Consider the following 120,451-nt stretch of genomic DNA (forward strand, 5'->3'; position numbering starts at 1 on the left):
ATGTATAACTGAATCACTTTGCTGTACGGTAGAAATTAACACAACATTGTAAATCAACTATACTTCAATAAAATAAAGTGAAAAAAAGGTATGTCTCTTTTTTAAGACTTTATATTTTTAGAGCAGTTTAAGATTCACAGCAAAACTGAGGGGAAGGTACAGAATTTCCTAATGTACTCTGTGGCCCTACACATGCACAGCAGCCTCCCCCATTATCAACCTCCCCCACCTGAGTTAGACATTTGCTGTGGCTGATGAGCCTACATTGACACATCATAATCACCCAAAGTCCATAGTTTACATTAAAGCTAACCTGTGGTGCTGTACATTCTGTGGGTTTGAACAGATGTATAATGACATTTGTCCATCATTATGGTCAGATACATCTTTTGCAAATATTTCCTTCCATCTGTGTCTTGTCTTCTCATTCTCTGGACAGTGTCATGCATCCAATTTTGAAAGTGTTACTATGTATCAATCACTGTTTTGGAAATAAAGTAGAAAACTGAATAAAGCACTATTTCTGGCCTCAAGAAAGACAGGCAGAAACTGATAATGACAAAATTGCATGAAAGCCCCACTATTATTCTAGGCCATTTCATTGTCCATGTAGAAGACTCTATCCTGTATCCTAACCTCATTGGACCTTAACTTTAGCTCTGACAATTTTAACTTCCACCTCACTTCAGCGTTATATATAACTCTATCTTCTCAATCACTTTCTTACTCTAATAATAATAATAATAGTGGTAGCTACCACTTATTGAGCATCTACTATGTTCTAGTCATGGACTTTATGTGTTTTACACAAATACTTAAATATTTTACAGGTAGGTATATGGATTAAGAGTTAAAGGAATCTGCCTAAGGCTTATGTAGTAAAGGGGATCAGGGCATGCCACTCCAAATATGCCACTTTGGCATATTAATTATTTTAAGCTGAAGGGAATTGAGAAACAAATTTCCCTTTGTAAAGATGACATAGAGTCCCATTTGTAAAGATGACATAAACTTCCCGACTCCCATACCAGTAAGAGGAGAATGATTCTTACCACCAGAGAGGAATTGAATCTGCATAACAAACCGTACCAAATATCCCTTATCTACCACACTTTTCGTAGTCACCCTTCACAATGTACCATTCCTAGGAGCACAAATCCCTTTTCCTTTGCCTAGTCACTTCTCCATAATATATCGCTCTTTGTTAAAACTGTATATGAGGCCCCAAGTCTAGTCACTCCTCTGGGTTTTCATTCTTTTCTGTGAAGCCTCCATGTACAAAAAGTATTAACACCAATAAGGAAATATATGCCTTTTCTCATGTTATTATATCTTTTCTCAGTTTAATTCACAGTCCCCCAGAAGCAGATCATGAGTAGATAGAGAATAAGTTTTCTCCTCTCCTACAGTAGTAAGTGGCAGGGCCTGGATTCAAATCCAGACCTCTCTGGCCCAGAGCTCGTATTTTTTTCTGCTAGGCCACACTGTTCTTTATCCTTTGACAACACATTCTGGCAGGAAAGCATTATACAATTTTATACTGGCACCCAAGCCTAAGGGTGAGTTATTGTCCGCAGTTTAAGAACCGATGAGTAGAAATTGAAGATTGTAATTTAAAATATGTTATTTTAGGGGCTTCCCTGGTGGAGCAGTGGTTAAGAATCTGCCTGCCAATGCAAGGGACATGGGTTCGAGCCCTGGTCCGGGAAGATCCTACATGCCGTGGAACAACTAAGCCCGTGTGCCACAACTACTGAGCCTGCGCTCTAGAGCCCACGAACCACAACTACTGAGCCTGCATGTCACAACTACTGAGCCCACGCTCCTAGAACCCGTGCTCCGCAACAGAGAAGCCACCGCAATGAGAATCCCGTGCACTGCAACTAGAGAAAGCCCGTGAGCAGCAATGAAGACCCAACGCAGCCAAAAATAAATAAATAAATATTTAAAAATAAATAAAATAAAATGTTATTTTATTATAAGCTCTGTTAAGAATGAATATTTTAGAAGGACAGATCTCTAAAATGAATAGTGTTCTTTACAATACAGCAAGTGTCATAGCAATAAAGAGAATGGATAGTATTAAACCTTAGACCTGAAAGATTGGTTAGTATTAATCTCAGGCCTCACAAACAGGATTTAGGTCCTATCTCTGCTGCTTATTAGTTGTGTGTGCCTGGGGTCTGTCTGACCTCAACTCTGCAAAATAAAGATACTATCCACTTTAAAGAGTTTTCTGAGTTCTAGACACATATGTTTAATTATGTGCCAGATACCCGTACTCAGGAGTCTCATAAACATTCAATATTGGTATGTGCAAAATGGAATTAATCCTGCCTCAGAGCTTTCTGCTTGTCCAGTGCACCTTTATCTGTTAATGGCACCACCAACCATACAGTGGCTCAACTCAGAAGCCAGGAGGTCTTCATCTCCCCACCTCCCCTTAGTTTTCATATCCAATCCCTTTATCCTATATTCTTCTTCTTTCATTAATTCATGTACTCAACATTTTTTACTCAGTACCTACTACTAAATTACTGGGTGTTCAACAGTAAATTAGGTGCTGGGGATAGAACAACGCTGTAGACAGACATAATCCCATACTCTAGTCATTTACAATTTAGTGGGAGGGCCACCCACAAAGGAGTCATATCATACGTTTAAGTTACACAAATTTAATCAATTATTTAATTATGTTTGAGAGGGTAGAGAAAGAGTCATTGAAATACTCTAAGTGGGCAAAAATTTAGATAACTATAATTATGACATATCTGGTACTCAGGAAACACTTAACAAAATTGTACTAATATAATAAGGAAATTTGTGGAGTACTATGAGGGCGTAGAGTAGAACTAAATAAGCCAAGGAGGCCAGGAACACTTTCTTTTTTTTTTTCAGGAAGTAATTCCAAGCCCAGTGGAGAAGGAGGGTAGGAATCATCCAGGTATATGTGTTGTCATGGGACGGGAGGAAGAAGAGCCTTCCTGGAAGAGAGCATAGCTTGTGTGAAAATCCTCAAGTAGGAAAAGTATGGATGTTTGAGGAACTGAAAATAGTATCGCTGGTGCACATCGAGAACCACAGGAAGTGTGGATCTAATTAAGGGTGGAAGAAGAGGCAGGCAGACACACCATAGCAGACTGGGGGTTGCAAACACAAGTGGCTATAGGTCCCAGCAAGCAGACCACATAAAGGTAAGAGTGATGGTGTCTGAAAACTGGCACCCATACGCCCCATCTAGAGAGGCCAGCCACCGCTCAGCTCACGCTGATTCCTATGGAGGACAGTGGGTGCAGTGTGGCCAAATCCTTCAGCTTTCTAAGAAAAACCACGAATCTGGACTTGAATATGCAATCTTCCACGTTTTTAATAAAAGCATCCAATTAAAAGAAATTAAGACACTCTGATGGCAAACAAAGCATATATCAGCCATTTATTTATTTTATTTTTGGCGGTGCCACACAGCTTGTGTGATCTTATTTCCCCAACCAGGGACTGAACCCGCTCCCTCGGCGGTGAAAGCACTGAGTCCTGACCACTGCACCGACAAGGAATTCCCCATATCATCAGTTTAGATGGGACTTGTGGGTCACCAGTTTGCAAAATGATCATATTTTAATATATCATGGAGTTTAGTATATCATGAGTTCATAATGACACACAAGAGGGAAAATGTCGGGTAAGCAGTGTTCCACATATGTGGATCCTGGGTCCAGAAGAGAGATTATGCTGGTGATTTGTATTTGGTGTCATTTCTTTTTTATTGCTAATTAAAGTCCTGAGTGTGAATGAGATTACAAAGGAAAAAGGGTTTGTGTGTGAAAGTCTGGCACATTGAAGTTTCTGGCTGGAAAATGGGAATATGAGAGTTTTAAAAAATGAGTCTAGGGATTTCTCTGGTGGTCCAGTGGGTAAGACTCCATGCTCCCAATGCAGGGGGCCCAGGTTCGATCCCTGGTCCGGGGAACTAGATACCACATGCTGTTATAACTAAAAGATCCTGCAGGCTGCAACTAAGACCCAGCGCAGCCAAAATACGTACATAAATATTTCTAAAATAAATAAATGAATAAAAAATGAGTCAAGGTTTGTGATCTATAAAGAACTCTTTAGCCATAATAAGACATTCAGACTTTATCCAAAGAAGAACAGAGGACTTCTCTGGTGGCACAGTGGTTAAGAATCCACCTGCCTATGCAGGGAACAAGGGTTCAATCCCTGGTCCGGGAAGATCTCACATGCCGTGGAGCAACTAAGCCCCTAAGCCACAACTACTGAGCCTGCGCTCTAGAGCCCGTGAGCCACAATTACTGAGCTCATGCTCCACAACAAGAGAAGCCACCGCAATGAGAAGCCCACACACAACAACAAAGAGTAGCCCCTGCTCGCGGCAACTAGAGAAAGTCCGCACACAGCAACAAAGACCCAACACAGCCAAAAATAAATAAATAAATATATTAAAAAAAAAAAAAAAGAAACAGAGAAGAACAGCGAGTCATGCAAAGGTTTCAGGCAATAGTGATGTGAATCTGTTATTAGTTTATAAAAATAACTCTGACTCAGTGTGAGAGGAGCACAGCAAAGCAAGGAAAGACCCAAGACAAGAAGACAATTTAGGAAGCTACTGTGGAACTCCTGGAGAGGGGTGCTGATGGCCCAGACAGGCAATAGGTGGAGAGTGAACATATTTGAGAACGATTTTGCATGTATTTAAGATCCAAAGATGGGATCTGTATCATCTTTATTCCCAGTTGCTTCCAACTTTTGTGCAAATTTCCCTGCTGATTTGAATCCATGCATTAGGGATGTGCCACACCTTCTGCCCCTTCTCTGCATCATCTGTCAACTTCCTAGTCACTTCTCTTAATTCACTGAAAACTTTAACCTACGACTAGGAGTCTTCCTCTACTCCAAGTCCTGCCATTTCCAAGGAGATATTAATGTCCTTATGGCAACTCGTCTAAAAACCTGTTGTCTCAGTTCCTTGATCTTCTCACCTCTGATGACACTCTTCCCCACCTCCACTTTAGCCAACAAGCTGGTCATTATCAAAATTTACATCACTGCTACAATGATCACTTCAAACATTCTGTTTTCTGTCTACAACCTTCTGTTCCAGATGTGATTCTCAAGCACCCCCAGTTTACCTAGTCTTCAACCTCATTGGAACTGCCAACCCACTGGCACCTTTCTTTTGTCAACAGCCCATTCTTATATTTGATAGCATTTTAAAAATGGTAGCCTAGAGCCCATGTTTTATTATTTCAATCGTCCACTAACCAATATCTTAAATGTCTTTGCCTCTTGACCTTTCTATCACATCTGCCTGGAAAAACTTCAGCCCTGAATGAATCCAGTTATCATCTTTCTGAATTTCTCAGTACCAAGGCAGGAGAAAAATTACAAAACAGCAGAAATTGGTATCTCTATATTCATGGCCACCAACCTCAACCGGGTGAACTTCAAAACTTTAAAGATACGGGCTTCCCTCATGGCGCAGTGGTTGAGAGTCTGCCTGTCGTTGCAGGGGACGTGGGTTCGTGCCCCGGTCCGGGAAGATCCCACGTGCCGGGGAGCGGCTGGGCCCGTGAGCCATGGCCGCTGAGCCTGCGCGTCCGGAGACTATGCTCCGCAACGGGATAGGCCCCAGCAGTGAGAGGCCCATGTACCGCAAAAAAAAAAAAAAAAAAAAAAAAAAAAAATATATATATATATATAAATATATATATCTTAGGAATTGTTCCAATTCAAGGCATAATGAGCTGCTTCATTCTTTTTTATGACTCTATAGTAGTCTGTTGTAAGGAAGTAGTATAACTTATTTAATCTCTTATTTTTTGATATTTAGGATACTCACAATCTTTTAAAATTTAAGTTATAGACAATACAACAGTGAATATTCTTGTACACACATAATTGTGTTCGAGTGTGTGTATGAAAGTCTATCTTAGACTTTCAAATTCCTAGAAGCGGAATCACTGGGTTAAATGAAATGTGCATTTCTAATTTTGTAAGATATTGACAGTTTTCCCTCTATAGAGTTTGTACCATTTTACATTTCCACTAGCAATGTATAAGAGTGCCTATTTCTCATATATTTACCAAAACAGAAAACTTTTGAAACATTATGAACTTTGCCAATCCACATCGAGAATTCTTATCCAAGGTCCACAGGCCTCAAGAAATTTATTCCAGAGACTTCCCTGGCAGTCCAGTGGTTAGGACTCTGTGCTTCCACTGCAGGGGGCACGGGTTGGATCCCTGGTAGGGGAACTAAGATCCTGCATGTCGCGCGGCCAAAAAGAAAGAAAGAAAAGAAAAGAAATTGATTCCAGGGCTTCCCTGGTGGTGCAGTGGTTGAGAGTCCGCCTGCCGATGCAGGGGATACCGGTTCGTGCCCCGGTCCGGGAGGATCCCGCATGTCACGGAGCGGCTGGGCCCGTGAACCATGGCCGCTGGGCCTGCGCGTCCAGAGCCTGTGCTCGGCAATGGGAGAGGCCACAACAGTGAGAGGCCTGCATACTGCAAAAAAAAAAAAAAGAAATTGATTCCAATTTTTGCCTTCCACTCAAAGTCCCAACTTCAAATGTCAGTCAGTGAGACCACCAGTTCACCTACATGAGAATCCCCACTCCAACTATGCACGCTTTTACCCCTGGTACATTCAGTACTCTGATCCAATCAACCTTTCAACATAAGCCTCCCTTCAACTTCTCCAGCCTGGACTGCATGGCTCAGTGCTATGAATTCTCCCTTGCCCCATATCTCCATCATACCTGCCTGGCAAAAATCCATCCTTAGTTAAATACAACTCCTGCCTACCCTGCACCTGCAAAAGGAGCTGAACATATCTGGAGAAAAACTCACAATCACTCTGTCTTGTCTGAGTCAAGTCCGTAACCACAAGCCTCAGTGGGCTCTTGGCAACCCCCAAATCATGACATTTCTGGGTCTGTTCACTTTCCCATCCCACTGCTTCATACCTTTTTACCCCTTTCAGACGTCCTCCCATGTCTTTTCACTCCCACTTTCTGCTGTTCATCTTGCTTAATCTTTCACCAAAAAAAGTTGAAGCAGAAAAGAACTTCATCATTGTTCCATGATTAAATCTATCAGCCTACCGAAACAGATACGCTTATGCTCTGCCTTTCCTCCTTTTATATTCTATGAAGTGCCCTTGCTCCTGTCCAAGGCTAACCTTGTCACTGTGGGAGATTGGAGATTCCCTTCTCTGGGATATAAAGGGACATTGATCTCGTAATTACTTCCTTCTTTTTTATTGAAAACTCTTTTAATCACGCAGTTATCCTGTATCTACCTTTCCACTCCCATCTCTCAATACACACCCAATTCGCCGGCCTCTTGGAATCACTTGCAATGCCTTGCAGCCTCTCCCAGGCTTCTGTGCTCATGCTTGCCCCTCTCCTTGGTGTGCCCCTCACCTTGCACATTTACCTTACTCCACATGAAATCTTCCACGTCCACTTTCTCTTCACTCCTATTCTATCGCTTTCGTACAGGCTCCTTCTCCCCTATTTTATTCTTTCTCCCTCAATGTTTCTTACAAAAATGCAAATGGAGGGGGGATGTTGATTTTCTGGTTACTTCCTATGACCTTTCCTTCAAACCAAGTCCCTTGGTTTGAGTCCCAGCCACTTTTCATGCACCCTGTCGCTAATTTTTCCTTTCTGTAGGAGACTGCATCGTGTGTGTGAGGATGTGCTCTGGGGCTTCCAGGAGAGGGGTGGTGGGTGATCACTCCTGGTGGGAGACCGCAGCATATATAGGTATATCAAGGTTTATACCAGAAAGCCGGTAACGCTCTACTCAACACTCCCCATTTTCCCAAATCCAGGGCTACCCTCAGCCTCTAGGACCGCGCGACTCCCAGCGGATCCCGGGGCGTGGCTTCGCTTTGAAGGCCGCTGATCTAGATTGGCTCCGAGGGCCGGTCCTGGCCAATCAGGACTGGGGGCGTTGTCTCGAAGGCGGGGCTTCCCCTCGCCTACCCCCGCTCCCTCCTCTCGCCTCCCACGCGGTGGGTTCCAGGAGCTACCTCCCTGTGGACGCGACCCCTAGATCTCCCGCAGAAGTCTCTGGGCCCGGGGGGGCCTGGCGGGACATGGCCTTGGCCACTGTGGCAGCAACAAGACTGGGCCTCGGCCGGGCCCCTCCGCTCCTCCTCCGGCGCGGCTACCAGACAGAGAGGGGTGTCTACGGCTACCCGCCGAGGAAACCTGAGAGCCGGGAGCCCCAGGGCGGCCTGGCGCGCCCCCCAGGTCAGGGATTGGTCCCGGGCGGTGGGCGTGGGGCCTGGGGAGGCAGGGGGCCTTCCTGCCTGGCCTGGGGTGGGGTGCTTTTGATAGTTGGGGCTTCTAGGGGCCTCAGTGTGCGAGTAGGAGGGTGGGGAAGAACGTGAGGCGAGGGAGCAGAGGCGGACAGGCGTGCATACAGTCAGGGTCGGGGTCACAGAATGGTTTTGTGAGCTCTTGTCTTTTCCATTCTTTGGTCGTAAAACGTATAAGAACTTAGCTCTTTGCGGAGTCGGGGCTGCAGGAAAAGAAAAGTTCTAAGATATCCCAGCTCCTGGAGTTCACCCAAGGATACATTTCCAGGTCCGTCTCCAAAGCTGGTGTGAGCTGGGATGTGTGGGGATCGCGACTGTGACAGGGTGAAGAGGGCAGTTAGTAGATTGGTCTTGGACCACAGCATGGTATTTATTATCCATTTGTCTCCTCTGTGTAGCCTCTTTAATTTCAGAGTTTAGAACTCTTTGCTGAATTTAGAAACGTGTTACTCAGGTTTTAATGTATTACGAGACACGAATATCAGTTTTTGGAAGCTCTGTTGCATCCTCATATGCTAGAGACTAATTTTGAGCATTTGGTTTATGCTCCAAAGTTATTGTACCTTTATTCATCTTCACAGAATAGAAGATGAACACAGATCGATTATTAGAGGAAGGTCATTTGGCATCTTTGATCCAGTTATTGGATTAACAATTAGCCCCTTCATCGTCTAAGCACCTGACCTTTGAGCAGTACATCACACACTGGAACCTCAATATTTTGCTTTTGATCCCAGGGGACATTTAGAATAAAACTGATTCTCCTTCTTGAGTCTAGCGGGTTTCTTTAGGGACAGGATTTTGGCCAGCTAGATTGCTAATCCCTTGAGAGTAAGACTATAGGTATCTTTTTTTTTTTTTTTTTTTTAATTTATTTATTTATTTTTGGCTGTGCTGGGTCTCCGCCGCTGCGCACGGGCCCTCTCTAGCTGCGGCGAGCGGGGGCCACCCTTCACCGCGGTGCCCAGGCTTCTGACTGTGGTGGCCTCCCCTGTTGCGGAGCTCAGGCTCCAGGCACATGGGCTTCAGCAGTCGTGGTTCATGGGCTTCAGTAGTTGTGTTTCATGGGCTCCAGAGCGCAGGCTCAGCAGCCGTGGCTCATGGGCTCAGTTGCTCCGCGGCACGTGGGATCTTCCTGACCCAGGTCTCGAACCCGTGTCCCCTGCATTGGCAGGTGGATTCCCAACCACTGTGCCACCAGGGAAGGCCCGACTATAGGTATCTTATTTTACTTGGCAAATTGAATGCCCAGAATTTTACATGCCAACTGTCCTCAAACTGAAGCGTGCATTCAGATCACTCTGCATGATGTTAAAATGCTAGCTTCCAGGCCAGCCTCCCCCTCCCCTCCCCCAAACCCCACCCTAGTTCTCATTCAGTGGCCTGAGATGAGGTTCAGGAATTTGTATTTTTATGTCACTCTAGGTGATTCTCTAGCAGGACGTCCGTGGCCACCATGGCCAAACACTGTTATAGTCCTAAGGGATGTATGTGTAAGATGTATTTGACAATCTCTTCTTCAATTAAGAACTTACTAGTGTGTGCTCAGTGTGCAATTATTGTGATCTTATTTGAGGTTTTCCCTCACTGCTGGGTCTCTGATTCCTATTAACAGCCTGGCAGTCGAGAATTAATCTTTGCTGGGAAAAGTCTGGGCTGGTGGTTCTCAATGAAGACTGTATCCAAATCATCCAGGGAGCTTTGGGCTGGTGTGGTTTGAAAAAATATCTCTGGAGTTGATTTTATCTGTATATAATCTTCTCTCTTCCCTCATCACCAACTTGTGCCTCCCCACTCCTCCTAGCAATGAACTTGCTGTGTTGTGGAATCCTTGGTGAACTTTGAAAGTTCAGTATTGAGTTAGAACTGCAGGCTAAGGGTACAATATTGTGTTGTACTGAGAGGATAGGGTAAAATCAATACTGAGAAATAGTTGTTTGTTGCAGTTATGGGATCTGACTTAAGGAATTTTTTCCTTATATCTTTTTTTAATACTCTGAATAAAACTTAAAGGCAAGTGGGCCGTTTTGTAACTTTCTTCAAAATTATCATTCCATGTAGATCTGTGACAGTTCTTTCTGTTTAAGAACTTATCACATCATTTTGTAAAAACTCTTTTTATAGATACTACTCCTACTAGGCTGTGTGGGAGAATGGGGAAGGAGATTACATATAGCTCACGTCCAGAGAGCTTGGTCACACATCTATACATACCTGCAAGGGAGACTGGAAACCAGTCTTTACTCAGGGTGGCTACCTTCCAATTAAAAATTATTTTGAGAGCGAAGAGGAAAATAAATGTTGGAAAATAATTAGTAATCACCACGCTCGGCCCCTTTGGCCATTCAAATATCCTAAGCTTTTCTTCCCAAACATAGAATGTACTCACTTCCTCCCTCCTCCATTAAATTCCTTAATCCAGCTCAAAGTCCATTTTCTCTGGAGAGTGTGCAGTCCTCTCCAGCAGGTGTGGCTGTGGCTCCTTGGAGTCTGGAATTTTATGAACTGCTATCCATCCTGAATATATACACATTCGATGTACAAAGGAAACTCCCATCCACAAGAGGAAAGAATGAGGAATTTATAGTGGCCACTGGTTCAGACCAGTTATCAAGTCCTGTTGGGTAGGAATGATAAAGCCCCTTTATGTGGCTGAGTGGTAAATTCACTAGATTATCCGGCCCCTCAACTCTGCCCCTGTCCCTTCCCCTGGTCTTGCCTTATGGGTTCTTCTTCTTTTTTTTTTTTTTTTAAATTTGCCCATTTTAAGGATGTAGTGTTTTTTTTTGGATGTTGGGGGTAGGAGTTTATTTATTTATTTTTGCTGTGTTGGGTCTTCGTTTCTGTGCAAGGGCTTTCTCTATTTGCGGCAAGCGGGGGCCACTCCTCATCACGGTGCACGGGCCTCCCACCATCACGGCCCCTCCAGTCGCGGAGCACAGGCTCCAGACGCGCAGGCTCAGCAGTTGTGGCTCACGGGCCCAGCCGCTGGCATGTGGGATCCTCCCAGACCAGGGCCCGAACCCGTTTCCCCTGCATTAGCAGGCAGACTCTCAACCACTGTGCCACCAGGGAAGCCCATGGGTTCTTCCTTAACCTGTATCTTCTGAGGGCATTGGGGAGTGTGCCCTCCTTGGGGGCTGCACACCTTTCATGGTCTACTTTATTTTGATAAAGTTAGGAGCCTGAGAATTACTTTAGGTAGTCATCAATTACAGATTTTTTTTTTTTCTGGCCAGAGTTGGGATTTCTTTGGCAGTTCAGTTTTTAATTTTATTTATTTTTTATTTTTTAAATTAGTTTTTATTGGAGTATAGTTGATTTACAATGTTGTGTTACTTTCTGCTGTACAGCAAAGTGAATCAGTTATACATATACATATATCCACTCTTTTTTAGATTCTTTTCCCGTATAGGTCACTACAGAGTATTGAGTAGAGTTCCCTGTGCTGTACAGCAGGTTCTTATTAGTTATCTATTTTATATATAGTAGTGTATATATGTCAATCCCAATCTCCCAATTTATCCTCCCCTGCCCCATTTCCCCCTTGGTAACTCTAGGTTTGTTTTCTACATCTGTGACTCTATTTCTGTTTTGTAAGTAAGCTCATTTGTACCATTTTTTGAGATTTGGAGTTGGGATTTCTTTGGCAGTTCAGGTTTTTAAAAAATTTATTTATTTATTTTTGGTTGCATTGGGTCTTCATTGCTGCGCGCGGACTTTCTCTAGTTGCGGTGAGCGGGGGCTACCCTTAGTTGTAGTACGTAGTCTTCTCATTGCAGTGGTTTCTCTTGTTGTGGAGCACGGGCTCTAGGTGCCCGGGCTTCGGTAGTTGTGGCTTACGGGCTCTAGAGCGCAGGCTCAGTAGTTGTGGCGCACAGGCTTAGTTGCTCCACGGCATGTGGGATCTTCCTGGACCAGGGCTCGAACCAGTGTCCCCTGCATTGGCAGGCTGATTCTTAACCACTGCGCCACCAGGGAAACCCGGCAGTTCAGTTTCTTAAATAAAATTCCTAGGACTGCAGTCTTTTTGCTTTTTGGATTTTTGCTTCTAGTCATTCCATGAGCAAGTTGCCCACAGTCAAAGAGCTCATCCGGGCCTAGTTTTTAAGCCTGCAAACCCTGGTCTTTTATTTACTGCTTCTACCCATTCTACTCCCTAAATTTAATGGTGTTTATTTTGAGACCATCTCAACTAATATGCTGTAGTGGGAAGGCAAAACCCTTTGTGTGATATTGAAGGCTCAGCTGGCTTTCATCATCTAACAGATAATGCTTACTAGAAGGTACTTAAAAAGGGGTTTCATCTTTTCTCCTATATCCGGCCAAGACAGCCTCTTCAGAACTACCTTAACTAATTGCTTCTACTCTTCCAACCTTGGCTGGGTCTGCCCTCTAGGTACTGAGGCCACAGATGGAGAAAACCTCCCAGTAGTGGAGTGAATTTCCCTCCATCTCTTCTTAATGATGAACTATCTCCTCCTTGACCTCACCTTTCTTCTGGGGCTTTCCTGAAGATGACAAGAAATGATGAACACAGACTACTGAGCTACAGGCTCCATGGGCACGCAGCCTGCCTTAAAAGATATCGCAAGTGACAGTTTTACCAAATGTCAGATAACATAACACTGCTTCAGCTTTCTAGTCTGAAATACCTGGGTCCTCAGTACCCACCACCTGACTGCTAAGCCAGTGTCATATACATTTTAGGTTCTGTTATGGCAGCAACCCACCTCCAGTAGCAAATTCAATATTGGATAGGATGTGTTCAGGGGCTGTGCCAGAGACCTGGAATAACAGTGGGTTGAATAAAGTAAGTAGAAGTCTGAGCTGGTATGACAGCTCTGCTCTACAAAGCTGTAGGGGCTCAAGTTTCTTCTATGTTGTTTCTTTGCCACCCTGTGGGTGTTGCTTTCAACTTTGGTCAAGGATAGCTCACCACTATAGCCACATACTGGCCAGCAAGAGGGAGGAAAAGGGGGAGGGGAAGAGAACACCATCCCTTTAAGGGTAAGACCCAGAAGTTGAAACATCACTTCTACTATCCTCTCATTGGCCAGAACATAGTCATATGGCCACCCTGGCTGCAGGGAAGGCTGGAAAGGGTATCCTTATTCTGGGTGGTCATATACTCAACCATCTGTTACCATAAAAGAGAAGGGAAAATGGATGTTGGGAGTTATAATAGTCTCTGCTACAGATGTACTTTAAAAATCTGGGGCAGGCAACTTTTTCACCTTGTACTTCCTGTCACATTTTGAGCACTCTATTTCTCAAAGCCTTGCTTTCTTCATATTTTCACTAACTAGGATCCTAGTCTAGGTGTTTAATTCTGGCCTGCTACCAAAAAAAAAAGTTGAATTCAAGGGTTCTTAACCTGGGCCCATGGATCCCTATGAGAAGGTTTCAGGGGGTCTGTGTACTTTGCACAACTCTGTGTGTGTGTCTGTTTGTAGGCCGAGGGCCCGTAGCTTTCATCACATTCTCAAAGAGATCCATGACTTCAAAGAGGTAAAACTGCTAGCCTAGCTGGTATTATAATTTATAGCCTAGTTCCCTTCCAGCTTAGTCCAGTCTTTCTAAAACGTTGGTTTAACCGAGTCACTTTCTTACTCAGGTCTCCAAAGGCTCTACTTTGCCTCTCAAAATAAAATGCAGGTTCTTTAGGTTGCTACTCAATGCACTTCATGTTTCTTGACCTGTTCTAGTTCTTTCTTACCTCTTTCCACATAAATTCCCCCACTTTCCAAATCTCTTCTTCACTTTGTGCCTTTCCACTTCTTACTCTCCACAGTCCAGCTCCATTCCCAAGTTCTCCGTGACATCTTTCCAGACAACTCCAGGCTATCCTAATCTGAATTCCCTTAACTCTCAGTATGGGGCCCAACCCCTTGGACTGTATTAAACTTTTTCTAATTGTGTGCAGTTTTGTGCGGGGATCATCTTCTCGTTTACATTGTAAGATCCTGCCTAGTAAAGACCTTGTCTTATATTCCTTTCAGCTCTACACTTAACTAAATACTTATTAAATGATTGATTCCTACTAAGAAGTGGAAATAGGGTTCTGTATATGCAATTTCTTTGTGACATTTAATACATTTGAATTTTGCACGTACAACCGTAACACCAAGAACTAAGAAACACTTTATATATAGGGTAATATACTGTATTACCATGTTCTAGAAAAAAGAAAAACTTTTTTTTTTTTTTTTTTTTTTTGAAAAACTTTTTTTTGCTGATGAAGACAATTAAGATTCATTGGGTTTTTCCTTAAATTCTGTTTAACTGTGTGCTTATGGTCTGTTCTATTAATTATAGGAGGCTGATGAGGCCAAGGACACAGTTTAATTGGCTTTAGTCTTTCTTTTTTTCGGCCTCGCTCTGCAGCATGCAGGATCTTAGTTCCCCGACCAAGGATCAAACCCATGCCCCCTGCATTGGGAGGTGCCCCCTGCATTGGGAGCACAGAGTCTGAAGCACTGGACTGCCAGCTATGTCCCAGCTTTAGTCTTTTTCGTAATGCCTACCAGTTGTCCTACAAGGTGCCATCTTTGTTGAGAGGAATGACTGAGTTAGTGGGATGGATCATGTACATTAACTTTTGGTATTGGCAAAATGAATCAAAGGACAAACCCTACTGAAAATGGACACAAGGCATCCTCCCACATCCAAGGTGACATAGAGAAATGGGAGGAGGTATGGTCAAAGTTATGGTGCCTCCCTCCTCCTCTTTGACCTTCATCAGCCTTCTTTCTTAATATGTTTATCTTGGCCAAATATCAATGCCTGCATAGGATGACTACTTCATTTACTAAGATTTTCACTGTAGCAAGACTTTGAAGAGATATTGGATTTGCTTGTAGTAACCTTTTTGGGTGGTAGCGGCTTCACTAGTTAAAATTTGACCTGTGATGAGTGTCCTTGTAGCTGGCTAGTAAAACAGCTTGTACTTTAACCTCTGTATACCTCAACTTCCAAGTAAACTTGAATTTATTTATCAACAATCCTAATTTAAAATGGAGGTGGGTTTCCATATACATTTTAGAAGTATTTGTTCTAGTTCTGTGAAAAAAGCCATTGGTATTTTGATAGGAATTGCACTGAATCTGTAGATTGTCTTGGGAAGTATGGTCATTTTAACAATATTAATTCTTCCAGTCCAAGGCCATGGTATATCTTTCCATCTGTTTGTGTCATCTTCCATTTCTTTCATCAGTGTCTTATACTTTTCCGAGTATATGTCTTTTACCTCCTTAGGTAGGTTTATTCCTAGGTATCTTATTCTTTTCGGTATGACACTAAATGGGGTTGTTTCCTTAATTGCTCTTTCTGATAGTTCGTTGTTAGTATATAGAAGTGCAACAGCTTAGGACCAGTGATTCATAGGCATAAATTTCATTATGAAGGATTTGGGTTATTAAAAAATGGCAGAATTTAGAGACCATTAGGAGATGGGAGCTGTAAGATTCCAAACAGTGTTTAGCGGTTACTGATCTTGGCGATCAGCTTTAGTAGTTGAAGTGAGGTTGCAGGTATGTTGCATATTAGAAATAATAGGAGCCTTGGGAATTCCCTGGCAGTCCAGTTGTTAGGACTCGGCACTTTCACTGCTGGGGCCTGGGTTTTGTCCTGGGTCGGGGAACTAAGATCTCACAAGCAGCGTGACACGGACAAAAAAAAAAAAAAAAAAAAAAGAAGAGAAAAGAAATAATAGGAGCCTTTACTGGAGGTATAGGAAAAACAGTTGGGGAAAATCTTATTGCATTAGAGATTTTCAAAAATATTTAGATGATTTTTTAAATGTTTCAATGACTTCTAGTTATCTCATCCTGTTCGCTGTAGGCCCTGGACTTTCCTTTTCACTTTTTGTTATGGTATAGTGGGTAAAACACTGGATTAAAATCAAGCACACCTGAGTACAAATAGTTCCAATTCCAGCTTCTTCATTACCAGTGTCACCTTCTGCAAGTCACTTAACGTGTTTGGGCCTCAGTTAACTCTTCTGCAGATAAGGGTGCCTATTTCAGGGCTGTTACAGGATTAGATAAAATGACGTATCTGAAAAATCCAACACAACGTGTAGCACAAGTTAGTACTCAATAAATGGTCACTATCATTTACTATCAATCTGTGACTGTTGCTTACCTATTTCGGCAATGATTTAAGAAAGGAATCTCAAAAAAAAAAGGAAAGGACCAGAACAAGATTTCTATTTAAAGTTTGGTTTTTTTGCAAGAAAGAACTATCTGGCAAAATAAATTTAGCTTATAAAGATATCATGTTTGAGATGGGAAGAGAAGATAGGATGTAAAATGAACTCAGCGGCACAGCCTAGGTATGAGTTTCTTGTACAGAATTCATAATAATAGTATTCTGGTACCAAGTCTTGCCTTTTGATATGGTTACCTATGAAGTTCCTAAGTTGAAGCTGGTGGCAGCTGTCTCATTTCTTTTTTTCTATAAATGTCTGTTGTTTATTTATTTATTTATGTATTTGGCTGCATTGGGTCTTCGTTGCTGTGCGCGGGCTTTCTCTAGTTGTGGTGTGCGGGCTTCTCATTGCAGTGGTTTCTCTTGTTGTGGAGCACGGGCTCTAGGGCGTGCGGGCTTCAGTAGCTGTGGTGTGCAGGCTCAGTAGTTGTGGCTCATGGGCTCTAGAGCGCAGGCGCAGTAACTGGGGAGCACAGGCTTAGTTGTTCCTCGGCATGTGGGATCTTCCAGGACCAGGGATCAAACCCGTGTCCCCTGCATTGGCAGGTGGATTCTTAACCACTGTGCCACCAGGGAAGTCCCCGTCTCATTTTAATAGGGCCTAAGAGGGGACTTCCCTGGCGGTCCAGTAGTTAAGACTCCACGCTTCCATTGAAAAGGACATGGTTTCGATCCCTGGTCAGGGAACTAAGATCCCACATGCCGCACGGTGTGGCCAAAAAAAAAAAAAAGAAAAAATAGGGCCTATGGGACTCCAATTACGGAGTTCTCTTTCTTGGAGTCTTCAGTATTTTTATAGATAGCCAATGTTCCCACTTGCTCTAAGCATATGCTGACTTGAATGCAGAGACTGTGGATTGGATCTAGATATCTTGGGGGGAGGCTGTTTATGACCAGATGAGGAAAGAGAACTGTATTGACTTCCAGTTGAAGTACTAAGTTTAGTTTAGGTTATCTGTCAGTGTACTTTATGGTTAATATGAACACATTTCTTTCTGAAAATAAAATGCTATTCAACACTATCCAGTGCCCCCACCGTGTTTGCTTACAGCAGAGAATAAAGTGAAGTAGATATCCCTATCATAATGTTTTTTATTTGTTTGTTTGTTTTGGGTGCACGGCACGTGGGATCTTAGTTCCCTGACCAGGGATTGAACCCGCACCCCCTGCATTGTAAGCACAGAGTCTTAACCACTGGACCGCCAGGGAAGTCCCTCATAATGTTTTTTTACTCTTGTTTTAGCTAAGGTTCTTTTGGTCACAAGCAGCAGAAACCAACTCTGGCTATCTTAAGCAAAGAGGGGACTTTATTTGAAGGGTACAAGGGTATCTTCTAGAGCTGAAAAATGTTTCAAGTAATCAAGAAGGGAGTGAACCAAAGCTAACTCTGGGAATATTGGCAGAGGCTGTGTGTGGCCCGATAAGGCACAGCTGTTAAGGTACTTAGCTCCTGTGTCACCCATAATGTGTGTTGGGGGTTCACAAGACCACCCCACATTTAGAGATTCTCCAGAAGGGACTCATGGCACTCAGTCTATAGTTGTACTCATGGCTAAGGTTTATGGCAGTGATGTGATAAGGACACGCAGCTGGACCATAATGGAAAAGGCACAGGAAGAGTCTGGAGTACCTTTGCGCAGGCTTCCTTCTGCGTTCTCCCATGAGGCATCACACGGAATGCACTCCTCTTCAAGAAACACAGCAACATGTGTGCAATGTTCCTGCGCAGGGAATCCTATTAGAGTCTCAGCACCCAAGGTTTTGTTTTCTTTTTTTTTTTTTAACATCTTTATTGGGGTATAATTGCTTTACAATGGTGTGTTAGTTTCTGCTTTATAACAAAGTGAATCAGTTATACATATACATATGTTCCCATATGTCTTCCCTCTTGCGTCTCCCTCCCTCCCACCCTCCCTATCCCACCCCTCCAGGCGGTCACAAAGCACCAAGCCAATATCCCTGCAGGGTTTTTATTGGGAGAGGTTCGTATAAGCACCCTCTGCATGTGCCAAAATCCCAGACTCCCAGAAGGAAAGCAGGTGTTCAGCCTAAACTACCTTGTTCTCCCAAACAGTCGAGGCACAGTGGATCACCCTTACCAATTAGGGACAGGTGAGGCCATTCCTGAAATTCAAATTCCCAGGCAGCAACCAAGAGCATAAACCTTGCAAGCAGGCTTTTCTAAGGATAGCAGTCTCACGCTCACTCTTCTCATATCTCTTAATTCCAAGTCTCAAATTCTGGGAAGATTGAATCTGACCCACCTTGACTCAAGTGTCTTTGGAATCCATTGACTCTTTGGGAGGCAAAGTGGAGCAATAGAGACATGGCCCTGGAACCCACCCTCTGGGACGGGAGGGTACAGTTCTCAGAAGAGAAGGACCCAAAGTGATCAGGAGGGACCCACTGCAGCCCTCATACGGCATGTTTGAGGGCTCTGGAAACCTTTGATCGGGAGGGTTCTGTGATGCCATTACAATACAGTGAATTTCAGGACTTCATTCATTCAAGTAATAACAAATATCTCTTGAGCATCTACTATGTGCCATTCTCCTGAGCCAGAAGCACGCCTCCAGTATTTTCCATTTTATTTGGAAGAAGAGCGTATATATCTGCTACTGTGGTTTGCCCTATTCTCTCTGGCTTCTTAGGAATTTAAACATCCAATTAAATTCCTTTGAACTTTCACAGATATCGTGAGCACTGAGTCATTTGGTCAGTATTATGCCTCAGGTGAAGGGATTCATTTTTCTCTTACAGTAATCCTTTGATTTATACAGTAACAGGGAGTTTTTTTGTGAAGAAGATATGTATTCTATTGCTGTGATCCAATCCATTTAAATCTTTTAATTTCATTATTTGCTACCAAAGTAATCCAGCTGAAGCAATTTTATCCAATGCATTTGACACTGAAACTTGGTCAGTTAATTTAACAAAAAATCATTAAATCAAGGATTATCATAATGAAATGAGAGACGCTTTACGTATTTTAACTCAAGTATGTTTATTTTTGGTTTTGTATATGCAGATCTTTAAAGTGAAGAGCACTTATGAAAGCAATCTGAGTGCGGAATCTCCTAGATTTTTATAATGTCTCCCCTAATGTTTACATTTCCCCATAGCAACAGCCTTAGGAACAAATATAATTTACTCTTACAAGCATATAGTCAACTGGTGAGGGCAGTGGAGAGAATCTGATCATCAGAAGCTTTCAGGGTGTATTTAAGTCAGTTAAATGGATACAATTTAAAGAGCTCTGGGAATTTCCTGGAGGTCCAGAGATTAGGACTCGGTGCTTTCACTGCCTTGGGCCTGGGTTTGATTCCTGGTCGGGGAACTAAGATCCCATAAGCCTCATGGTGTGGCCAAAATAAATAAATAAATAAAGAGCTCTACTGGACACGTTCATTACAGAAAACTTAGAAACTATGGTAAGCAAGAAAATTTTTTTTTTTTTTTTTTTGGCTACGCTGGGTCTGCATTGCTGTGCGTGGGCTTTCTCTCTAGCTGCGGCGAGCCGGGGCTACTCTTTGTTGTGGTGCACGGGCTTCTCCTTGCGGTGGCTTCTCTTGCTGCGGAGTATGGGCTCTAGGCTCAAGGGCTTCAGTAGTTGTGGCTCGAGGGCTCTAGAGCACAGGCTCAGTAGTTGTGGCGCACGGGCTTAGTTGCTCCACGGCATGTGGGATCTTCCCGGACCAGGGCTCGAACCCATGTCCCCTGCATTGGCAGGTGGATTCTTAACCACTGCGCCACCAGGGAAGTCCCAAAATTAAGAATTTTGTTTGTTTGTTTGTTTGTTGTTTTATTTGCGGTATGCGGGCCTCTCACTGCTGTGGGATCCTCCTGGACCGGGGCACGAACCCGTGTCCCCTGCATTGGCAGGCGGACTCTCAACCACTGCGCCACCAGGGAAGCCCCAAAATTAGGAATTTTGACATAGGATCATCCCTAAGTTTTTGGTCTATTTCCTTTATATATGTGGAATATATACATGCAAATGCAGAGACAAATATGGAGTATATAGATACTATGAAATATATATTATACACCAATTTTAACAAAAATCAGGCTTATGCTATATATAGTGTCTTTTAGTCTTTTTCCATCTAAACAAACTGATGCTTTTCCAGTAAGCATTCTCCTACAGCATTATCTTGTGATGACTTTTGGCCAGTGGGGATTAGTTATCAACACTGTAGCATGTCCCTAAGAGGACTGGGGGTTTGTAGAGAGTTAGAGGACTAACTACAGGGGAATGTCAGTGAGGAATGAGGAGGCATTGACTCCACCTTCAGTACTGGAGGGATGTGTGTGTGGGTGATGAGTAACTTCACCTTCCACCGGTGTCCTCAGGGGAAAGCAGATTCCCGTGACGACAGGAGTATAAGCAATTGTTTAGGGAAGAGGTGAAGAAGGTAGGGAGACCTGTTAAGCATGGAACAGAATTCCAGAGGTCATAATGGAAGGATCTGGGAGACAGAGAGGGAAGAGATATGGGACTGGGTCTGGTGGAAGATACCAGAGCAGTGAAATGAGGGTCTGAGAGAAAACAGATGGTCAGGATGGATGGAGAACGTGCCCCAAGGTGGGAGACGAATAGTCCTCTCTCTCTGGCTCCTTCAGAATAGTAGGTGCCGCATGTTCTTCGGGGTGAGCAGCATCCTTTTGTGCCAACTCCCCCGTCAGTGTTCTAGAGTATCATTAAAAACGTGGCTTTTCAGTTAGAAATTTCAGTTCGAAATTGAAGCAGTGATCCCTGAGCTGATGTGGTTCACTAAAGAGAATGTTTTCAAAAGAGGGCTAGTAGAAGACTTCCCTGGTGGTCCAGTGGTTAAGACTCCGCGCTTCCAATGCAGGGTGCGTAGGTTCAATCCCTGGTCAGGGAACTAAGATCCCACGTGCTGTGTGGCATGGCCAAAAGTTTAAAAAAATAAAAATAAAGCATTAAAAAAAGGAGGGCTAGTAGATTGTGGTGAGAATGGTGATGATAACCCTACATATTTACCATTGGACTTACCCCACTAAGGATGTAGTTTTGCAGATGATATTGGAAGTCGTGGATGAGATCACCTAGAGAGAAAGTAGATTGAGAAGAAGACCCTGGGCAGACCTGGGGAGAACCAATATTTTAGAGGTGGACAAAGAGGAGGATCCCCTAACCCACTTCTCGCCCAGCAAAAGTGATTGAGGTTGAGTAGCCAGCGAGTTAGGAGGAAACCCAGGATCTTGCAATGCCAGAGAGCCCAGGGAAGCAACTGTTTTTATGGAGGAGTGGCCAACAGGGACAATGCTTTAGACAGATATATCTGTCTGTATTTTAGCCAGAAATATGAAGGTGTCCTACTTCATAACCAGAATAGAGACTGTAGCAAAATTATATATGACTCCTCCAGCTTGAAATCAGTTCATTTACTGGGATTGTTTGATGAGTTTATTAGACATAGTGTGGGTCCTCTTAACTGCCGGATTTGTGCCAACACATCCTACATATTCGTATGAATATTGAATGCATGTTCAACACACCTCAGTTCTTTCCTCTAAGCCTGTGACAAGAGATACACTGTGCAGTACCCTGAATACAAACCCCAGCACATAAACATGTAGCTCTGAAATCATTGTATAGCAACACATGTTCATAAAATGGTCAGTAAGTATTTCAAAATATGCTAACAATTTTCTTTGGGTTCTGAAAATAAACATGCAAATTTTTGTAATGTTCAGAAAATGTGTGCCCTTCATAGTGGATTTGCTCATCTTCACAGATTTGTGCTTGATTTGTATAAGACCACCTTGATGAACTGAAGGTTAATCGATTGTGGGCTTGAAGGATTTTCTTCCAAATTTTAGAAGGGCTTTCCTGTGGGAAAGGGAAGAAAAGCAGCTTCTGGCTCAATATAAAAATCATCTAAGATAGAATTGGATTCATTGAAAGGTAATGATTCCCCCTTGAGTAGAGACTGGGGAATTACTCATTTAAGGCTGTACAAACGGGCTTTAAAATTTTTTTTCATTATGTGAGTAACAAGATAATTTCTAAGGTCTTTTCCTACTGTACGATTTCATGAGTGTATGGACCTGGGGTCTTTAAGAAATAAGGAAGGCTGGGACTTCCCTGGTAGTGCAGTGGTTAAGAATCCACCTGCCAATGTAGGGGACACGGGTTCTAGCCCTGGTCCGGGAAGTTGCCGCATGCCGCAGAGCAACTAAGCCCGTGCGCCACAACTACTGAGCCTGCGCTTTACAACCCGTGAGCCACAACTACTGAGCCCACCTGCCACAACTACTGAAGCCCACGCACCTAGAGCCCGTGCTCCGCAACAAGAGAAGCCACTGCAATGAGAAGCCCGCGCACCCCAACGAAGAGTAGCCCCCGCTCGCCACAACTAGAGAAAGCCTGCGCACAGCAACGCAGACCCAACACAGCCAAAAATAAAATAAATAAATTTATAAAAAAAAGAAATAAGGAAGGAAATGTAACATTGATTTTGTAGTTCAAATTGTCTGTATTTCTAATGTACGATATAAAAAATCTCAAATAATAATTAAGAGGACTATAATTATCCATAATCTCAGCATTTTAACAGTTATTTTCAATTTGGGGTGTTTCCTTTAAATATCTATCCTCGTGCATAATTAGTTTCACAAATGTGCACTTATAGTTCTGTTTCCTTTCTGTATTTTTCAGTGACTTTCGCTCTCAGGAGATAAATTTAAGGAAATAAGTGTGTTTTCCTGGAGTCTGTTAGTCTTTAATCCTGAAAACCACTGGCAGCTGTGGTGGGTAGGAGCCGTGTGTTTAAAACTGTCCAAAGCCACAGAGGCTTCTTTGAAAAACTGATTTTGCAGCTTGTGGGCATTTCCTAAACTATATTGTTCTATTGTTTTTTCTCCCTGAATTAGTGGATCATGGCCTTGCCAGGTTGGTGACGGTGTATTGTGAGCATGGCCATAAAGCTGCCAAAATCAACCCCCTCTTCACTGGCCAAGCCCTGCAGGAGAACGTGCCTGAAATCCAAGCCCTCGTGCAGACGCTACAGGGACCCTTTAATACCACAGGTAAAGCCCATCAACAATGGACTATCCACGTGACAGTTAACTGCCAGTGAGGTGGGGCTTCTTTCTCTGTTCTTGAAGGACCCACATGCCTGCTGGAGCTGAAGCTTCCACGGGTGTGAGGGGACAGTGAGGGGCACATTCGAACACTGTCTGGGAGAAGCAGTGTTGGGGTTCTAGAATGGTCTTCTGATAGGGCCCGTTTCTTCTCTATTCAAATCATATGTACAACGGCCAGAGGGTACATGAAAAGGTGCTCAGCATCACTAAGCATCAGGGAAATGCAAATCAAAACCACAATGAGGGTCTTCCCTGGTGGTGCAGTGGTTGAGAGTCTGCCTGCCGATGCAGGGGACACGGGTTCGTGCCCTGGTCCAGGAAGATCCCACGTGGCACGGAGCAGCTGGGCCCGTGAGCCATGGCCGCTGAGCCTGCGCGTCCGGAGCCTGTGCTCCGTAACCGGAGAGGCCACAACAGTGAGAGGCCCACGTACCGCAAAAAAAAACCCAAAACACCTCAATGACCTATTACCTCACACCTGTTACAATGGCTATTGTCAAAAAACCCCCCAAAGATGGATAAACAACACGGTCCTGCTGTCAAGCACAGGGAACTATATTTAATATCCTGTGATAAACCATAATGGAAAAGAAAATGAAAAAAAATGTATATATATGTATAACTGAATCACTTTGCTGTACAGCAGAAATTAACACAACATTGTAAATCAACTATACTTCAATTAAAAAAAAAACAAACCCAAAGATACAAGTGTCGGTGAGGATGTAGAGAAAAGGGAACTCTTGTGCACTGTTGGTAGGAATGCAAGTTGGTGCAGCCACTATGGAAAACAGTATGGAGGATCCTCAAAAAATTAAAAATAGAACTACCATATGATCCAGCAATTCCATGTCTGGGTATAAATCTAAAGGAATTGAAATCACTATCTTTTTTTTTTTGAAATCACTATCTTAAAGAGATATCTGCACTCCCATGATCATCACAGCTTTGCTCAATCAGTATCAAAGATCTAACGTTTATTGTAAGAAACCATACACGATATAAAGAAAATGTTGGTTTGTTAAATTCATATTGTAGGCTTAGGCAAATGACTGATAATTGATTTGGTGCTGGGCCAATCACGTACTACAAACCTTTCTTTTCTCTGGCTGAGATTCAGGGAGATTTCCTTTTACCCTAGAATATTGCTTTGCTCTCAATATTAATTCACATTAAGACCAACTGTGCAATAATAGGCATTGCTTTATAGATATTAATAAGACTTGAACATTTTGGTAGATAGATATTTCAGATAAAGGTATACATATGATTTGTAGCTATAAAGCAGATGAAAGGTAGGTTCACAATTTAGTTCGAAATGACTATAGAATCAAAATTTGGCATAATGCATCATGGCTCTGTTCGAGAGAAGGAAGATTTTTATTCCCTCTCCTTTTAGTACCTTTATGGCCTTTGATCATATTTTTAGTTTTGCCTTTAGAAAAATCTAGATAACCCAAGTTACTTGGAATGAAATGCTCTGAATTCAAATAAGGATCTTGGTATGTTCTATAATTAGTTACATGGTTGATTATTCTTTAAAATGATCCCTTTGATTCCATTTCATAGGATTACTGAACATGGGGAAGGAGGAGGCCTCTCTCGAGGAAGTGGTAGCCTATCTCAACCAGATCTACTGTGGGCAGATTTCTATTGAAACCTCCCAACTTCAGAGCCAGGAGGAGAAAGAATGGTTTGCCAAGCGGTTTGAGGAACTGAAAAAGGAGGCATTTACCACAGAAGAGCGAAAACATCTGTCAAAACTAATGCTAGAATCTCAGGTATAAAAGTAGCAGCTAATATCAAAGAAACAGGTCGATTCATTTTCTACAAAGACATATAAATATTGAAGAGAGGGAGTTAAGACATGAACTCTCTGAATGTAGCCCCATTTACCCCACGGCCTCAACACAAGGGGCAGTGTAACACATACCACTTTATTCTAAGTAGAAGAAAGTAGATCACCAAACAACAGAACTATTGGTTCTTCTCAGAGTCAATATGTTTTATGTATTTGTCGATTCCCTCTATAGAAGCCTGCAAAATCCTTAAGATCTTAGTTCTCTTTTTATTACCTGAAGTGATAGAAAAAAAGGAACTGTATGTCAAAGAGGCTCTCAATACAGATTAATGGGATTGAATGTCTGTCAGGGCTGTCATCAGGACTCGGGCATATCAAGATGACAAGAAACCTGTTCCCAGTAATGTGGGTGGTTGGCTAGTTTGCAGCCCAGATGAAATGCTATTGTAGAGCCCTGTACTAAAACTCAAGTCATGGGAAAGGCCCGGCATTCTGAGGGGATTCCTGTTGGGGTGAGTTCTTCTACCACTCAGGTTGTTTTCTCTGCATCCCTGCTGCTGTCTGGTGTCCTCGGCAGGGCTTTCCTGCCTGGCTCTGGGTGACTTCTGTGCATCTCTGCGGTCTGTAGTGAAGGAACCCTGTTGCAGCTGCTTGACGTAGTGTGGGGTCTTCTTAAACGTGTTTGACTTTGACCCAAGTAGTTAGCTGTCCTGTAACTGATGCATCTGACATGGTGTTCCATAGGAGCTTGACCACTTTTTGGCCACCAAGTTTGCCACGGTGAAGCGATACGGAGGCGAAGGAGCTGAAAGCATGATGGGCTTTTTCTATGAGCTGCTGAAAATGGCGGCCTACAGCGGGGTAACCGATGTCATTATTGGGATGCCACATAGAGGGAGGCTGAACTTATTGACAGGCCTTCTGCAGTTCCCTCCAGAGGTAAAAGACTTTCTATGTTTTCCACTATTCATGTACAATTGACTATAAAAGAATAAAACCAATGGTAATAACTGGCTTTAGAAAACCGACTAAGCATATGAGCCATTTGTCCAGGAGACAGCTTAGTTAATTTTTTTTTTGATTTGAATTTTATTTTATTTGTTTATTTTTATACAGCGGGTTCTTATCAGTTATCTATTTTATACATATTAGTGTATATATGTCAATCCCAGTCTCTCAATTCATTCCCCCCCGCCCGCCGCCACTTTCCCCCCTTGGTGTCCATACATTTGTTCTCTACATCTGTGTCTCTATTTCTGCCTTGCAAACTGGTTCATCTGTACTGTTTTTCTAGATTCCACATATGTGTTAATATATAATATTTGTTTTTCTCTTTCTGACTTACTTCAGCTTAGTTAATTGATGAAACCTGTTGCTGTTGAATGGCCCTCTTCTTTTTCCTTTTGTTTGTTTATTCTTTTGGCTGTGCCATGTGAAATGTGGGATCTTAGGTCCCCAACTAGGGATCGAACCCGCATCCCCTGCTGTGGAAGCGTGGAGTCTCAACCACTGGACCACCAGTGAAGTCCCTGGACCTGGCATTTAGGTTGATTTTCTGTATCAACTTACAGAGGTTCTTCACTCAGGGAAGTTAAAAGTTAGTTTGTTTCCTACGGATGATACAAACAGATAAATTCTGTTTTTCAAAGCATGCTTCCCCTACTTCATAAAAATCATTCAGACAAACACAATGATCTGTGCAATTTGATACAATTTTACCTTACAAAAAAGTCATTTTTACCTTCCACTTATTTGCAGTTTATAGTTAATAGATTGTATGAAACTAGTTACACATTGTTATCTCAAGAGACCCCTCTAAGTGAGTGGTTTTATGGGTTATTGGATCTTTGTGTTCCTGTTCTGTCCAACTCAGCTGCTCTGTAAGTCTCGAAAGACTTGAGGGTCAGGATGGAAGATTTGATGTCAGGGAGCATCAGAGGGACTCAATGTCTGATAAGGTTGTGGCCCTTACGCGTGGATAAACCTCATTACTGTTCTTGGCCAGGAGATTAAAAATAATTATAAACGTTAAAGGACCTTTCAAAGTTAGATGGAGTTAATGGAGCCTATGGAAGGATGTGTTATCCTTGAGAATATTAGAAGAAACACATGGGAACCCTAGTACGCTGTTGGTAGGAATGTAAATTGGTGCAGCCACTGTGGAAAACAGTATGGAGGATCCTCAAAAAACTAGAAATAGAACCACCATATGACCCAGAAATTCCATTCCTGGGTATATATCTGAAGAAAATGAAAACACTAATTTGAAAAGATATATGCACCTCAATGTTCATAGCAGTATTATTTACAATAGCCGATACAGAAGCAGCCTAAGTGTCCATCAACAGATGAATGGATAAAGAAGATGTGATACACACACACACACACACACACACACACACACACACACACACACACAATGGAATACTACTCAGCCATAAAAAAGAATGAAAATTTGCCATTTGAAACAACATGGATGGACTTTCAGGGTATTGTGCTTAGTGAAATAAGCCACACAAAGATAAATACTGTATGTTGTCACTTATATGTGGAATCTAAAAAATAAAACAAACTAATGACTATAACAAAAAAGAAACAGACTCACTAAGAGAACAAACTAGTGGTTACCAGTGGGGAGAGGGAATCAGGGAAGGGCAGTATAGCAGTAGGGGATTGAAAGATACAAACTACTTTGTAAAAAATAAATAAGCTACAAGGATATATTGTACAACACAGAGAATATAGCCAATATTTTATAATAACTATAAACAGTATAATCTCTAAAAATTTTGAATCACTATGTTGTACACCTGAAATTTATATAATATTGTAAATCAACTATACCTCAATTCTAAAAATAATTTTTTAATGAAAAAAATATATGTGATGTCATGTCTAGGGGCCAAGCTTTACCTTTATTATTCATACCTCAGTGTTTCTGATGCTAAGAGACTGGTAACCAGCTTTGAAAAGACACCTTAGAAAAGGTAGAATACAACAGAATAAAGTAATGGACAGATGGAGACATGTGCTTACATACCTGCAGAAATTCTCTCTCTCTCTTTTTTTTTTTTTTTTTTTTGCCTGCTCCATGCGGCTTGCGGCTTGTGGGATCTTAGTTCCCTGACCAGGGATGGAATCTGCGCCCTCGGCAGTGAAAGTGCAGAGTCCTAACCACTGGACCGCCAGGGAATTCCCCTGCAGAAGTTCTTAAACCAAAAATTGCATTCCTAAAATATCCCAGACAAAACAGTTACTGAAAGACACAGAAGTGATTATCAATGATCATATTTGTGAGAAACACACCCATCCTTATACTGTGTGAGTTTGTGAACTGGAGAAGCTTTTGGGTCATTCAAACCATTTGGCCAGTAGAGAATAGCATGTTTTTGGTAAATACCTTGGTTTGAGACCCAGATTTGTAGCCGAGGACCTTTAAACCATCTAGTTAATTTCTCTTGCTCATTCATTTTTTTTTTTTTTTAAATCTCAAACTCCTAATTTATCCCTCCCCTTCCCCTTTGGTAACCATAAGATTGTTTTCTATGTCTGCGAGTCTGTTTCTGTTTTGTAAATAAGTTCATTTGTATCATTTTTTTTTTCCTTTTCTTTTTTTATTTTTGGCCATGCTGCGTGGCTTGCAGGATCTTAGTTCACAGGGACTGAACCTGGGCCCTTGGCAGTGAAAGAGCAGAGTCCTAATGACTGGACTGCCAGGGAATTCCTGTATCATTTTTTTAGATTCCACACATAAGTGATATCATATGATATTTGTCTTTTTCTGTCTGACTTATTTCACTTAGTATGATAATCTCTAGGTCCATCCATGTTGCTGCAAATGGCATTATTTTGTTCTTTTTTATGGCTGAGTAATATTCCAGTGTCTGTGTGTGCACACACACCATATGTTCTTTATCCATTCATCTGTCAATGGGCGCTTAGGTTGCTTCTGTATATTGGCTATTGTAAATAGGGCTGCAATGAACGTTGGGGTGCATGTACCTTTTCGAATTAGAGTTTTCTCTGGATATATGGATCATATGGCAACTCTAGCAACTCTGTTTTTAGTTTTTTAGCTTTTTCATTTTTAAAATGGGTAGTAACATCTATGTCATAGAAGACTGTGAAGATGAGGTGACAGAATGTATGCAGAGAAGTCCTTTGAGAACTAGACAATATAGTTTTTAAGATGCCACTTGCACTAAGCAGTGTATGTCATTCCCTGACTAAATGGGATTAACTTCTTATTTGCCTCTCTACCTTTAACAAGAATAATACAAATTCTTTTGGAAAATACATACTAACAGGTACATTTAAGAAAAAATACTTTGCTTATTGCAAGGCAGAGGTATCTTACCATCTGCATCAGGCTAGACTCTTCTGAAAGTGCTGGAACTTCATATGACTGAACATCTCCAAATAGTTCTGTGCATTCGAGCAGTTACAAGTGTGTGCTTATCTTTATTTATTTAATTTTTCGCTGCGTTGGGTCTTCGTTGCTGCCTGTGGGCTTTCTCTAGTTGCGGCAAGGGGGGGGCTACTCTTCATTGCGGTGTGTGGGCTTCTCATTGCAGTGGCTTCTCTTGTTGCGGAGCACGGGCTCTAGGTGCATGGGCTTCAGTAGTTGTGGCACACAGGCTCAGTAGTTGTGGCTTACGGGCTCTAGAGTGCAGGCTCAGTAGTTGTGACACACAGGCTTAGTTGCTCTGTGGCATGTGGGATCTTCCCGGACCAGGGCTCGAACCCGTGTCCCCTGCATTGGCAGGAGGATTCTTAACCACTGTGCCACCAGGGAAGTCCCTTTTTTTGTGTGATTTAAATGAACCACCTCTTTCCATTTTTTCTTGTATGTTTATTCGGCATAGCTGATGTTCCGTAAAATGCGAGGCTTAAGTGAATTTCCAGAAAATGTCTCAGCCGCTGGCGATGTCCTGTCTCACCTGACGTCCTCGGTTGACCTGGACTTTGGCGCGCACCATCCCCTCCACGTGACAATGCTGCCCAACCCCTCACACCTGGAAGCCGTTAACCCTGTGGCTGTTGGGAAGACTCGCGGGAGACAGCAGTCCAGGCGGGATGGGGACTACTCTCCAGACGGTTCAGCTCAGCCTGGGGACAAGGTCATTTGCTTACAGGTACTAGTAGCTTCAGGAAGTGAGGCCTGAGGTTGGAAAGACCAGGAAGTAAGAGTGTCCAGGATGGTAGTTACGACAGGAGATGGCAGATGTTCCAGATGAAATTGAGATGAACTTTTGGGAAAAGAAGATTTTTGGGGTTCTTTAAAAAATTAATAGCAGATGTGAGGTGTAGTCTCAAGGCAACTGACTTTTATTTTTGACTGATTTTTAAAAATTTTTTTATTAATTTTTTTATTGGAGTATAGTTGATTTACAGTGTTGTGTTAGTTTCAGGTGTACAGCAAAGTGAGTCAGTTATACATATACATATATCCACTCTTTTTAGATTCTATTCCCATATAGGTCATTACAATACAGTAGGTTCTTATTAGTTAACTATTTTATGTATAGCAGTGTGTATATGTCAATCCCAGTCTCCCAATTTATCCCTCTCCGTTCAAGGCAACTGATGGAGGTCTTCACTGTGTTTTTCCTTTCTTGAGTTATGAATTAATTAAGGGGATATAGACCGGCATACCTGCTACTGTTAAGAGGACAGATGTCATTACTTCACTGAAATTATAACCCTCTTGGAAACGACGTGGTATCTGTCTGTCTAACAAGGCTGCAAGAGTCTGGATTTATTTTATTTGCTTGTTTGTTTGTTTTCCAATGAAGGTCTTTGGCATTAAGACAAACAATACAAATTATATAATGTATTGCTTCCTCTGCCCCCCACTTTTTGGTAGCCCAACAGGTATACTTTAGAGGTTTATATTGTGGGTCACATTTTTCTTCTGCAAGTATTCATATAAATATGAACGTTTAGGGACTTCCCTGGTGGTCCAGTGGTTAAGACTCTGCATTTCCACTGCAAGCCGCGAGGGTTCGGTCCCTGGTCAGGGAACTAAGATCCCACATACCACGCCAAAAAAGTAAAAACATAAATATGAACCTTTAACTACTGGATAACTACTAATTAATCCTGGATATCAGTAACTGAGTCTTCAAACCCAACGGAAATAAGTGAATCTACAAGGCAGTAGAATATTTGGCTACATATACAAATAACCACATTATCTTATTGTTAATTTTCCATGGGCCAGAAACTTGTAGTAAATAAATTGGGGGTAAGCAGAATTGGATTTGATTATGTTATAGTATTTCTAAATAGAAATCTTCAAATCATTAGCCAGACATTCTCTTCACCTTTCACTTGAATTCATGAGACTCTAAAATATTTCAGTCACTCACATTTTCCCAGTATATTAAGCTGATCTTAAGGCTGATTTCTGAAGTAAGAGGTGAAAGTGGCATTTTCTTTAAAGTGATAAGAAACTGCGCTCTTCTCTCTGCTTTGTGTTCCCAAAACATTTTGCCCTGCTGTGTCTGCCTGGGTCTTGCCTCACTCAAGTTCAAAATTCTAATTTAATGTGGGAACTTGAAATTTGGAGTCTATAAAATCATGGTGGGTGAGACTCTGGATACTACTTTTGCTGTCTGTCTTCTGTTCATCTTGGTCCTGAATGTGGTAGAAGTGGATTGTCATATGTGATCCTCTGTGTGTGTCCAAGCCCCCTGCTGTGTTTGGCTGAGCAGTTTCCACTGCCCCCAGCATTCCTTGGGGCTTATGGACCTGACTCCTGCAAAGCTTTATGGGCATCATGGAGTGTTTTCTCTTTTAAGACAGGAAATAAAATTAGCAGATGACACATGGCTTTAGTGCCAAGAACCCTAAGACTATGATAAAATGACGCAAGTTATGAACAGATGTTATGTTCTCAGCAATGCCTCTCCTGTAAACGCTTTTGTAAAGGAGTGGAAGAGACACCCAGCTCTCTTCCTTGCTTTACTGGTCTCCTTTTACATCATTACTCCACAAGAAGTCCCATCAGCAAGGAGGCCAAAGGGTGTGGAGTGTTCAGATGCTAGGAACCCCTTGACCCTGTGTGGACCGCCGTGCAGCTGAAGGTTGGACTTGACAGTGTAGCCCGGTGTAGAAAAGACAAGGATTCTGGAACCAAGAAGCACTGAGTTCAGATCCTGGCTTTGCTGCCTTCTAGCTTGGCGTGCTTGGTTCTGTTCCTCAGGTTCTCTGAATCTCAGAGGTCAATGGGAGTATGTTACATTCCTTATAGTGTTCTGAGGATTAAATGAGAACATAGAAAGTTCCTTAACCCAGGCGAAAGGCTTGGAGGGGTGGGGAAATAAGTCCAAAAAATGGAGGCATCAGGACTTTCCTGGCAGTCCAGTGGTTAAGACTCCACGCTTCCAATGCAGGGGGCACAGGTTCCATCCCTGGTTTGGGAAATAAGATCCCGTGTGCCATGCAGCGTGGCCAAAAAAAAATGGAGGCATCACAGTAGGTCTAGTCCTTGGCACGTGAAATACATACTCTTTCTGAACCTTGGTTTTCTCATCTGTGAAAAGGACAGTGGCGATTCCCTTACCTGGCCCCTACACCTGATTGTTGAATGGATCAATGGAGATAATGTACATAGCATTGTGGAGGTGATGTAAGGGTATGTTATCACTACGTCTGGATATTCTAAAACGTCAGTCATCCCTGTAGGCCCTAGCAATGGGAAGGTGTGGGCTGGAGATTTCGCTAAGCAAAACAGTGCTTCCTTTCTTAGCCAAAATGTTTTACCTATATACAAATTACTCTTTTAGGACGTCTTCACTGTCATTAAAAAAATCTGCTTCCAAGGATTCCTTCTTTTTATTTATTTATTTATTTTTGGCTGTGTTGCGTCTTTGTTGCTGCACGCGGACTTTCTCTAGTTGTGGTGAGCGGGGACTACTCTTTGTTGCGGTGCGCGGGCTTCTCATTGTGGTGGCTTCTCTTGCTGCAGAGCAGGGGCTCTAGGCACTCGGGCTTCAGTAGTTGTGGCTTGAGGGCTCCAGAGCTCAAGCTCAGTAGCTGTGATGCACAGGCTTAGTTGCTCCACGGCACGTGGGATCTTCCCAGACCAGGGCTCGAACCCGTGTCCCCCCCTGCATTGGCAGGCGGATTCTTAACCACTGCGCCACCAGGGAAGCCCAAGGATTCTTTCTTCATTCATATTTAGGTCTTTTATTTCTGCTATTATTAGAACCACAATGGTTACCATATCAGGTCACTTTAATTAATTAATTAATTTATTTATTTGGCTGTGCTGTGCAGCTTTCAGGATCTTAGTTCCCCGGTCAGGGATTGAACCCGGGTCATAGCAGTGAAAGCGCCGAGTCCTAACCACTGGACCACCAGGGAATTCTCCATATCAGATCATTCTATTCTCTAGCTGAGCATTTTGGCTGTTTATGATAGTAGCCTTTTATTTAATAACTTTTTAATTAAAATACATTTGTCATATAACATCATGTAAATTTAAGGTGTACAACATATACCTTATTGATATAACAGCCTTTTATCCAGCATGAAGTCAGTGGAGCTCATACTTTCTCCTAAGGTCTGCAATTCCCTCATTATTTGCTTTCAAGTTTTCTAAAAAAAATTTACCCCCTTTTCTACCACTTTCCGTTTACCAGTTTTTTTGTTTTTTTTTTTTGCGGTACGCGGACCTCTCAGTGTTGTGGCCTCTCCCGTTGTGGAGCACAGGCTCCGGATGCGCAGGCTCAGCGGCCATGGCTCACGGGCCCAGCCGCTCTGTGGCATGTGGGATCTTCCCAGACCGGGGCACGAACCCGTGTCCCCTGCATCGGCAGGTGGACTGTCAACCACTGCGCCACCAGGGAAGCCCATACCAGTTTTTTTTCTTAATTAATTTTTATTGAAGTATAGTTGATTTACAATGTTGTGTTAATTTCTGCTATAAGCAAAGTGATTCACTTATACACATATGTGTACATTCTTTTAAAAATTCTTTTCCATTATGGTTTATCACAGGACATTGAATATAGTTCCCTGTGCTATACAGTAGGACCTTGTTGTCAGGTTTTGTGCTATTATGATCTAGCAGACTTCACAAGTTCTGGAAGAATAGCACATTTCAGAGATTTTCTTATAATAGTATTTTGCTCTTTCCCCAAAGCCTCCCTTCACTTGTGTATGATATACTTACACCCCCATGCTCCTGTCTTTGCTGTCACATCATTCTCATTTATGTTCACAGTGGTGGCTAATACACCCAGTGGGATTGAGGTGATGTGAGCTAAACGCAGTCTCGTTTTTTGGGGAAAATGATTGGGGAAGAGTGAGAGTTCGAAGCTGTGCATTGGTCTTAGTGTCTTGCAGGCTGTTTTCATGATTGCTTTACTAGAGTTGATTTTCCTTCTACACCTCCAATCACCCTTCTGTGGTGCTGCTGTGAACACTAGCGTGTTGACGGGCATGTGAGAAGTGATGGGTATAGGTGATGATGTGGGGCGGAAGGCATAGGTCAACTGGTGGTGGCTGCAGGAGGAAAAGGGCTGATTTAGCATCTTTGAAAGCTGCTTGAGATCAGCCTAACCATTCTAGGAAATCCTATAACCGGCAGATTTTTAGGAGGGCAGGGGAGCAGTGAGAGCATGGTTGTTTTTATTCCTGTTACTATTGAAAACCTAAATTTCTCCATCCCTTACGTTCATTTTCTTTTTTTCTCCCCCATGATCTAGGTTCACGGTGATGCTTCTTTCTGTGGTCAAGGGATTGTTCCTGAAACATTTACACTCTCTAATATCCCGCATTTCAGAATTGGTGGGAGTGTCCATTTGATTGTCAATAACCAGCTGGGTTACACCACTCCTGCAGAAAGAGGAAGGTCTTCCTTATACTGTAGTGACATCGGTATGTAACACAGGGAAGAGTTGATGCTGTGGAGTCAGACAAGGAATTCCTGGAGAAACTTCTAGTTCACTCAGAACAGTGAGCCTCACTGCTGGTCCCATTTTAAATTTTGGATCAGATATGGCCAGTGGTCACCAACAGTGTTGTTAATATTCCTTTAAAAGTCTGAGTGTGATCTTAAAATCCAAGGAAATAAAACAAGAGTAGAATTTAGAGGGTGCAATCTCAAAATGCTTAAGTATCTAGTTGAATGATCTGCTGGAATCCAGAGATAACACAATTAGTACAGCTAGAGCAATTGTCTTTAAGATAATCAGATTTGGAGTACCCAGGATCACAGTCAAAGAGGATATGTTCAACCGGTAAACTTGGCCAAGTGGTCTGGTTGGAAATCAGATGTGAAGAAGCAAAGTCAGCTTGTTTTAACCTGTGGAAACTAGTAGTATTCAAAGAAACACAGGGCTTTTTATTATTCATTCCCTATTTCACAGAATTTCCAGAACTGTTAGATGGTAAGAACTGCTCTGTTTTTATATCTAGAGCCTGGCCTGGACGCCTTTTGGGGCTACCTATATGAATTTTTTGTAATTAGGTAGAGATTTGAAAATTCATTCTCAGTCTTCTCTTTGGAGAAAATCCATTTTTTTCTTGGATACATCCTTTAATGACCCTTTTATCTCAGGAAGAAAGGTAATAGTCACGATGATAATAACAAATAAGTATCAGTTGTGATGTACCAGGCTCTGTTAAGCACTTTGTATGCATTAACTCGTTGCCTCTCTAGGACATCACTAAGAGGTAAGAGCTATTATCCCAGTGTTACAGACAAGGAGACTGAGATTCATAACGTTACCAGGATCACACAGAGCTGGGACTTGAACTCATGCTTGTCACCTGGCCTCTAAAGTGCAGGTTCTTTTTTTTTTTTTTTTTTTTTCATAAAGTGTGGGTTCTTTTTTGTTTTTTGGCCTCACCATGTGGCTTACAGGATCTCAGTTCCCCGGCCTGGGATTGAACCCAGGCCACGGAAGTGAAAGCCCAGGATCCTAACCATTAGGCCACCAGGGAACTCCCAAAGTGCAGGTTCTTAACACCCAAGCCAAACTACCCCTAAGGACAAGGGCTGTCTCCCCATGCGGGCAACAGGACTTGGGGGTAGGTTCATGGGTTGACTAGCTGGTCTCATCTCCAGCTCCTCTGCCTCAGGGAAGCTTGTGGGCTGCGCCATCATCCACGTCAATGGAGACAGCCCAGAGGAAGTGGTCCGGGCCACGCGACTGGCGTTTGAATACCAGCGCCAATTCCGGAAGGATGTGATTGTTGACTTATTGTGCTACAGGCAGTGGGGCCACAACGAACTGGACGAGCCCTTCTTCACCAACCCGGTCATGTACCAGATCATCAGGTACAAGGATGAACCGTCATGCGATGTGCCCTTTCCCCCACAGTGCTCACATTATTATTTGTGTTAGACACTCTCCGGTAGGGCGACCAGCTTTCCCAGTGTGTCTGGGACATGAAACTTTCAATGCTCAAACTGGGACAGACCTGGGCACACTGGGATGGTCATCCTATGGGTCGCAGGAAAGCGCCCCATGTTCTTCCAACTCTACATATTTCCTCAATGAATAGACAAAGGGCAACTTCACCCCCTCACTTAGCAGAGGGAGGACTGAACAGAAGACGTAGGCAGAGCCTTGCCCGAAGCTGCTCAGTGCGACATTGACAGGAGCAGAAACAGAACCTCCGTGATTCACCTCTGCAAACTATAGACGTGGACCTACTTTGTGCCTTGGCAAGAGGTTACATGATGGATTTTTTTTTTTTTTTTTTTTTTTTTTGCGGTACATGGGCCTCTCACTGCTGTGGCATCTCCCGCTGAGGAGCACAGGCTCCGGACGCACAGGCCCAGCGGCCACGGCTCTCGGGCCCAGCCTCTCCGCGGCATGTGGGATCTTCCCGGACCGGGGCATGAACCCGTGTCCCCTGCATCGGCAGGCGGACTCTCAACCACTGTGCCACCAGGGAAGCCCCTACATGATGGATTTTAACGAAGTTCTGAACTACACTGTCCAATGTGGAAGCCTCGAGCCATAAATGGCTGTTGGACCTTTGAAATGTGCCAACTCCTGAAGGAGATGTGCTGGGAGCGTAACATATACACCAGATTTCAAAGACTTAGTGTGAAAAAAAGAGTATAAGTGATCTTGAAAATAATTTTTATATTGATTAGGTATTGAAGGGACAATATTTTGGGTCTATTGATTTAAATCAATATATGATTAAAATTAATTCCACCTCTTGCACCTTTTCTAATGTGACCACAGGGGAATTTTAAATTACACATTGGCTTGCTTTATATTTCTGTGGGACAGTGCCAAGTCAGAAGGGTCACGTGATGGAGAGGAGCGTGTTACTTTGGGATTTCCTATTTATTTATGTATTTATTTATTTGGCTGCACCGGGTCTTGATTGCGGCACGCAGGATCTAGTTCCCGGACCAGGGATCGAACCTGGGCCCCCTGCATTGGGAACATGGAGTCTTAGCCACTGGACCACCAGGGAAGTACCAGGATTTCCTTCTCAGAGGCTAGAAAGTAAAGTAGATCCCTCTTTCCTGCTTTATTTCCTCCTAGACATAAATTAAAGCAGAGGAATAAACTTGGTGATATTTTATGGGCGTTTCTGGTCGTGGGTAGCAGACTGCCCTTGGAAGAACAAATCTGGTTTCTCCATTTAGCTTTGAACTTAGCACCTGAATGACTTGATGTGACTCAGGACTCTGCTTTTAAAAATATATCCTGTCTACCTCTCACTTTTTTCAGGATTAAATATAATGATCAATGTGACCAGACTTGTAAGTTTAACGTATTAAGCAGAGTAGCTTCATCGTTATTTCTATTGTTGTAAAACCCGGATGCTGAATAGTTACAGGCTTCTTCAAGCAACCCGAAACAGATGTCGGCAACTTATAGGTTCAATCCTTTTTGAAATAAAGGGATGCAGAATAGGTAGACAATATAAGTCAGCCTTGTAAATAACTGTCCAGAATTAACAGTTTGTAAGAAAACTCTACTACTCATTACTTCTGCCTGACTGTAGACAAAAGCTCATAAAGGTAAATTTGTGGGCTTCCCTGGTGGCGCAGTGGTTAAGAATCCACGTGCCAATGCAGGAGACACGGGTTCGAGCCCTGGTCCAGGAAGATCACACATGCAGTGGAGCAACTAAGTCCGTGTGCCACAACTACTGAGCCTGCGCTCTAGAGCCACAACTACTGAAGCCCGTGTGCCACAACTACTCAAGCCCGTGCTCCTAGAGCCCGTGCTCCTCAACAAGAGAAGCCACTAGGATGAGAAGCCCACGCTCCGCAACGAAGAGTAGCCCCTGCTCACTGCAACTAGAGAAAGCCCACAGGCAGCAACGAAGACCCAACGCAGCCAAAAACAAATAAATAAATAAATTTAAAAAAAGAAAAAAAAAGATAAATTTGTTTTCACTTGCTTGCCTGAAAGAGGTGGTTACTCACCACTGCCTTTAAAAAACAAATTTATTGGAGTGAAAGTCACATGACATAAAATGGACCTTTTATTTTTTTGGCTACACCATGGGGTGCATGAGATCTTAGCTCCCCGACCAGGGATTGAACCCGTGCCCCCTGCAGTGGAAGTGTGGAGTCTTAACCACTGGACTGCCAGGGAATTCCCTAAAATGGACCATTTTAAAGTGAATGATTCAGTGTGAATTAGTGCATTTCCAGTGTTGTACAAGCACCCCCTCTATCTAGTCCCAAGACATTTCCCGTGTGCATTTTTATAGTGATGACACTCCAGAATACCTTTGACAATAACTGCTTCTGTCTCTCCTTTTTTTTTTTTTTTTGGCCTCATTGCATGGCTGTGGGATCTTAGTTCCCTGACCAGAGATCGAATCTGGGTCCACGGCAGTGAAAGCCCGAGTCTTAACCACTGGACCGCCAAGGAATTCCTGTATCTGTCTCTTTGATTTTTACAAATCATATTGATTTTTGTTTCCCTTTTCCTTGGACAGAGCCCGGAAGAGCATCCCCGACACGTATGCAGAGTACCTTGTGGCCAATGGACTCATGACCCAGGAGGAGGTGTCGGAAATCAAAACCTCCTACTACGCGAAGTTAAATGGCCATTTAACTAACGTGGCGCACTACAGCCCCCCTGCCACGAACCTGCAGGCCCACTGGCAGGGCCTGGTTCAGCCAGAAGCTTGCATCACCACCTGGAACACAGGTGTGCCCCTTGACCTCCTGCGGTTTATTGGCAGGAAGTCTGTGGAGGTGCCGGAGGAGCTCCAAATGCACAGTCACCTTCTGAAGACGCACGTGCAGGTAGGGAGCCCGGGGATCTCTGGGTATTGTCTGTCCATCTCTCACAGCAAGGAATTGGTGTTGGTCTGGCTAATGCACTCGGCAAATATTTATTGTGAACCACTCCTAGCGGTGTTTTGGTACTGCTCATCAATTAACTCAAATATTGTGTACTTCTATTTTTTTTTTCTTTCTTCTTTTTTTAATCTACTTCTATTTTTCCTCCACTTATTCTTTCAGTCATTCATTAATACATTATATATACAGGTACTGCATGCACATTATTAAAAACACAGCCATACAGGAATGCCCTTTTTGGTTTTTCTGAGCAGTGAGCAGAAGACACTTCCATCTTGAGGAAGGTGGTCGGGGTTTGGCTTAAATAAAATAAATAAAAATCAGCACACATACTCCCGAAAGGCAACCATTTACACCCTTAAGCATGTTGAGGTTTTACATGTTGTCTCATGTTAAGGATGGATTGACAAGCTCTCACGGTTTGGCTGTGGTTTCCTGGAACGTGGGACTTTCAGCGCTAAAAGCAGGACGAGAGCAAGGAGATATAGGTCTTCATTGTTCTTGAACTTGGATGAAGACACGATGAACTCTGGATTAGTTTTAAAACACTAACTTCGTTTATAAGTTTCTATTATAGGTATAGAGACTATTAAAACAATCTATGTACTCACCATCAGGCTGAAGACATAGAATATTACCAATACCGTTCCTCTCTCCCCCACCTGACGTCTCCTCCTCCCATCCGTTTGCCCGGTTAACCGCTCACCAGAGTGCCGGTTTGTTTTGCCTGCTTTCATATGTCATGTACTTGCTGTCATACTCCAATGTTTCCTTCTGCACTATCTGTTGTATTTAATGTTATGTTTTTGATTCTTAACCATTGTTGCCTTACATTTTTTGAACTCAATGTGAAAAAGGATGGGAACTCTTAAAATTTTCTTTTCCCCTCCCATTCAATTTTACAGTCTAGAGTGGAGAAAGTGATGGATGGAACAAAGTTAGACTGGGCCACGGCAGAAGCTCTTGCCCTAGGCTCATTACTTGCTGAAGGTAAGACATTTCTGTGTAGCTGTACAGCGGGTAGGGGGTGCTTTGTATGACATTTCTTATATGTGACGCCTGTAGTTATTGCTGAGTTATAACTACCTTGTATTGTTTTTATTGACTAGAGGGGTTCTCAAACATGTTAACGTTTCTTACCTGAAAGCATTATTTAATCTTGGTATGTCATGTTGACAATCTTCATCAGCGAACAGACTATGGAAACAAAGGACTCAGTGCTGGATGTATTGGAAAGACATTTTCCTTTAAAAATTGTAGGACGAATGATGACTCTTCATTCTTAATTAGAGTACGGAGTGTTGAATATAGGACAGATTTTTTTTTTTTTTTCTGCGGTACGCGGGCCTCTCACTGTTGCGGCCTCTTCTATTGCGGAGCACAGGCTCCGGACGCGCAGGCTCGGCGGCCATGGCTCACGGGCCCAGCCGCTCTGCGGCGTGTGGGATCTTCCCAGACCGGGGCACGAACCCGCGTCCCCTGCATCGGCAGGCGGACTCTCAACCACTGCGCCACCAGGGAAGCCCAGGACAGGTATATTTTAAGAAGGATAATCTATTGTCCTAAGGACAGTTCTCAGGATGAGCTTATGTATACGAATTCAGGGTCACCAGGCCTTATTATTACTTAGGTTATTCATGGGAATCTGGATTTTTTTCTTTTCCTTTTTGCTTGCTTTAAGGTTTTAATGTCCGTCTGAGTGGCCAAGATGTTGGCCGTGGAACTTTTAGCCAGAGGCACGCAATGGTTGTTTGCCAGAAGACCGATGACACCTATATCCCCCTGAACCATATGGACCCTAATCAAAAGGGGTTTCTAGAGGTAAGCTGTTTTATTATCTAGTATAAACCTCAGGTGCTGGTGATTATAGCTACAGGCTTCTTAGACCAACTAGAAACAGATGTCGGAAACTTTGGGTTCAGTCCTTTTTGAAATCAAGGGATGCCGACTGGGTAGACAATGCCCGTCTATGCACTTGGAGTGGAAGTAACAGACTAGCGAGTGGACTAGAGCTGTCTTCCTCTGGCTACTTATCTGTAATCACGTAAATGTCAAACGGATGTTCATTTTGTCAATCCAAAATTGATTATATAACCTGCTCGTTGCTGAATTCATTAAAGTGAGTCGAAGATGTAGATAATAAGCCAACATTTCTTGCCAACTTAAAAAAAAAAACCCACTGACTTAAGGTTACTTTATTCCCTGGGGTTTAGCGGGCTTGATGAATGTATCCATTGCCATGTATTTCTCTGTGCCAGTTGCTGAGTTAGATTCATTAGAGTCAAGAGCAGGGCCTGGGTCTTTTCGTTCTTGTTTCTCCAACAACTAGCATAGTGCCTGGCACATGGAGTTTATGAAATTATCCTTTAAGGTACAATTAGTGGTGCGTCATCTTTTTTCCTACTCTAGCCATTTGAGAGTATTGGGTTCACTGATACTCGATTGTTTTTTTCAATAAATTATTTTATTTATTTATTTTTGGCTACGTTGGGTCTTTGTTGCTGCGTGCAGGCTTTGTCTAGTTGTGGGGAGCGGGGGCTACTCTTCGTTGTGGTACGCGGGCTTCTCTTTGCGGTGGCTTCTCTTGTTGCGGAGCACGGGCTCTAGGTGCGCAGGCTTCAGTAGTTGTGGCACGTGGGCTCAGTAGTTGTGGCTCACAGGCTTTAGAGCGCAGGCTCAGTAGTTGTGGCCCACAGGCTTAGTTGCTCCGCTGCATGTGGGATCTTCCCGGACCAGGGCTCGAACCCGTGTCCCCTGCATTGGCAGGTGGATTCTTAACTGCTGTGCCACCAGGGAAGCCGAATACTCAATATTTTTTTTAAAAATTCACTTTGTCAAAAGCAAGCTTCCAGGACAATTACTTAAAGGACATGCAACTCATCTTTTCTTTAAGTTAGTCTAAAATCCCCTCCTTGATCAGTATCAGATTGGTCACCTAGATACTGAAACATTTCGTATTTTCTCCACCCAATGTCTTTTATTGATTTGTGATTTGATATATAGTATCAGTTAATTTTGAATATTGCTATTTAGAAAGCCCCAAGTAAACGTCTCGCATCTGTTATGGGGATACTGTCAAAGATTTCATTTATTACCTAACACTTTGTCCTTTATATGAAGACCCTAGGGGGGACTCCTGCTTGATCTTGGTATTGAGAGTAGTTGTAGTTCCCTGAGCAGTGGCTCATCTTTATTGTGTGTACATCGAAAATTCTGCAACCGATCAACCTTCCCTTATCAATAATGGCTTCTGGGAAGGGGTAGAGGCCATGGCAGCCTCAAGAACGTAGGTACCAGGTTGTATGTTTCCCCCACCCTGTTGGGTGTGTCAATCTATTTATTTTCTTTCTGCCCACCTACTTTCCCTTTGGCTGCACAGCGCAGCATGTGGGATCTTAGTTCCCCGACCAGGGATTGAACCCATGCCCCCTGCAAAAGAAGCATGGTGTCCTAACCACAGGACCACCAGGGACTTCCCTGTCCACTTACATTTAAACTATCATTTTGTGTATTATCTATATTTACAGGCCATCTTAAATAATTTTTGGAATAAATGAAAGCGTTAATAGATTCAACAAATTAATGTAGATAAGGGTATACAAGTATATGAGGTACAATAGATGCATAGGAGAAGGGGCAGCTAGGTTACTTGGGAATTAAAAGGAAGAGCTTTACAGAGGAGGCCAGATTTGAGCTGGGACTTGAGGGACATTTGGAACTGCCTAGTCTAGTAAATGTAGGGAGAACATTCTAGATGGACACAGTAGTGCATACATAAGCTGTGAAGTAAGAGGCCCTGACCTCATGCTCAGGGAACTACCTATAGCTTCATGTGACTGGAGTTTAAGCTGCAAAGTGGATACAGAAGTAAAGGAAGAGACGGGCTGGTCAGGACTACCCACGTTGTGAAAGACTTTGTTACGTAGAAGAGAAACCATGGAGGAATTTTGAACAGGCGATCAGATTTCCATGTTAGAAACAGCACTCCTGATGATACTTTGGAAGCCTGAGCTGAAGAAGGGTGAGACTTAGGACAATTTCTAAGGAGGCTTCTCAGTCATCTAGGCAGGAAATCCTGGAGCTGTGAATTAGGGCAATAGCAGTGCAGAGGGAAGATGGGGCCAAGATTTGAGAACTAGTCAGAAAACAACAGCTATCAGACTCAGTGGTAGGTGTAGGGAGTGAAGAAGACCAGTACTGGTTACCTCCTAGCTCCCTGACTAGGACAGCTTGCATATGACGATGGCATTTACCCAAATAAAGAGTAAGGGAGAGGAACAGGTGTGGTAAGGAAAGATGACGGACTAAGTTTTGGGCATTAAACTTTGACATAGATATTTCAGGTAATTAGATATGTATGTCTGGAGTTAATGAAGGAATCTGGTCTTAGATGTCTATTTGGAAGTCATCAGGGTGCAGGAGTGTTTGAAACCACGGGGGTGGGAGAATCTCTCTGAGAGAGCAGAATGAGAACAGATAGGGTCCTGGGAAAAACAACTTTTAAAGGGCTGGCAGAGGAAGCATTTTCCCAAAAGAGCATCCAGAAAGGCAGGAGGAGAACTTAGAGTCCCTGTGTCATTGAACTTAAGGAGGGAGGAATCCGAAAAGAGGAAGAATAACATGGCCATTGGATTTAGCAACTGGAAGGTCAAGGTTGACCTCCTCTAGAGCTATTTCTGTGGAGCGGGGAGAGCAGAAGCTAGATTTTACTAGTTGAAGGGTAGACAGGGGTTCAGGAGGTAGAGACAACTAGATTAGATAATTCTTTCTAGAAGCCTGACTGTTACAGGAAGCAGGAGCTAGAGAGCACTGGCCAAGGAAATATTCCTTGTTTTTTGTTTTTAATTTATTTTTTTGGCCGCACTGTGTGGCATGCGGTATCTTAGTTCCCAGATCAGGGATCGAACCCGTGCCCCCTGCATTGGGAGCACAGAGTCTTAACCATTGGACCCCCAGGGAAGTCCTTTCTTGTTTTATTTTTAAGCTTTTGATTGTTCATTTGCCAAGAGGAGAAAGCCAGTGAGGAGAGGTTCAGAAAAAAGGAGTTTGGTGATGAGCCGAGTGAAGAAGCAGAAAAAAGGTATGGATTAGAATATGAGTGGATGTGTCAGCCTTGGGTAGGAAGGGAGATGGGGAATGAGGTGAAGACGCAGAGGTGCAAGTAAAGCACTCAGTTCAAATCCCATTGACAACAGACTCATGGATCTGAGAAATACAGTGTCTCTTTTCAAGTTAATGTCTTATAAAGATCATAATTGAAATCAAATACAAATCAGGAAAGGTAAACTATGCATAATCCCACCATTCTAATACATTATCTGTTTTCATTTTTTGTTGTTGTCATTGAGTACTCATCCATATAAATCATGCATTTTTATGGCTGTAATCATAGTAGAGATGAAATTTTTTCCAGAGTTTTTTTTTATTAAAAGCTTTATTGAGATAAAACTCATAGAATTCAACGTTTCAATGTGTACAGTTAAGTGGTTTTCAGTGTATGCAGTGGTGCAACCATCACCACTATCTAATTTTAGAACATTTTCATCACCCCTAAAAGAAACCCATACTTATTAGCAGTCACACCCCATTCCTTCCTTCCCTCAGCCCCTGAAAACCACTCGTCTACTTTCTGTTTATATTGATTTATCTATTTTGGCCTTTTTATATAAACAGACTCTTAGATATGTGGCTTCTTACGACTGGCTTCTTTCACTTAGCATTGTGTTTTCAAGGTCCATCGTTGTTGTAGCATGTGTCAGTATTTTATCCCTTTTTGTTGCCAAGTACTATTCTATAAATATGTAACTTTAGGACTTCCCTGGTGGTCCAGTGGTTAGGACTCCATGCTGCCACTGCAGGGGACATGGGTTTGATCCCTGGTTGGGGAAAATCCCATATGCCTTGCAGCATGGCCAAAAAAAAAAAAAAGTAACTTAAAAAAATTTTTTTAGAAAAATGTTGAAACAAACACAAAATTACAAAAAAGTTGGATGTATAATGCAAAAGGAACGTTTTCTCATTCTGAGACATCCGAGCCATCCAGATGGAAACATCAAGTTGCCAGCCTGATGCCCTACATGTGTATTTCCTACAAACTAGGTCATTCTCCTACATTACCCCAATGCAACCATCCAAGTCAGGAAGTTAACACTGAGACATGAACACATCTGGTCCACAAACCCAGTTCAGAGTTGTGCTGCCTTGAACTGTCACATCTCTTTAGCCTCTTCAGAGATGTAATTTTATGTTCTGCTTTTTTAATCTTAACATATGGTGATGATTCTTTTGCTTTATCATGCAAACAGGATATTAGAATAATGGATTCCGAAAGGTAGGCCTTTTTCAAGTAACTTTCCGCCCCTTTGTTTGTTTGTTTTTAATTAATTTTTATTGGAGTATGGTTGCTTTACAATGTTGTGTTAGCCTCCACTGCACAAGAAAATGAATCAGCCATACACATACAGATATCCCCAACCTTTTGGACTTCCCTCCCATTTAGGTTACCACAGTGCATTAGGTAGAGTTCCCTGTGCTATGCAGTATGTTCTCATTAGTTGTCTATTTTATACATAGTATCAATAATGTATATGTGTCAATCCAAGTCTCCCAATTCCTCCCTCTCCACCTCTTTCCCCCTTGGTATCCATACATTTGTTCTCTATGTCTATGTCTCTATTTCTACTTTGCAAATAAGATCATCTATACCATTTTTCTAGATTTTTAAAAATATTCATTTATTTATTTTTGACTGCGTCAGGTCTTAGTTGCAGCACATGGGCTCTTCGTTACAGCGCATAGACTTCTCTCTAGTTGTGGAGCGTGGGCTCTGGAGCGCAGGCTCAGTAGTTGCAGCATGAGGGCTTAGTTGCCCCATGGCATGTGGGATCTTAGTTCTCCGACTAGGGATCAAACCCACGTCCCCTGCACTGGAAGGCAGATTTTTAACCACTGGACCACCAGGGAAGTCCCTCCCCCCACTTTGTTTTGTGACATTTTTTTAAAAAGCTCTTATGACACCATTTTACTCTCAGCTTCGGAGGTGGGGCATCTGAGAAGTTAATTTTGCTTCTCCTTCAAGAAAATCTTTAATGCCCATATTCCAAGCTTTTGTATGTCTTCCTCTGTTTGCCCCAACTTTTCCCACACACATCACTCATGGAGAGCAGGAGATGTCCTCTCTCAAAGGGATGCGGGGATGAATGAAAGCACAGCTGCCCTCACGGCCCTCCTCCCTTTTGAGCAGTTGGTACCAATATGATGCTTTACTTTAACTGATTCACATCCCATCTTCCCTGCACGACGGTTCTGTTCTCCTCCTTTGCCCTAGGTCAGCAACAGCCCACTGTCGGAAGAGGCCGTCTTGGGATTTGAGTATGGGATGAGCATCGAAAGCCCTAACCTACTGCCCCTCTGGGAGGCTCAGTTTGGCGATTTCTTCAACGGTGCCCAGATCATCTTTGACACATTCATCTCTGGAGGTTGGTGTTGGCCTATGGGTATGTAGTGGACGTGTGGCACCAGCCTCACGGGGACAAATGACAGAAAAGGGGCCATAACTGCTTATGAGACTCCTGTGTACCATGGCATCTGCCCACTCCGAGAGTTGGGAGCCTGTTCTGTCATCCACTGGGGCATGGCAGCTATCAGGCAGTTAAGTAAGCTGCTAAGAGGAGCACGTAAGTCCTCTGTCAGCAGGAGGGCTGTGTCTCCTGGGGAATGTGCTTGGTTGTAGTGAATGGTGCAATGAAAATGGTTTTGGGGAGTCCAGCAACAAACTAACATGTGTCTCACCGCCCAGTCGCCCCGGGCTGTCCTGCACCTGCGTCGTGGCGTTCTTACTCCCGCTGCTGCTTTGCAGGTGAGGCCAAGTGGCTCCTCCAGAGCGGCATCGTGGTCCTCCTTCCTCACGGGTACGACGGGGCTGGACCAGAGCACTCATCCTGTCGAATAGAGCGTTTCTTGCAGGTATGTCCACTGCCTTCTGGATTCCACGAAATGTTTCCCTGCTTTCTAGGTGCTTTGAAATAGAACTGCCTCCTGCAAATACCTAATGTGAACCTTGGACTATAAGACATTGTAGTATTTGAATGAAACAGATTTAATGCAATGTCAATCAATATTCCTTGGAAACGTGATGCCTCAAGCATGTTAGTGTCACGGTTTTACGGCAATGAAAGTGCTTCTTCTCTTTTTTTTTAGTATTTATTTATTTAGGCTGTGCCGGGAGTTAGTTGCAGCATGCGGGATTTTTAGTTGCAGCATGCGGGATCTTTAGTTGCGGCACGTGGGCTCAGTTGCGGCATGCGGGATCTAGTTCCCCCACCAGGGATGGAACCTGAGTCCCCTGAATTGGTAGTGTGGAGTCTTACCCACTGGACCACTCAGGGAAGTCCCTGAAAGTGCTTCTCATGCGGCAAGTATCAGTAGTTTCTGAGTCAAGCTGATCATCGGAGTCATCTAGGGGCTTTTTATAAACAGAGATACAGTGACCAACCCCAGATCTAAGTAGTGATAGTATTTTTATAAAATGATTCGTGACCATTAAAAAATGTTAAACAACAACCCAGAAATTACCATTGTTATCTTTTGGTAAGAATCATTACCAATGCCTCTTTATGCATATTTCTAATACTTTATTATGAAAAATTTCAAACATACAGAAAAGTTGAAAAAACTTTACAAGAGAGTATTCATATGCCCACTTGCTACATTCTACCGTTAATATTTTATTATATTTGTTTTATCATGTATCTATTCATCTGCCATCCCTCTATCCATAAATCCATGTAATTTTTGGATGCATTTGAAAGTAAATGGAGACATCAGTACACATCACCCTAAGTACATGAATATCATTAATTATCTTAGCATACAGGCCGATAAAATATATAGAAAGGTGATAGATTAGTAGATAGGTAGATAGAACAATAGCTAGATAAATGGATATAACTGGTTGGTTAGTAGATAATGACAGAGAAATCATTTCATAAAAATTAGATTACAGAAATAAATTGGAGGTAAATTAAAGAACTAGCTGTGAAATACAAAACTACAGTTTTTCAAAGAAATATAGGAATGAGGATACAAGAGATACAGTTTGGGAGTCATCAGTTTCTAGATGATATTTAAAGTCATGAAACTGGATGAAATTATCAAAAGAATGAGTACAGCTAGAGAAGAGAAGTTGCCCCCCAACTGAGCCCTGGGATAGCCCAGCAGTTAGAGGCTGCAGGGAAGGAGAACACAGGAGGCCGAGAAGGAGCAACCAGTGAAGCTGGAGGAAGGTCCTAGAAAGCAAGTGAAGGATACATGTTAAGAAGGAGGACGTATCAAGGCCAAATCAGGATAGGACTGAGAATTAGCCGTTGGATTTAGCAATAAAGGGTTCATTTGGCGGTCGGTAACTGCAGTTTGTTTAGGTGGAGTGGTATTAGGAGTATATGGAAGGAGGAAAGTTTAACTCTTTTGAAAAGTTTTGCTGCAAATAGAACAAGGAAGTGGGAAATTTGCACCAAGAGAGGTTCTTTTTGCTTGCTTTTTTCTTTTTTTTAATTTATTTTTTTTGCTGTACGTGGGCCTCTCACTGTTGTGGCCTCTCCCATTGCGGAGCACAGGCTCCGGACGTGCAGGCTCAGCAGCCATGGCTCACGGGCCCAGCCGCTCCGCGGCATGTGGGATCTTCCTGGACCGGGGCACGAACCCGCGTCCCCTGCATCGGCAGGTGGACTCTCAACCACTGCGCCACCAGGGAAGCCCTTGCCTTTGTTTTAAAGATAGGAGAAATAACAGCATGTTTGTATGCTGATAGGAATGATCCAGTAGAGAAGAAAATATTGACGTAGGAGAGAGAGTAGAATGACTGGAGTGATGGCCTTGAGAGAGCAGGATGGGCTGGTGTCCACTGCACAAGGGATCGGATCAGCTCTAGACAGCAGCATGGCAGCTTCCTCTATGGTAATAACCAGAAGGCAGAGAATTCGATGCAGATGATAGAACATGGTAGATGTTGTGGTGAAGGTCTGAGGAGATACTCTTGGGTCATTAGCCGAGAGTGATGATGCAGGAGGAGATCCTGGGTTAAAGCTGTGAAATAGTCATCTGGAAGAGGAGGAGAATGAGTGAATTAGGGAAATAGAAGATAATAGTCTAAGAGCACTGAGGGCCCACTTAAGATTCTTGGTCAAGATTTTAAAGTGAGATCCATCAGTGTGATTTCGTGTTTTCTCCAGCTTCATTCCTGCATAGTTTCAGAAATGGGACAGATGGAAAGTTGAGATTAACTCGGCTTGTGGTTTGGAGTGAAAAAATGTCAAGGGAGTTAAGGGTGTATGCAAAAGAATGATTATAATGATTGACTATGGAATTTAGCTTAAGTAAGGAGGAGGGAGGAGATGTGAAGGGTGAAGGCCAGTGAAAAGGTGATAGGATCAATATGTTGGTGGTATTGATGAGGCCGAAGGATTGATGGAGTCAAAGTGTTAACGGGAATTGAGCTAGAAAGGTAGGAAGTGGTGGTCAGAGTGGAATGGATAAAGTAGAGCTTATGGAGAGATCCCTGTCAGTGAAACCAGGATGTAGCCATGGAAATGAGTTGTTGAGGTAGGATGGAGGACAGAGTGATTGGAGGACAGGAGTTCAAGGAAGCAAGTTGCCAGGGTTTTGAAAGGACCATCTACATATGCATTAAAATTACCAAGTCCATGTTAATAATTTTCTCAAACCTACTTCACAGGATTACTGTGAGGCATAAAGGGTCAATATATGTAAATGCTTAGAACAGTAATCCACATTTATATGTTTGCTGTTTATTATTTTTATTATTATCGTTTCCTGTGCTTGCACTGGGATTACCTCAAGCTCTTTGTTTACACTACTGATTTTATTTTTAGCCCTGCAAAAGAATTCATATATCGATATGTAAAGTGAAGAGTGTTTGCTGTTTATATAAGCACTTGCTTACTTCATCTTCTTTCACTGTGATTATCTCAAGCTCTTTGTTCATGCCATTTCTTTTTTTTTTTTTTTGCGGTACGTGGGCCTCTCACTGCTGTGGCCTCCCCCGCCACGGAGCACAGGCTCCGGACGCGCAGGCCCAGCGGCCACGGCCCGCGGGCCCAGCCGCTCCACGGCACGTGGGATCCCCCCAGACCAGGGCACGAACCCGCGTCCCTGCATCGGCAGGCGGACTCTCAACAACTGCGCCACCAGGGAAGCCCCCTGCCATTTCTTTTTCATCCTGTCTGTTCTGCTTCTTGATGTTTCTTATTTATTTATTAGATCTGTAGTGGTTGAGTTTGGTTCTCACTTGGTTTTCTTGGCATTGCACTCACCTTTCTTATCTAATTCTATTGTGTAATCTTTATGACTATCTGCCCTTTAAAACAGTGTTGTTTTTTAAAATTGTGGTAAGAACACTTAACATGAGACCTACCCTCTTAACAGATTGTTAAGTGTGCATTGCAATACTGTTGACTGTAGCTACTATGTTGTACAGCAGATCTCTAGAACTTATTCATCTTACATAACTGAAACCTTATACCCCTTGACTAGCAACTCTCCATTTCCCCTTCCCTGCCCCTGGCAACCACTGCTCTGCTTTCTGCTTCTCTGAGTTTGACTATTTTAGATTGCTCATATAACTGGAATTGTGCAGTATCTGTACGTCACTTAGCATAATGTCCTCAGAGCTCATCTGTGTTACTGCAAAGTGCAGGATTTCCTTCCTTGAACAGGCTGAGTAATATTACATATATAGATGAAAATACCTATATACCACATAGCACATTTCCTTTATCCATTCATCCATAGATGACCATTTAGGTTGTTTCCACATCTTGGCTATCATGAGTAGTGTTGCAATGAACATGGGAGTGCTAGTACCTCTTTGAGATCCTGATTTCAGTTCTTTTGGTTAAATACTCAGAAGTGGGATTTCTGGAGTATACAGTAATTCCGTTATTAATTTTTTGAGGAGCCTCCATGCTGTTTTCCATAGTGACTATACCAATTTACTTTCCTACCAACAGTGTACAAGGGCTCCCTTTTCTCCACATCCTTGCCAATACTTATGTCTTTTGTTAAAATTGGCTGCCTTTTGCCTGCTATGTTCCTTTCTTTTTGTCCCCCTCTTATAAAAAGTTATAAGGGGCTGTATAATATTTACATTGTTGCTATATCATTTTATTTCATCTTGTCTTTGATTATTTAGGGCAATTCTTCAAAACTGTATAGTTTCCCTGAGAGGGTGTGGGTGAATTCCCCTTAATTTTCCTTCCCATTTGGTACCAATTTACCTTCTTAGAACAACAGTTGAGAATAGCCTCCAGTACATGAAGCCTGAGGACATGGTGTGGGAGGACATAGCTCTGCTGGACAGAGGGTTTTTCTTGCTAAATTCCGGTGTCCCTTCTGAGATTCAATAGCTAAGCCCATACAAGGGTCCACTCCCTGGTCAGGGCTGTGTATTACTTCCGTGGGCCTCTCTTTCCTTGGCATGTCCTGGCCCTGGAAGCGGCAAGCCTGGCAGCCCCATCTGCCTCCACTGAATTCTGCAGGGGCTTCAGCCCTAGATTTTGCCTTTTTTTACCCAGGGTGCCACTCACACCCTGTCACCACACTGGAGGAGCCCAGTAAAAATCTCAGGATTTTGTCAACTCACTTACTTTCCTCTGTACTGCTTCTCGATCAGGGTTAGGAGACATGCCTCAAGTTTCTGTCCCAGCAGGATCTTCTGAGATTTCATTCCTTGCCCTCGATTTTTCAACCTCGTTAGCTGCTCTCGTTCTTGTCTCTGAAACAAACTATACTTACATTTACTCCATCAGGAGAGTGAGATTCAGATAGTGCATTCTTCCAACATCTTCACTCCACAGTCATCAGCATCTGTACTTTTCAAAAAGTCTCCTCCAGATGCTTTTTTTTTTTTAATTTTAATTTTTTTTGGTCATGCCACATGGCTTGTGGGATCTTAGTTCCCTGACCAGGGATAGAACTCGGGCCCTTGGCAGTGAAAGCTCCAAGTCCCAACCACTGGACCACCAGGGAAGTCCCCACCTCCACATGCTTCCTGCAGTCAGCTGTGTTTGGAAAGAACCACATTAAAACACACAGACTTGGCCGATGGGGAGCCATTAGGCTTCTCCTCTGGTGAATTCTTCACGGGTCATAAATTTACCTTCTGGTCTTTTTCTGTAATGAAGAGACACATCTCTTCTCCTGCTCATCAAGAGCCCCGTGTCCCCCTTAGGATAGCCTGTGCCCTTAGGATGCAATGAGATGACCCGACTGTCTGCCCTTCCTCTCACTTCCCTCCTAGATGTGTGACAGCGTGGAGGAGGGCGTGGACGGGGATACCGTGAACATGTGCATGGCTCACCCCTCCACGCCCGCCCAGTACTTTCACCTGCTACGGAGACAGATGGTCCGGAACTTCAGGAAGCCCCTCATCCTTGCTTCTCCGAAGATGTTGCTCAGACTCCCTGTAAGTAGAAAAAGCTGGTTATTAGTCTTTTTTGTCCTGTCATTTTTTTTCCCCTGCATTTTCGTCTCTTTTCTGTATCTGATTGTAGATGCAAATGACAGAAGCATCTCTTTGGTTTTAGTTGGCCATGCTGCTTTGTCTCTCCCTTTTTCTCTTTTTTTAACCTTTCAAGAATAACTAGAAATCTAAGTCGCTCTCGGTTTCATTGTCACGAAGGACAGGCATAGCACATATTATAACCCTGGCATCCCAGTCTGAGCAGAAATAATCTTTCAGGAAAAGTTTCAAAGTCCAAATGGTCTCAGCACTGCTATGTTGATAGTTGCAAGTTGGGAATTGAAAGTACTTTGATGAAAATGAGTGGTTTTAGTCATTGACTTTTATTTAGACTTTTTCTGTTAAATGATTTATCACCGGTAGACTCCGTTTCAAACATTGTAACAATATAGCTTATCACTACCTGGCTTTACAAGAGTATATTTTCTCTTGGTTTACCAGAACTAAGTGTTAAGCGCACATGTTTTTTTAAATCACACAAATATGCTAGTTTTCAAGTGGCAGAGTTCAAGGTAAGAAACACTGCTGAGCATATATTTATCCCACCTGCTATAATTTTTGTCAGTTTTGTATGAGAGTCTGAATTAGGATTAACATTCGAAAAACCTCTGCATTTATTTGGTTGCCACTGCTGAGGTGATCTAAGTCGTTTAGGACTTGGCTGTTTGAGATGACCTTGTGCTTCTCACAAAGGTTAGAGAACGTGTATTTGGAAGTGAGGGGTGTCGAGGGAAGCTGCCAGTGATTTGCCTTCACCGGTTGCCTTTTTTGGCGTTTCTAGCATCTGCAGGGGAGTAAGGTGACCCTTGTTCTCACAGTCGGTCAAGGGTACTTGAGTGATCCCAGAGTGAGCGCCCCCTTAAATTTTGCTCTCCAGGCCCCTCACCTGTCTCACCCCAGCCTCAGGGGTCAATAATGAGGAAATGCACTTCAAGTTCTTTCACCAATGGCTGAAAGTTCATTTGTTTGGTCTGCTTATTCTCTCTGTGAACAACCTTATGAATTTTGAGATGGTTTCATGAGCATCATGGGACATTCAAGACAAACAAATTCAGTCCCTTTACACCATCTTTCTGATGGAGCTGTCTTGACACCGATATTTTGAAACAGCAATGTGAAAGGAGCCAAGTCAAAATGTAAAGTTACTATAATTTTGCTCTGGGTCTTAGTTGCGGCATGTGGGATCTAGTTCCCTGACCAGGGATCGAACCTGCACCCCCGGCATTGGAAGGCAGAGTCTTAACCACTGGAACACCAGGGAAGTCCTGATCTGGGATTCTTGAACCCAACTTTCATTGTATCCCTAACATTGTCACCTGCTCTCTCAATCATAACTAAAAGGAGTGCAATGATATTAAATAAAATGCATGTATATTATTAGGTATTGAGTGAACTATTAGAAGTTTTGTTGAGAATTTCTTTTGCTGTTTGAAACTGAAAATGAGTTCATTTTCTGGCCCTAATGCTCCACCCCTCTCCCCAAGTCTAATATACAACTTATTAAATAAGTGAAGCCTTCCTTGGGGAGCTTAAAAAATATCAACAGCTATCTTATAGACTTTCAAGTGAAGAACTACTCTTATTAAGTAGTCAAATATTTTCATTAAACATGTAAGTCCTTTTGTTAATGGAAAGTCAGTACAACCAGTATTGAATTCTGATTTCTTCCTGAAAATTGGATTATTGGTACAAGTGATCTAGCAGAATATAATAGCCAGCCTTCTCTATCCATGGCCCACTCAGAGATGACTTGCCATGTAGCAGACATGACTCAGGGGTACAGGGAGTTTGTCTGTCAAGTGGTACCAAAATCCTACCCCAGTTTCCCACCTAACTCTGAACTCTGAACCTTTTGATTCCTGCTGTAGGAAGTGGGGACTGACAAAAGGCTCTGGTTCAGAAGGGAGAAAAATTGCCTCTATCACACATTATTTACTAATATGCATAGCTGAATAGCTAATATTAATTTTTTAGGTTATGTACAATATCCCAGCATCAGTGTGGCTGCCCTCAATGGCCTAGTCTAAATGTCATATACCCATTTGGGGCTGGACTATAGGGAAACTAACTAGATGATAGCAAAAGAGATCAAATCCCTCACCTTGGCTTCATCAGTTTTATACTTTAAGTTCTTTGCAACAAGTATTTATTTGCCGCACCACGCAGCTTGTAGGATCTTTGTTCCCTGACCAGGGATTGAACCTGGGCCCTCGGCAGTGAAAGCACTGAGTCCTCACCACTGGACTGCCAGGGAATTCCCAAGTATTTTTTTAAATTGGGCTCAGTAATAAAATTTCTTTTCATCGTGGAAATATTCATATGTTTTTCCTACTTGTTCTGTTTCATTTATAAATTATAGTCAAAATCCTAAAGACAGAAATAATTGCCCTACCTCAGCTATTCCGGTTCACAATATAAATTCTATAAAATGTTGTTTCTGATTCCAATTCCAAAAAGTTAAGGTGTAGTTTTTATTGATAATAAAGTTGAGTCATCACACTGCAAATTTTTTTTTTTTTTGGCTGCGTTGGGTCTTCGTTGCGGTGCACGGGCTTCTCATTGCGGTGGCTTCTCTTGTTGCGGAGCACGGGCTCTAGGCGCGTGGGCTCAGTAGTTGTGGCTCTTGGGCTCTAGAGCGCAGGCTCAGTAGTTGTGGTGCACGGGCTTAGTTGCTCCGCAGCATGTGGGATCTTCACGGACTAGGGCTTGAACCCGTGTCCCTTGCACTGGCAGGCAGATTCTCAACCACTGTGCCACCAGGGAAGTCCCCCACACTGAAATTTTGACTGTTAAAATTTATTGTGGCACCAAGCAAAAGGCGATCTTATGTAACCTCAGAAAAATATTTTATTCTGAAGTATACAGAACAGATACTTTTGGGAAAGATATTTTGTTTAATAGTACATATGTTTACTTATAGTCCCAGGAGAGAATTTTGATACTAGTTTTTGGGAAAGATCCCTGATAAATAAAAGCATCTTTAGGTCCTTGCCCTTGGTTGATAGATTTGTGGCTTTTTTCTCCCCCTCCCCCTCCTTAGGCAGCTGTGTCAACTCTTCAAGAAATGGCACCAGGAACAGCATTCAAACCAGTCATTGGTGATTCATCTGTGGATCCAAAAAAGTAATCTGATGTGGAGCTCTGTTTTCATACTCTGCAGTAGATTTGTAGTGAGTGGGAAAACTAGTTCATGTTAAGTGAACCAAGCGACCCAAATCTTCTCTATCCTTATATAAGTCCTTTAAGTTCATGGGGTAGGAGTTAGAATATGCACAGAAGAGTGAATTTTGGAGGCATATGTTGCTCAAGAAGGTTGGGCAGGGCACAGCATGAGTGAACCCCACTACAACGCCCCTGCTGCTTCAGTGGTGAAGCATTTAAATCTCTGTGGTCTCCCCCTTTCTTCTGCTACAGTTCTTACTTTAAGATATTTCTCCCCCGCCTCACTGTCCCTTTTCTACCCAACAGGGTTAAGAGTTTAGTGTTCTGCTGCGGCAAACATTTCTATGCCCTGCTGAAGCAAAGAGAATCTTTGGAGGCCAGGAAGCATGACTTTGCCATCATCCGAATGGAAGAACTCTGCCCTTTCCCACTCGATTCGCTGCAGGAGGAGATGAGCAAATACAAACATGTTAGAGGTAAAGGGTCCTTCTTATTAGGCTTTTTTGGTTTTAAGTTACCTGAAACCTATTTGAACTATCTCAAATAAAAAGATGGTACTGGAGCAGTGAGAGTTATTAGAAAGTTGAATCTCATGGAATCTGGAGATATGAAAGTAATACAACTGAAGCCAATGTCTCTATGTCTTTTTTGGTGTCCTTTTGGGTGTCCCTTTCGTTCTCCCCCACTTTCGTATAAGACATCGAATTTCTTGAGTTTGGAGGGAATCAGTGCTATACAATCGTTTATGATATATCTGGTATAATTGTAAAAGATAAGCCTTTTCAACAGATGGGGCTGGAATGATTAGATATCTATGTGCACCTTATACAGAAATTAACTCAAAGTTGATCATAGACCTCAATGTAAAACTATAAAACTTCTAGAAGGAAGTGGATGAAAATCTTCCTGACCTTGGGTTAGGCAAGAAGTGCTTAGACATAACACCAAAAGCACGTTCCAGAAAAGAAAAAGTAGATTTTACCAAGATGAAAAACTTTTGCACTGCAAAAGGCACTGCAAAGAATATAAAAAAGACAAGCCACAAACCGGGAGAAAATATTTGTAAAAACATATCTGACAAAGGACTCTCCAGAATGTTGAAAGAGCTCTGAAAACTCAAGTTAGAAAACATATAATCCAGTTTTTCAAAAGGTGCAAAAGAACTGAACAGTCATTTTACCAAAGAATTAGATGGCAAATACCCATATGAGAAGATCATCAACATGATTAGTGATAGGGAAATGCAAATTACGCCAAAATGAGATATGGCTACATACCTATTAGAATGGCTAAAATGAAAACAAAACAATATCAAGGACTGATCAGGATGCAGAGCAACTGGGACCTTCATCCACTGCTGGTGGGAATGCAAACTCATACAGCCACTCCGGAAAACAGTTTTGTCAGTTTCTCATGCAGCTACACACAGAGTTTCCTTACCACGCAGCAGTCCCACTCCTAGGTATTTACTCAAGAGAAAGGAAGAATCCATATGTGAATATTTATAGTGGCTGTATTCATAATTGCCCCAAGCTGGAAGCAGCCAAAACATCCTTCAACTGGTGAATGAAGAAACAATCTCATTGTGCATCCCTACAGTATCGTGCTCCTTAAGAGTAAAAGAGAGTGAACTATTGCTAGCGGCAAAATGACCGACGGATTTTGCTAATTCACAGAAGCCCAAACCAAAAGACTGTATACTGTGTGATTCCACTTACCTGATGCTCTGGAAAAGGCAAAACTTCGGGGATAGAGAAAAGATCGGTGGTTGCCAGAGGTTGGGGGTGGGAGGAAGAGCTGAGCACAAAGGGTCAGGATGAGGGAATATTTGGGGGTTAGAGAATTGTTCTGTATCATGATTGTGGTGATGGATACATGACTGTGCATTTCTCAAAAAAAAAAAGACAACACTGTGCCATATTGGAAAGGTAATAATATATTTACTTGAGGATATGTGTGTGTGTATGTGTGTATATATGTAACTATGTGTGTATATGTGTCTATATACACATATAACATGTATAGTATATGTATGTGTGTGTATGTGCACACACATGCATATATAGTGTGTCTGTAGTATGTTGTGTATATTTACTTGAGGATATGTGTGTATGTGTGTGTATATATATGTAACTATGTGTGTATATGTGTCTATATACACATATAACATGTATAGTATACGTATGTGTGTGTATGTGCACACACATGCATATATAGTGTGTCTGTAGTATGTTGTATATATTTACTTGAGGATATGTGTGTATGTGTCTATATACATATATAACATGTATAGCATACGTATGTGTATGTATGTGCACACACATGCATCTATAGTGTGTCTGTGTGTGTAGTATATTGTATATATTTACTTGAGGATGTGTGTGTATGTGTGTGTATGTGTCTATATACATATATAACATGTATAGCATACGTATGTGTATGTATGTGCACACATATGCATCTATAGTGTGTCTGTGTGTGTAGTATGTTGTATATATTTACTTGAGGATATGTGTGTATGTATATGTGTCTATATACACATATAACATGTATAGTATATGTATGTGTACGTATGTGCACACACATGCATCTATAGTGTGTCTGTGTGTGTAGTATGTTGTATATATTTACTTGAGGATATGTGTGTGTATATGTGTCTATATACACATATAACATGTATAGTATATGTATGTGTACGTATGTGCACACACATGCATCTATAGTGTGTCTGTGTGTGTAGTATGTTGTATATATTTACTTGAGGATATGTGTGTGTATATATGTAACTATGTGTGTATATGTGTCTATATACACATATAACATGTATAGTATACTTACGTGTACGTATGTGCACACACATGCATCTATAGTGTGTCTGTGTGTGTAGTATGTTGTATATATTTACTTGAGGTGCTGAGATGAACTTTCTTCTTTCATAGATTTTATTTGGAGTCAGGAGGAGCCTCAGAACATGGGTCCTTGGTTTTTTGTTTCTCCAAGGTTTGAAAAGCAACTGGCCTGCAAGGTGATAGCTCTTTCTCCTTTGCAGTGTTTTGTGTGTGTCCCTTTTCTCCTATTGGAGTGCCACCAAATAGGTTTATCCCCTATTATCAGTCCAAAGCTTCTAAAGATAAACTAAAATATAAAACCTATTTTTAGGCTCCTTTTTCAGACTAAACTTCTGAGTGTTTAGCAAGATGTATATGTGTAGCTACTAGTATCATGTTAAAAAACAAAACAAAAACAATGATTATACTCGAAAAGGTAGAAGACCTACCTGTCGTCTACCGTTCCCGTTAGCCTACTCAGCATTCTTGTCCCAAAGGTCAGTATCCAAGCCCCGGGGGAGGAGAGCGATGAGCTCGCTTGTTTTACAGTAACACTTATTCCAGGCCCACCTGCAAAGCTGGTAGACGTCGGAGGCCAAATTCTTTGTTACGTTTTAGGAAGAGGAAAACAAGGAGAAGAACAGTTGCGCTTCTGTTTATCTTTCTATTCTGCTTTGATTAAAACTCAGGTCACTTGATACCAGTTTATGGCACTCAAATCATTTTCACCTGTAAATAGTTCTAATTTAGGAAACTCTACAGCTAAAACCAACTAACAGTTACCTAAGAATAGGACAGATTCCAGAATATGTCTCACCTTATCACGCCTGGAATTTAGTTTTCAGTTGTGACATAGATCTCCCTGCAATCTATTTTATGTAACACATTATTTTCCAAAAAGGTGATTTATAGTTAAACAACTTCAGAGAAATACATGCATATCCCTGGACAAGCTAAGCAGAGCTCTGGTCTAGTCCAAATGTCATTGTATTTCTTTTCTGCTCCAACGCTAGCTCCGTCTGGTGAGCCGACCCGCGTTGCCGGTACCTGCTGTAGGAATCGGCAGCGTTCATCTAGAGCAGCATGAAGAAGTCCTCGCCAAGACCTTCACCCAATGATGCCCTAAAAAGAAACACTACTTACTTGTAAGAAAACTGCCATAAAAAGAAAGGCTCGCCTCCTCCACTCTCTCCTCCTTCCATTAGATGCCACAAAAAGAATGTATTCCTCGAAGATGTTGGGATTCATGAGGACAGAGGAGAGATTAATCTAGAAGAATACATGGAACAGCCAAAGGAATTGTTCATCAAGACGTGAATCCTACAAGTCACTTTCGTCCTTAAAAGTACCATAGTGTTATATTCTGTTAGACCTGCGTGGGTTGTAGAGCTAGGTCCTTATCCGGATGTTTCCAGACTCGACTCTTTCTAATTAACTGGGTATACCCAGGAAAAGTTCTTGAGTTTGAATTTATAGTTGCATAGGGATTACCTCAACATTATCTCCCTATTTTCTTGACACATGTGACTTTTATGAATTTTCCCTTTTTTATTCAAAGTCCCTGACTACCTGTATTTTCAATTTATGTCATCTCTGGTACTGCTTTCCAGCCACTGTGAAAAATGTTTCACCAAATCATTTTCACCTGTAAATAGTTCTAATTTAGGAAACTCTACAGCTAAAACCAACTAACAGTTACCTAAGAACAGGGCAGATTCCAGAATATGTCTCACCTTATCATGCCTGGAATTTAGTTTTCAGTTGTGACATAGATCTCCCTGCAATCTATTTTATGTAACACATTATGTAACACTATAGCAAAACTGTATTATTCCTGATTTGTGTTCTTCAAGATCACTATTTTACCCATTATCCTTAAATATAGGTTTTATTAAATATAAACCTCCGGGTGTATGATCCTTTAGCACAGTATTATTAAGCTGAGTTATAGTTACGATGAAATTGATTAGTGGTCTACTTTGCCACAGTATCTTTTTTCTTTTTCCTTAAATTGTTCTTGCCGCGATACCTTCATATTTTTAATTACCTCTGGGTGTCTGATATGGGGATCTCAGCCCCTGGCTGATCATCAGCCTTGCCTCTAAAAGTCCCTACTGTCATATGATGTTAATTTGTGATACTTAAGGGTCACTTTAACTTTGATAGCAGGAACTTCCCAACATCAGGCACTTTCTGGATTTCCAGAGGTCACCAACCCACTCCCTTATTCTGAAATTAAGCTTATAACTGGAAGTATAACTAAATGTCAGCAAACTCTGTACATTTTCCTGGCTTGGTGCTGCAGAGCACTACCATGTACCATGCTTGTGCTGGGACACTGTTTTTCTCAGAAATGGGGGAAGTACCGGGGCCCTGTAACACCCTCTCCACTTTTACTGGCAACTTTTAATGTCTTTCAGAATCAATGTATAGGTCGTTCTGGCCACAGCAGTAGATTCGTGATTCACATCTTAAACGTGTACATTAGTGTACTGATTTACCGTTTCTGTAATATTCACATCCCTTTTATTCCTATACACGTGAATGCTTTCTTCCTTCGCCAAGCCTTATAAATCATGTAACTTAGTGCAGGCCTTATAAATCATGTAACTTAGTGTCACACATGTCAACCGGTAAAATTACAAAGGTCTGCTTAATGAGAATGGTTATCAATGTTGTATATTGAACTAGAAAAAAAATAAAAGCACAGTGCCATTTTTTTTTCAGATCTCTCGGTTTCTTGAGTTAAAACATTTCAAAAGTCTGAGCACAAAATGAGATGGAAAACCAGATTTTTTTTTTAGTTGAGATCTCTCCAGATTTCTAACTTTACACCTCACGAGTCTGTTTCCTGTTACATCTCCAACCTGAGCCGTGAAATGTCTTCTGTATCTTAACCTTACTCTCAATCACCAGTGCAACGTGGATCAGCATTTTGAATTACCTTGCAAGAAGAGGCCATTTGAAGAATTCCAGATCAAATACTCACATAATAAAGAACGGGATAAATATATCAATAATAAAGTAAAATATTTTAAAAATTGATAATGTGGTATTAATATCCCATTAATGTAAATCTATGCTAGAAGCACAGAGTCTGAACCACTGGACCGCCAGGGAAGTCCCCCCAATTTTCTTTTTTATAAGAACAATTTTCTCAGTTTTCCTATATTTTCTGTACACATACTATAAGCAAAAATATTCTGAAGCATAGCCGTTTTGGGGCTGACTGTATTACCTTTGAAGTTTTATTATTTTAAAAAATTCCTTGGCTGGCAATAGAAACAGTATCACTTTTGCAAAATTGAAGAAATATGGTTTTAGCAATTAAGGGTTACACAGGAAGGAAGTCACAGATTAAGAATCAAGACTTTTGATCAAAGAAAGACAAATACCATATGATATCACTCATATGTGGAATTAAAATATGATACAAATGAACTTATTTACAAAACAGAGACAGACTCACACACCTTGAAAACGAATTTATGGTTACCAAAGGAGAAAGGGGGTGGGGGAGAGATAAATTAGGAGCTTGGGATTAATGGATATCACTACTATATATAAAATAAACAACAAGGTCCTGCTCTATAGCACAGGGAACTGTATTCAATATCCTATAATAAACCATAATGGAAACAAATCTGAAAAAGAATATATATATGTATGTATATATGATATTGAATCACTTTGCTGTACACCTGAAACACTGTAAATCAACTATACTTAGATTTAAAGAAAGAAGGAAAGAAAGAAAGAATCAAGACTTGGGTCTTGAGGTTCCTCAAGCCTTACCTAATTTCTCTTAGATGTACTTGGATATTTGGTTTACATTTTTCAGCTTCTCAGAGGATTCAGGCTAAAACTATTAAATTTTGGGGAAATTTGGACAAAATGTTTAAATCCTCAATATTTGTAACACACTATTACACAAGTAGACAATTCCTAAATTATTCTATGGAAGTAGTAATTCACTGTCAGGTTTGTATTTAAATCTGATAAAGCACAATCTAAAGCGGACTGTTAGTTCCCCATGGCTAGCTGCAAAATCAGTTAATTTTAGCAAACTTTTAATAAAAGTACACTACTTTAGTGCTGTTTCCCTGTGTCTTCTCTGACTCGCATGAAGAACCAGCTATAATGGAACAAAGATAAGATATGATCCTGTAAGAGTAGAATGGTATTTCCTCAATAAATAGTTTATTGAACATGTGTTGCATATATGGCATTGTTCTGGACATTAGAAACACATGAAATTTAGAGATAAAATGGGTTGCCCACTGCCCCAACGGACTGATAATCTGAGAAGACAAAATACTTCACATGCAGAGCGAGATTCTTGCTGAATATGCTTAAAACAAGGGGGAAGGTCATGATAGAGCAATATTCCTGATAGATGTAGATTAGGTGGCGTCTTGTGGTTATGCAAGGAAAAGTCCTGAGTGGCAAGTAGTAGCAGAAAGACTGAAGAATCTTGGAAAGGGAATTCACAAAAGTTATCTAGGGTATATTCCCAGCTTGTTCCCAGGCTTTTCCTTGAACCAGCGAGCTGTCCCAGAAACAGGTAGTAAAGAGAGAACTTTTCTGGTAAGGGGCCTGAGGTGACCTCGAAAAATGGTTCGCTATTCACTTAACCCAGAAAACCCCACAAAATCATGCAAGTCAAGAGGTTCAAATCTTCATGTTCACTTTAAGAACACTCACGAAACTGCCCAGGCCATTAAGGTATGCATATCCGAAAAGCCACCAAATATCTGAAGGATGTCACTTTAAAGAAGCAATGTGTGCCATTCTGTTGTTACAGTGGCGGAGTTGGTAGGTGTGGCCAGGCCAAAGAGCGGAGCTGGACCCAGGGTCGGTGGCCCAAAAAGAGTGCTGAATTTTTACTGCACATGCTCAAAAATGCAGAGAGTAATGCTGAACTTAAGGGCTTAGATGTAGAGTCTCTGGTCATTGAGCAAATCCAGGCGAAAAAAGCCCCAACGATGTGGTGCAGGACTTACAGAGCTCATGGCCGGATCAACCATACATGAGCTCTCCCTGCCACATTGAGATGATCCTTACTGAAAAAGAACAGATTGTTCCTAAACCAGAAGAGGAGGTTGCCCAGAAGAAAAATATCCCAGAAGAAACTGAAGAAACAAAAACTTATGGCCCAGGAATAAATGCCGCAAAAAATAAATGCAAATAAATGTTAAAAAAAAAAAAGAGAGAGAGAGAGAGAGAGGTACAGGCCACTCTTCTCCTTCTGTCAATTAGATTTTCAATTTAGCTCATCTTTATTGAAAGGATTCACGAAATTAGTTCACAATCTAGTGTCAAAACTGTATTTAAGTCAAACACTTGCAGGTAACTGAAAATGATACAAAAATTAAATAAGACCCTCCCTGCTATCCAGAAGTTTATGGTGTACTAGGGGAGATTAGGCAAGTATGAAAATGACTAAAACAAAGTAGAATGAGAGAAGAATGAAGTCACAGGATGTGCAGTGATGGTTATGGCAGATTGCATTTTCCAAAAGGCCAGAGTCATATTTTGTGTCCCACAAGCTCTTCCAGAATCTTACCACATCCTCACCTGGAGGTGGAGTCTATTTCCCTTCCCTCTTGAAGTTGAGCAAGACTTTGTGGCTGCCTCTATAAATGCAATGTTCTGAAAGTGATGCTGGGTCACTTCCAAGGACATGCCTTGGTACCCAGCTGCCATGTTGTGGGGAAGCCCAGGCCACATGGAGAAGCCACGTGGAGATGTTGGAGCTGACAGCTTCTGCTGAGGTCTTAGCTGACAGCCAGCATCAAATGCCAGACTTGTGAGTGAGAGCGCCTTCTGATAATTCAAGTCCCCAGCCTTGGACCTGTTGCAGATGACCCCAAGTGGAGCAGAGACTCATGCAAGCCCAGCCTAAATTGCCATATATATATGCCATATATATATATATATATATATATATATATATATATGTGCATGTATGTATATGTACATAACTTTGTTTAAAGACAAACACAGCTGGACACTAAAGTGCTAAGGACAGATTTTATTCAGTAATATACTATGTGTTGCATTAGGGAAAAGAATCCAGTGTGAATTAAACCCAACTTTGATTTGGACTGGCCTTTTAAGAGGAGAGTGAGAGAATAGGAAGAGGGCAGTGAGTGGAGGCTCAGTAGAGTCAGGAAAGTGAAAAATTAAGTGAAAAAAGCTGGAAGGTTTGGTCCATGTGAAACCCATCCAGGTTTGTTAACTGGTGCTAATGGAAGTTAAGGTCCTATCCTTCCACAGAGGTTGGGAGCCAGAGATCCTGCCTTCAAGTGTTGGCTGGAAGAAACGGTAAATTCTTTTGGCAGCCTTGAGCTTTCCCAGACAGATATTTTAAGGGGGCTACGCACAGCCTAGGGTGGAACTGTGTGGTGCTTGTTCCACCCCTTTATAGGTCAAGGTAAGGCCTACTGGAGAAAGGGCTCAGAGGAGCATGCCTAGAGTGTGGTCAAGGGGAGGCTGTGTGTGTGTGTGTGTGTGTGTGTGTGTGTGTACTTTGCTTCTTTTTTAGACATACATCTAAGCATTAGAACAGATCATTGGATTTGGTGATTATAAGTCATTAAGTGTCCTTTGAAATAGCTTGTTTCAGCAGTTGTTAGAGCAGAAGTTATATTGCAGGGGTTTAAAATTTGAGTAAAGAAAATAAATTTGAGGGCCTTCTATGTGTCAATCTCTTCGTTCATTTAGTTTTCACACCTGTAGGCTGTGGCTGTCACTATCCTTATTTTACTGATGTAGCTCAGAAAAAATTGCCCAAAGCCATTAAGAAGTAGGAGGGACTAAAATGTACGGCCTAATACATTAGGAATTAGGAATCTCATGTACGGCCATTAGATTCCTAACACTGCATGCGTTCCCTTACACTACGCCGTCCAAGAGGAGACAAGAGGGACAAAATCCTGATGTATTTCGGAGAAGCTAAAGGAGCGTGAGTGGTAGACAGTGGAGGGAATTCTCTGGCGGTCCAGTGGTTAGGACTCCTCGCTTTCACTGCGGGTTCAATCCCTGGTGGGGGAACTAAGATGCTGCAAGCTGCTCCGCGAAGCCAAAAAAAAAAAAAAAGAAAAGTACTAGATAGTGAAGAGTTCAGAAGCTATTAACTATAGACAAAGAGTCACAAATTTCTGAAAACTTCCTAGTAGTTCCAATAAGATGGAAGCAAAATAAAAAGGTTGTTTGGGTCACGCCGGCTCTGGGGGCGTCTCAGCCCCAGTCCTGGGTATCGAACCCCGGCCCTCGCTCCTGGGGCGGCCGCTCTGGCTGGGTCCTGAGCTGCCCCGCGGGGCGCTCGGGAGCCGCGGTCGAGGAGACGGCCTTTGCTGGACACTGAGCTCGGAGAGGTACTCAGAACGGAAAAGCCCTGGCAGCCCTGGCCTCACAGAGGCTCCCAGCTCCCGGAACCCACTGGAGGACGCCCACGGGAGAGCCGGCGGTGGCCATGGCAACGCGGCGGACGTCAGCTGCTCCAGCGGCCAACGGCCAGGCTGTTGTCGGGGGGCGGGGCCTGCCAGGGCCTGGCTGGGTGGGCGCGCGGGTCACGTGGACCGGGGCGGAGCCTGCGCGGGGCGGGCCGGAGCGCGTCGGGAGCGGGTGCCGAGGCCCGAGCCGCGGGACCCGAGCGAAGGCCGTGCCTAGGTCGCAGGGCCCCGCCGGGCCGCTCTAGCCGCCGCCATGGGCAGTGAGTAGCGGCGGCGAGGCCCTCGCCGGGGGCGCGGGCGCCGACGGGCCGCGGGCGGTGGGGCAGGCGACCGCCCGGGGGCGCTTAGCCTGCGGGCCGGGGAGACGCGGGCTGCGCCGGGCCGCTGAGGAGGGCGCGAGCCGGGGGCCTCCGCGGAGGCTCCTCCAGCCGTGCGAGGCCTCGCCCGGGCCGGCTGCGGGGCCGGGACCCGGAGGTCCGGGGTCTGCGCATCTTGGTGGGTGGCGAGGAGCGGCGCACGGCGCGGAGAGGCCGTTGGTTTTGGGGGCGGGGAGTTAGGGAACCAGGGGAAACCTGGACCACTTTTAATTTTTCAGGCAGGAGCTTCGGAAACTCATATTTTTAGTCCCAAATCACCGTTCTTTGGCATGTTAGTTGTGATGAATGAAGGTCCCTGACTTGTTTAATTTTTCAAAAAGTGATGCATGGCGTGTAGTTTCGGGGAGGAAAGCAGGCGATTGGTGGCATAAAGTTTTCTTTAAAATTTTCATTTCAATCATTCTGTAGTGTGTACTGAAAACTAAACGTGTCTCAGGTTGTGTAAGCCTTAGGGACAAGGCCTTGCATAATGGGGATCTTTTGAGGGCCCTCTCCCAAACCCTCAACACCAGGAACCTTCACATAGCTGTTGGGGTGACTGTTGTATGAGTGGATTCCTGCAAACCCAAGCTGTGCACCCACTGGCCAGCTAGCTAACTAGTGGACATCTGGGGGAAGCTGGAAAGGAAGTAGAGGAGACCCTTGGTCTTGAATTAGCAGTATAATGGGTTAAATTCTGCAGCACAAGAATAGACAAGTGGCAGACAAAAAAGCACTGCTTTTTACATAAATACTACAACACAGATGATCTTAAGCCAAGAGATCAGGGAGGGTATCTTGGGTGGAAGTGGGAAGGAAAAGGGGTAAAGGGGTTCTAGGAAGTTTCCCGATGTGACTGACATTGGTTTTACATTAGAGATGAGCACTTTCATAATTCAGATTTGCTTTCCAGATCGTCTGAAATGGTACTTGGGTAACAAAACATCTGCCCATGAGAATTTCTGAATTCTGTCAAACATCAGTGGCTGCCATCATTTTGAGAGGTTTTCTAAAAAGACAGTATAGTCAGATCAACTATACTTCAATAAAATAAATTAAAAAATATATAGTGTGGTCAACTTTTGGCTAACTGCTGAAGTGTAATTACCCATGTCAGTTTAAAAATAATATCCTGATGTTCATATATACAGAATCCAGTGTTTGTAAGGGAAGATGATCATGACTAATACCTAGTTGTGGCTTTTTGTGTTTCTGTACGTTATAGACGCTGGCAAAGACTGAGAGATTATCATCTTCATCCTTCAGTTCTTTGGCAGGACTTTGACTTAAGCCGTGCCAGAAGAGAGTGCCTATCCTTAAAGAACCTTGGTTTATCTTTTCAATATTATGAGTTGTCTGGGAAAACAGTACTTTCTAATGAAATGTAGTTGTCATTCTCTGGGCTGATGATTGTACATACACAAGTACTTTGAGATCCTTTTGTGGGAGAGTGACCAAGCAATGAATAGCGACTTAGTGAAATGAAGTAGAGATTGTATGCAGTACTTTGAAAACCTACCTATAGAAGGTTGTTCCGTGATCTTTCTCATTTATGCATTTCAGCATTTTTCAGTCCCCAATTAAGTCAGTCCTGCAGTTACAGCCCATTTCCTGTTGTACTTTCCTTCTCTGATATGTCCTGTTTCCTTCTGTAATGCATGGTCTTGTGAGTACACCGCATTTGCTCCTTTTGATGTAGTGGTGCTCACTGAATTATTCCTTTTCTGTATATATAAAAGGGGTGAGATTCAAGCATGAGGAAGCAAAGTTGTGGTACAAGGATACTTGTATTACTTTGCTTCTGCTGACCAGCCCTTAAACCCTTTGGGCTCCTTTGTCCCGTGAATTATTTCTCTTCCCTTATGTATTTGAAATGGAGACCATTATGGTTAATTCATTTTGGGGGGTGTGGATGGGATGGATTGCCATTAAAAGAAAACATTTGTATTTGACTCTGTGAAAAGATACATCTCTTTTTAAAAACTTTGTATAGGGACATTTATTCTTTTTTTATTTTTTAACAGTCAAATTTTTAGAAGTTATCAAACCTTTCTGTGCAGTTCTACCAGAAATTCAGAAACCTGAAAGGAAAGTAAGTATAATATTTTAGTAATATAGAGGGTAGCTAAATGACTTATTCTGTTAAACTATCTAGATTGATTTATTTTCCCCAATGTTTTTCTGGTTGTAATTGGAAAAGTATTACCTGTTCCTTCTCCTTGCAAGAGGCACAAAGTGAATAAAACTAGTGTAGACCTTTTAAATCTAGTTTATCTCATGGTTTCAAAACTGACTGTTCTTTAAGTTGTGACGTTTCCAAACCAAGTGTTTCTTTGGTCTGTGTGTTATAAGATATAGTATTCTCCTGTCCATTGTGGTCTGCCGCACTAGGAATGACCCAGTCTGTTGGGTCAGTTTTGATGAGCACAACTGTTGCACATTAATGGATTGCAACTGTGCAGTTATATACCTCCCATTTCTTGATTCGTTCCGTACAAAGAAGAAAATCACAGAAATGCATTCGGAAGATATTGACCACATCTAATTGTTCTTCCATCATTGTACGCCTTTGGAACTGAGGCATTTCTATTCCAGAAATATTGTTAATCCCAAACTGGTCAGTTCCCAGACATTGCTCTTTTACTGTATGTTCAGTTTCACATGGAACTAACCAGAATAGGGACTAAAAAGAGTAAAGTAAGACTTCTGTTAAACTTACTGTTTTATTTAGAAGTATATTTCTTTTTTTATTGCTTTGAGGTTATAAAAATAGTTGTTCCAGTTACATGTAAGGCATCCCAAGAAACTTTAGCTTTTCATATTCTATGAAACATTCACAGAATAATATTACAGGCAGTCCTAGCTTTCCACAATACAGTGTTAATGAAATGTGTGCATATTAGATCTGTGTCTTTTCATCCTTTTCAGTCTCAATTAATGTGGTACAATGCCTTGAGGCCAGCCTGTATTTAAGTTGTACTTAATTCTCGAAAAAGTAAAGAAAGATGTTTGAGAAGTTTAGCTGTTTGCTTTAGCTGCTACTAACTAGGGCGAGAGTATTTTAAGAGTAAATAATAGGAGCATGTCATGATGGGGAATGCTGGTTAAGGTTTAATATGGATTTTTCTTTATATTTGCTATTTCTTGGTTTTTTTTTTTTGTTTTTTTTTTTCCAAATATAAAGGGTTTATTCTCTTCTGTGGTCAGGAGAACAAAATACAAAATAGAAAGGCTGTCCCTTCCCACCCCTCCCCCCTATTTCTTGGTTTTGATTGATCATTCTTTGTTTTCTTGCACAGATCCAGTTTAGAGAGAAGGTACTATGGACTGCTATAACTCTCTTCATCTTCTTAGTATGTTGTCAGGTATGTAACCAAACATTAAACAAATGTCTGTACTGTTATTCTAAGGTCTTGGTTGGTTAGAATTTGAGAAACTTATTTTAGTTCAAATAGTAAATATACTGAATTATTTTGAGCAACATCATTTTTTAAAAATTATTTTTAATTGAAGTGTAGTTGATTTACAATGTTATCTTAGTTCTAGTGTACGGCAAAGTGATTCATTATACATATACATTTTTTTTTCATATCTTTTCCATTATGGTTTATTACAGGATACTGAATATAGTTCCCTGTGCTATACAGTAGGACCTTGTTTATCCATTATGTATATAATAGTTTGTATCTGCTAACCCCAACCTCCCAATCCATCCTCTCCCCCCACCCTTTGGCAACCACAGGTCTGTTCTCTATATCTGTGAGTCTGTTTCTGTTTCATAAATAAGTTCATTTGTGTTATATTTTAGATTCCACATATAAGTGATATCATATGGTATTTGTCTTTCTCTTTCTGACTTACTTCACTTAGTATGATAATCTCTGTGTCCATCCATGTTGCTGCAGATGGCATCATTTCATTCCTTTTTATGGCTAGGTAATATTCCATAGTATATATGTCTATGTCTATGTTCCTATATGTGTGTGTGTGTATATAATACACACACACACACACACACACACACCACATCTTCTTTATCCATTCATCTGTCAATGGACCTTTAGATTGCTTTTGTAAATAGGAACATCATCATTTTAATCTGAGTTGATAGTGAAAATGGTTATCTTCTACTGTGTATTTCTTTTGGTTTACTAGTGGGTTTGAACATATTTTCTTTTTTTCCCCTTACTTTTCAGTTAATGATCTTTACCTGTTTTTTTCTTGAGATTTTTGAAATTGATTTATGACAGGTTTTTAATTTTTATTTATTTTTTTTGCGGTACATGGGCCTCTCACTGTTGTGGCCTCTCCCGTTGCGGAGCACAGGCTCCGGACGCGCAGGCTCAGCGGCCATGGCTCACGGGCCCAGCCGCTCCGCGGCATGTGGGATCTTCCTGGACCGGGGCACGAACCTGTGTCCCCTGCATCGGCAGGCGGACTCTCAACCACTGTGCCACCAGGGAAGCCCCTATGACAGGTTTTTATATATAAAAGTGTTAAATCTTTGACATGTATAGGGCAAATATTTTTCCACTTTGTTTGCTTTTAATCATGTTGTAAATTTATGTATTAATTAAAAAATCCCCAAAAGCCAAATTCTAGAATCCTAGGGATATTCTGTGTTTATAAATTAATAAAGTTCAATGATGCTTTTTAGTAAAATTTCACAGAGATTAAGTTCATAAAATGAGGATAAAATGTGACCTGCCCATGTCACAGGGCTATTGTATTGTGAGGATTAAATTAGATAATTTGAGTAAAGTTCTTTGAGGGTTTGAAAAGTACCAATATACATATAAGAAAGTTTAAAAAATTACATGAGGAAGGAGTAGAACAAATAAAGTCCATAATCTGGGGAAAAGCCAAATATATTTTTTTGAAAAGTGAAACTATTTGATCATTAAAATATTTTACTATTATACTTTGTTGAAAATTCTTTTGCGTGGTCAGGGAGAGTGAACTTTTGAAAAATACAGACAAGTAGGAAAAAAGAAGAATCATCCATATTCCTACCATCTTGTTTTAACATCTTGGAAATTCCCCTCCCCTCTATTAAAAAAAAAAATCAACTTTTTAAGGGTACAATTTATGTACAGCAAAATATACTCATTTTTAAGTGTACATTTTAAAGAGTTTTGACAAATGTATACATCTACATACCTACTATCTCAGTGGGTATAGAACATTTCTGTTACTCCAGAATGTTTCTCGTACTCTTTCTTAGTCAGTTCCCACCTCACCCCATTCTCAGGCAACCACTGATCTGCTATTTCTATAATTTGATTTGTCTTTTCTAGAATTTCATGTACATGGAGTGATACAGTGTCTAACTTCTTCATCAGCTTTTTGAGATTCATCCATGGTGTTGGTTGTATCCATGTTGATTGTATCACAGTTTGTTCATCTTGTCACCTGTTGTTGGACATTCGGGTTGTTTCCACATTTTGGCTATAACAAGTAAAGTTGCTATGAACGTTCCCGTACAAGACTTTCTGTGGATATTTGTTTTCATTTCTCTTGGGTGAATACCTATTAGTAGAATTGCTAAGGTTTATGGTAAATGTACGTTCAACTTTGTGAGAAACTAACTCTTTTCCAAGTGGTCCCATCAGCCCTATAGGAGTTCTGGTTGCTCTGCATCGTTGTTTATTCTTAGTATTGTTCAGCATTTTAATATTAGCCATTCTAATGGATGAGGTTTTTTTTTGTTTTTATTGTAATTGAAGTATAGTTGATTTATAATATTGTGTTAGTTTCAGGTGTACAGCAAAGTGATTCAGTTATATATATATTTTTTTCAGATTATTTTCCATTATAGGTTATTATAAGATATTGAGTATACCTTCCTGTGCTAAACAGTAAATCCTTGTTGCCTATCTATTTTATGTATAGCAGTTTGTATCTGTTAATCCCGTACTTCTAATTTATCCCTCCCCCCTCTCTCTTTCCCCTTTGGTAACCATAAAGTTTATTTTCTATGTCAGTCTGTTTCTGTTTTGTTTATAGATTCATTTATGTTATTTTTTAGATTCCACATATAAATGATATTTGTCTTTCTCTGACTTAATTCACTAAGTATAATATTGTCTAGGTCCATTCATGTTGCTGCAAATGGCAATATTCCATTCTTTTTTATGGCCGAATAATATTCCATTGTACACACACACACACACACACACACACACACACACACACACACACACACATCTTAAACCAGTTGCCTGCTGATGGACACTTAGGTTGCTTCCATATTTTGGCTGTTGTAAATCATGCTGCTGTCAACATTGGGGTGCATGTATCTTTTTTTTTTTTTTTTGCGGTACACAGGCCTCTCACTGCTGTGGCCTCTCCTGTTGCGGAGCACAGGCTCCGGACACGCAGGCCCAGTGGCCGTGGCCCGCAGGCCCAGCCGCTCCGCAGCATGTGGGATCCTCCCGGACTGGAGCACGAACCCGTGTCCCCTGCGTCGGCAGGCGGACCCCCAGCCACTGCGCCACCAGCGAAGCCCACATGTATCTTTTTGAATTAGAGTTTTCTCTGGTCACATACCTAGGAGTGAGATGGCTGGATTTTATGGTAGCTCTATTTTTAATTTTTTGATGGACCCTCCTGTTTTCCATTTCGATCAAAGTATAGGAAGGTTCTCTTTTCTCCATGGTGAGGTTTTAACTTGTATTTCCCTGGTCAGTGATATTGAGCAGCTTTCTCATATGCTTATTGGGTATTTATCTTTTGTAAAGTGTTTTTTCCCCAAATATTTTGCCCATTAAAAAAAATTGCATTTTTGTCTGATTAGTGAATTATATGCATTTTAAAATATTTTCTGGATACAAGTCCTTCATCAGATATATGTATTGTGAATATTTTCTCGTAGTCTATGGCTTGCCTTTTCATTTTCTTAACAATATCTCGTAGTCTATGGCTTGCCTTTTCATTTTCTTGACAATACTTTTTGAGCAGAAGTTTTTAATTTCGATGAAGTTCATTTTATCTTTCTCTTTGATTGCTCATGGTTTTTGTTTCCTATCTAAGAAATGTTTGCCTATTTTAAGGTTGTGAAAATTTTCTCCTGTATTCTTCTAAATATTTTACAGTTTTAGCTTGGATGTTTTGGTCTATGATCTATTCCAAGTTAATTTTTGTGTATGGTGTGAGGTAAGGGTAGGGTTCGTTTTTTTCTATATGCATAACCAGTTGTTGAAAAGGCTCTCCTTTCTCCATTGAATTACTTTGGTATCTTTGTTGAAAATCAGTTAGCCATATAAGCACAGATCTATTTTTGTACTCTCAGTTCTGTTCCATTGATCATATTCCATCGTTATGGTAAACCATAACTCTTTTGATTAATGTAGCTTTAAACTGAGTCCTGTAATTAGGTTGTAAAAGTCATCCAACTTTGTTCTTCTTTTCAAAATGATTTTGTCTATTCTAGGTCACTCATATTTCCATCTGAATTTTAGAATCAGCTTGTCATTTTCTTTAAGAAAGCCTCCTAGCATTATGATTTTTATTGCTTTGAATATATAGGTCAATTTAGAGAGCATTACCATCTTCATATTGAATCTTCTAATCCAACGGTCTGCAAACATTTTTTCTGTAAAGGGCCAGATAGTAAATATTTGCAGCTTTGCAGCTGGAACCCAAGAAAACTCAAGAAGAAGAAAACATAACTTGAGTTACATTTCTTAAAGTGTGACATTTCTCATGACTGTTTCATGCCATAAATTAATTTATGCATTTTATGTTACTTCATTATTTTTTTTTCTGTAATGTGTTTACATGGTTGTCAAGCTGTATTTTTTTTTTTTTTTTTTTACGGTACGCGGGCCTCTCACTGTTGTGGCCTCTGTCATTGCGGAGCACAGGCTCCGGACGTGCAGGTTCAGCGGCCATGGCTCACGGGCCCAGCCGCTCCGCAGCATGTGGGATCTTCCCGGACCAGGGCACCAGCACGTGTCCCCTGCATCGGCAGGCGGACTCTCAACCACTGCGCCACCAGGGAAGCCCAAGCTGTACCTTTTTGTCTTTCTCACGCTTAGGCAGTTTGGCCCAGGGCTGGTGATTTCTTGATTCTCTTTCCGCTGAATCTCAAACAGAGAGAGCCACAGTTTTCCCCTCCCAGCCACAGTTGAAGGGTTTGGGGTCTCGTGTTCTCCATACTGTTTTTTTAGCTTGAGGGAATGGTGGGAGGTGAGATCAGCTGAGAGAAGTGCCATAAATGCCACCTGGGCTCTGCTCTCTTGCTAGACTTTTGTTACGTGTCTTGTGAGGGTCCTCACCACCTGACTGAGGAGGGCTTTATTCCATTACTGACCTCAGATCGCTCCCCAGTTCCTGACTCAGTGTAGCCCTGTAATTGTCAGTTGCACCAGAGAGAGCCCCGTTCCTGGCTTCTCTCATCCATTTCCTCTCAGCTGCCAAAGGAGGCAGGAGAGATGAGGATATCTGTGCAGCCCGCTCTTCTCCAGGTTTGGAGTGTTGTGGGGATTCTGGGGATTCTGTGCCCTTCCCTTTGTGCTGGTTGGAGCAGTTTCATGCTGAGTCCCTATTCCTCGATTGTCTGTTGTTTTCTCCCCGCCCATGACCATCAAGTTTATGATTCTTTTTCTTGTTTGGCTGCTTTATAGATATTTTTCCTTTAGATTTTTAAATTCTTTTACTATTTTACATGTTTTGAAAAATGTGTTTTCTTATGTATTGGGGAGGGAAATTCTGTAACCTGATCACTCATGGCTTGCCATTTTAGCCCAGAAATATCTTGCTTGGTTTCAGTGCCCAAATTGGAGATCCCTACTACTAATTTTCTATTTGTCCATCTGATTGGTTCAGGGTTTGCATTCAAGCATGAAATCCTTGTTTCTCTGAAGTGTATACTGTATTTTGTGAAGTTGAAACTGATTATTTTATGTAATATAGGGCAAAGCCTAAAAGTCTGCAACTTTGAGAGTCATAGAAAATAGCTCCTGTTGCTGCCCTTGTTGGACGTGGTCCTGTAACTATGGAATTTACTAAGAGGAGTAAAGTTAGACACTGAGTTTAATCCTGTTGACTACGGGAACGAAGGGAATACCATTACTTAGGGATGGTTGGCTGACTTTCTTGTTTGTTATCCCACAAAGCATCTAATCATGGAGGTAATGGCTATCTCTATGAGACTCAATTCAGGAAGGTAATTTGATTGATTGGTCTCTCCCCCACTTAGGGAATATTGTGATATGGACTATCCTGTAGTGTTAATTGGTTTTTATTCAATAACTTCCTTTCTCCCCATCTCTCACATTAGCTGAAGAGTGTTTGCATCTATAGGGTGCACACAAAATATTGTGCTTCTTGCTTTTGCTAACCCAGCTAATATATTCAGATGTCCAAAGAGGTTTAGGTTGACTAGATGACCTGTTTAAAATTGCTGGCAGCATCTTTTGGAACTTTTTTTTTTTTAAATCAACTTCATATAGGGAAGGTTTATGAAATTGGAAGTGTATTTTTCTCCTACATGGTGAGGGAGGGGGTATGGCCAAGTGCTGTGTTCTGAACATGGGTCGTATAATAGGAAGCATTCTGAAGTTAAGGGTTTTTTTTTTTCTGATTAAAAAGTAATATGTGTTCATTATAGAAAATATGATAAATGCTGAGAAGAATATAGAAGAAAAAAATCAACAGTAATCCCACTGCCTGTGAATAATCACTGTTCAAGATTTTAAAAAATATTTACACCTAGTTTTTTCTTCTATGCATATTTTTACAGTGTTGATCTTTTACTTTATTTATACAGTTTCATACCATTCTTTTTATACTAGGTTTCCTCAACAATGGCACTGAAGTTTAGGCTGGATAAATCTTTGCGGTGGGGGACTGTCCCATAAATTATAGGATGTTCAGCATCTCTGACCTCTACCCACTAATGCCAGTAGCACCCCCCTCAAGTTGGGACAACCAAAAGTGTCTTCCTATATTGCCAGATGGGGCAAAGTTGCCCCAGCTTGAGAACCATTGTTTTATACTTAATGTTACAACATAAGCACATCCTCGTACCGTTACAAGCTTCATAGTATAATTTTCAATGGCTGCGTAGTATTCTACTGTACATCTCGTCTTCAGTCTTACATTTGGAGTATGGCTGTGGCTGTCACCAGTACCCATAGCTTTCCAAGATTATTCTGTGACGTGGTAGATATATCCTGTACTGATAGGAGCATTTTCTTTAATTGCAAAAGCATAAAACTTATCAACGTAACCATTCTGCAGTGGGCAGCTCAGTACTGCTACGTATGTTCACATTGTTGTGCAGTGTATCTCCATACTGATGGGAATATTTACTGGTGAAATGTTGTAAGTAATGATTCCATCGTTTTTATTTTCATTAAAGAACTTTACTCTTAAGGTATGCTTGTTTTGTTATTGAACATGAGAAGTAGTGGTTTTTTTTTAAGTTTTGCAAGTATTAAGTGAATGCATTACAAATTAAGTTCAAACTTAATTTATATAATACATTTTTATAAAATATTTTATGTAATCTTATAGATACCACTATTTGGAATCATGTCATCAGATTCTGCAGATCCTTTCTACTGGATGAGAGTTATTCTTGCATCCAACAGAGGTATATGCTGCTTTTCTTTTGCCTCCATGCTAGTACTGACATCAAATAGATGTGAAAATGTGGAAACAACTATTTTTTGCTGTCTATGGGGAGGGGCAGTATATGGTAAAAGAAACTCATTGCCTAGGAGAAGAGACAAACATAAAGATAATTACAAAACTGTGTATTTATTGTAATAATAGAAGTATGTACAGAGTACAGAGTTACGACAGAATGGAGTGATTAGCATTGTCTAGAACTTTGGTTCTCCATCCTTTTGTGGGTCATGTTTCCTTTGAGAATCTAATTAAATTTATCTGTACTCTCCCTAGAAAAATGCATGTACATTCACACGTGCAGATTTTTCATAAATCTCAGGAGATTTCCTGGACTCTCTGAAGTGTATTCTTGAGTTTCTCATGGGACCGAAAGACTGATCTGCGGTGTCAGGGAGGAGATGATGCTGGGAGAGCATTTGGGTTGGAATTCAGCCTGTGGACCGTCGGGAGGAGGAAGCCTGAGTCACAGCACACATGCATGAGGACACGGGGTGCAGGCTGGGGATTCGGGTGGGGGATGCTGATCAGTGAGGCTGAGAGTTAGGGAGGGCCTGGATCAGGAGGGGCTTTTGGGGTGGGTTTTTTTCTACATCAAAAAAGTAACGTTTGTTATAAGAAAAATGCACCAACATTTCAGATTTGTATAAAGCTGAAAATGAAGGTCTCGCTTCTCAGGGGGAACTCCTGGGAAGACAACAGATTGGTGAATAACCATGTAGACCTTTGATTTGAATATATATTCATATATATGAATTTATATACTTTTTTTAAAAACTGAAAAATAAGATCTACTATATAACTATTCTGCTACTTGGTGTGTTTACTTAATATCTTGGATGACCTATTTTACTGAATGGCCATATACTATTCCATTATATGGATGTGCCATGATTTCTTTAATCATTCATTCAGGTATTTATTGAGTTCTTCCTATGAGTGGAGCTTTGTGCTAGGTGCTGAGATTAGAGCAGTGATCAAGACAGTGATCCTGTTGTCGTGGAGTTTATGTTACTCTATTTGGGGAGGTAGACTCTACATGAACTGTATCTTGGGAGGGGGAAGGGACATTTGAGCAGAGACCTGCAGGACATGAGAGAAGGCCGTGTGAAGATCTGGGGGAGGAACCTTCCCCCAGGGAATAGCAAGTGCAAAGGCCCTGAGGTGCGAGTATGCTTAATGTGTTCCAAGAACAATGAGGAGGATGGTGTGATTGGAAGAAAAAAGGAAAGGGGAAACGTGGTAGGACATGAGGCTGCAGATGAATCCAAGAGCCAGATTATGAGGCTTGTAGACAGTAAGGAGTGTGTTTTAGGTATGACCCCAAGGCCTGTAGGATCTGCTGTCATACGTGTAGTTTTTTTCCCAATTTTATATCATTATAATCAATGCTACCATGACTACTATCACACTCCTCTGTAAGTTTTTAATAGAATGAATTTCTAGAAGTTTAACTGCTTGTTTACAAGAAATGTACACTTAAAATTTTGATATTGTTAAATTGTCTTCCAAAAGCTTTGAATTACTTTATACACTCTGCTATGGTGTATGAGAATGACCATTTCTCTTCCAAAAGTGGATAATATTTGTCCTTTAGTCTTTGTGTTAGACAGGTAAAAATTGGTATCTGGTATTTAATTTGTATTTCTTTATGTGTTGGTGAGCTTGAACATCATCTTATATTTTTATTGAATATTTCTATTTCTTCTATGAGTGGACTTGTTATAAGTCATAGGAAATTACCGACTGGTTTAAACACAAAAATGGAATTTACTGGAAGGATACTAGTCAATTTTTGGAACCCAAAGAGGAGGTAGAACAACTAAGCCTTGTGGAGAGAGAACCAGCTTTCAGACCTCAGCAGCAGGGGCAGGGAACCTTGTCTTTGTGATCTAGCTTCAACAACTCCTGGGTTCTTCAGTTCTCAGTTCAGAATTAGAAATTACCAGGATTTCCACCAGACCCAGCCAGCTTTGGTTACGGTTTCAGGGTTACATAGTACAGATTTGGGTGCTGGGGTTTCGTCTTATGTTGTTGGTATTTTCCTGAGAAAAGAGCATTATTGCGAGTGGCCATGCCATTTATCTCTTTTTTATTTTTCTATTTTTTTTGCGGGGGGGTGCTATATTCCCTGTGTTGTACAACACACCCTTGAGGCTGTCTTATACCCAGTAGTTTTAACCTCCCACTCCCCACCCTGTATTGCCCCCACCCACCCCCACTGGTAACCTCTAGTTTGTTCTCTGTATCCGTGAGCCCGCTTCTTTTCTCGTTATATTCACTAGTTTGTTGTATTTTTTAGATTGCACTTATAAGTGATATCATATAGTATTTGTCTTTCTCTGACTTATTTCACTGCTGTTTGTTCATTTTAAAATTCATTTGTAAGAATTCTTTGCCCTTTAGACAAATTCTTTTGCCCTTTGTTACTTGTGTTCATTTTTCTTTTAACTATTACCCTGTCTTTTGCCACATGGAGGTTTCATAGTTGTATCTAATCATATCGTCCATTTTTTGCTTGTGGCCTTTATGTATTTTGTTATAGAAAGGCTTAGAGAGGCTTTTTCTTTTCCAAGATTATAAGCATACTCACTTCTGGTGCTTTTGTATTTTGTCTTTTATGGTTATATTTTCTAAATCTGTGGCCTTTATTTTAATGTAAGTCATGAGATAAGGAATCTAGGCTTAATTTTCTATATTGGCCAGTTATTTGCCAAGGTCCATTTATCCTTCTTTTCCCTATTGAGTGGAAGTGCCATATTTCCTAAATGAAATGTTCATTAAAGCTTGACTGGATTAATTTTTGGACTAGATCCATTTGACAGTTCTAAATTTTGGTGGTTTGATATAAAAAGAAATCTACCTGCCTACTAGCTTTAATGATAAAACATATTTTTATCTTTTACCATTGAGGAAGTATCTGAGAAAACATGAAGAATCCATTTAAGATGCCATATTTTTTTAAAATTTATTCAAGTATAGTTGATTTACAGTGTTGTGATAATTTCCGCTGTACAGCAAAGTGATTCAGTTATACATATATACATTCTTTTTCATATTCGTTTACATTATGGTTTATCACAGGATATTGAATATAGTTCCCTGTGCTATACAGTAGGACCTTGTTGTTTATCCATTCTCTATATAATAGTATGCATCTGCTAATCCCAAACTCCCAATCCGTCCCTCTCCCAACCCCCTCCCCCTTGGCAACCACAAGTCTGTTCTCTATGTCTATGAGTCCGCTTCGTAGATAAGTTCATTAACAATAGAAACATGTTGATAACCAGACTAAAATAACAGGAAATGATTTTCCACTTAAATATTTAAATGAAATCAAACTGTACATGCTATTTTTGAATATTTTTCCTATCCACTATGTCATTAACATTTTTCATGCCACTCAACATTCTACAACACTGATTTTGATGACTTCCTATATAATTTTATATTTTGAATTAGGAGAGTCACAGCTATTCATTTTTGTGTGTGTGTGTATGGTACACGGGCCTCTCACTGCTGTGGCCTCTCCCATTGCGGAGCACAGGCTCCGGACGCGCAGGCTCAGCGGCCATGGCTCACGGGCCCAGCCGCTCCGCAGCATGTGGGATCTTCCCGGACCCGGGCACGAGCCCGTGTCCCCTGCATCGGCAGGCGGACTCTCAACCACTGCGCCACCAGGGAAGCCCCACAGATATTCTTAAATATCATCTTTTTATTAACTTGTTATTTAATTTTTGGGCTTTTAAAATCCTGCGTTAAAATGTTTAGTGTAAATTTTAAAAATAGTGATTTGGACAGAAATCTTGGACAATTTCTTTCAAAGGATTTCTTTAACAATTTAAGCTTAGAATTCACAGAAATTTACGTTTTTGTAGTATTTATAGTAATTTTGATTCAACGCACTGTTGTGAGGTTGTGTTAATAAATGAGAGGGTTTTTTTTTAGCAGTTAATGTTTAGGAAATGAAAATTTGCTTGTTAACATTTAACATGTATTTCATAGACATAATTAAGGACTGGGACTCTTCTAAATTAATCTGCATTGGATATCGTAAAGATTATTTACTTTTTTCCCCTTCCTTTACAGGAACGTTAATGGAATTGGGTATCTCCCCAATTGTAACATCTGGTTTGATTATGCAGTTGTTAGCTGGAGCCAAAATCATTGAAGTTGGAGATACACCCAAAGATAGAGCCCTATTCAATGGAGCCCAGAAACGTGAGCATCAGTACAATTAATAAAGAACCTTTTCCAAATTTGAGAATTCTGTGGCAAAGATGTTTTTCTAGTCTTTTTTGTCTTTGGTTATAAGCATGTACTCCTTTTCCCCCAATTTTTGTCAGTATTTGGTATGATCATTACCATTGGGCAAGCCATTGTGTATGTCATGACGGGCATGTATGGGGATCCCGCTGAAATGGGTGCTGGAATCTGTCTCCTTATCATCATTCAGGTAAGAAATACAATTTTTCATATGGATAACAAAGAAGTTTGTTCCTTCTTTTCTTTTGAAACAATTCTTTAGGTGATTGATATGCTCATTTTCTTTATTGAAGTGACATGTATAAGTTGTGTTGATGTTAAAAATTAAAATGTATTGTAATAGCCCCGTAGATGTCTAATAATTATGGATCAATCAACTGTATTTCACTGATTCTAAGATGCACATTTTTCACATTTTGATGTCTCTGAAATCAGGATGTTTTCTTAGAGTTGATGCAGTCACACGTGCGGTCAGCCAGGTGGCGGTCGTGATGGTAGGCATTGCCTGCATGTGTACGTCAACTTGGTCAAAGCTGTTTATATCGTCCTTATATCACTTGGTTATATGCATTGTTGATAAAACATGTCGTTGAGTTTAACTGCTGTTTAAAATGTCTTCCAACAGTCTGCTGTGATTTGTTATTGAAATGAAGAGTTATTGTGTATAAACAGAGGCACAGAAAGAGCAAGTTAGATGATAAACATCTATGTCTAAGTCTAAACTTTTTTTTAAGTAGAAAATAAAAAATTCTTTGTAATAGGTTATTGTGTCATAGTTTAATTGAAGTATTTTTTTCTTTCTTAATGACACACATAATAGTGTTACAAATAATAGTATCTTACAGTAAGTGAAATACTATATAAACACACATATATATATCCTATGGATTTTTTAAATGGATATTTTGGAATGGAATTTTTGAAGGCCAACGTGATTTTCCCTCTACTAAGTATCTTAAAATGTGTAAGGTTTGGAAGATATTTCTCTAATGTAGTCATTAAAAATCCTTTAGAGAAGTTACCCAGGAATGGACTGTACTTAAGTTATATAATAGTTATTTACTGGATTTTGAAAAGAAGCTTGCTTAAGTTAAACACTGAACGTCTAGAGTCCTGGTTATCTTGGAGATGCCTCTTGTTCACTCTAGGAAATTAGGATTAATTTAGGAAAAAAATTTTTTAATGGTCAAAAGGATCAAAGTCAGAAAAATAGTTTAAAATAAAAGTAAAACACCAGTTTATTAGTATATATATACATTGAGAAATGCAACCATTTCGGATTGGCATGCTTGACCATCTTTTTTTTTTTTATAGGAAATCTTATGTAGGAAACAAATCATAGTAAGAAGATTGTTTAGTGAGTATGATTCAGAACAAGGAGAATGGGATTGTTGAGGTATTTATTGGGCATCATTAATACATATCACAGGGCTTTTCTAATGAAATGGAAATATTTCATCTTTTAACCAGGGGAGGAATCTTTAATGGACTATTAGGTAGTTTTCTGAGCCCCAATGAGTTCCCATTTGGTATAAGGTACACTTCTTTAAAGGATAACTTTGTCATTATTTCTCCATTTAAAAAACACCTTGGGACTTCCCTGGTGGTCCAGTGGTTAAGACTCCATGCTTCCACTGCAGGGGACACGGGTTCGATCCCTGGTCACGGAAGTTTCACAGGCCGCATAGTGTGGCCAAAAAGAAAAAGTAAGAAAATTAAATAAAAAACACCTTGACTGGCAAATTTATAACCCCAGGGAATTAGAGGAAGAAGAGTTGCAATGGATGGGAAAGAAGATCCTCTGAAAACTGGTTTTAGTATCTTTCAGTTCTTTGGCATGAGGATACTGATACACCAATTTTTGCCTTATTTTGTTTCTTTACAGCATTTGCTTTATGACCCACCGTTAGAATAACCCTGCTTTCTAAAAGACACTCAAAATTGGCATCGAGCTCTAAGAACATTATGCATCAGTAAAATTTTTCTAGTATTTTAGTAAGGGTGTATTTATATTCTTAAGGAACCTCAGCTGACCAGTTCTGGGTTAGTTAGTGAAAGTATTGACTTCTTATGAAGTCAGTTATGAATTTGAATTGATAAAAAATGGAGTTAAGCTATTGTACTTTTTTTTCCGTACCAGAAATCAAGGAATAGTTAAATTCCTGGAACGGGACAAGTGAAGTGGGTATATACTAAGTTGTTTACATAAATTCTGGTGCACAAATATTTGTCTTGTGGTTAATCCTTCTAGTGTTAATGTATAGAGAAATTTTTCACATTTGATCATAGGTGGGTAGTGACCCGTTGCATCTTTTTAAGGCTTTGCTAACATTGAAAATGTGTAGATTTGCTAAAGAGATGTGATTAGATCAGTGTGTTTCTACCTAGAGATTTTGAAAACTGTTTGCATGCTGTTATGTAAGGTATTTCTCACCTTAATTATTCTTGTTTCATTCACATGGTCAGTGTTTTTCCACTAGTGAGTTTTGGAATCTAAATAGTGGGTCTTGATTAAAATTTTAAAAAAGAGTAGAGAGTATCAGTGTGCATGGCACATAGTAGAGGTAAGTATTATTTTGTCAAGCTGAGTTGTGTGTGTGTGCGTGCACGCATGAGCAAGGTTGAAATGTTAGTGTTATTTTTATACATACTTTAGAGATTCATATGTATTGAACATTCTAGAAGGCATGCAATTAGTATTCGGTTTTCTTTATCAACTGTTCTAGTCAATGAGATGCTGTCAGTTTCTGATTTCTCATTCCCTGCATAGGCATGCATGCTTTTTACCATCTTTTATTCCTTTAGTTATAGAAACCATTTCTCATTTAGGTTTCTCTGTAATTCCTTTGTCCAGTTAGAGAAGCACGAGTTTGATTTTCACCAGATATAAATGAATCACCCTCTAGTCTGATGGACATTGGTGTGAACAGGGGTTTGGAGAATTACCGTTCTTTCAGAGCTGTCTGTGTGACCTTGGACAGGTCATTTAATTAGAAGTCCATGATAACACTGTCTGGTTGGCTGATGGTTTGTGGACAGCTATCATGCCCTGTAGAGGGTGGGCTTCTGTATTTCTGATGGGGAGTATGTACTTGTTACATAACTGGTCAAAATAAAATCTCAGTAGTTAAGTCCTAACTTGTCTTTTATCTTGTCAAATTGGTAAAGTTGGTTTTCAAACAGTAAAGAATTTGTGAGCTCTCTTAGGAGTTTTGAGAATTTTACCTTTTTTACAGTCCATTGAAATTCAAACTTAAAGATTGTAAACAGACAAGTTAGGCTCTGTACAGCCATTGAAATGACAGTTAAGGAAAAGGAAAAACACGGTAAGGTAAGCATGCTTCAAATGGTGTACTGTAGTTTTCTCTTCTTAACAGGGATATTGGGTGAACTGAGTAAGGAACGAGGGTGGGAGGCTTCAGAGCTGGGAGGAATGGAAGGAGCCATCTCCTTATGTCTGTAGGAGGGTGTCTTTGAAGTGGGGACAGGTGTGAGATTGGGGGCCTAGAAGCACATTTTCTTCCCCCCTTGATTAGGTTACTGAAGTGTGGGGAAGGAGTCACATGACCAAAGAGGTCACTTGTAAAGCTATGGATTATTTCTAATTGATACATACTTTTACTGATGTTTTCTCCAAGAGGAAAATTAAGAATTTTCAATTTCACATAAAGTTAGTATGCTTTCTTTTTTTTAAAAAAAAATCATGAACTTAAGAACCTGGTGAACCCTTAATTGTTTTCAGATTTATATTCAGTTTTTGTCACTGTATGTATTGAATGCATTTTTACATTGTTATAATCTGTGTACATATTTGTGCTCTACTTTTTGACTTATTCTATTGTATATTTTATATTATATATAATACACATATATAAAATCTATAATACTTAAAAATGTATCAGCATAGTTCACATGCTTTTCCTTTAATGGCCTATAAAATTGCATCTTGTTACTGTATCATAATTCATTTGGTCTTTTACTTACTTGAAGCTATTTGGAATGCTTTTCAGTTTCTTGCTGTCATAAATGCTACAACTTTGTGAACATTTTTGTTTTAGGGTGCTTTTCAATAGGTCTTATTTAAACATTATAAGAGAAATATAAATATACTTTAAAAGTCAAAGTGTCTGCTTTATAATGTAACAACATTTCCAGTCCTCTCATTTTCAGAATTGGCTTCTGATGAAACTAAATCGGGTTAGATGCAGGGTGTCATAATAGTGATACTGCATCGACTAGGTTTTAGTGTTGAAAATGCCTGTACTTTGAAAGTAGTCAGTGGTGTTCACTGCCCCTTTCTGAGTTTATTCTTGCTTCAGCTTACTTGCATTTCTTTCCCCACAGTTGTTTGTTGCTGGTTTGATTGTGCTGCTGTTAGATGAGCTGCTACAGAAGGGTTACGGCTTGGGGTCTGGGATTTCCCTCTTTATTGCCACCAACATCTGTGAAACCATTGTCTGGAAGGCCTTTAGTCCCACTACCATTAACACTGGCAGAGGTACAACGCACAGGGACGCAACTGCACGGGTTTGGCCGGGTGTGTGCTGAGAGGAGCACGAGGTGGTGGAGCGGGACTGCCGACAGACGCCCTGGTTTGCTGTCCCAGGCGAAGGCGGATGTCAGGTGTTCCAAAGCTGATAAGCAGAGATTGGTGGAGTATGAACTGTTGCTTCAGAAAGAATAGTATCTAAAATTTAGCCTCTGCTCATTAAAAATTTCAGTGGTTGCAAACATTTAAAAAATTTTATTTGCCTAAGCCATTGTTGCAGAAGTCATTGATTTTGACTGATTTCAGCATTCCTCGAGGGATAAAAAGGTAGTGGATTTCAGATTAAAAAAACATTATTGCATCATCAGGGAGTACTAGTACTTTTGCTGCTGTTCTCCTTGGCTTTGTAATAGCACCTAAATTATGAAATATTTCATTGTGTTTCCCCTTACCCATCTCCACTTCTCTCAAATGCCATCCAAGATTTGTAATGGTTAACATCTAACCTGGTCCCAGCCTTAAGAAAATAGCGGTGATGGTTTATTAATATACTTAGTAAAATGAATTAAAGGCAAGCTTGGTAGAGTAATGTCTGTCTTTCAACTCTGACATCTTTATTCTGCTTTGCTGCTTCTTTTCCCCATCTCCCCCCACCCCACCTCTGAATGTTCTTTTCCCTTCCCTAAAGTAAAGGTGAGGCAAATCATTTTATGAACTAAATTATGAACTAAATATTTGCTTTGGTATATTCTACTTTGTTTTCATCAAGAATAGTCTCTTGAGAAAACTTCAGATTTATTAAAAAAAAAGACATACTTGCCTCAATGATGTAAATATTTTTTAGAAGCTCCACACATGGCTGTATCATAAACATAGATGAATTATTTGGACTCATATTTTCTGCCTTGTACTGGAGCTTCAAGGTTACTTGTTTTGACTTTTGGGACAACTTTGGGTAATGAAGCTACAGCCGATTTCTATCTTGATTTATCAGGTACCGAGTTTGAGGGTGCAGTCATAGCTCTCTTTCATTTACTGGCCACCAGGACAGACAAAGTTCGAGCTCTAAGGGAGGCTTTCTATCGTCAGAATTTACCCAATCTCATGAACCTCATTGCTACAGTTTTCGTGTTTGCTGTTGTTATATATTTTCAGGTAAGTATACTTTCTTCGCTGAAGTTAAGTGGAGTGTGGATTTTTATTTTGCTCTTAAAAGAGGAGAATACCATTTGAAATGTTAGCAGCTAAGTCAGTGTTTCAAAATCTAGTTAGGGAAATAATTCCATCGTTTAGACTCTGAGGTGCAAAATATTAGCAATTATCAAATAGAAAAGGATTTCTATTTCTGTGTGTCTCTGTGGAAGGGAAAGTTTGTTAGCATTGTCTTTGCATAGTCCCTCCTGTGACTGTTTGCCTCGTCTGGAGTCGTGGTATGTGCAGCCTCTCCGCCTTACTCCTAAGCTTCCTTTTTCAGGGATTTCGTGTGGACCTGCCCATTAAGTCGGCCCGGTACCGAGGGCAGTACAGCAGCTACCCCATCAAGCTCTTCTACACCTCCAACATCCCCATCATCCTGCAGTCGGCCCTGGTGTCCAACCTGTATGTTATTTCCCAGATGCTGTCAGTTCGATTTAGTGGCAACTTTTTAGTAAATTTACTAGGACAGTGGGCTGTGAGTATTTCATTATTTATTCTAAGTATTCAAATTTATTGTAATTTGCATTTCATGCTTTTAACTGAAAGAGATGAGCCATAATTGAAGCAGTTGCTATATATAACATTTCCAGATTCATTTACCTGTAGCCCAGTTTATCACTTATTTGGAAGAGTTGTAAAACTGTAAGCATTGTAAAACTAAGATTGGCCGAGTACTTTGTACTATTTTACGTCTAGGAAGCATTTTCACATCTCGTTTGAGTGACCTTTTAGGTTAAAATCACAGTTGCTCTTGTGAAAGTGATTCCCTGTTTTGTAATCTTATTCCTCTATTGTCTAGAATAATGTTTTTTTCCAAGAAGCTGATTATATAGGATACCGAAATCATCCTCTCCTGCCTCCCCCGCCGTTTTTCATGGCCCAAATGGCAGTAAATAAGAAAGGCACATAATAACTATATTGAAGAGAGAACAGTTGCTAGAAACGGAATCCAGTAAATTCTGCCTTCCTCTTTTAGATTTTCATCATAGCTCCTAAAGCAATCCAGCCACATTGTGATTGAGGTGTGAGTTATTGTAGGATTGAATTTTTTTTTTTTTTTTTGGCTGCGTTGGGTCTTCGTTGCTGCGCACGGGATGGGCTTTCTCTAGTTGCGGCGCGCAGGCTTCTCATTTTGGTGGCTTCTCTTGTTGCGGAGCCCGGGCTCTAGGCGCACCGGCTTCAGTAGTTGCAGCACGTGGCTCAGTAGTTGCGGCACGTGGGCCCTAGAGCGTGCGGGCTTCAGTAGTTGCGGCGCGTGAGCTCTAGAGTGCAGGGTTAGTAGTTGTGGCACACGGGCTTAGTTGCTCCGCGGCATGTGGGATCTTCCCGGACCAGGGATCAAACTCATGTCCCATGCACTGGCAGGCAGATTCTTAACCATTGGGCCACCAGGGAAGTCCAGGATTGAATTTTGACTGGTTTAAATTTTCACCTGACCAAGGAGTGTTTTTTCCCCCTTAAAACTACAGAATTAGAGAAGAGTAAGAGCCTTTATTGTTTTCAGAATATGTAATTCTAGAATTTGTATTCCCCCAAAGAACTATTTTTTTAGTCATTCCTGAAATACGGTGCTTATTCTATGCATTTGTCTTAACGTGCTTCCTTTTGTATTGTAAGTTGTAGCGACGTATCTTTCTGCATTTACTGAAGGCCATTTTTAAAATGTAAAGTTTAATAGGATGAAACAGTAATTCTTGAAAGGCAGTTGAAGGAAGTATGATTCCCTTTATCCAGAATAGTTGACCCTTGAACATGGGTTTGAGCTGTACGGGTTCATGTAGACGCAGGTCTTTTTCAGCAGTAAACACTTCAGTACTGCATGGTCTGCAGCAGGTTGAATACTGCAATGCAGAACTGCGGATACAGAGGAGCCGTGTACGCGGAGGAGTAACAATAACTTATATGTGGATTTCGACTTCATGGAGGGTCGGTGCCCTAACCCCCTCGTTCAAGGGTCAGCTGGACTCCTTTTCCATTCATTTAACAGAAATTGGATTGCCTGTGGTGAGGGGAGGGACTGTCCCTCCCCTCATGAGCTAATAATCTGGCAGTCATTATTACTATGATAATTTCACAGTAATAAATGCACTGAGTGGTTGTATAGATTGTGTTGTGATCTTAATGAGTTTTTTTTAAAGTGAGAGAGCTATTGGGAAGTTTAATTTGTCAGGGCTTTTGATTTAGAATCAGTGATTCTAGGGGCACAGTAAATGAATCATTTGGAAATTGTAAATTCAGGAACCAGACATTTTAATCATTGCATCTAAAAATTGCTTTCCCACCATCTATGCCCAGAACTTCTATTTAATATGAGCAAATACATGTTATTCCCATTTCCTTTACTATAAAAATTCTTAAATGTTTGTGTGGATTTAAAAATCCCTTTATACTTATTAAAAGACTACTCTTTACAATATACAAATCATATAAAGTTTAGGTAGTGAGTCGTTAGTCTTCTGTTAATATTTCAGTTGATTGCATTCTTAATAGCATACCTTGAAATGAAAGAATATGTATGTACTCTTGCATAGTTCAGAAAATTTCTGACTCTAAATGTTATCAGAGATCGATGTGATCTATTCCTGTCTTCAGGAAGAGAAGATTCTTCTTGTAGAAGTATTATAATTTTTTTAAAAAATTGCTCTTCTGTTAATATATTCACAATGTCTTATGTAATAGACACTCACTATATAATTTTTTTTTTTACTCACTATATAATTTTGTAAGAGTGAAGATATCAGACACAAAAGTAAATCCTTTAAGTTACATAGAATCATTAGCTGTAGGTGCTTTGAGCTTAAAACATCGTCATAATTTTTGAGGAGTTTGAAAAGCCACAGAAATGTGACGATTTGTGCTTTTTATTCTTGTTCTATAGGACGTCAGTGGGGGAGGACCTGCTCGTTCTTACCCAGTGGGGGGCCTTTGTTACTACCTTTCTCCTCCTGAGTCCATGGGCGCCATATTTGAGGATCCTGTCCATGTGGTGGTTTATATCATCTTCATGTTGGGATCATGTGCATTCTTTTCTAAGACATGGATAGAGGTGTCTGGTTCCTCAGCCAAAGATGTAAGTATTTGGTTTGTTTGAAAATGAAAAAAAAAATTCATAATTTTTAGGTGTCAAATGGTAATTGATACACTTAATTACTTTTGTAATTTTAAACTCAAATTCATACATTCTTAATGAGGTAATGTCATCCCCAGGGAGTTAAAAACTACAGGTAGTTCCTGGAAAGTGAAAAATTCTTAGATTTTACAATGGTTTGTGACCATCCAAAGCTCAGCTCTACCCGACAAAGTCTTATTCCTTCGTATTTAATTTCTCTTTAGGGAGGTGATAATTAAGGAAAGATTGAGAAACCCTGGCTTAAGGTGTGGGTAATGTGGTTGTGCAGCATTGTAGCCTCAGGGAATATTATGACATGACAGTGTCTCCTTCAGTCTTCCTGTATTTTCTGTGGAGAGCACTTCACAGTGAAATAGAGTTTGATTTTAAAAGTTGTTTTTCTCTTCGCAGGTAGCTAAACAGCTTAAAGAACAGCAAATGGTAATGAGAGGCCACAGGGATACCTCTATGGTTCATGAGCTTAATAGGTAAGGAAGGCCATTAGACTCAGTCTTGGATAGGAGAGAGAGAGAATGTGTTACATACACACGCGCGTTCTTGGTTTTTCAATCTATCATTTGTTCTCAGATGTTATTTAAATTCATATTTGAAGCACTTTTCTTCTACTTAACACAAAAGAACCAAAATTTAACACAAAAGTGTATTGTTCTCCACATCAGAATTGACACCTAAATTATTATTTTAATTGAAATTATGTTCCCTTCACTGCTCAGCCCAGTGTTAAAATGCTGTAGGTCAGAGGTCCTCGTCTGGCTGCACTTAAAACCACCTGGGAGCTTTTAAAAAATACTGATATCCCGCCTCTAGGAATTGTGATTTATCTGGTCTGAGGTGGGTCCCAGGCATCAGTTTTTTGTTTTTGTTTTTGTTTTTTTTGTGTACGCAGGCCTCTCACTGTTGTGGCCTCTCCCGTTGCGGAGCACAGGCTCCGGACGCGCAGGCTCAGCGGCCATGGCTCACGGGCCCAGCCGCTCCGCGGCATGTGGGATCTTCCCAGACCGGGGCACGAACCCGTGTCCCCTGCATCGGCAGGCGGACTCTCAACCACTGCGCCACCAGGGAAGCCCCAGTTTTTTGATAACAGTTTATTGAGATATAATTCACATATCATGTAATTTACTCATTTGAAATATACAGTTTAGTGGGGTTTTGTTTTTAGTATACTCTGAGTGTGTAATCATTACAATATAATTTTTAAAACATTTTCATCACCTGGAAAGAAACCTTGTACCTATTAGTTATTCTCCATTCCTACCCACCCTCCCACCTCCCAGCCCCAGGCTTTTTATCTAGTGTCTGTAGATTTGCCTGTTCTGGACATTTCATATAAATGGAGTTGTATGTGATCCTTTGTGATTGTCTTTTTCACGTAGCATAATGTTTTTGGGGTTCATTCATTATTCGTGAATAATATTCCCTTGTATGGATGTACCATGTTTTGTCTATCCATTCATCAGTTGATGGAAATTTTGCTTGTTTCCACTTTTTGGCTGTCGTGAATAATGCTGTTGTGAACGTACTTGTTCAGGTTTTGTGTGGACATACGTTTTCATTTCTCTCAGAGTGGAACTATTGGGTTGGGTAGTAACTGTGTTGAGTGTGTTGAGGAACTGCCAGACCCTTCTCCAGAGCAGCTGCCCCATTCTGCATCCAGCTGCAGTGTCTGGAGCTGCTGCACGTCCTCACCAGCACTAATTCTTGTTTTGATTTTAGCCACCTAGTAGGTATGAGGTGGTATCTCATTGTGGGTTTTCCCTTTTCATTGTGGTTTTGATTTGCGTCCCCCTGATGAGTAATGATGTTAAGCATCTTTTCATGTGCTAATTAGCCATTCAAATATGTTCTTTGGAGAAATGTCTCTTCTTTTGCTCATTTAAAATTTCTAATTGGGTTGTCTTTTTATTACTGTTTATAAGGGTAAAAAAAATACTTTGGATGTATCTCATCAGGTAAATGATTTGCAAATATTTTGTCCCATTCTGTGGGTTGTCTTTTCACTTTCTTGATGGTGTCCTTTGATGCACAGATTTTTAATTTTGATATTCAGTTTTTCTATTTCTTCTTTGGTTTCTTTGTGCTATTTTTGGTGTTGTATCTAAGAAGCCAGGGTCACAAAGATTAATCCTCTTATGTTTAGGTCTGTGACAACTCTGAGCTCATTTTTGTTTCATGTGAGATAGGGGTCCAGATTCCTTCTTTTCCATGTGGATAGCCAGGTGTTCCAGAACCATTTGTTGAAAAGGCTTTGGTATTTTAAACTTTTTATTTACAACATGGAATAGATTGCAGAGTGTTATAATGAACCCCTGCGTTCAACTGTATCCAGCTTTAGTTGTTATCCTTCTCCCATTCTTGTTTCATCTACTGTCTTCCCCATCCATGGTCCCTCGCCCCCATCTTTTTTCCCCCTCTGGAGTATTTTAAATACAATCCCATTATTTTTAACAGTTCTCCAGGTGATACTAACATGTGGCCAAGTTGAATTACTATTGAATAGGGTCATCCAAATCTTGTCACATAAATTTGATACTTAGAAAGCATTTTGATATTTACTCTTCATCTACGAGAGGGAGCTAAAGGTTACCCACTTACAAACAATATTAAACATTCCAATACTTAAATAACAGTTGAGGATTCTCCTCTTCTGCTGTAAAATCATGTATTGCCTTTCTTGGCTATTAACTGGTTTCTTGAAATCAGATCATTTCTTGAGTCAGATCATTCCTTTCATCATTTTCATCAACACATAACTGTGCACAGCCAGCCCTGGACGAATCGTCAGTACTGCGGACAGTTCCCTGGCACGTTAGTTCAATTTTCTTCTGCCTGTTACTGCTGCTTCCTGCTGCCCCTTCCTGTGGGCCTCCCCTGCCTGACTCGGGGTTTTGTCTTCCAGGTACATCCCCACGGCGGCTGCGTTTGGGGGCTTGTGCATCGGCGCCCTGTCGGTGTTGGCCGACTTCCTCGGGGCCATTGGTTCGGGCACTGGAATTCTGCTTGCAGTCACCATTATTTATCAGTATTTTGAAATATTTGTTAAGGAACAGGCTGAAGTTGGCGGGATGGGTGCTTTGTTTTTCTAAATGTTCCAGTATTTTTGTGTGTGTGAAAGGGAAAATATTTTGACTCATTGTTTTTGTCAGATAATGCTGGCTCCCCTTTTCTTCTCTCACAGTTTGTTTTCAAGTGTTGACCGTCTCATTCCTGAAATGGGCACGGAGCTAAGCCTGTGTGCAGCATTAGTACCAGCTGCCTTAACATTAAAGTTTACATTATTCATTAAAAAACCTACATGCAGTGTTGCCTGTGATGCTGGAAACCAATGTACCTGCCTTGCCATGTTCGGTTGTGATGGTGAGATGGTGACGTGGATCAGTTTTGCACACAACATTCAAGACACTCAGTATTCCCCCCACTTGTTTAAAAATAAATGTAGTTCAAATTGCCACTTGCCAGTATTTTTGAGCTTATTTAATGAGTTCTGGATCATTTATATCTAATCTATATTTTAGATATAATTACTTTTTATACTTTTTTAACTCATAGTATCCACATTCCCACCCTCCCCCATTTTATTTTTTCCTCCTCAAAGCAGCCACTTAGCCCAGATGAGCAGAATCAAGCTTTCAGAGTCAAATCTGTCACCAGAAACAACTGCTTATAATTACTCTGCCTGTTTTCCATTCCCCTTTCCTCCCAGGGACAGCACAGTCGGTGCTGTTTTACTGTATCGGCTATGCCTTGGAATTCCAACACGTCACTTGAGAATACTCTTCAAGATACTATGCCCCAGTGTTTTTTTTTTAATCCCTAAAGCAAAGATCTAATTCTCAAGCAATGTCTAGTTCAGTGGGGGTGAACAATGAGTAATTCATGCTAGGAATCTGTGTATGTTGTTGTACTTTATAGCAGCAACATGAGTGTAAACAGTAGACAATAAAATTTTATTTAATAAAACTTTTGGTTGTGTTGGAAAAATAAAATCTGGTATTAAATGATTTCTAAGATTATATAGGTTCATTATATTCATACAGAATTCATCCTGAGATACCTATTGCAAATGTATTAGTTTAATCCTAAAAATATTGAGGGATAGTGAGTGGCCAACAAAAGGGCAGTTTTGTGACTAACATTTGGAAAGACCAGAAAAAAAAATGGTCACAATATCGCAGCCTCCATTTGCAATAGCACAGTTCTTTATAAATAATTCTTTTTTGGGCGGAGGCGCTGTGCTGCATGGCTTATGGGATCTTAGCTCCCCGACCAGGAATCCTTCGTAGTGAAAGCACAGAATCCTAACCACTAGACCGCCAGGGAATTCCCTAATTCATTTTTCAAAGTATGTGCTTTATTGCCCAAAAAGATCAAACTTAATTTTTCAAAGAAGTCCTTCTCATTCATATGGTTTTCTATCATTGTTTACTTTCTTAGTGCAGGACGTGTATCTTATTTAGCTTAGGATCACAAAGCCAACTAATTTCAGGAGGAAGGCAGAGGAAATACAGGCAGGCAGGAGAGTCGCCATGTCCACTGGAGAGCATCTCCTGAGGGCCTCAGACCACTGTTACCATGGAAATACAACCCAGTGTTACAGCTCTTTTTCCCCAAAGAAGGTGGAAATACAGCTTTTAATAATAAACCTTCAAAAAAGTACTAATAAACCTTCAACGTTTAAATACTGATACACTAACAGGGCCAGCCAGTGAAAGCATCCAGACTACCAGTTCTCAAGCTGACCGAATTTCCAAAGCATAGCCTTCGATATTTGCAGAGAACATAAACTGCATTAGGCGATGTTCTAGGATTTAGGTGTCACTTCTGAACTGCACTCAGGAAAAGAAGGCAGAAAGGACAGGCAGGGGTTACAAATCTCTGTCCTCCATCAGCATTTGTGTAGCTTTATCAGTTGGCATGGGGAGTGGTTTTGCAAGAGTTGGAGGCTGTTTGGAGACTAGTTCTGTGTGCTTGAGCCTGTGCATTCTCTGTATGCTTTGGCGTCTCTTGATTTTGATGAAGAGCAGTAACGAGGGCCTTGGGTGCTCAGGGACGAGGATTACAGTCCCTGGAGAATCATGATGCCCATGATTAAGGATTTAAGAGGCACAGGGGGAGGCTGCTATTAGAGCAACTAGTTGGGGCTAAATTTTCATAGTATTCGCAGGGAGAGTAGACTTCATCTATACAGTTCTCTAGTTGCATGATTCTTTCCATTCTTTTTAGGAAGTACAATATAAAGATCTATTTTTGCTCATAAAAATATCTCTAGGTAAGTCAGTGAACCTGCAGACAAGCAGACTGTACTGCAGCCTTTTTGGCATTAGTCCCCTGATCTTATCTGGCTCTGAGGGGCATGGCTAACCCCTGGTCCAAGGCTGGAAACATGACTTAGGGGTAGCCAATGAGAACCATCCAGAGACCTCTACACCAAAGAGGCAGTAATCCTGGAGCCTCTGAGGCTACAGAAGTCCACACAACAGCCAAGCTCAAGAGGTAAGAAAATGGCCGGTGACACCGGTGGACCTTGAGGATTGGGGGCAGGGGAAGTTTGGGCATGGCATGAGCCGGAAACAATCCGTATTTTCCTTTAAAGAAGCTTGTATTGGGTTTCTGGTCCTTGCTAACTGTGCTGGCTACACTCACGGTTTAACACCAAGACAGTGCCCCAAACCGTGTAAATCTTATTACTATGAGCTTGGTTTTTAGAAACTTCAAGTACTTTTTGAGGTAAGGATAGGAAATGAGATTCTGAAGTATATACACGTGCTTGAGGGAAGGGCCCTGTATTTTCATTAGCCTCTGAACCTTGGTACGTGAATGAATCGACCGTTTTTTCATTACATAAGAGCTGGTCACCCTCCAGTAGTTAGATGGCTATAAGGACACTAGCTAACTGGAAACAATTTGCTTATTACGAATGTTATTCTCTTTTATATCCTGTGCTATGCAGATTAATTCCATATAGCAGATAATTAGGAGAGGCCAAGAAAGTCCCTGTATAGGTCGGTCTGTTAAAAAAACTCTAATGCCGTAAACGGTTGTTTGCATACCTCACTACATATTTTTTAGTGGGGTTGGGAAGCGTTGACCTAATTGGAATTCAGGGCTATTTTCCTATGAAAATATCGTATCTCCTGGAATAGAGTAGAAAAGTTAACAGCTGAGCTTTCTTTTTTAAAAGCTGGATTAAACATTACCTGCATTTATGTTGTTGTTCTTTAATATTAGCTGTGGAGTCTAGCATTTAAATGAAGTCTATAATCTACCTGTAATTACAATTCCATACCACCACATGCATTCTGTGCTTTTATTTTATGAAAAAACTAATTTCAAATCTCCATTGAAACTAAGCTGAATACAAAGTCTTAATGAAGGAGGCCTGTGTCCTGGTTACAGAAACAAGGCGACTGTCCTTTGGCCTTAAAACTTCAGGAAGGGCTCTTCAAGCGGCTTCGTGTTTGCATGTTTCAGCGCCAGAGCGTAGGAATAGACTCTGGCGTCCACTGTCAGATGTTCATCAGCTACCAGATCTAGAGGAGGTGAAGAATACAAGTCAGATAATGAAGTTGATAAGGGATAATACCCCTTATCAGCCAATCAGTGTTTACTGAGCGGCTACTATGTGCCAGTTCCTGTGCTAGATGCTGGTGGTATAGTGATGAACAAGACGTTTCCTGCCTTCAAGGATCTTACTCTAGCAGAAGAATAAAGGATGTAAAAGCAGCACTACGTTTCCAGCATGAGATAAGAACAAGAAAAAGTTAAAGACAGAAGAGCACATATACCAGGTGACGATTCTGTGTATTAAACAGCAAAGCTTTAAGTTTATAGATCCAACTGTTACTTCATAGATCGCTCACTACAGGGCTTTGTTGCGCTGAACTCACAGTGATGATTCATCCATCCTCTCCACTGTCAGGGGCACACAGGTTCCATGTGCAAGTTCAGCTGTGTGCTCGGATGGACTGGATGAGGTCTCTGAATCTGACCACAAGGGCCTTTCATGAGAACTTCTGTTTTACTCAGGTGGAGGCCCCCAGATTTCCAATCTGCCCCTTGTTTCCCAGCCACTTGTTTAGGAACAAGCTCAGAGTCGGTTTGACCCTCAAAGACAGGGTTCTGTCCTGCTCATCTGTGCCAGCAGGTGCTGGGCGAGTGCTAAAAGCTGTTCTTCGTAGAAAACTGAACTCCACGTGCCTTCCTACTCCTCAAATGGTACGTGTGGAATAAATAATTTGATTACTATATTGTGATGCTAGTAAAGCCAGGAACGCTGTTTCTTTGCCCCTCCCTCTTCCTATATATATAGATCCTTCTACCTCCCTATTTTCCCCCCTCTTTTAAGGCTGGAAGGGAAGTTACTGGAAAGGAGAAGGAAGGAATTTTTTTTAAAAGGACATTTTCCTAATACAAAAAATAAAAACAATAGCACATAACCTTCAAGCATTTGTGTGTCACCATTATCCCATTTAACTTTACTCCTGCCTCCTCAGAGGTAGGGGCTGTCCTACTGTTCCCGTTTAATGAGAAGAGCTAGGAGCCTGTTCTGAGCTGTAACTAACACACGGTTGACTGAGCCTCAATCCAGCCAGGCCTGTTGGCCTCAGAGTTGTGCTGTGACGGGTGGCCATGGCTCTCCCCGAGTAAACACCTCAAATCACTGCATCTCCCCACGACGAGCACTTCTAACTCTGACCCTGGGATCCTAAGGTGGTTTCTACCTTAGGTCTGGTCTATAAAAAGGTAACGTAGGGATGGAGGCTGTCTGGGAACCTGAAATCCCAGCAGTTTTTGAAAGATCCCCTTGACTTTTCAAACACAGGCGTCAGAAATAAAACTGTACGCCACTGGTACTCACGGGAGGAAGGAAGAGACTGCTCCCAAAGCTTCAGGTCAAACAATGCTTCAAGTTAATTTTTGAAATAAAAACTTAATAGTATTCAAATTAGGAGATCACCCACTTCTTTGTCATGAGTGACTGGAGACGAACCCAGCTGGCAGAGGAGCCCCCGAAGGCCCTGCCACGTCTTTTGCAGTATCTCCTTGTGTAGGGTTACTGGAGGACATCAGTCCATGGAACCTTACTAATTTTTACAAAGTCCTATGAGACGGGCTGACCGGGAACCACATGTAGCTACATGACAAGTAGTTTACTAAGGGGCATGCTGCTAGTTAGTTCATTATATCAGCTTATCACACTGCGTATATATTAGATGCCTAAATATTTGTTAAAATCTTTAACTTAGACCCCACATAAAGAACCGTCCAACATACTGGCATATTTGAGGATCGGTTAAGAGATTATTTACTATACCTTTGCATGGCAGGGGTTAAAGATTGAAGGTATAGAATAGTTTTGGCTAATCAGCAGGCCTATATCTTGACTGTTCTGTAGAATTAAAAAAGCCCCTAATGAAAGCTTTCACTTGACATGGAATGTTTTGCTCTTATTTTCAAACTCTGTGCCACCTGGAAAGGAAACTTATTATGTAGGTCAACTGCAGTCTTATAACAGTTTCTAGGTATTTGAGTTTAATGAGGAAGAAACAGAATTATATTTAGTACCCCGTTGGTGGGGATGGGGAAAACAGAGAAAGTGGGGTAATCAAGAATGCTTACCATCAATTCTCTTCAGCAGGTCATTCTTTGGTAAGGAAATCACTTCCACAAATTCTAAACAAACAAAGTGCAAGTGAAAATAAAGCCGGACACCAGGCGAGCCCAACTGAGCAACTCACAATGCCATGGCCGCTCCCGCTGCACCACACGGCACTCAAGGCCAGCCCCCGAGCGGGACACGTACCTCCATCTCCTGAAAACAAACAGAAGGGGGACATCTCAGCAAGGCCCGGAATGGTCAAACGCTGCAAGGCTTTTGTGCAAGACGTTATCAAAAAGGCTATAAGAGTTTAACAGAAACCTGGGTCTCTACTAATTTAATTTATACACGTGGTAAAACAATTCCAACAGTACAAAGTTATTGTTCTCCAAATCAAATGTTTTAATGGCCAAGTTTAAAGCATATTCTGTGATATGCATATATGTATTTTTAAACTTTGTTAAAATATACATAACATAAAATTTACCAATTCAACCATTTTTGAAGGTACAAATTCAGTGGCATTAAATACAGTCACACTGTTGTGCAATCATCAGCACTACGCATCTCCAGAACTTTTTCATCATCCAAAACAGAAAGGTGGTACCCGCGGAACAAGAATTCCCTATCCTCCGTGACCTCTATTCTACCTTCTGTCTCTATGAATGCAGCGATTTTAGGTATCTCACATTTGTGGAATCACACAATATCTGCCCTCCTGTGTCTGGCTTAATTTCACTGAGCAAGATGTTTTCAAGCTTCATGTATCAGCATGCCTCGTTGCTTTATGGCTGAATAATATTCCATTGTAAGAATAGGCCACATTTTGTTTATCCATCCGTTAATGGACACTTGGGTTGTTGCACCTTTTGGGTATTGTGAATGATGCTGAATGAACATTGGCGTCCAAGTATCTGTTTGAGGCCCTGCTTTCAATTCTTCTGGGTATTTACCTAGGAGTGGAATTGCCGGGTCACCTGCTAATTCCATGTTTAACTCTCTGAGGAACTGCCAAACTCTTCCTCAGCATGTTATATTCGCTAGTTTGAAAACTGGGCATTTAAAATTAGCTGCAGTGGGAAACTGGAACACTCAGGAACAACTAAAAGGGACGGGAAATGGAAGACCTCCACTCCAACACATGATTTACGGTGGTGTCTGTGTCACCACCACCTTTTAGTGGGGCTGCGAGAGCCCATGGAACCGACAGAGGCATTAAAGCCTCTGAATCCAAACTTGCTAAGAAATGTGGAGCAAAGAATTTCCCCAAAGCTTCACTAAATATGGAACTCAACAAAAACAGTTAATATGGTGCTGTGCTGTAGCACTTCTGCCGTTCTTACGGTATTGATGGAGACAGAAATCAGAGTGATTTTGAAGATTTTCACTGTTTATGATTTAAGGCCTGTAGTCCTTATTACTAAGCGGGAATAAACTCCATATAGAAGGTATGGAAATTTGTAATTGCACATTTTATATAAAGAAAGCATAAAAATCAATGAAGTGCTAAGAGAAAAATGCTGAAATACATAAGATTAGGAAAATAGCCAAGAGTACCAATGAAGCATCTCTGAAAGACCATTATTCTATTAACAAAAATCAAACTAGTAGCAAGTTAAAAGAAACTTAATACAACGCAACCACTGTAAATGTAGCCAACACATGCTTACCTGGCTTTGGCTTAGGCCTTACGTTTTCAGCATCGTCTCCATTGATAGTTACGGTTACGATATGTGTGGTACAGTTTGACAAACCTGGATCCATACAGACAGCTGGGGAGAGAAGCAGCAGATCACCTTTCCAGACACTAGTCAGGTGTCATTCGTTTCATCACTTAAATGTCTTTGGAGGAAGAGTGGGCTTGTAACTCATAGTTTATGTAGAAGTTATGCAGGGGAACTGGTTTCTCCTATTCCCTTAGTATATACGCTGTAGGTCTGCAGAACACATGTGTAGTTAGTACTCATATTTTCCCCAGAGTTCCTGAGGAAATTTTGGTAAATCTGAGGGGTTAGATGCGGTAATATCCTTTCACCACATCAAGAAAGTCTTCTAGTGAGGAGCGCGGCATACGGACGAGATGAGTACATAATAAAGCTTAGGATGTGGGAACCCCGAAAGGCACCCTAATCTCATAATTCTTCTCCAACTTCAGCCCTTTTTGCTCAGCCGTGTTCTCATGGGGCAGGGAGGTTCACTCTCAGGTGACCAACCCTCATCAAGGATTTCTCAAAAGTGAATTAGCTAATAAATAAATCCCTGACCATAAAGAACACCCAGAGTCAGCCCTTTCACATCCAGAACAATCAACTGCTTGGCTAATTTTCAAGAGTTTGTCCCCAAGCACACACGTGGGAAGCAGCACGAACCTGGGGAACATTCAGCAACGTCGCCCTTGTAGCCAGTTTCTTCCTCGAGCTCCCGAAGAGCAGCTGCTTCTGGGCTTTCGTCGTCATCGATGAGACCTGCAAGGCCCAGTCATGTGAGAGGTAGGACAGGGAGCCCCCTTCTTCTAACACACAAGCTGCCGAGCTACGTGTGAATAATTAACCAAGAGGTTTGGGAAAAGTGGGCGTGCAGATAAAACTGATTTGGGTTTTGATCTTTTATAGAAAAATTAAAGACAAAAGAACACCCCTGGGCAGATTTAGTAGGTTCTGTTCCTCGTGTTTAGACCTAGATGTTTTTGTGAGCATCTCAGCATCAAGCTTGTTGTACAGCACGGATCTCCTGGGTGGGTAAGTGGCTTGGTGGTGGCCAACTGGCCCCGGTTTTAGACTAGTCATGTGACTACAGCACAGGAAGCCTGTGCTTTTTTTTGTTTCCTCACATGCGAGTTGGGGACAGTGTTTCCCATCTTGCCTTCCTCCCTCAGGGCCATATGGAGGGCTCTGGAATGCAATGCTAGGATAAACGTCGCCTGGGAGGGAGAAGATCGGAAAGGAGGTTAGCAGCGGGGAGGGGACTGTGGGTAACACTAGTTCACTGTGAGGAGGGAGTAAACGGGCCGAGTGGGAGGAGGCCAGCAGCATTGCAGATCCTTTCTCCTGAAAGGAATTTACAGGATGCAAAGAAAAAGTGAAACGTGGGCTCTTCAATTACTTTTTTGTTGTTTTTTTGGGCCACACCAAGCGGCATGTGGGATCTTAGTTTCCCGACCAGGAATTGAACCTGTGCCCCATGCAGTGGAAGCTCAGAGTCTTAACCACTGGACCACCAGGGAAGCCCTCAATTACTTTTAAAGTTATTAATTTCTTCAGTGAAATGGCAAGGAAGTGAGAAAGAAAATAAAGCTGTTACTTATGTGTTACTATGGGATGGACTTTGAAAATACAGAACTTAAGCCACTAATGATAACTGAGATCTAACTTCTTCAGATGGGAACAAGCCAATTAAGTGCTATAAGGATGCACCGCATTCTAGATACTTCCTGTACAACTGAAAGAATATTCTAGTTGAAATTAAGATGATTTCCTTGGCCTGTATACATACGGGAGGATCATGGTTCCTTCCCATTCACAGTTTCTGGAGTTAAGAGCCGGGCCTAGTTATTACTGTAAATTTGCCAGAGGCAGATCATTAGTGATAGAAAACGAAATACCTTGACAAATTAGGAAAAGCCAATGACTCAAAAGAGGCTAGAAAGAACGCTGCAAAGAGGAGGGCAGGTGGCCTGGAAAGGTGAGCTGTGATACCGCTACGGATTAGAGGATCACTGGAGTGTGGCCTGGAGGTGCCTCACTGCAGAAGTGGTTTTGTTTTACTTAAAACCGCATGGACAGATGAAAAGGTGTTCAATGTCTAAGCTCTGCCGTTCTCAGGCTCTGCCCTGGCCCAGTCCAGCAGTCCCTGAGGGGCCATTCTACTCCCCAGTGTTCAGTTACTCACCAGCAGGGAATTCTAGGCAGTAGCCCCCCATCGGGGGTCGGAACTGCTTCACCAGAATGATGCATTCATAGTGAAGGGTTCTTTGCAGCACGGGGATGACCGCCACACCTGCCAGCAGGAAATAAAACCAGGAAACCCCAATGAAAGGTCAGGAACGCCAGGAATTTGTTTACAGCAATCTAACTATTGATAAAAGCCCACATTTTAAGAAATGCTGCAGCTGAAATCTGTCTTGTATCTGCCATTAGCAATAGGAAGTTAATTTAAGCTACAATACTGGCAGTTAACTTTGGAAGTTATTCTCATTAAAAAAAAGCAAGGAAAAGATAATCACACTTCCATATTATTTAATTTTTCTTTTTATAAAAAGCTTGTTTTTATTGCCACAATTTCTTTAAAATAAAATTGAAACTAGAAGTAAACATTTAGCCCAGGGTCCAGGACAAATTTTGGTCTACACGAACCGCTACAGACATCATTTCTCGCCCTGCTGCAGCCAGGCCGCTGCTGAAGTTACATTGATCTCTGTGCTCTTCGATTTCCTTTAAGCAATAAATCAAATAAGTTCCAACGTTTGTCGTATATGCTAACTAGACTGAACTTCATTGTTTTAGGATAAAAGACCCTTTCTCCCAAGTTTACTTGGGCTTCAAACCAAACCAAAACCAAAAACCGCTGGATTCTGGAAAATACAACTGCCCAGGGAGACCATCGGCTCCTCTCGCTTTCCCAGTAGGAAAACACAGCAGCTGCGGCAGCTGCTCCACTTCCAGGAAAAACAGAACACAGAACAAAATGGAAAAATAAAAGGGAAAAACAGGGAAGACTTATTGCCCAACTTCCCCTAGACCAGAGGTGGTTTTCAGGACTTTTTCTGGGATCTTTGCAGGCAAAGCATCCAGGCTGGCAGGGAAAGTGAACTGAATGAACAGTCTTTTCCTAAGTCGTTTCCTCATCAACTTATAAAAGCAAGCGGTCAGAAAGCGCCAAGTCATGCCAAATAAGTTTTCCAAACGAAGGGCTCTCACCCAGATCCTCTGACCAGAACGCAAAAGATTTCTAGAAGTCATAACACATCTAGATACACTATGTGGCTTCAAGTTACACTGACTTAAGTTTGGCCTTAAGTATGATGACATCTTCCCCTCAAAAACACTGTTCTGAGCTTAGGTAACAGGAACCGGAAGTTACTGATAAAGAAAGCTTGATTTAGTTACAGTGTTGCAAAATAGAACACCAGAGTTAAAGATAAAAGATCATACTTGAAGATAACCCTGCTCTGAGGTCTTGGTTACAGTAAAAATCCCTCCTACCCCCAGTCTCCTAGTCCTGTGTGGGACTTCCTTTCGGGAGAGTTCTAACAGGTTTGCACTCATACCATCAGCCGACTGGCCTTTCCTCGTTGTCCGTTTCACAGTTTCCCAAGTTCTGTTCGGGCAGACAAGAAAAAACAGAAGCATTAGTGCTGGAGAGGAGACTTCTTAGGTTTTGGGTGTATAACCAGCACCTTACAGATGCAAAGCATGCGAATAGCGGCCAGGAACACCACGCAGTAAAGATCTGTATCAAAAAAAGAGCCAACTGTGCCTTCCCACAGCCTCTCAAAGTTACCAGAGAAAACCACTGCCTCCCACATCTAACTCTCTACATCTCAACAGAGGGCCTGCTCATCACTTGAGCTGCCTTTCAAATCAGCTTTCAAATCATTTACTCAAAACACTTCTGTGTGGATCATAAATTTGCGTGAGCAGCACAGCGGGCGATCACAGCTTTAAAGGCGATTAAGCAGTGCAAATCCAGCCCCTGTGCAAATTCCAAAGGATATCCTGCATAATGTAAACCATTGAGACGTTTATAGTTTAGATTTTAAAAGCCGTCACCTCAGCTACACAATGTAAGCAAGTAGGACCTTCCTGTTTATTAACTGAGGAATTAATAAATTTAGGTAAGTACTCTGCATGCGTGAGATCCTGTCTAAAGGGAAAATGGTCCCTAAAAGAACAAGTGGGGTGAGCGGCTCCTGGTCCCCCCTCACAGCTTTATTCCTGACTAGCTATTTGTTTCAGGGAACCCGGTACTGACAATCCAGTTACTGGAACAACCGTGTTGTTTAAAGGGGGAAGGGCATATGAGGGAATTTCCTCCTCACTCTTAGCCCTTCAACAGAAAAACGCAGCGGTTAGAGATGGGAGTAAAGAAGCAAACAATTTTGATTTAAAAGAAGGAAGACAGGGCTTCCCTGGTGGCGCAGTGGTTGAGAGTCCGCCTGCCGATGCAGGGGACACGGGTTCGTGCCCCGGTCCGGGAGGATCCCACATGCCGCGGAGCGGCTGCACCCGTGAGCCACGGCTGCTGAGCCTGTGCTCCGCAACGGGAGAGGCCACAACAGTGAGAGGCCCGCGTACCGCAAAAAAAAAAAAAAAAAAGGAAGACATCTGGATGGCTCCGGAGAAAGAAAGCAAAGCATCCATATCTGACATCTGTCTCCCTACAGTAAGACTGAGGGTAAGAGGTACTCCTTGGAGGAAACCTCGTACTTTTTATCTGGTTGTCCTTGAGGCTTGAACCTTGCCACATTTCTATTAAAAAGTGTCCGAATTTAATCCGGTTAAAAAAAAAAAAAAACTTTCAGTAAACTGTAGATCTTTTAGTATTGCACCCAAATTCTAAAGTGCAAATATGTCAAAAATGAACCTATGAAAATCAACCAGACTACCAGGATGACTCACAGCTGCCCACATTCCTGTTAGTAGCAAGAAGCCAACCAATAAGCCATTCTGATCAGTCAATAACTCGCAAGTGACAAAACACCTTCTGGCCCAGTTCTCTCTGCTGCCTCCTAGGGTTAGAGTCCTAAAGACTGAAGAAGACAGTGCTGGGAAAAGCACTGAAGGTCCCATCCCCAACACACTAGGAATAAAGGAAGCAAAAAGAGGAGCATCATTATAGTGGTTACGCTGAATTAAATAAGCAGTATGGAGGCATAAAATAGGTACGTATTTATAAGAAACAGTAGAACAAGAGCGCCCCCCGAGAGCTCCAGTCATCTCAGAGGGACTCAGAGAGGAGAGACGTCCATCTGATTGTTGTCTTAAAAGCCTCTTGTAGCTTTAGAATTCTGATTCTGGTTGAGTTACTCCGTTTTTAGTCTTTGTTATAAGGAAAGCCTGTTTTATTTTCTTCCCTCTAGTCAACCAGCTCCAAGAGGTAGGCAGGGTGACAGAGGGGGAGCTCAGCTCTCTCCTGAATGTCGATACAGGGGCACAGAGCCGGCACATCTTTACTCTCCCCAAATCAATTCCATACCCTCTTCCATGAATGAGACAATGGAACAAAGGATTTTCTAGCTGCAATTTAACTGTTCTGTACATGCAATAGTACGGTAAAGTACTGAGATTCATTCTTCAAAGCTTGACATTCGGGTATGCAATGTTAATGTTTCACACAGGCGCTCTCTGGAGGCTGCAGGGCAGCCCTACGTATGGACGGATGCGGAAGACCGTGCTGTAAACAGGCCACACAGTGTGGAGTCTGGGAGACCTGAGGCCACTCCCGACTACTGAAGCAGACTCTCCGGAGGTGAGACCGAATCCTGAGTATTTGGAAACAAATCCCCAAGTGATTCCGAGGCACATCCCTGATGAAGAAGTGCTGGAAGGAAGAGAGGACAGGGGCAGGTGCACAGCCACATGGGCGCCAACCAACACGTACTCTTCACACTAACTAGTGTTAAGGGCTCTATTTTGTGTTATAAACTTAACTCTACAGGAAGGAGAATGAAGCTGTGTCATGGTAGGTTAGGCTCTAAGCTCTGGCTGTGTTTTCACAAGTGTAAGTATGTGTGCACCTGTCGTGTTCCCCAAGTCTCGGGCCTCACCACACCCAGCTCACGGCACGGAACAGGTGCCCCCTCCCACTCTGCGGGTGGGGTGTAGTCCTTAGCTTTCTTACTTTGGCTTTACCAGTGCTATGAATATCTTAATGTTCCCCACGGCTCTCCAACATTGAACCTTATTACTGTTTTTTGCTACTTTAGTAGATATAGTCAAAAGTTGTTTACATCACTGGCAAGTCCATGTACTTTCACACTGACGATAGATGTATTTATTTCATTACGAAGAAACTTTATTCTCATTTGATCACTTAGCAAATAGAGTTTTTATGTTAATGAATTTATATCATATAACCTGGATACTAAATTTAGTTACATTTTCCTATCTTCTCATTCTGTTTTACTCCTTTTTTGTATTTCATAAGTAAATGTTTAGCACATTTTTTTCTGTTATTTGTAATATACAGAATTACTAAACAGAAAAGTTGGAAAATAGAAGAAAAAGGCTAGTCACATAGCTGCCATTAATATTTTGCTACAGTTTTCCTTCTAGCCTTTTCTTACACATTATTTGGCAGGGTTTAAAAACCATATATCCAATATCCTATTTTGTTATCAGCGTAGTAACTTTTCTGACACTGCTGGGGTGTCTTCATGATCTGCTGTGGAGACGGCTGCTTAGATTTTGCCAAATGAATACACTGTAAGAATTATTTGTCTATTTTTAAGATGTTGAGGTTAATTTCAATTTATTTGTCTTTTAAATGTATGATGAACATTTTTCATGCATAAATCTGATCCCAAATAGTTTTCTTAGCATAGTCTCAGACACCGCGGGCGCCAGGCCCCAGGAACTCCCTCCTGGCCCTCACCCACATATGTCTTTATGGCGACTGGTACACAGTGTGAAATGCTTTACAAAACTTTCCCCCCCCAATTTTCATTTCCATGAGCAAGGTGTAAGCCTGTAAGTTTTACCTCAAACCCAGTAGCAATTTCTTTTAAATTCTAATTCAGAGATAAAAACTGGTTTAATAGAAGGAAGTCACCTGTACTGTTAATTATTCTGCTGCTTTATTAGCATAAATTAGGCTTGGCCCAAAAGTTTTAGGTTCACTCTAATCTACTTGGGAGAATGGTGTTAAAACAGCTTAACTAGATTCTTTACTTAAGACAGAGTTTACAGTGAGGAAAATATCAAAGTTTATGCCAAACACTAAATAGAGACCTTGAGAACCCAAATCCTCAGCATTTTGCAAAAAGAAGAAAAAAATACTTTACCTTGTTTTACCAGTAGGATCTCTGTAAGTTGTTCTTTCAAGCTTGACCCATTTTCCTTCTGAAATTAACTAAAAGATCAGATAGTAAGTTGGGAAACTTTCAAGCTGAGCTGTTTTTTATTTAGTTACTTTTCCTTTCAAACTTTTGTGGCTCTCAATGATCACGCCTCCCTCCCCAAAATTTGTGTCCAAGTTTTCTTTGTGTTTAAAGAATTGAAAGTTGTTTTTCTGATGGTGGGCCTGCTGCTCTGTGGAGTTTTGGAGGTAGGACTGAAGAGGTGAAAAGAAATGAGAGTTGACAAATTCTTGGGAGAGGGGAGGACGGGGGTACCTAGAAGGGAGCATGAGGGAGGGAGGGAGGGGTTTCTTGGGATGCTCCTAACCGTCTCTCCTCTGATCTGGGTGCCAGTCACGTGTGTGTGTTTAGGATGTGAAAACTCAGTGGCATCTGACTGTCAATGACTACACAGCAAAGCTGAATACAGGGATACCACGGCCAATGACTACATTTCCCATAATGACACATGGGTTTACCACCCAGTCTGAGGGGCACCCAGCATCGTTTTGCCTGGATGCCAAGGTTAGGTTACCAGGACTAACTTACCTACAGACTATACTGACTGAGCGCAAAGGTGCACTGTGTACATAAAGCAGTAAGTAGCCTTTTTCTTACTATTCTATCTGTCACTTGTCGCCAGCAGCAACCTAATAATTATCAGATCTGTTCACAGATAACACAGAAAGATTTTTAAATCAAAAAGAATTCCAGGGCTTCCCTGGTGGCGCAGTGGTTGAGAATCTGCCTGACAATGCAGGGGACACGGGTTCGAGCCCTGGTCTGGGAAGATCCCACATGCCGCGGAGCAACTAGGCCGTGAGCCACAATTACTGAGCCTGCGCGTCTGGAGCCTGTGCTCCGCAACAAGAGAAGCCGCGATAGTGAGAGGCCCGCGCACCGCGATGAAGAGTGGCCCCCTCTTGCCGCAACTAGAGAAAGCCCTCACACAGAAACGAAGACCCAACACAGCCATAAATAAATAAATAAAATTTAAAAAAAAAAAAAAAAAAAAAAGAATTCCAGAAAGCTGTCAAGCTCAGAGTTACAAAGATGAAGGATTTAAAGTTTATCCACTACAATGGTTCCTGTAGGAAGAGACTTTTTAAAAGGTCAACTGGATAACACACAAGCATACATTAGTTCTGGAATTTAGACCACAACTAACAACTTAGGTTTTTATTCTTCTTAAACACACATATTGAGACCACAAATATCTAACCAAGATGTGATACCTAGGGATGAAATGTCTAAGCCCTAAAACTCACATGATTTATTCTTCTACCCAGAGAAACTTTTAATAAAAATTGAAACAGTAAGGTCCTACTGTATAGCACAGGTAACTATATTCAATGTCCTGGGATAAACCATACTGGAAGAGAACATAAAAGAGAATGTGTATTACTGAGTCAGTTTGCTGTAAGCAGAAATTAACACAACACTGTAAATCAACTCTACTTCAGTAAAAAATAAATGAAAAAAATAAAAATTGAGAATTCAAAAAATCAACAGTCAAAACTCACTTTAAAAACAGCCTCAATTTCGCTAATACATATAATTAAGAATGATACACCACTGCTCCCACACAAGAGCAAAATTCCCAAGTTCTAAAAAGGGAGCAGGAACAGTGTTTAAAACCCGTCTTAAAGAACGAAAAACAGGGGCTTCCCTGGTGGCGCAGTGGTTGAGAGTCCGCCTGCCGATGCAGGGGACACGGGTCCGTGCCCCAGTCCGGGAAGATCCCACATGCCGCGGAACGGCTGGGCCCATGAGCCATGGCCACTGAGCCCGCGCGTCCGGAGACTGTGCTCCGCAACGGGAGAGGCCACAACAGTGAGAGGCCCGCATACCGCAAAAAAAAAAGAAAAACAATCATTTGAAACAGCAAATAGTCTATACATTTCTTTTAAACTCAGCTTAATATGGCGAAGGAGAAGGGAAGTAAAAATCAATGTATACCTCCTCTGAAATAATAGACTGCTTGGTATTTTGAGAATCTGCTGGTTCTTGTTGCTCCATTTTCACTTTATAGTCCCCAGGCTGTAAGAGAATGAGATGTGTTTAGGCTACATTAATTTTTCTGAATTACACATTTGTCCATAGGTCACTGGTCAAAGTACTTAAACAGCGGAAAAACTTGTGTCATCAAAGCTTGAGATTCTCACGTGAAGACCGGGGAGAGCTGCCCCAGGTGGAACAGGAAACGCAAGGCCTCGGGAACAGCCAGGAAAGAATGGAAAGCGTCCCGGTGAGACCGACCCACATCCTGCTGTGCACAGACCTGGCCCTTAGACACAGCCTGAGATCTCCTGACTCCACGTTTAAAACGCTTTCCACGGGGAAACAGTACAAAGATTGTACACCATTCCCAACACCTGCCCCTCAACTGCTGTCCCTCATCAACCCTTTTCAGTGAAACTTTGAGTTGTTGGCTGGCTGCTTCTCCCTCCCCTTTATCTTTGTGTGTGTGTGTGTATGTGTGTGTGTTAAATGGATATACTATTCTAATAATTTAAAACTGAACAGTTCAGTGGCCCATTCAAAGTTTTAACGTGTCAACGTAACAACTGCACATAATGAGTTAACTAGAAGCAAGATCTATTAGGAAAGGGCAGGCCCCATCCCGGGTGCCATGGGCTACTACTTTCTCCTGGCATATTCTGTACCCTGAATGTCTGAACATCTTTTTTCTACCCTCAAAGTTGATTGATAATCTGGCTGCATATACAGTTATGAGCTGAAAATCATCTTCTGTCAGCAGTTTGGAGACACTGTTCTGTGTCTTGCTTCTAAGAAGCAAACTGGGGCTTCCCTGGTGGTGCTGCAGTGGTTAAGAATCCGCCTGCCAGTGCATGGGACACGGGTTCGAGCCCTGGTCCAGGAGGATCCCACATGCCATGGAGCAACTAAGCCCGTGTGCCACAACTACTGAGCCTGCGCTCTAGAGCCCGTGAGCCACAACTGCTGAAGCCCGCGTGCCTGGAGCCCGTGCTCCGCAACAAGAGAAGCCACCGCCATGAGAGGCTGCGCACGACAGCGAAGAGTAGCCCCTGCTCGCTGCAACTAGAGAAAGCCCACGCACAGCACTGAAGACCCAATGCAGCCAAAAATAAATAAATAAATTTATATACATATATACCAAAAAAAGCAAACTGGCTGCTGCTAAGAAATCTGGAGTCACTCTGATTCTAGATCCTTTCCAAGCGACCGGTGTTCTTTCTCTGGAAACCTGCAGTTACTTACATCTTCACGGTGATGCTGGTGTTATTTTAGGGGATTCAAGTGGGTCCTTTCAATCTGGAAACTTCATTCTGTGCTTCCTCAACTATTTCACTGATAATTTCCTCCCCTCTGTTTTCTCTCTTCTCCTTTTCAGGAACTAATACTTAGCTGTTGGACTTCCTGAATCGATCCTCTGTCTTGTCTTTTTTATTCCTATTTTCTGTTTCCTTGTTATTTTATCTACATTTCTCAGTGGCTATTCCAACCCTTCACTACCCTGAAGTTCCATAGTTCCTAACCTACCCCACCTCCAAACTTTAGCTCCAGGGAAAACAGAAACCATCAAACAACAACTCTCTTACCAATCATCTTAGAAGGAAAAGTGTCTGCTCTGTTTCTTCTGGGACCTAAAGTGATAATTAAACAGCAAGTTTCCCTAAAACACAACCAACAAAACAAAACTTAAATAAACTTTCTCATAATCTTGTTCTCTGCTCCAACCTTGCAGGACTTCTTGAAAGACCAGATGACACTACTGTGTATCTTTGCTCAGGCCATCACTATCTAGTCCCACACGTCATCCGCAAGCTGGAAATACAAGTACCTCCGATCCCTAAACTCCTTTACCAACCATAGCTCATCCATCGCAAGTCCTCGAAATTCTACCTCTAACACTTCCTGAAAGTGTCCTACCCCTGCTATCCCTGTTCTGGTTAAAAACCTTAATGTCTCCCACTTGGGATGAAATGATTTCCAAAACTATCTCCCAGACACTAGATTTTTGTTTACATTATCCAACTTTCAACATTGCTCACAGTTATGTTACTATAAAAACTCCCTAAAATCACTGACGAATAAATGAATGAAGAAAAAGAGTGCAACTGGCTGGCTAAGTCTAGAGAGCCAACCTGTTTCTAAGAATCAGGTTGGTGTGGGGCCTGCTTAGGCTTGTTCTGAAGAAGAGTTCCTCGTCTACTGGTCTTTATCTAATTAAGTTAAACTCAATTTCAAAATTACCTTGGCACAAAGTTAAAAGATTCACACTTTCTGATTTCAAAACTTACTGTAGGGCTTCCCTGGTGGCGCAGTGGTTGAGAATCTGCCTGCCGATGCAGGGGACGCGGATTCATGCCCTGGTCTGGGAAGATCCCACAGCCGCAGAGTGGCTGGGCCCGTGAGCCATGGCTGCTGGGCCTGCGCGTCCGGAGCCTGTGCTCCGCAACGGGAGAGGCCACAACAGTGAGAGGCCCGCGTACCGCAAAAAAAAAAAAAGCCACAGTAATCGAGATGGTGTGGGTACTGGCACAAGCATAGGCTATATATAGATGGATAGAATTGAGAGCCCAGAGTTAAACCCATAGATGTACAGTGAATTGATTTTCAACAAGAGGGCCAAGAGAATTTTGGAGGAAAAGAACAGTCTTTTTAACAAATTGTTCTGGGACTAGATATACACATAGATTAAGAATAAAAATGAACCTCTACCTAATACCATCTATAAAAATTAACTCAAAATGGATCAAAGCCCTAATTGTAAGAGCGAAAATTATAAAACTCTGAGAAGAAAACATAACTTTAAGTCTTCATGATCTTGCGTTAGTCAATTGTCTCTTAGATACGACACCTAAAGCTCAAGTAACCAAAGAAAAAACAGATAAACTGCATTTCATCAAAGTGTAAAACTTTTGTGCTTCAAAGGATACCATCAAGATAGTAGAAAGATAACCCACAGAATGGGAAAAAAGTTTGCAAATCTGATAGAAGACTTGTATGTGAAATATGTAAAAAACTCTTACAACACAATAATTAAAAGACAAATAGCCTAATTTAAAATCGGCAAAGGATCTGAACAGACATTTCTGCAAAGTGTATACAAATGGCCAATAAGCACATGAAAATATGCTCAACGTCATTAGCCATCAGGGAAATGTAAATCAGCACCACAATGAGATGCCACTTCACTCCCGCTGTGATGATTATAATAAAAGAGATAATAACAAGTGTTGGTGAGGATGTGAAGAAACTAGGACCCGAATATATTGCTGGTAGGAATGTAAAACAGTGTAGCTGCTTTGGAAAACAGTTCCTTAGAAGGTTAACCAGAGTTCCCATATGACCCAATAATTTCACTCATAGGTATATAACCAAGAGAAATGACACATAGGCTCACACAAAAACTTGTACACAAATGTTCACAGCAGTATTATTCATAATAGCTCCAGAGTGGAAACAACCTAAATATCTATCAATTGATGAATAAATAAAATGTAGTGATTCCATACAACAGACAATTATTCAGCCATAAAAAGGAATGAAGTACTGATACATGCTACAACATGGATGAACCTTGGAAACACGCTAAATGAAAGAAGCCAGCCACAAAAGGCCAAATACTGTATGATTCCATTTATATGAAATACCCAGAAGAGACACATCCATAACACAGCAAGCAGATTTGTGGTTACCAGGTGACTGGGGGAAGGAGGGACTAGGGTATGGCATTCCTTTGGATGAAAATGTTCTGGAACTAAATAGTGATGACGGTGGCACATCTTGTGAATACACAAAACCTTCTGAATTTTATAATCATGAAGGTGGATTTTATGGTCTGTGAATTACATCTCAATTAACAACCACCACCTTTGCACTCTTAAAATTCCCAACAGGTAAGTGTGTAGGATAGTTGGGTTATTGACTGTCACCCTGGGTCCAAAGGCTGACAAAGCCCGGAAGACCAGTTTGCAGAGCTCTGCTCTGGACTCAACAACACTGCATTGCTAAACACGCGACCATTTTACTGTCCGTTTTGTCTGATGCTCAGTACGTATTTATGCTATATTATTAAAACATTATGAACACTGTTGCTTGCACATTATTTTGTGGGCCAACGTAGGAATTACTCTGGCAAAGAAGCGAAATTTGAGGCCCGAGGTGAGGAAAGATGACTATATGCTAAAGAAATAAAAATACCCACTTAATGAGGATGAGAGAAAGAAATGCCTATACATCTTCACACTCACTGAAGCAGAGTGAAGGGGGAAGAAGGGTGCTAATCTATACAGAGTGATCAGGAAAGGCCTCTTTAATTCGGTGACAGTTGAACAGAGGCATGAAAGTAATAAAGTAGTAAGCTACATGTACGTTTACACGTTTAGAGACAGCATATGAATTATACGCATACAGCATAAGAAAACAGGCAGCTATTCCTTTGAAAGTACCCCAGACGGTAATTTATTAGGTAGACTTTTAACTGGCATTGGTTTACATCAGACAAACAGTTTACATCATTACAGGCAATCACACTAGAGTGCTGCCCCAGATAAAAACGAACCATAGGCTGGTTACATCAATGGCTGGCTACGCGTCTCCACCTGAGTGTTCTACCTCCAGAGAAAAGAACTTTATCCACCTAGATTTTTATCTTTTAGATTTCCATTCCCTTCTATTAACAACATATACATCAGAGAAGGAAAGTTTCCTCCACTTCTAGTTCTGACATTTAAGAGAAAGTAACTCTCAGGCAACCAAGCAACCCCATTTAGTGCACGATATAGAATCTGTCTAGAACGGTACAAAACACTCGGATTAAGTCAAAATTTCTACCTCCTTTAAAATGACGTTCCGACTCAAACTTCTTTTTTTTTTTTTAAACATCTTTATTGGAGTATAATTGCTCTACAATGGTGTGTTAGCCTCTGCTCTACAACGAAGTGAATCAGCCATACACATACATATATCCCCATATCTCCTCCCTCTTGCGTCTCCCTCCCATTCTCCCTATCCCACCCCTCTAGGTAGACACAAAGCACCGAGCTCATCTCCCTGTCTGACACAAACTTCTTAAAAAAAAGCAGAGAACTGCAGTCCTTAAAGGTACACGTGCCACCAGAAGAGCAGATAGGCGAAGCAAGATAACCTCTACTTTCCTCTATGAAAAGATTCATAATCTGGATTCCCAGGAGACAAAATGTCAGTAACACCTAATTTAGAACTAGAGGTCCTCCTACGACCCCCACGTGAGTATCTTTAGGGGCAAAGGGGCATCTAGTTCCTTCAGATTTACACAACACTTTAAGGCATTTATGTTATCTGCTGGGTCCCCTAATGTTTCTCTTTACAGCTGCCCTCAGATTTTCAAAGGGATTGTTGGTGGGCTAAAAAGGTGAAAAAGCCCTATTCTGAAGGATGGTTCCTCATCCACCCCTCTTCATCTAAATCAGCTAAACTCAAGTACAAAACAGTCCCAGTAATCAAAAATCGACCCTCAGTTGGCAAATGCTAAACTATTTATAAGCAGTTGTTTCAAACAGACTGTATTTTTAAATGTTTAAGCTAAAATGTTAGAGGTCTAGAAAAACAAAAAACAAGCTCCAGACATAAATTACAAAAAAAGAAAGAAAAAAGTGGCTAACAGGGCTGGGCCTCTCGAGGGTAATTACTTGGAATGCAATCAGCCCCAAGGGGGAACAGCATTCTCTGGCAATCTATGAACTGTGTTAAAAACAAAAAGGGGATTAAAGAGTGATTTCAGAAGTCTATTCTTTACCACGCGATTCCCAAAATGTTCAGGATTGTGCAAGCACGTCAAAAATATTACTGAAACAGAAAAAGACCATTATTCTTAGCACCATTTCAGAAACAGAAGCTAAATAGTGCAGTGTGGGGCTGGTCACCAGCACAGCTCTTCAGAGACCAGACAGCTCTCCACGCCCAGCTGCATGCTTGTCTCCAACACCACTGTGATAGAGCTTTCCTAAGCCAACCCCATGCTATTTCGAGATTTAAAAGTAAAATTTAATTTGGGCTTCCCTGATGGCGCAGTGGTTGAGAGGCCGCCTGCCAATAAAGGGGACACGGGTTCGTGACCCGGTCCGGGAAGATCCCACATGCCGCGGAGTGGCTGGGCTCGTGAGCCATGGCCGCTGAGCCTGCGCGTCCTGAGCCTGTGCTCTGCAACGGGAGAGGCCCGCGTACCGCAAAAGAAAAAAAAAAAAAATGTTATCCACTTCATTAGCTAGAACTTAAGGTCATCTACATTTTGCTGCTAATAGGTGTATGTTATATGTAAAAAACCCCACAAAAACCCCCATGTACATAACGCTGAGTGTTCTAATTCACATAATCTGTTTTAACCTACTTTGGTTTGAGCAGAGAAGGTCTATGATGTGTCAGATGTGTGAGTTTTCCAGGGCACAAAAAACTCCAGTGAAGGAAAATGTCACAGGATTCTTTGAATTCCTGTACAGTGTCGGGCAGCAGCGTCTAACTAGCTTTGTGAGCGTGGGCAGTTCAAAAGTTCAAGTATACAGCAAGTGCAAAGTGACCACTATTCCTGCCCTAGGGACCTTATATGCAAATAACCAGAAGGGCAAATGCCTGCTAGAAAGATAATGCAATACCAGGGTGTTTTAAATGAGGCACAAATCACATCCACTTGGGAGGCAGGGAAAATAGAAAAGACTTTTAAAAAGCTAATATTAAAAGGTAGTTTGATACTAAGATATGATTTAGAGACCAAGAAGGCAGGGCAAGCATTCTGAGTAGAAGGAACCACATGAACAAAAGCAGAGATACTAACTGGGGGAAGGGTTGAGAAATCACAGGAGAGTTTGGCAAGCCCTGGGGCTCTCAACTTTTCCCTCCCTATGCCCTCCAAAACAAACAAACAAACAAAAAAACCAAACAAACCCCACATATAATGGATGATATTAACAAACACATTTCCAAAGGCTTACACAGATTCCGCTGGATGCCAGCCCCTTTCCCCCAAATTTGCTGGCAAACAAAGCACTCAACAACCTTAACCAGCAGGCCACAAACTCCTGCTGCTCGGAACGTTCCTCTTGGGTTTACACTTACAATTCTCCACTGAAGGGAGAAAGATAAAAGATCACATTTTCACAAACTTGTGTATTTGAGTATTAGGAACAACAGCTGGATTAAAGTTAAGTGGGAGTAAGATTCAAGAAGTTAAACTGAGAATCGCAAAAGTCAGGCTGTAGGGTTTGCGCCCAGGCTCTCATCATTCACGTATTACGATACCCGAGTCCCTGCAGCTTGCTGAGCTTGCAAAGTGTAGCAAAAATCAGAGCGAGAAATCACACATTGGTTAATCTCTCCCAGCTAATAGCTGAGTATTGTAAACACCATCTGTACTCAACCAAAGATGTAGGAGCTCAAATCGTAAGCAAAAACTTCTGATTGACAAATGAAGGTCAGGCAGTTGGAACCGTTTAATAATTGAATAGAGAAATCAACAAGGCAACTTGAAAAATTAAGTGGGAGATCAATTTTTGCAAAAAGATAACGATTGTGTTGTTAATAGGCACGTCTAAAATGCTATTCTACATTCTTTCAGAAAAATTACACAGAAAAGCCACTTGATTTATAATGAACGAAGTACCATTAGTTTTGTTATATTTCATAATCTTGGTTAAAATCATAAAGCTTCAAAAATTTTAGTTTTTTTAAAGATAATATTTTGATCAGTCTTCTTTTGTACCATCTATGGTAAAATTTTGGTAACCACATCAAATGGATTAACTTAAGTGAGCTTTTCTTTGCTGACAATTAACCTCACATAACTTCCTGCAGTTACTTTGTTAATGATGCAAAGCCACTGAAAGCTTTCTTTTTTCTTTTCTTTTCTTGTAGGTGTAGGGGTTGGATGGGCAGGGAGGGACTGACATTTTACTGAAATTATACTTGGTGATTTATGATCATTAACCAAGTGATTTACAATCATTACCTTTAGTTCTGGTTGCGCAAGAGTGAACTGATTGTAATTACCCCTTGGAAAAGTTAACTGGTTACAGCCACAGAGTAACAAGACCAGTAAAGAACCTCTTCATAATTGCCCAGGAAAGAGATAACATAGGTTTGGACGAGGGTGGACCAGGAGCAAGCAGATTTAATTCCTGGCAGATGAGACTTTTTTACTTTTCCTAAAACAGTTTCTGGGGAAGGGGTTTCCAAAGCTAATTCCAAGAAGGAGATGATCTTAAAGAAAACTGGGAGAAAGGAGTGGTGCAGTGTTCAAACTTGGAAACACTGAATTTGAGATGTCAGTAAGATATCCCAAGTGGAGAAAACCAACAGGCAGTTGGAAACACTAATCTACAATATTAATTATATTATGGATTCAGAGAAGGAAATGTTTTTTCATTATTTAATTTGGAATTGCTCAATTACCCCCCTATCACTTTAGTTACAGATATTTTTCGGCCCTCACGAGAAAAAGCAACTATTTCCACTGTTGTAAAGGTTTCATTGAAGAAACTTGATTAATATAAACAGTTGATGGCTAAATGAAGAAAAGGTAAACATGGTGGCTAATAAATAATGAAAGCGGGGTTTCCATGGTGGCGCAGTGGTTGAGAGTCCGCCTGCCGATGCAGGGGACACGGGTTCATACCCCGGTCTGGGAAGATCCCGCATGCCGCGGAGCGGCTGGGCCCGTGAGCCATGGCCGCTGAGCCTGTGTGTCCGGAGCCTGTGCTCCGCAGCGGGAGAGGCCACAACAGTGAGAGGCCCGCGTACCGCAAAAAAAAAAAAAAAAAAAAAGAAATTGAATTTAGCTGTACCCATTCAAAATACTGGAGTGTCTGTTTGTAATATCAATTTATTCGATGCTGGTTAAATGTGTAACAAGTTACTTAAAATCAGCTGTGAGTAATACTAAAATGTCAGCACTTCTAAAGTATATAGCCTGAATAAAAGACATCTGCATCAAATCCCGTCCCTGTAGTGTCTATATTTAAGTTTACAGACTGCTTCTTTACAAATAACTGCAATTCTTACCTCAACCTCTACACGCCAAGTTTCCTGGGCTTCCTCCCAGACTGACTACGTTCCCAGTTTCTACTTTCTCCTATACATCTATTAATTCCTATCTTCAGCAGAAAATACCTTACCCAAATTAACCCTATCAGTGCTAACATTGCCTTCAGCCGCAACTTGTTTATTTCTAGGTCACATCAAAAACAAATATTTGAGTGACCACTCCATCCGGTATCAAGTCTCTCTTAGATCTGGCAGCCTGGCACCATTCTCCCAGCATCTATGGAATATTGCTTCTTTCCCCCATCAAAACAGAAAGGATTGCGTAATCGTGGATCTCAGAAGTGCTACCGACCCACTACCGCCGCCCCTGCCCCAACATACTCTGCAACGGCAAACTCCATTTACCTCCGCTTTGAAAATGTATGTTTAAAAGCTCTGCTCCCAATTAAACCACTTAGGAACACTCTTTGAGCAAAACAAAACAGGAAACAATGCATATTCCCGGTGTGTGGGGGGCGGGGCGGGGTTCTAACGCCTAATGGGCAGAGAATCCTGTAATTATACGAATGAATACCTTTCTAAAGAGGCTTGTAATCTGTGGGGTTCTCACCTCTTTCTAATTTAAAACGATTTAAGATGAGCCAGTAAGAATGTGCAATTTTAAGGAGCTATCCGAAATGTGCGCCCTTAGGCAAAGGTGCCTGGGACAAGCCCAAAGCACGTAACTGTACGAAGCAAGGCTAGGTTTAAAAGGCGTTTCTCAGCACCTAATCATTTCTCTTTTCATTCATTTAAAGAAATGAATAAAAGCGAACTTTTTCGTTACTCTACTTTCTGACCGCCATCTGATACGCCCTTACGAAAGGAGTAGGGAAAACAGACGATAGGGTGATAGGAGACGGACGAAGAAGAGGGAAAAAAAATGGTATAACAAATTCGACTAGCATTCCTTAGTCTTG

General features: G+C 41.4%; 3 protein-coding genes across 5 annotated transcripts; 2 read left to right on the forward strand and 1 right to left on the reverse strand.

Moving 5' to 3' along the window:
• The first annotated feature begins 8,122 nt into the window (after window positions 1–8,122).
• Window positions 8,123–60,425, forward strand: DHTKD1 (dehydrogenase E1 and transketolase domain containing 1). The gene is made up of 17 exons (XM_065872056.1): window positions 8,123–8,279; window positions 23,459–23,614; window positions 25,241–25,452; window positions 26,217–26,411; window positions 30,338–30,607; window positions 35,189–35,360; window positions 36,567–36,765; window positions 39,411–39,723; window positions 40,686–40,770; window positions 41,462–41,601; window positions 47,108–47,258; window positions 47,639–47,745; window positions 53,096–53,260; window positions 56,358–56,440; window positions 56,786–56,955; window positions 59,419–59,504; window positions 60,321–60,425. Exons 1-17 carry the CDS (start codon window positions 8,123–8,125, stop codon window positions 60,423–60,425), a joined length of 2,766 nt encoding a protein of 921 aa, XP_065728128.1.
• Window positions 60,426–66,908: 6,483 nt separating this feature from the next.
• On the forward strand, window positions 66,909–94,285 carry SEC61A2 (SEC61 translocon subunit alpha 2). Of its 2 annotated transcripts, XM_065900735.1 has the most exons (12): window positions 66,909–67,024; window positions 69,145–69,212; window positions 70,420–70,485; window positions 77,642–77,720; window positions 81,845–81,976; window positions 82,102–82,211; window positions 86,366–86,519; window positions 87,505–87,665; window positions 87,985–88,182; window positions 90,586–90,777; window positions 91,228–91,304; window positions 93,734–94,285. In XM_065900735.1, the coding sequence occupies exons 1-12, from the start codon at window positions 67,018–67,020 to the stop codon at window positions 93,918–93,920; spliced, it is 1,431 nt and encodes a 476-aa protein (XP_065756807.1). In that variant the 5' UTR covers window positions 66,909–67,017; the 3' UTR covers window positions 93,921–94,285. The 2 variants fall into 2 exon arrangements, with proteins under 2 accessions (XP_065756807.1, XP_065756816.1); XM_065900744.1 differs by lacking the exons at window positions 66,909–67,024; window positions 70,420–70,485 and having other exon boundaries at window positions 69,144–69,212; window positions 93,734–93,920.
• Window positions 94,286–97,254: 2,969 nt separating this feature from the next.
• On the reverse strand, window positions 97,255–110,507 carry NUDT5 (nudix hydrolase 5). Of its 2 annotated transcripts, XM_065872427.1 has the most exons (9): window positions 110,448–110,507; window positions 108,435–108,502; window positions 104,700–104,749; window positions 103,322–103,429; window positions 101,803–101,898; window positions 101,104–101,205; window positions 99,638–99,646; window positions 99,454–99,507; window positions 97,255–97,364 (listed from the first exon to the last, which is right to left on the reverse strand). In XM_065872427.1, exons 1-9 carry the CDS (start codon window positions 110,505–110,507, stop codon window positions 97,255–97,257), a joined length of 657 nt encoding a protein of 218 aa, XP_065728499.1. The 2 variants fall into 2 exon arrangements, with proteins under 2 accessions (XP_065728499.1, XP_065728500.1); XM_065872428.1 differs by lacking the exon at window positions 99,638–99,646.
• Between the last annotated feature and the right edge of the window lie 9,944 nt (window positions 110,508–120,451).

This window comes from Phocoena phocoena, chromosome 2, assembly GCF_963924675.1.
Source record: "Phocoena phocoena chromosome 2, mPhoPho1.1, whole genome shotgun sequence".
NCBI lineage: Eukaryota > Metazoa > Chordata > Mammalia > Artiodactyla > Phocoenidae > Phocoena > Phocoena phocoena.

Coding starts and splice junctions, on each gene's coding strand:
- NUDT5 (XM_065872427.1), bottom strand. CDS start 110,507: ATGGAGCAACAAGAACCAGCAGATTCTCAAAATACCAAGCAGTCTATT. Junction 101,899..103,321: donor CTGCCTAGAATTCCCTGCTG/GTGAGTAACTGA, acceptor TGGGCCTTGCAG/GTCTCATCGATGACGACGAA. Junction 97,365..99,453: donor CCTGCTGAAGAGAATTGATG/GTAAGCATTCTT, acceptor CACCTCCTCTAG/ATCTGGTAGCTGATGAACAT.
- SEC61A2 (XM_065900735.1), top strand. Junction 69,213..70,419: donor TTCAGAAACCTGAAAGGAAA/GTAAGTATAATA, acceptor TTTCTTGCACAG/ATCCAGTTTAGAGAGAAGGT. Junction 81,977..82,101: donor ATTCAATGGAGCCCAGAAAC/GTGAGCATCAGT, acceptor AATTTTTGTCAG/TATTTGGTATGATCATTACC.
- DHTKD1 (XM_065872056.1), top strand. CDS start 8,123: ATGGCCTTGGCCACTGTGGCAGCAACAAGACTGGGCCTCGGCCGGGCC. Junction 36,766..39,410: donor GTCATGTACCAGATCATCAG/GTACAAGGATGA, acceptor TTCCTTGGACAG/AGCCCGGAAGAGCATCCCCG. Junction 39,724..40,685: donor TTCTGAAGACGCACGTGCAG/GTAGGGAGCCCG, acceptor TCAATTTTACAG/TCTAGAGTGGAGAAAGTGAT.